Source organism: Cimex lectularius, unplaced genomic scaffold (genome assembly GCF_000648675.2).
Source record: "Cimex lectularius strain Harlan isolate CLEC.00 unplaced genomic scaffold, Clec_2.1 scaffold10, whole genome shotgun sequence".
Lineage (NCBI taxonomy): Eukaryota > Metazoa > Arthropoda > Insecta > Hemiptera > Cimicidae > Cimex > Cimex lectularius.
The window spans coordinates 3,259,124-3,381,019 of NW_019392665.1; the positions used below are offsets into that span (position 1 = coordinate 3,259,124).

Genomic DNA, 121,896 nt, shown 5'->3' on the forward strand with positions numbered 1-121,896 from the left:
TCGAGGAAACTCTCTGTGACATAATTCAAATTGGACTAAAAATTACAGAAGGATTGTGTTAAGAAATTAAATCATTAATGAGAACTATTCAATATATATTTATTTAACTATCGATCATTTCTCTACATTTATCAATATTTACCTATGTATGTAATGCTCCATTTTCTGCTCTTCTCACAACCTCTCACGATCTCTCTCTCACTCTCTCTCCCTCTCTTTCTCTCCCTCCTTTAATTAATATTTACTTACTTAGCAACTTTCTCTCTCCACCCTTCCGTCATCACTCTCTTTCTCACTCACACTCTCTCTTTCTCCTTCCCTCTCTTTCTCTCCCTCCCATTGAATATTTATTTCTTTAAAATGTGGAATAATTTCTCTATCTTTGTAAGTATCGCCCTATGCATGCCCCTATCCATCCTCACTCCTCTCACACTCTCTCCTCTCTCTCTCTCTCTCTCTCTCTCTCTCTCTCTCTCTCTCTCTCTCTCTCTCTCTCTCTCTTAATTCATATTATATTAGTATTATTAGAGAAAGTAAGTGAGGGCAAATTAGGAAAACGATATCAGCGACATCTACGGAATCTTTTCGAAGATGACTATTTTATTACCATTGGCACTTCTGTACTGTTTCTTAAAATTTCTTATCTGTGTATTATGATATATTTTGATTTTTTTTAAAGTTCTCTCTCTCTCTTTCTCTCTCTATCTATCTATCTATCTATCTATCTATCTATTTTTCTCTCTCTTTTTCTCTCTCTCTTTCTCTCTCTTTTTTTTCTCTCTCTCACACACACACATTCCGTATTTAAAAAAATAGCACGATATCAGCGACATCTACGGTATCTTTCCAAATATGACCATTTTATTGCTAATTGAAATTTTTCTACAATCTCTTAAGATTTTTTTTCTGTACATGATATAATTTGATATTTCTTTATAGAGCTCTCTCTCTCTCTCTCTCTCTCTCTCTCTCTCTCTCTCTCTCTCTCTCTCTCTCATATATTTAAATCATTCCAACAAAATAAAATAAAAACAATCTGCATAATCGAAGTGGTTGTTTCAATCAGGATTGTTTCCTAAACTTATTACAAAGTTTATGTTATTCTACACTAGTCCTTATGAACGTTTTTATTTATTTTAAAATTAACATAAAAGTACTAAGATACAATTTTCCTTCGGTTAATCTTCAGAGTCCGAGATCATTTAAGGATTAGTCAAATTTAGTAATAACAAATCGAGAGCATTGATTTCTTTCCCAGTTGATTTAATAAAAGCGCATTGTTAAAAATTCATGAAGCGTTATTATTCATAAAACGTACAACCTTGTCGTACTATTTATAGAGTAGTTTATAGTTTTGTTTATTTTTAATGATTTTTTTAAATCTATGGACGAATATTTTTCTTCGTCGGGCAGAATCGATATAGTCTAACATGCAATTTTTATACTTTAAATATAACAATTGTTATTATCAATATTGTTAACTTCATGAAAGGATCTCTTTTTTTAAGATTTAAAAAAATTGATAAATCGATAAATCATCCAACTTTTGCACTTGTGGACTTTTTTGGCGTTTTGCATGTTTGCGGATTCAATTTTATTTAATGTTTACACGGCTTCTGTATTTTATTAGAATGTGTAATGCGCTTTTAAAAGCTCAAGAGCCCCTTTTGATGAGAAAAGGTGAATGCTCATGTAAAGATGGTGGATCGATATTCCTTTTTATCACATTTCACCATTGTCCTGCTTTCTTTTCCTTCTGTGTGAAAATTATTTAAGTTCTTTAATTTGTATATAATAATTTATCAATAAAAATTGACGGTGATATTATTCAAATATATGTTTTATGTATATTTTCTAAAACTATTTTTTAACTTTTTTTTAAGAATGAATTGTCGAAGTTTTTGGGTGTACCTTGGATTTCGGGTTTTGGCGGCGGTCATGGTTCTGCTGTTGCCTTCTCGGGTCTGGGGCGGCGACTGAAACAAATCGGGGGCGGCGAAGGGCTAAAATCGCTCAAGGGCAGTCACGCAACTTGCAAACCATCAGCTGAACTTTTCTCCATCGTCGCGGTGACGACTCGCCCTTGGCCGACCGTCCTGGGCCGAACACGCGAAGATCGCCCGGATCCTCGCCTCCGGGGGTGGCGGAAATCACGACAGGTCTGTTCTTAACCTATAAAACACCCACATAAAATCAATCCTTCGCAGGGCGTTTAAGTGCATTTAACCGAATCGAGATGGTATCGCGAAGAAAATAAAACCAAGTCGGGTCTTTACGCATCAACTTAGCTCCTTACTTTACTGCTAAGAAAGGCTGCTTCTTATGAATTAAACCCCAATTTAATCTACATAAATGTTAAAACTTGCTAAGTGTCAACCGATCTGTTATTCCTTTGCTCCATTTAACAAGGGGGCAAATCACATTTATTTTTATTGCACCTAGAATACTCAGCAATAAAAATTGATCTTATGATCATGATTTTCATATATATCCTTTTTTTCACCCACCACTAATTTAAAACTCGTTGAGTCGCAGAGCAATCAATTTTCAATTAACCTGCTAATAGACAGACACAGTTGAAATTTGAAGGAAATCGATACTACGCTATTTTTTTTATATTTTTTTTACTTCCATTGCTTAATATTTTAATTAACTACCCGGTGAATTTATTAACGTTGATCGCTGATAATAATTCATTACAAATATAAGCTAATTATGTTGTAATTACCGTTTTCAGAAGGTTAAAAAATGAATGAAAATCGGTAATTGCAGGCTATATCTCGCTTTTTATTGCTTTAAAGTAAAAATGACTAAGTTGTTTTATAACTTTTCTTTCATTTTTCAATTTTATACATTTCTAATAGGTTAGGAACATTATAAGTGATTAAAGTTGCAACCGTTGTACTGAGAAAGTGAAAAACCGAAGGAAATCGATGCATCGATTTTTTTGTTTTAGCACGTTGCAGGAAGATGTCGCCCTAGTCATATAACAACATCTAAAATTAAGATTAATATTAAATCGATTATATTTCGTGGTCCGTTTGACCAAATAACTTCTTTCAATTAATTAATTAATATTTATGTAACGTATTGGTTGAAATATAAAAGCCAGTGTCACGAGAGGGATTCGAACCCACGACCGCTGCTCTACCACTTGAGCTATGGTGACTGCGATCCACTCGGACACCAACTTCCCATATCAAACTACCTTTCGAATTTTCCCTCCTTTTTGCCATTTTTCAATAATATTAAGTAACCATTAACATTTAACCATCTCACTTATGTTACATTATCCAAATACCGTTTATCTCAGTTCCAGTCATACCTTGAATCCTTATCCACACAAGATCCGTTTGGCTACCTACTAGGAAGGTTACCAAACATTACCAAGTGCCTTCTCCAATTAGAAGTCCGAACGGTTAGAAAAAGAAGAAAAGAATTTTTAACGGCGGTTCATGTCATGTTTTAGAGGAGTGTGTACCTTCCACGTCATATTTTTATCACATCCATGGCTCATACTATGTGAGCAGTCGGTATCAGTATGTCAAGGAGGACAAAGTGAATGTCACTTTGATTCTCCATTTACGGTACCAGTCTTCTAATAGGGTGAGGCGACTTTTAGGAGATTATAACGGATGAGTAGGAATCGATCATAAAAAATCCGTTATAAATTCGTAAAGTACAGAGGTTTGACGAAAAGGTTGTTCACGTTTAAATCTTACCTATTCTTTATCACCTTCATCAGACACAAACTTCTCCTTCTGCGATAAGAAGCAAGGTTAGATTGGCCGTTGATCCTACAGGTAGTCACGCCATGGCCTATCATCAGCGGATAATCGGCCTCCGACTAAAGCTTCTAAGTAATTTCCAACTATTTCTAACTTTAAACAGACTGTTCGAATTTCGAGAAGAAGGGTGGTCGGACTTCGTCGATAAGTCTAAATATAGCCCCCTGCCTTCTTAAGTCCACTCATTAAAGTTTGGATAAATTTCATCCATTTTTCTTCGAAATAAAGTTTGAAGTTTTACTTTCAAAATGTACGAGTTGATTTAAATATATTTGGTTTTATCTAGATGGAATTTAATGTTACTCACGATAGAAAGATCGTATCCTTGAGAGACTCCTCTTTTTTTTATAAATCTTCAGATTTTGTGATTCTTTTCTTATTAATTATTTGTTTTCTTTTTGGCCATAATATTTAGTAATGGTATTTTTTTAAACGAGTGATGAAATTATGAACCAAAAACTTATAATAATTGCAATTTTGGGTTTTTTATGGCGAAAAATATTCCTCGTGGTTAAAGTCGCGTGATGTTTTTCGGAATTGGCTCATTTTCAAATTATCGAATTATCCCACCCCCCCTTAAGATCCGAAGGTTGTCAAGGGCCGGAAGGGCAAAGTAAAAAAATTGGTTTTCATTTCGCCAAATTGGCCTCACCCCCGCCACACCTACCCCAAATGCTATTTTCAACACGGATTAAACAAATCTAGCCGAATCGGCAGAAAAACCGGCCGGCTCTTTTTCTGGCAAAGTTACAGGGGGAAAACACACCGCGGATATGTTCCAGATCTGTTTCCTGTCTGTCAAAAGTTTGCATATAACACGAAAATAGATATAGAATTGTTTGCCCGTCGGCGTCGGGCATTTCTTGGAGCTCTTTTGTTTAAAATGGTCGAATATTTTATCCAGATCGGTGATAAAATTCGAGGAAGATATGAGCCAAAAATTTTAAAAAAAATTACGATCAGAAGACATCCGACTTTGGGACACTTATAACATAGTTTGTCGACTGTGAAACATGACTGTAAAAACTTTTGGCTGTGTCAGCCAGGGCAGACTGTTCGTCTTTAAATACTCTAAAAACAAGAACGACTATACATTATCTTCACATAATATTTTGCAAAATATTTATATAATTCTTTAAAAATTTGATCAAAAAAACCTCTGCGCAAATCCAAAAAAATCTATCTACTGAAATCTTTGATTATTGTTTGTCAATCGATAGTGCTTTTTCGGTTTTTATAATACTTCGTATAAGTGTATAAATAAATACTTTTATTTACAACAAAAGAAAAAAGGCTGCAAAAAATATAAGAATATACAAGCATGGTTTAAATCCAATAATCTCAACCAATTTAATAATCGTTTCATCCAATTTAATAATCGTCTCAACCAAAACAAACGGAGGAGCAGGATCGGGCATTTTCTGGTCAAGCCCAAAACGTGAGCAATCAAACTCATTAAGGAAGTACATTTCGGTTTTTCAAGCATAAGTACATGCCTCCTTGTACACTAAAATTTTAAAAGAGATTACACTGCCAAAAAAATCCTCATAAGATCTGATAGTCAAGCAGCCAATAAAGCATTAGCATGAAAAGCTGAACATTCGGGGCATAGAGGCAACGAAAAGGTTGACATGTTGGCCAAAAAGTGAGCCAACATGGGCTCTATGGGCCCAGAACTCTACTGCGGCCTAGAAGCCTGCCGCAAAACAGGATACATCCTAAATTAGATCCTAAATGAGTTCAAAACCTGGTGGAACAATATCACAGGTATGAGGCACGCGAAGATATTCATAGAAGGACCATCCGCAAAACTTGCAAAAGAATTACTGGAAGGCAACCGCAACGGAACCAGGATTCTGGTTGGACTCTTGACGGTGCACTGCCACTTAAGAAAGCACATGCACCAGATAGGAGTACAGGCAGAAGAAACATTGTGCAGACACTGCCGGGAAGAAGAGGAGTCAGCATAACACATTTCATATTTCTGTGAAGGTCTATGTAGGTTGCACTCCTGACAGGGCACTGCCACTTAAGAAGGCACATGCACCGGATAAGAGTACAGACGGAAGAAACACTGTGCAGATACTGCCGGGAAGAGGAGGAGACCGCAGAACACATTTTATGTTTCTGTGAAGGTCTATGTAGGTGCAGGTTCTTGCAACTCGGACAAGAAAAACCAAAAGCAAGATCCTATACCAAGGAACCGCTGGCAAAGCTCTGGAGGCTGATTAATAGCTTGAAGATGGCCAGTGAGTTATTATTAACAGAAGAGCACAATAGATTTATTTAGGTCGAGGTGCAGTAGGCCTTGTGGCCCCCTCTCTTCTCCCTATCCCTATGTAAAAGAAAGATCCAAAATCTCCAAAACCTGGAGAAACACAACAACCTGATGATATCTTGTGTGCCTGGGCACAGAGGAATTTTGAGAAAAAAAGCAAACAGACTGGCCAGAGGAGGATCTGCAAGACCGTACAAAGGCGCCGAACCTATACTTGGTATAATAAAAACAAATATAGAATCCTCTATCGCAGAATAGATCCAAAAACAAAAGGAGAAGTGGATAAACTCTAGCTGCGCTAGACACAGTTGACATATGATGAAACTGAAAGTCCTCATCAAAACTGGCAAATTCACTGCTGCAATTGGAGAGGACTAAACCCAGAAGAGTGTTAGGATATTAGGCATCTGAGAAAACATCTACACAACATGGGCATATACAACGATGATTCCATCTGCAGATTATGTATTGAGAAGAAGGAAACAGCCACCCATATCATTTTCGAATGCGAAGAAACAGCCCAATGGAGATTTAACCTAACGTATGGAAAAAACTTAGGGAATCAAACTGCAGCAGCGACAGTCATTTGACCTGATCTAAGGAGAAGGATTGAGTCGATTGTACTGAACTGAGGAACTAGGAAGGTACAATAAGCCAGAAGGCTGCAGTGCCTGGAGAGCATAAACCCCACTTCCTAGTATCCTTATCACCATACCATACCATACCACAGATCATTAGCAGCGAGACCACCTTTTCTAACAACCATATCCTTGGACTTTTTAAATTCAGTGTGAGGTTCCATGGATATAATGGTAACCATTAAAATTAGCTTTATTAGAAATAATGGCGAAGAAGGATCTATTTTTTTTTTTTTTTTTTTTTTTTGGAAGAGATTAAGAGGTTTGAAGATGGAATACGAAAAAGGCATTTGTTTCTATTTCTCTATTACGCTAAGCAGAGAATCTTTTTGTCGGGTTTTATGAACAGTGGTTTAGTGGTTTTTTGATTGGTTTGGATTCATCCTATTAGTCAAGATTAGTATTGAACGATTATTCTTTCTATTGAGGAAGAGTATGACGAATCTCAAGCCCAAAGAGGCGTAGGTTTGCGTCGAACATTCCTCCTCTTTAAATAAAGTCCAAGATCCACAAGTCAGAAAAAACCAGATCCATTCCTCTCTTTGTTTACATGCCACGGTTTGTTTTCCTAGGAGCCACCTCGGATCCGAGATCCGTTACGAACGTGCCGTCTAAATCGGAACGGAATCGTCCGGGAGGCCAATTCCTAACATGGGGCAGATCACCCCCGTTTCTTCTTGAAGGGGGGTGGGGGCCGCCGCCTCCTATTCCCGTCTCAGTTGGACACGAGGAGTCGAAGGGGACCGATTCGCCGACCTCCTGGGAGCCGGCTGGATTTGTCTTTTTCTGCTTTGCTGCCGTGTTTTTTGAGCTTGTAACGACTCCAGCAAAGTGAAAGAGGCTGATTCAGCTCGGCTTATCACGACGATGAAGACCGACATACGTTTCATTTTTATCCTTAACTGAAAACATAAAATTCTTCTGGCAAGTAGATCTTTTCATTTTTCTTTCCTACAAGGCTTTAACATTTATTTTTCTCTTTTTAAAAACTTTTTTTAAAATTAATATTAAACCTGCACCCAAACATCACTGTAAAACAAGTTTTCAATACGCAATACTTAAAAAAACATTACTGTGCTAAAACGTAAAAATCATAAAACTATTAATTTATTTTTAAACTTATTACAAATTATGTCAAGTAAGAAAATTTCCCTTCTCAGATAAAAAAATTTTCGTACGCGAAAATACAACAATAAAATTTCTCACTTAAGAACACTATAAATTATACCAACTCAGAAAATTGTCCTTTCTTCCTAAATTCTTACTTATTTTTACACACTTTAAATTATTTCAAATAAGAAAATTTTCCTGAAAACAAATTTTTTTAAAAATCAGCTAAAATACAAAAAATTATAAAACTACATATTCAATTTTACACTTGCTATAAATTATTTCAACAAAGGAAATTTTCCCCTGTAAATTAGCTTTTAAAAACAAAATATCTGTGCTAAAACATAAAAACCATAAAACTACTTATTTATTTTTACACTTATTATAAACGATGTAAATTAAGAAGTTTCTTTCTCAGGTAAATAATACAATTTTTTACTTATTTTTACTTACTATAAATTATTTCAACTCAGAAAATTTTCCTTCCCAAATTAAATTTTTAAAAATACAAAATTTTTGTTAAAAAACAACTCATAAAACTTTTACTTGTTTTTACGCACTTTAAATTATTTCAATTAAGAAATTTTCCCTCAAATCAATTTTTTTTTTAAATCAGCTAAAACACAAAAATTCATAAAACTACTTATTAATTAATTTATTATTATTTAATAGTTATAAATTATTTCAATTATTGACATTTTCTTCCTGGATTAAAATTAAAAAAAATACAAAATTTCTATTTTAAAACATAAAATTCATAAAACTTCGTACCTATTTTTACAAATTATAAATGATTTCAATTAAAAAAAATTCATCAAATCAAATTTTTAAAAAAGTGCTAAAATACAAAAAATCATTTGCTATAAATTATTTCAATCAAGAAAATTGTCAACCTCAAATTTAAAAAAAATCCTATGCTAAAATGCAAAGATACTTATTTGTAAACTTCTTACTTATTTGTACACTTACTGTAAATTTTTTCAAAAGGAAATTTTACTTCTCAATTTAAATTTTTAAAAATATATTTTTTGTACTAAAATACAGAAATCATTAAACTACTGATTTATTTGTGCATTTATGGTAGATTATTTCAACTAATCAACTAAAAAAAATCCTTCTTACATCAAATTTAAAAAACCACGAGCAAGACCCCTAATAAAATTATAACATTTTAATATGTATGACAACGTCTAATACAAAAAATATAACCTTACTTGACACAAAAAACTCTAACTTTTATAGTTTTACCTTAATTTTCATAATTTTGAAGAAGTGTGAAATGTGAAATATCTCTTCAATTTGGTTTTATGAATTAATCAGCTTTGTAAACAAAAAAACAATTATTAAATCAAAATTAGTTTGTTTTTTTAACTGCAAAAATTACTGGTAATTAAGAAAATAGAAGTCACTGATATAGAAATATTTCTTCCAAGAATATTCTTATATTTTTTTATTATCTAATTTTACTATTCAACCCTTTGAACTTATTTTCTCCGAGCCGGTTGTCAAAAATTTTAAATTCACCCTGTACTTCTTAAGTGTACAAGTCATATCAATAAAATTAAAATCTGTAAAACTTTTTTTTAACAAGGATATTCGAATACTAGGTTTCGACTACTACGAACCCTCGAAGTGCTCAGACCATTCGTATTTTTATGTTAAAAATTTGTAATGTTTTCAATGTTCTTGGATTCGTGAAAGATAAAGAGTCACATTGTAAAAAAAGTATTTCTCACTTTTCAAATTTAACAAAAATTTACATTTTATAATGTTCGAAAATTCCAGACTCGCATTATTATAAAATTTAGAAATCGTGAGATGCGGTCTGGTGTGATGTAGGTTTTAGAAAAACAGTTTCTTTATCGTGCCAGCGTTTCGATCTTTATTGAGATCATCTTCAGGGCTCAAAGTGTTTGTCTTCTGTGTAATTGTGCCATTCTTGCGTGTCGTGTNGGGACACTTACACAGAAGACAAACACTTTGAGTGAGTAGAAATACTTTGATTGAATATATAAAAAAAATTTTTTTGCATTGTATAAATTCACTTTTCCACATCCAAAATGTAATTGTTATATGTAACATGGTTTGTAAATCCCAGGCCCTGAAGATGATCTCAATAAAGATAGAAACGTTGGCACGATAAAGAAAATGTTTTTCTGAAACCTACATCACACCTGACCGCATCTCACGATATCTGAATTACTTTAATTTATATTTTAAAATAAAATGCGGTCTGGTGTGATGTACGTTTCAGAAAAACATTTTCTTTGTCTGCCAACGTTTCGATCTTTATTGAGATCATCTTCAGGACTCAAAGTGTTTGTCTTCTGTGTAATTGTGCCATTCTTGCGTGTTGTGTTGAAAGTGCCAGTCCACAGAAGACAAACACTTTGAGCCCTGAAGATGATCTCAATAAAGAAACGAAATGTTAGCACGATAAAGCAAATGTTTTTCTGAAACCTACATCACACCAGACCGCCTCTCACGATTTCTAAATAAATATCGATTAACGGTCACTAATCACCACACATTATTATAAAAATTAATTAAATAACTCTGGCAATTCTGATCATTTTTATGATTATTTACATAAACTTTATGATATAGAAATGAAATAGCTCGTAATTTTAGTTTTGTAAATCAATCAAGATTAAAATTTACACAATAATTCAAAATCAGCCTTTTCTTAAATTCAGTTTAAGACAAAAATAACTCCTAATTTATCAACTTTATTAATAAATCTTTTAAATTTACAATATCACAGCTACTTTTGCAAATTTTTGACTTTTTCCGACTGTAATTATATCGTAAATATATTAAAAAATATTGTGCATATGCTGTACTGAAAATCAGTAATAAGGCGAATTTCAATTTAAAAACAAAAACAACAGATTCATCGTCAACGTATTGAGTATATATTCTCTTCATCAGGAATATCAAATTATTTCTAATTATTAACAACTTCAACAGATATGAAGAAATATAAGCAATCTTAAAAATTATGGTTTCAATCAAACTTTAGCCTTTAGCTTAATTAGCCCTTTTAATATTAATTAAAAATTATTAAATTAATATTAATTTTCTGATGAAGAGGTTACATTACTTAAACGTCTGACAGGAGATCTGAGTGATTTTTTCTTTGAAATTCATCTTATCCTTAATTTTTTTATTTCCTCAATATCATGCAAAATAAAACTGTAATTTAAACAAAAATTATATTTGAAAAAATATAATTTGCTTGCAGGTAAATTATTTCATTATGATTTCGTCAATGCATTTCATAATTTTGAAAAAAGGATCATTTTTTCCATATTTTTCACATAACCTCAAGCATTTTCAAAAATCAAAATGTTTGCTTGAAAACTAAAACTTAAATATATATTTAAAAACATTAATTTATTTATTGGTACACCTGCATTACTAAATTTGATAAGCTTCGTTAATTAAACTCCTTTTCATTGATAATTACTAATTAACTTTTATCTGGGATTTTCTGTCTTGCCTTTTTAAATATGTAAACTAAATTTAAAACACTTAATTTAAAAAAAAAAATCAACCTTTAAGTATTTCAAAAAAGGGGTGACCATCTGACCAAATTTTAAAGAGAAATTTCAATGGTCTTTTTAATCACTTTACAAATTTTGACATAAACAGTAAATTTAACAAACTACTAACTAACAAAAAAGCTATAAGCTGAAAATTTGTCTAATGTGACATAATAGGTCACATTCTGTAAAATTCCGTAGATTTCGCTGCGATCGGGTAGCACACCCTAAATGGTTCATTACTATTTATGAACTTGTTCAAAAAAATTCACTCACCAGTTAAATAAAAATTAAATTTCCTTAAAATTGAGCTGATTTATCGTAACTAACAAACTACAGCATTACAACACAAAAGATAAGAACATGAAAGATAAGAAGAGATTGCGACAACGCGCGGTTTTAAATATATCAGTACACTTCTATTGCTGATGATCTCTCTCTCTCTCTCTCTCTCTCTCTCTCTCTCTCTCTCTCTCTCTCTCTCTCTCTCTCTCTCTCTCTCCCCCCCTATCTATCTATCTATCTATCTATCTCTCATTCGTTTTGCATACGCACACTTACCCACATTTCCTCTCGTTCATGTTCAATAAATAATCATCCTTGAGACACACCGTTAGTTTGTGTTTTGCATCAACCAAACCACCTTTAAGTTGTTTGTTCGATTAAACAAACGGTTAATTATCCAGTTTATTTTAGACAACAAACAAGAATCACAATGGCACACGTTAGGTCATCAACGTTGATAAACCTTTGAGTTCCTCTTCTAAATATATTCCAAGTGAAGAAAATCACTTTTTGAAATCTATTAGTTCTTAAATAATTCTTTTTTTAATCAAATAACGTAAAAAAGGGGTTATTTAGTACTGTTTTGTTTTATAATTTCACTTTATCGTTTGGCTATTAATTAATAACTCAAAATTTAATATTACTATTAATTAAGGTTTTTAATTGAGAGAAAAAGTCAATGGCACGAGCGGGATTCGAACCCACGATCTTCGGCTAGATACGCCGCAGCTCTACCACTTGAGCTAACGTGACCTCGATCCACTCGGACACTAACTTCCCATCTCAACCCCACCTTTTGAATTTTCCCTCCTTTTTGCCATTTTTCAATCCCGCTCGTGCCATTGACTTTTTTCTCTTAACTAAAAACCTTAATTAATTGTAATATATTAATTGGTCAAGCGGACCACGAAATTAGTGAATTTAATATTACATTTGGTAGATTTTTTGTGGCAAATCTAATTTTTTCTTCAATGCAATTGCTGTAAATAACAACAAATCTAAATACATGAACAAAATGTTTAATTCGACATGATTTAACATTGAATAATGTTGGTCAGTTTTGAAAAGATTCCGTAGATGTCGCTACCATCGCATTGAATTAATTTGTTTCAGACTCTCATACTCCACTCAATTTATAAAAAAACGTATAAACATTTATAAAATTGTATGATGATATAATTATAAAACTTTCAAAAGTGTTATATTGACAACAAAAATACATGAACAAAGCAACAATAAGAATGATGAGATTTGATCTAGACTACAACTTTTCAAAGTTTTGGAAGTAATTTGTACAAATGTATATTATGAAACATAGGACTTCCATTCAAGTCTTATATTATTATGAATAATTTGCGACCAATAGACTAAAAGAAAAAAAATCAATAGCCAGAAGAAAACTAAGTCAAAAACGGAATTCCCTCTGGGCATGTTGGATCCCGGAATAGCCGGAAACATGTTTTAACTGATGAAGAACTCAGTAGAAGAAGAAGAAAAATAAACATAAATTCCCCCTTTCGAGAAAATATCACCGACTAAAAATAGTAGTGGCCGTGTTCAAGAGGGATGGCCCACCATTCAACCACGTCAATTCGCTACAACGTATTTCCTCTGGGACCATGGCGGGGGGCGAGATATGAAACCTTTCCATTTTTAAAACCCTCATGAAATCTATTATTGGATGGTTTAATGGTTTTTCCGAACTATCAAAACGTCGAGATCGCGAGCCAGTTGGCCAAACAGAGCAAAGTCAAATGTGGAAAATTGTTGAATCTATAAGGCCGGTTCGTGGTGATGCAGACATCTTCTTTCTTAACAAGTCAAATTTGTTGAAGATTACTAATAATATTAAGTCAGAAATTTATCAATAAAAGAAAGTGAGGGTTAATTAGTAAAACGACAGCAGCGACATCTACGGAATCTTTCCGATTATAACAATTTTATTATTAAATGTCATTTTTCCAATATCTATTAAGATATAACCTATTTTAATTTTAAAGCTATACCATTGTTTTTAAACAACATAACAAGAAATTTAATAATAATCATACATTAACAATAAAAAATGGTTGTGGGATTCGTTTTTCTTCTTAAGGCCATTTGTAATAAATTGCAGGGGTATTAACGGAAGTTTGCAAAAATCAGTCTTTATTATTATTGTCTTTTAATGCCTAATTTTAACTATGCCTATTTTTGGTGCAATTTGGTAATAATCTGGCTTTATTATTTATGTAATTAGTTCTTTATTTTTTGAAAATATTAAATCTAAAGATTCCAATTTTTTCCCTCCTCACTCACTCAACCCTCTCTCAACCACCCTCTCTCTCTCACTCTCATTCTCTTCGAACCTACCTATTTATTTATCTCTTCACTTCTTCTCTCATCTCTTCCTATCCAATTTTATCTGTTTTGATTTTCTTCTTTGACTGACTGACTCTCTCTCTCTCTCTCTCTCTCTCTCTCTCTCTCTCGCCTCTCTCTTTTTCTCTCTCTCTCTCTCTCCTCTCTCTCTTTCTCTCTCTCCCTTTCTCTCTCTCACTCTCTTTCTCTCTCTCTCTCTCTCTCTCTCTCTCTCTCTCTCTCTCTCTCTCTCTCTCACTCTCTCTCCACCCCACCATTATTTTGTTCTCTGACTGTCTGTTTGGTCTTTCTATCTCTTATTTTACGATTTTTTAAACCTTTTATATGGTTCACAGCTGTTTATAATCAACTTGTCTGAGATTGATAAAGCGAATAAGCTCTTACGTAATAGTCGTTATTTATGTATAATTAAGAAAACTTGACAATTTGAAAGGAAGTAGTTAAAATAAATTGATAAAATTACACAAATCAGAAATAGAACAGGAGCGACATCTACGGAATTAATCACAATCTGACCCAACATCGGTATTAACCATCTCTCGAGTATTTAATGAATATATTGATTGTAAATTAATACTTTTTTAAACATCAATTTATCGATGTAAAATAATTGTAGCAAGGTTTATCCTGATAATCTATAGTTGTGTATGGTGAGGTTGGGCGGGATTTTTATTACAGGAATTACCGATATTTGTTAATTATTTGTAACTCAATATCGATATTTTTGGACTCGCAAGTTTTTTTTTTCTTTGTTAACAATTAGTTTCTTGTTTAAAAAAGTATCAATTCCTGATTTGATTTCGTCTCGTGAAGATTTTCTTTTGCCCTCGAAGCACCGCTAACGAGTCCGTTGTTCAAACACTCCCACAAATTATCGCGTCCCGCGAAGTATCGGGGTTTTCTGAAAGGAAAAAATCGAAAACTTTTTTTTTGTTTTTAGGGTCGGAATGACTCGGAATTCCGTTATCTGTGTGTAATAAAGCCGTCCAAACAAACAATGTTATCACCGTTATAAAACAACGCTTTTTCGATGTGGGGAGTCAGGCAAACAGACTTACGAAAGATATAAAAGGACGAAAAATATATGACAAAAATCTATGAGAAGAGAGAAATTTCAAAAATCTTAGTTTGGCGGATTACATTACACTCAGTACCTCTTTGAAATTTTTTAAATATCGTAGTTTAAAATCAAAGTATAGGGATTAAAGATTATAGATTTATATCGAAGTCTATTTCATTGTAGTTAATCCTTTTAGATCTTTGAATCCATTTCAACTAAATCTTAAAAACGATGAAATATTTTTTCATAAATTATAACTGATTGAAATGTCTTGACATAAGGACCAGCGAATTTTACGGAATCTATTTGTAAAGAGAACCAAATTTTACGGTTGTAAATTGCTGCTTCTTTTTATCTTTTTTAAAAGGATTAACAGCACAACAATGATAACCGGGTCGATTTGTTACCTGTCGGAATTTTTATCACATATTTCTTAGATTATTATTTATTCATTTCTTCCGGGAATTAAGTTGTACTTGGTCATTTTTCCTGAATATTTAGAAAAACAAGTAGGAAAAGTTATGAAGGGACAAAGTAAAAATTTTCATTTCATTATAGATCAGTCTCATTTTAAAAAAAGACTTGAATTCCTGTCGTCCTATGTTCAATACAATTTATAAGGGACTCGAATCTTATTACAGATCAGGTCAAGGTCCCTCAAACCTCCGGTGCTCCCCAAGGTTCTCACTTTGGACCACTGAAGTTTTTACTCTTCAATTTTTTTTCTGCTGGCAGATGATTTAAAAACATAGTCTGTTGTCAATAATGATGAAGGAAATTTGCGATTGCAGGAAGGATTGTCACTATTATAATTCATGTCGAGAGACGTGTTTGTAACCCTTCAACCTGATGATGAGCGTTTAATGCTTGAAATCCGGATCGTGGTAAACAACAAATCTATGAGTAGAGCCATCATTTACAAAAAGTGGGATAAAATGATAGTATGGTTAATATTCACTCTACTCCAGAATACTGTTTCTTGGGTTAATTGGTATAAGCCCCTCCATTCACGCTAATAAATTACATCCACACTACCCCAGAGTACTCGAAATTCCACAGAGTAACTTGCGATAAGTCCTCCATTCACGCAAATAAATAAATTCCTTCCAATAAATAACACATATCACACATATGAAGGTACAATGATCTATATACATTTAAAAATATTTTTTGCTCTGAGATATTGAATCTACAATCTGTCTGCTGCCGAGCCTCAAGGTTGCGCATAGGTTATTCGGGATGTCGTATTTATTTATTTTCAGACATAGTTCTTTGCAATCTGTAATTATGTTCTCAACCGTGTTAACTTTTACATACAATGGGTCCCTACGTGGTCTACCATCATTGGAAGGTGGTCTACCACCTCAGTTTTCATTTAAAGGACATATTTTTGTATCCGTTCAACTTCTATAATAAACATTCAGAAATCGTGAAATGCGGTCTGGTGTGATGTAAGTTTCAGAAAAACATTTTCTTTATCGTGCCAACGTTTCGATCTTTATTGAGATCATCTTCAGGGACTGGGATTTACAAACAAAATATATTTGCATTGTATAAATTCACTTTTTTCCACATCCTACATGTATTTGTTAAATGTAAACAATTTTTGTAAATCCCAGGCCCTGACGATGATCCCAATAAAAGATCGAAACGTTGGCACGATAAAGAAAATGTTTTTCTGAAACCTACATCACACCCGACCGCATCTCACGATATCTGAATAACTATCGATTAACGGTCATTAATCTCTACACATAAGTGAGATGGTTAAATGTTACTTAATATTATTGAAAAATGGCAAAAAGGATGGAAAATTCGAAAGGTAGTTTGAGATGGGAAGTTGGTGTCCGAGTGGATCGAAGTCACCATAGCTCAAGTGGTAGAGCAGGTAGAGCAGGAGTCGTGGGTTCGAATCCCTCTCGTGACACTGACTTTTATATTTCAACCAATAACTTACATAAATATTAATTAATTAATTGAAAGAAGTTGGGCAAACGGACCACGAAATATAATCGACTTAATATTATTCTTAATTTTAGATGTTGTTACATGACTAGGGCGACATCTTCCTGTAAAGTGCTAAAACAAATAAATCGATGCATCGATTTCCTTCGATTTTTAACTTTCTCCGTACAACGTTTGCAACTTTAATCACTTATAATGTTCCTAACCTATACGAAATGTGTGTAAAATTGAAAAATGAAAGAAAAGTTATAAAACAACTTAGTCATTTTTACTTTAAAGCAATAAAAAGCGAGATATAGCCTGCAATTACCGATTTTCATTCAATTTTTAACCTTCCAAAAACGGTAATATTACAACATAATTAGCTTTTATTTGTAATAAATTATTATCAGTGATAACGTTAATAAATTCGCCGGGTAGTTAATTAAAATATTAAGCAATGGAAGTAAAAAAAAAAAAAATAGCGTAGTTTCGATTTTCTTCAAATTTCAACTGTGTCTCTCTATTAGCAGGTTAATTGAAAATTGATTGCTCTGCGACTCAACGAGTTTTAAATTAGTGGTGGGTTAAAAAAAAGGATATATATGAAAATCATGATCATATGATCAATTTTTATTTCTGACTATTCTAGGTGATAAAAATAAATGTGACTTGCCCCTTGGCCCTTGTTAAATGGAGCAAGGAATAACAGATCGGTTAACACTTAGCAAGTTTTAACATTTATGTAGATTAAATTGGGGTTTAATTCATAAGAAGCAGTCTTTCTTAGCAAGTCGAAAGTAACGAGCTAAGTTGATGCAATTACCAGACCGCATCTCAAGATTTCTGAATAATTATCGACTAACGGTCACTAATCACCACACATTTCTATAATAAATATGAACAGTTGATTATCAACTATATTTTTGATCTGTACGTTTTGGCTTTTAGATTATTTACTTTGCACTTTTGAACTTTATTTTCTTCCATGAGCAATGAAACAAACGGTGGCTTGAGAGTGCCAACTGACTCCTACGATAAAAAGAAATGAAGGCAAAACTTCAGGAGCAACCATAAAATTGTGGATAGAATTGAAAAAATGAAATGGCAATAATGGTATATATCTGACAAATGGGAAAACTCTTTAACAGAACCTACCAACTTGTCATAGATAATAGAGACTTTGAAAGAAATGTAGTCCCAAGTTTCTGGAAAGGGCCCTAATATGCTACTTAGATGGTTCGAAGATGGGTGTAGGTGTAACCTAGCAAAGCCCCTTGGTCTAATCCCAACAATTTTCCAAGATGATGTCAATGCACTTCTGTCACAGGAGTTAATAAAAAAAAAAAAAGTGCACAGATTTACACATCTCAGGCATAAAGGCACTAAATGCATACACTTTTAATTCCAAACATGGGAGTACCTAAATTGTCTAATGGCTCTTTAAAGGAATCCTGGACATGAAGGTATCAAGGGAAAATGAACAGGCTGACCATCCAAAAAAGAGGACTTCTCACCCATGGGACCAGAACCACAACTAAGTGTGTGTGCTTAAGTTGGAACTGGATAAATTATGTTTGAGAGAAAAAAAATCAACTATTGGGCAAAAGCACTATGTACGAGGCAAGCTAAGAGATTTATAAATATCTAAAAAGGCAATTGTAACACAAAAAGATGTGCAAGAAGAGGCACCGAAGGACGTGCAAAAAAAGTGCACTTTCCACGGTGTGGTCATAACTCATAATTTATATGGACAATAGATCTATTTAGGTCGAAGTGGAGGAAGGGTATTTAAAATCCTTGGTCCCCCCCCCCAAAAAAAACCTGAAAAAATGGCACTGAATATAAATGTTGTGATCATTTAGTGATCTGACAATTTGCTTTTCAAAATCTTTGATATACACTTTTGTAATGTTGTTTTAAGTCAATATTCTATCAATTTGTAAGCATGTTCTGGTTTTAATGAGTTAGACACATTTTATGGTCTGTTTTGCCGATTTTCAGATTCCGTGAATCCGCGCAACAGGAATCAGGAAATGTGTCGCCCCCTTCGGTTTCGCTGTTTCGGGCCAGCTGCCAGTGACGTCCGGGGTGTGGCCGCTGCGGCCGATTTGTGGAACATTTATGAAGCTCGTCTCCGCAAATAGACCTAGGGGTGGGCGACCCCTTGCTTCAAACGGGGCCGATTTACGTTTCAAACGCGAAAAACTCCGTTCCGAGGAATGCGTTTCGGCCCGGGGAGGAGGGCGGAGTGGAAAATCCTCGCAAATTTTAGCCCAACTGCGTGAAAGTATAATTAGACGTTTGACATCCCTTAAAAACGCACCGATGACGTAACCTGTTTCTCGAATTGCGTCACGTTAGTCTTGTAAAAATCTGTTGGCTCCGCTTTGAAAAAAAGGAGGTGCGAGCGTGAACAAATGATCTGGCCCCTTAAATAGAATGAAATGACTATCGATAAACGTCTTTAGCCAAAATGTCAATGTTTAACCACCTACATGCTGTTAACATTATCTATTAAAAATAGAAAACAGTAAATAATATAAAATATCATTTTTTGGAGAATTTCTAACATTTTCGAAAAATTTCTAGACAAAAAGTCAAATATAGATCATTAAGCTCTTCCCATGTTGTTATGAATAAATGAAGTTCTTTCTAGGATAAAATTTCGTCCTCAAATCGTACCATTTTACTCAGATTCGAAGGAATGAAACGTAATAGGACCTTTGAACCAAATTTTCTGACCTTTTGTAACAAGTTGAATAAAACAGCTTAGTCGTTAATGTCCCAAAATAGATCCACTTTGAATAACTAAAATCTTTTTAAGATGGCGTCCAGACGTAATGCATTTATAAGAATCGGTCACTGTCTGCTGGTCTAAAGTTAGTTTCTTTCCATTTCGATTGGATTTGGGGTTGTATTAATAATAAGTTAGGTCGAGGGAAGATGAGCTTTTCGGCAAATTATCCAGTTGAAACTTTTAAATTAAACAAGAGTTTTAAGAACAAACAGGTTCTTGCCTAAAAGTGGTTTTTCCATTTTTCTGTAGTGGTCAACCAATTGTCCAATTTAACAAAAACAAGAGGATTTTGCTAGAATAGTGATTTTTTTCAATATATAAAAGTTGTTTCAAACAGATAAACATTTTTTTTCCATATTCCCCTGTTTTCTCTGTACTTACTAGGTTAGAATCTTGAATCGGTGTTTCACTCTATAGTAGACAAATATTACTGCCAGCGCACCCTCATCAAGAATTTCTTATATTGAACTAGCACATGTCCTCCACAATATGATTAAGTTAGAATATTTCAGTGATTCATTTCCAAAAGAAAATGCTCAAACTGTCCAATGTACTCTCATCTAGAATTAAGGATGTGGAAATAACAAATTTTTAAGAATGGGTGAGAAATTTCGGTCTAATTTTATCTCAATGATTGTCCAGTTTCATCATATGACGACAGTAGCATGTTACATTTGTAAGTCACTTAATACAGAGCAATTAATCATTCCTAAATTGATGAATGCACCCCAAAAACAATTCAGGATGCTTTTAAAATACATTTTTACGAGTTGATAAACATTTCTGTCTAGATTTGTCGTCCTGTTTTTTCTGTATGACGAGGTTATGATGGTGAACTGGTGAATTTATTATTAAGGGGAATTATTTCTGTCCAAATGGACGGGTGTACTTCTATCAAGAATTCGTGGTTTTAAAATAACCATGTCTGCGATTTAGTGATCATTTCTGTCCAAATCTGTCCAATTTTCACTATACACAAAGTTAGGATGTTGAACTGGTGCATTTCTAATTAGTAGATACTTATTTCAGTCCAAAATGTCCAATGCATTCTCATCGTGAAGTCAGGGTGCCAATATAAGTAACTTCTAAGAATTGCTACACATTTACGTTCAGATGTTTTGCCCTAATTGTTCAGTTTTCATCACATTGCTAGGTCGTTGTATGGGTCAATCTTTCTAAGTAGAGGCCCATTATTTTGCCAAAATTGTCTAATTAAATTTAACAACTAGTGATTTATTATACATTTCAGGAGTTGGTTAACATTTCTGTTTAAATTTGTGATCCTAATTGTTCAGTTTTCTCTTTATGATCAGGTTAGAATGTTACGTTGATGAATTTCTAATTAGGAGGAATTGTTTCTGTCCAAATTGACCGATGTACTCTTATCAACAATTTGTGATGATGAAATAACAATGTTTACGAATTGGTGAACATTTCTGCCCAAATCTGTCGTACAAATTAATCCGGTTTTCATTAGACTGAGAGATTATGAGTTTTCATGGGTGGTTTTTAATTTGCAATAATTTATGTCAAAAATTGTTCAATCCACCCCTTCAAGAATGATCGATGCTTTTAAAACGCATTTCTAAGAATGGGTAACCATTTTTGGCCAGATTTGCTATTTTTTCACCTTTAAACATATGACAAGGTTTTGATGTTACATTGGTTATTTTCTTAAGAGGGCAATTATTTATGTCCAAATTGTCCACTGCCATCCTTCACGGATTTAGGATGCTGATATACCATATTTCTGTCAATAATTGGTAAACAATTCTAGCCAAATGTGTCATCCTAATTGTTCGGTTTTCACCATACGACCAGATGAGAGGTTGTTTTGGTAAATTTGTTAGTAGGGACGAATTTTATGTCCAATTTGTACAATACACTGACATTAGGAACTAAGAAAGCTCATATAATATATTCTATAAGTTGGTAACGTTTTTGCCCAAATTTTCTAACTAAGCAGACCAGTTTTCTCTACACTGGCTAGGTTAGGATGCTTCATCGGTACTCAAAATAAAAGGCAATTTTATTTCTCCACCCCCCTTAAACGTTAATTTTGTCGTTTTGTTGTTCCATCCTGGAGAAACAAAACAACGAAACCTTGCGGAAAATATTGAAATGTAACAATCCAGGAGATACAGAGAGGGTGTAACAAGGGTAACGAAACTCCGGCTTTTTATTAAAATACCCAGAATCGGGATTGAATCGCATTTATTTTATTTTTCACCGGTTGGAGGAAATCCACAATTTGGCATGCTGCCTTCTGACGCGCTCGCTCATTGTTTACAGTCACGCCCAAGGTAAACAGCCGGCTGTAAACCGCCAACGCCTTTATAGCTTTTTGCATGGAGAGCTTTTAAAGACTTTTTCTTCCGTTTAATTTACACGAAAAAAAGGTGGGAATCCCGACTTAGTTTTATCTTTTCAACTTTTGGCCCGGGACCAGATCCCACCCAACGCCAGATGTTCAGCTACTTCGACCTCATCTCCTTCCTCCGGGCAATAACCACCTCCATCTATTAATCACCGTTAATTTGTTATGATTTACCATTTTTTTAAGTTAGAGATTATCCATCTTATCTCGTACGATTTCTAAAGACCAGTCCTTGAAAGATCTAACAAACTCCGAAAAATGCAAACATAATTTTACCTGTTAAACTTTATTCTTATAGAATCGATAAACATTTCTGTCCAACTTTCTCATATTATGTGGCCAGTTTCACATATGAAAAAGTTATGATGTTGAATTGGTGTATTTCTAAATAGAGCTCACTAATAGTTCAAATAGTCCGATGTATTCTTCATCAAGAATTGATGTTGAATTGACAATTTTTCCGAAATGGTAAACATCTCTGTCCAAATCTGTAGTACAATTTGTCCAGTTTTCACTATACATCGAGGTTATGATGATGCACTGGTGTATTTTCAATTAGAAGCTACTTGTTTCAGTCTAAAATGTCCAATGCATCCTCGTCGTGCTGTTATAAAAAATTTCTAAGAATTGGTGGTCATTTATTTCCAGATTTTTTGTCCTAAGTGTTCAGTTTCATCACATCACTAGGTTAGGATGTTGTATTGGTCAATCTTTCTAAGTAGAGGCCAATAATTTTTACTCAAATTGTCCAATGCACCCCACAACATGTCAGGAGGGTTTTTAACACGCGTTTTACAAATTGGTCAACTTTTCTGGCCAAATTTGTCATCCTAATTGTTCAGTTTTCTCTAAATGGTCAGGTAGCAATATGAATTTTATAATTAGGGGAAATTATTTCTGTCCAAATTAACCGATGTCCTTTTATCAAGAATTCGTGGTATTGAAATAACAATGTCGGCGATTTTGAGAACTTTTCTGTCCAAATCTGTCTTACAATTTGTCCAGTTTTCACGATATGGCAAGGTTATGATGTTGAATTGGTGAATTTCTAATTAGAGGACACTTATTTCAGTCCAACCTGTCCAATGCATTCTCATCATTAAATCATGGTGTTTTTATCCCAAATTTCTAGGAATTGGTAGACATTTATGTCCAGATTTTTCATCCTAATTGTTCATTTTTCATCATATCACTAGGTTAGGATGTTGTATTGGTAAATATTTCTAAGTAGGGGCCAATTGTTTCTGCCCAAATTGTCCATCACACCATATTAACAGTCAGGATACTTTTATCACACATTTTTACGAGTTGGTAAGCATTTCATTTGTCATTTTGATTGCCCAGTTTTCATCGCTAGGTTAGGATTTTACATTTATTAGTATAGGCCAATTGTTTCTGCTCAATTAGTCCAATTGTTATTAAGAATTCAGAATGTTTATATAACGAATTTCTAAAAAGTAGTAAACATATTTAACCAAATTTGTCGCCTTAATTTTTATTTTTTAGTTTTTATCAGGATGGTAATTGGCTGAGAATTACCTTTTCCTACACTTAACAATTATCCATTTTTACAGTTATTAATTTATAAAGACCCAGTCAGCTAGTTTCAAAGATTGAAAAAACATCTAAAAATTATACTATAATTATAACATTTGAACTTTGCACTTAGTTCCTAACTAACTCCAATGTATGCAGGATCCTTTTATGAATTGAATGTCATATAAAACTGTATTTTGGAATCATATATCAATTATATATATCGCATAATGTAGTTATAAATCAAAGTGTGCTTTACTGAAAAAATTGTGGCTTATTTTGTTTTTAAACTTGGTCAATAATTAATTAATGATGTATATTTTTCAAAATAAACTAATAAAAAAACGAACATGTTTTGATATTCCCAAAATCCTCAATCCTTTTCAGGACATATATTTTAACCAGCTGCCAAATAAATTGATTTTAAATGAGGTGAGTTTTATTTAGTTGTTTTGGCGATTGAGGTTCCTTTTGGAGAAAAGCTTTAAAGTGTATGGCAGTGGATCATGATCAATCATACCTGATAGTTTGCATGTGATGTAGAAAAGGAACGATCTTGAATTTTTTTCTGTCTGTGAAATATCTTTATAAAAGAAAAACATTCAATTGGTTGGATAACTATAAAATTTCCAATGAAATAACTGGTTTGTAACGTAGAAGAAAATAAACACTTGAATTCAATGGAATTGTTACCAAGTGTCTAGCCATGGTTAGGTTAGGTGATTTATATGACTATATCATTAAATTCATTAATTACATCAAATGAACTATTGTATTATATTTAAAAGTTCAAGCCAAAAGTCAATAAAACGCAAACGGGTTATGATTAGGTTAGGTGATTTATATGAGTGAATAATTACATTCATGAATGATATGATGAATGTAACTGATTCATTGAATCATCCTGAAGTAAGAATCAATATAATGGCAACTAAATTGATTGATAGATAGATTTATTCCAAAATAATTGAAATGGAACAATTCCTGGCATGACAGTTACCAGTTATTTTTAGGTTAGATGATTTATACGAGTGTATAATTTCATTCATGAATATAACTGATTCATTGAATTATCCTGATGTAAGAATGAAAATAATGGCAACTGAATTGATTCTTAGATAGATTTATTCCAAAATAATTGAGATGGAACAATTCCTGCCATGTGCCATATAACCAATCCAGTTATGGTTTGGTTATATGATTTATATGAGCGTATAATTTAATTAATTTATTATTTGATGAATAAAACTAATTTATTGAAAGTTGAATTAAAATTAAAAAGGCTAATAGTTTTTAATCACTCTCAGGTTTGATATATAACCGGAATAAGTAGAAGGGAAAAATTGCTTGTCTGTTATTTTCTAGTAATTAGATTAGGTTTTTAAATGAGATGTAATTTAATTAAATGAGCAACAATAAACAGTGTATTATAATGTAAATTAAAAATAAAATTTAATGAAATGACTGGTTTAATATTAATTTAACAATGACTGACATGATTAGGTTAAATTATTTACATGAGCATAAAACCTCAGTCATTAATGATGTAATAGCACATAATTGAATCATCGAATTTTCCCAAAGTGAAAATGTTACTTATAACACCTGGCACAAATCATTAGTAGAAATAAAATAATAATTGTGATGGAAGAATTTTTGGCAATTGGTTATAAAAACTTTTATTAATAACCTAACCAATGGATTAAATTTGAAAATTAAAGTCAAACTGAACAGTCAAAACTGGTTTCTGTACCGCAGAATAAGTGCTATGGTAAAATGGTCGATCAGAGTTTATCAATGTTTTGTGTTGATTGTTACAGCATACATGATCATCAACAGTTCACAATATACCTTTTTTGCTATGGGTTTCATGAACAAGGTTAAGTTGGAATAATCTTTATCTTCAAAAAATCTAAGGGTAATGAGAACAATGAATATTTTTGGCCTGATATTTCAAATTATTATATATAAGATACTGTCCTTGTATATATAAATATCGTCCAGTTATGATTAGGTTAGATGATTTATACGAATTTATAATTTAATTAATTGAAGCGAAAATGGACCTAACCAGTGAATTATATTTTAATTTGTAGTAAAATTAAACAAAAGACAATTGGTAATCAAGAAACAATTCGTTGCACAATATTGCTCAGTTATGATTAGGTTAGATGATATAAATACATAACTTCATTAAATATTGATATAATGACATATAATTGATTCATTGAAATTTGTCAAAATGAAAATGTAATGAATGGTAACTTGTTTAAATCATACATGAATATATAGTGAATTAATTGAGATGGAAGAATTTTTGGCATTAGGTTTTCTTTTAATGATTAGGTTATATGGACTTTTATGAGTTTATCATTTAAATAAAAAATGATTTAATAAGTGAGACTTAATTATTGTAAGTTGAATTAAAAAATAAAACAAAATAAAAGTCAAATGGTTTAATCGTTACTACTAGATGGATGTAAACAAAGAGTGAGGTGAAAGTATAACCAACATAAGTGAAAAGCATATAATCATAAGTGTTATGGTAGAATTGTTGACTAAATATTATAAATGATTAGGTGTTGATTGCTATATCAAAATACAATCAAGCTTGTCATTGTGATCATTAAAAGTTCACATTGTATTAATATTGTAGTACACATGAATAAAAATGGGGAACTACTTTGGCTTCAAAGCGCCTTCATAAAGCATTACATCCATGCAAAATAAAGAGTTGGAAAACATGATTTTTTTCTTTTTAAAAAAAATTGTAACATTCTTTGTCATTTAATTTTGAGCTCTTTTAAGTTGAAATTTTGTTATTATTTATTTTCTTTGAGCCACTAGGTATTTATTATGATGTCACTTTGCCGTCGTTCGGTTCGTGTTAAGGTTTCCAACAGAAATCCGTTTCGAACAAAACATTTTCTATTCAAAAAAATTTCGAATACAAATTATACACAGTATATACAAATGGAAAAAAGAGACACAAAGGAGAGGGATTTTATACAGAGTAACAAAATCTTAAATCAAATCTTTTGGACATACATTGCAGACCACAATAGGTTATAATTTACAATTATTTACAAAAAGTTTTAAATAGTTTGAGCCCACAGAAATTGAAGATTTTGTCTTCCACTGCCGTTTCAAATCAATATAAAAATAATACAATTTTTCTTTAATACTCTGAAAAAAAAATATTGATAAACAAAGAGAAATATATTTTGTTAGAAAAATAATGAGATCCTTGGTTGGTTATTCTAAAATAATAAATTATAAATTGTTTTATTGGAATATTTCTAAAAGATAAAATCAAAACCGAAAAACATCCGATTTCTCAATTTTTATTAAATATACACACATCAGTTAAATATCTCAAGGGGAAATTCTTATTTAAAAGTTAAAAAATAAAAACTTTTCTAAAAAATTTATAGGTTGATTTTTTAAATTATTATTTTTCATCAAACTGGGTTTTGACAAAGTAAGTCATCAATGTGCCTTTGCCTTTCACAAATGTTGGCCCTCGACATTCACAGTCATAACCATTGGCCATCAGAATGTGTGCAGTATCTTCCGTCACCTGCAATTCCAAATAAAAATATTAAAAACTGCTAATCCTTTTTTTTTAATATGTACCTGGATTTTTCCAATAACACCGCACGAGTCCATTCTGGATGCCACGTTTACGGTATTGCCCCAAATGTCATACTGAGGCTTCTGCGCACCGACAACCCCTGCGATCACTGGTCCGTGGTTTAGCCCGAACCTGAGCTTGAACCTCTGGAATGATTCTTTGTTTATTTGATCCAGGATGGTCATTAGGGCGACAGCGAATTCAACTAGTGCAACCACACTATGACCTTGATGTTTAACCTCTTTCTATAGAATATAATTTTTTTAAAATTATTCTTTTATATATATATTTTAATATGAAATAAATACATACACCACCAGCGTCTTCTTTACCAGGTTCCAGACCTGAAGCAAGCATGTAAGTGCTTCCTATTGTCTTGATTTTTTCAATGCAGCTGAATTTCGGTTTGAGGAGTAGCTTGTCGAAATCACAAATTATTTCGTTTAAGAGACGAAGACATTCCAAGCCTTGTTTGTTCACATCGTTCTCATCGTAGAACTCTTTGTAGTTGGGAATAGAGGCGAACATCACCGCAATTGACGTGTACCTTTCGTGGTAAAGCTCCTGAGTCGGACCTTTCGTCAAGAACAAATGCGCCACATGAGCGGGCAGGATGTTCTCAAGAAGGATCTTGTTGATGCCTCTCATCGTTTCGACATCCTCCTGCTCGACCATGAGCCTCGTCTTCCATTGGAACTCCGTTCTTGCAGTGAATTCAACCTGTCGGTCCATGATGTGGAATATTACAACAGTAAAACTTAAGAAAACAGCAATTTTCATCATCCAGGGCATTTCAGTCAAACTAAAAAAAAAATTTATTGTTAAACAAAAGTTCATTTAAACAATTGATTTGCTGTGTACCTGTCATTGTAAGTTTCAAAATAAGATCTGAACAATTCAGAATTGGTGAATATGGCATAATGGGCACCGCCGACGATGATCATGAGGAAGAGCTTCAGAATGAATCCGATTCTCAAGAAAACTGACACCACTGCTAATGACAGCATACTGCTATATAAATAGGACTGCAATACATAAATAATTGTATATTTGTAATCACAAATAACAAAATTTGGCAAATGAACAACACATTATTATGTAACTTACAGGTACTGCTGTAACAAGGTCATCATCCAGGAGTGTTATGATACGTTTGTCGTTGGTTTTGTTGAAGGTCAGTTGTTCTGTGCTTAGCTCGACTTCTTTTGGAACATCGGGCTGTACGTCTAACTGAAAAATAGCAACTCATTGTTTTTTGTTTGTTTGAATCTCGTTGAAGACTTACAAGTGTGATCATGGCGCAGGTGGCAATGAGCAAGATGACAAAGACTGCAACTGTGATCCTGAGCCAACGGCTGTGCTCCAAGACACTTCTTGAACTGTCTGGAGTCGTGCTGTCACTCGACGACCCCAGCCGAGAGATGTAAACAAGTAGGAGCAGGGCAAGGAGTGTTGGTATGAAACCGAGACAGAGAAGCATCGCCCTCTGGACCGTCAGGCTCTGAATAGCGGCTATCGAGAGAAATATGACAACCGCGAACACAATATAACTCTTGAACTGTGGATCCGGCTTGATCCTGTACTGCCGTTCGTGGTTCTTCTCAAGGAACCATAATGTCGCCGGATTCATTCCATCTTTCTGCGTCCAACAGCTGCAAATGCATAAACAAATGTCCAAATGTTAAAGGTCCATAAAGAATAATAATAAAATACAATCACCTGAATTCCATACAACTTCCTTTGTTCGGGAGTAGATTTGATTCTATCATGGCTATACTCTGCAATTTAAAAAATTATTATTATTATAAGTTAATTTAAAGTTATAAATGAGACAAATGTGATATTTCTCTATTTGGTCTGCAAGGTTATGACACTACAGTCTGATCATTACTGATCATTCTGGTCTGACTATCCTTGCTGTGCTGGCTAGTTAGATGTATCGTAGATAACAACCATGTTACAAATGGGATATTGTTGTTGTTGCACAATTTGAAAGATATAAAAAAACAAAAATAGAAAACATAACCGTCAAAAAGTTACCAACGGCATAGTACGTATCCATACAATTAGAAAGCAAATGACAGTCAATGGCATACTCAGATCAAAATAAACGACCAGAAATCTGTAAATATTTCCTTTTCAAATTGCCTTCAACAAACAACGTAAAGTAGAGCGGTTACAGAATTCAGTAAAATATTTAGGTGTGATGTTAGATAAAGCAAATTAAATTGGAAAGAATAAAAAAAAACTTGACTACTGACAACTTCAATGTTGTGAAGCAAGAAACAAAACAAATATTACACAAAGAATGACAATAATAAAGAATAAGAAAATGTAAATTTAAAAAATAATAAAAATGCATTCATGTAGAATAATTTTACTAAAAATTACAAAAACTAGCACAACAAAGTTGTAAATTAATTAGTTATTTTTCACACCAAGACAAAAACAAAAACAAAAAATCTGTATTTAAATTTATTTATCTTTCCGTATAAGACAATATGCCTATTTTGAGCAAGGTTTGTGGTTGTTTCTTAAGAAAGAAAATAATATTTTAGAAAGGAAACTTTTCAGACTGTTTAAAAGGTCATGACTACTTCAAAGTCATAAGTACTGGTTAACATTTTAAGCTCAATAAACTTTTTAAGCAGCTTTAAGTATGTCTTGTGAGACGATGCTTCAATGTTGTTTTTCAAAAGTCTCACCGCGAGGCCAATGTTTTTGGCGAGGGTGGATTCTGTTATGTTTGCGAACGGTTTGTCAGCTCCCCAGCATTCGATGTACTTTGACATTTTGCTCGGGGACCTCGCCCTGACCGAGCCGGTGGGGTGGAGGCTACCCTCTGTCAGGGGCAGGCCCAGGCTGGACCTTCGCCTGTCACATGGCCCTTTTTCTTCCGCCTTTTTGCTCCCAGTCTCCTGCAATAAAAACAATAATGTTATAAATATTTTTCTATCCATAAAACCAGAAAAAATATCAAATAAAATACAAGGCAAATCACAAAAAAAAAAAAAAAAAAAATTAAAAATACTCAAAAGGTTGATTCATTAAAAAAAATTAAACAAACATTGTTTAAAAAAATGTTAAAAACATGCAAACCAGTACATGATTAGTTAAAACCATCATTAAATCATGGTTATTGTATATAATTTATTTATATCTTCCAGGAATTATTTGTCAAATACTACTTACTATAAATTACTAGGATCACTGATACGGTACAACAACAAAAAATAAATAAATAAAATTTAAAAAAGTATTAAAAAATAAAAAGGCCAAACAATGAATGTGGTGAAATACTGAAATGCATATCGATAACAAACAAATAACAAAATAATTAATTATACAATGTTTATTTATCATTTCAATGCAAGAATTTGGGTTATGCAGCCATAATAAAATTCAGTTAAATGGGTTAAGACTATCTTAACATCTTCGACAATTCACTGTGACCAACCAACCAAAAACATTTTTTTTTTAAAGTGACACAGAAAATATTTATCTTAAAATAAATACTTAAGTTTTTTATGGACCAGTATAAAGTTTAATGCTAAGTCCATATTTGTTAGTAATACCTTGGATTATTTATGTCAATGAACAGAGAACACAAAATTTAAATATCTAACCTACCAAATCTGGAATACTTTTTCAATTGAAATTTCCATTGAAATCTTTAATGAGAGAACGAAAGAAAGAGAGAGAGAGAGAGAGAGAGAGAGAGAGAGAGAGAGAGAGAGAGAGAGGGGGGTGTGAGAAAAGGAAAGAGAGAGAATGAAAAGTAAGACATAAATAGTAATTAGACGGATAGAAAGGTAGAAAACCCAAGAAAAATAAATAGAACTAGGGAGAGGAAGAGAGAGAATGAAAAGTAAGACATAAATAGTTATTAGACAGACAAAAAGGTAGAAAACCCAAGAAAATAAAGAGAACTGGGGAGAGGAAGAGAAAGAAAGAAAGAGAAAGAGAGAGTGAGAGAGAGAGAGAGAGAGAGAGAGAGAGAGAGAGAGAGAGAGAGAGAGAGAGAGAGAGAGAGAGAGAGAGGGAAACGTATTAGTTAAAGATAATAAGGATCCACAGCCGTTTATGCCGAGAGTATTTATGTCTAAGACTATCTGTCTTTTTAATTACCTTATTATGCTTATTATTAACTTAAGTACCTAATTGTTTCAAAAAAAATTTCATCTAAAAAAAGATTAAAATACGTGAAATAGAAAAAATGAATGTTAAGGATAGTAGAAAAATGCCGGAAATAAAGTGGTCATATTCGGAAAGATTCCGAAGATGTCGCTGCTACCGCTTTTCTAATTTACCCAGACTTTTTACATTATTACAGATTGTTTAAATTAGTAATTGTTGTTATTGTTGGTTTGTTTGTCTGATAACGATGACAAATACAACAACAACTAAGAAAATAATGAGGTCATAATGACAGAAATAGCAGTGAAAAAGACAGTGTTCAGGTTTAGGTTATGGGGGCTTTTACGAACTTGCTGGCAAATATTGGTCTATCAACCATCTACATTATTGACTATTGGTTACCAGACTTTGCAAAGGGCTCCCATTTGTGTTTCTTCTGGTTTTGGATTTTCCTTTCTTCTTCTTCATCCTAGCACCTCCTTAGCAATTCTGTAATGGTCCTTTAATCCTTTATTCATATCTCCTGGAGTACAACCCTATTGAACAGAGGACTTATTTTCAACCAATTTTCTGTTCCTTGAAACCCCCCCCCATCGAACTTTCCTTGAACAATTTATCAACTTACTAGTTGCTTCTTTGCCCTGTACGCCCTGGTACAAAAACAATGGTAATTTTCTTGTTACCTCTATTTCTGAGAGGGCTTTCTTGAAAAAATGAATGAGGTACAAATTTAATAAATTGTCTGGAGTACATGAAAAAAGAGAAAGATTCAATCAGAATATTCAGCATAAAAGAAAAATGTTTAATAGAAACGAAGAAAAGTAAGGAAGCCACAAACTTAATTAACTTTTCATGAATATAAAATAGCTGTATATTTAGCCAAACATGTCTTATTTGTGCGGCATGTATGTTTTATGCTTGAACTGTCTACTTATTATTATTATTATTATTATTATATTTTCCATTTCCTTGCCAATCGTATTTATTATTTAAATTGGATTATTTATATTGTCCTTTTTACTAAATTTATTTTACCATCGGCGACACGCTATTTGCCCATGTCAGCACGATATTCCGTGTTTTATTACCGATTTATGTTGTTTATTTAAACTGGAAAAGCTGAAACCAGAAAAATTATTATAACTGATTTGGTGTTGTTTTCTTCGCTTGTATGTATTTGATGTCAAGGTTTTATTTTTTACACCTTTTATTGTTACACCACATTTCCCGACGAACGGAAATATTTTTGATTTTAAAATCGATAACGATTGAGCAGGGATTGTCAGTCTTCTGCCCATGTGGTGTGAATTTATTCAAACAAAATCCCCTCGAAAAATATCGCAGACCTAATCAAACGCGGAGGTAAATCAAGCATGATAAATCGTTTTATGGAAACCTAATACAGACGGCGATGACACTACTCTGGAACGCGATATCCACGAATCTGGTTCGTTTCGCCCCTTTCAAGTAGGATTAAAAGAAAAAAAAACATGGGTACAATATTTCAAACAGCTTGATAAACTCAAATAATAATTTTAAAAAAGTGCGTTTCAATTTTTGAACTGATTTACCCTGCATATTAATACGAATAATACAGTGACTATCTTCTTCCATTCCACACCTATTCCCTCCTTCAATAACAATTCAACAATTAACAAATTCACATAATCAGTAATAATTTATTAAGAAAAGTAAGTGAGGGCAAATTAGGAAATCGATTACAGCGACATCTGCGGAATCTTTTAGAATATGACCAATTTACTGATTAATATTTCTTCTATGATTTCTTTTCAGTACATGACATATTTTGATCCTTTTTTATAGAATTCTGTATCTATCTATTTATCTCTGTAGATGTATCTATTTATCAAGATATATAAATCTATCTAACTCTATCCCCCTTTCTTTTAGTCACATACACACACACTTCTCATTCCCTCTTTCAACCTTTCAACAGCAACAATCACTAATTGACATAATTAGCAAAAATTCATTAAGAACAGTAGTGAGGACAACATAGGAAAACGATAGCAGCGATGTCTACGGAATATTCCCGAATATGACAATGGCACTTTTCTAACATCAAGACTTCTTATGAGTTTTAGTTGGCCCTATTTTAACCAAAGTAATTATTTAAATTGCCTTATCATTTTTATGTAAAATGTGGTCCAATAGAATCAACTAAAATACAAAAGATTAATATAATTACCGAAGCAACCTTGCACTACGCTAGTTCCCGTGGCCACTTCATGAGTCGCCGAGAATCAAATCCGATCATACTAAATTTGATTATATAACTAAAAGATGGAAATTTGACGAAGTTGAAGGTCGAGTTGATGAAGATCATAAGTTCGAATCCAGCTCTCTACATTAATTTTTCATTTACCACACTTTAGACAAAAACTATCAATAAATTTAAGTAAGAATTCTTTCTAACTAAAAGCTAAATTTAATAATAATTCAAATAATAGAATTAAAAAAAAAAAAACTTGTCGACGACACAATTTGTATTATTTTATTAGGGAAAATAAGGGAAGGCAAATTAGAAAAACAGCAGCGACATCTACGGAATCTTTCTGAATATGACCACTTTATCACTAATTGGATTTTTTATACTATCTCTTAACATTTCTTTTCTATAGATAATTTGTATCTTTTCTTGTTATTATCCATTATAAATTTACACAATTTTTTGAAATATTTAAATACTAAATTCTCTCTTACTTTTTCTCTCTTAGTTCCCCCCTCACTCACTCTTACTTCTTTGCTTATCCTAATCTTTAATTTTCTTTCTTCTTCTGTTCTTTCTTTGAAACTAACAACCCTTTTGACACCGCCTCTGCCTGGATAATTGGCCACCTTTTCCTTTTTTATTTTCCGACTATTTCAAGACTATAAGCGTTAAAGTTTTGTTCCTCCATCCGCCTTGTGAGTTAAGTCCTCTCGTGTAAGTCCCACGTCGTAAAATGTCATCGGAACGACACACACGTAGTTTCACCGCGTCCCAGCCGGCCCGGACTCATCTAGTTAGTCGATAACTTTGTTTTAATATTGCAACAAGCCCTTGCTAATGGGATGCCGGAAAGCGAGAGACGGCGGAGAAAAATCCCACACTCGGAATCGGCCGACGCACCCCAGGTGATAAACCATTTCGACAAGGGCTTGCCGAATAATCCAATTAATAAGTTCCGCAATAATTAATGGTATCATTCAAAACGCAATTACCTCAACATTAGTTCAAACTTGCCAGTTTCCAGGAGTTCAAATTAGCCATACCGGGAATTTCAACCCTACACAAGAAGCACAATTACCCCTTTTTATCAATTAAAAATATTAATATCCTAACCTTTATCAATAACAATATAAAAATGATAAATTAAATAATATCACCGACTTTTCTGACGGAATTTTGTATTCATTATTACATAACTGGGTCCATTCCACCGACAGTTTTGCAAAGAGGGTCGTTTTGACGATGTCAACCAGGCTCAATTTCGTTACATCCCTTTACACAATTCTACAAATAAAAATGCTTATTACATTTTTTATAACGACTCATGCTCAATTCAAGATGTTCGTTAACATTTATATTTGAAAAACATGTACAACCTATATGTATTTAGTTGGTCCTAGTTAACCAAAGTAATTATTTTTTTTTTTTTAATTTATTTATTTGTAGCCTATACATACTTGTACATAATACAAATGTGATCTCAATGTANAGCGTTTGAGTTTATAAAGCATGCCCGGGTGCCACACCCTGTCAAAAGCTTGTGCTACATCTAGGAACGCACCCAGGCAATGAAGTAATTATTTAAATTGATTTATAATTTTTATAGAGAGTGTCGTTGTGGGAGGCCGATGATTCCATAGCTCAAGTGGTTAGAGGCTTATTCGGAGTTCATGGGATCGAGAACCGCTCGTGACACTAATTTTTCAACTCAAACGTACTTCACATAAAAATTATAAATCGATATAAATATTCTGCGAAAATGCGGTTATATTCCTTATCAGTGGTCGTTTAACTCCGCCCCTAGGGATATCCAGTACTCTTGGGTCGGTGTGTGTCGTACGGACAGTAAAGGTAAGTAAATTATTAGCGAGAATGCAATGCAGTTGGTTCGACCCCGCCACGAGGTATATCGTGTAATCTGGGGGAGTGAATGCTACCAGACTTATATGTTTGTATATGATTGTGTATATATTATGCAGGGTGGGCGACCAAGACCCGAGGTTAAACGCCTGGGTAGACTCGTACCCCATCCCTAAAAGGTCCGGGACTTGGTAGGCTCACGTGCCCTGCGTAAACCTCTTGGACTTGTTCACAAACCTCAAGATTTTGACCATTTTATCTTGGGGAGTGATTTGGTGATGTCCTCTCCTTCAAAGATTTCAAATCTAGACCTAGCATACCTATCACACTCTACGAGGTAGTGCCTTGCCGTTTCTTCTTTTCATAAGCAATACCACACCCCTTCACATTGAGGTTACGGTCAGAGCACTAATCAGCTGCTACAGATTAATTAGCGAGGGCAGCTGGAATCATAAGTGGAACAACATAGGTCACTCGAAAATCTCACAACTATTGAGTAAGGTTAACGGTCAATTATTAAGCGTTAGTGATAAAAAGATTAAAACCCCTTCGGGGGAAAAGCTACTTTCAGGTAGTCACCCCTTGTGATGATAATTATAGTCTGGATGATGACCATCGTAACACAGACTGCTACACGGTTGGATCACTTATCAAAGGAAGAGGGAGAGGTGCAGGAATCTACATACCAAAATTAGGAATCAGATCTCCTCCCCTCTTGGCAATAACACCTCCGTTTTTCAGGCGGAAATCTAGGCCATCAATGTGTGTTGTAGAACACATATGGAAAATAAAATTAAGGGAAAAGATATTAAAATCTTTTCTGAGTCAGGCTAGTCTTAGGGCATTACAAAAAGATTTGTCAACCTCACGACTGGTGGAGGAAACTATAGATCTTATCAATAGGATCTCTTTCAGGTTTGAGAATAAGGTGACCCTTATTTGGATACCAGCACATAAAGGACACCATGGCAATGAAAAGGCGGATGGCCTAGCCAAAGAAGGTTCTAATACTGCGTTTGTTGGACCACAACCGGTATTACCTCACTCTATGAGCACAGCGAAGGAGAGTATCAATAGCTGGGGCATGAAACAATTCCTTAGGGAGTGGAATTTATCCCCCGGACACAGGCAATCGAAAGAGTTTGTTAAGGCGATCAAACCAGCAGAATCGAAATGGCTATTCTCTATCTCAAGGAAGGGAATTAGGAGGCTGATAGGTATTCTGACGGGCCACTGCCCACTGAGAAGACACCTCTTCGTAATGGGTATCCTACCAGATCCCTTTTGCCGCTTCTGCGAAATAAAAGAAGATATAAATGTTAAAAACTGTCTTCCGAGGGGGCAATTGCTTAACAATGCTTTTTATGTCAAATAAGCCCTACTTAAAACAATAAAAGTAAACTCTCTCTCTCAGGGGGAGTCGGTGGCCACAACGGTTGACACGGCGCTCATCACTGTAAGGTGAAGGTCCCGGGTTCGAATCCAGCGTTCCTGCATTCGAACCCGACATACTTACGAATGGGCGTTTTTTTCAAAAACACAGGCACCCCGAGGGTTGATATAACCTCTGCTGTTGCGAACCCTCGTAAAAAAAATGTAATAATAATCTTTTGGAATGTGACCTATTTACTAATTAAACTCCAACTATCTTTTATGATTTCTTTGCGGTATATGATATATTTTGATCCTTTTTTATCGAGTTCTCTACATCTCTATCTATCTATCTCTATAGATGTATCTATTTAGCAAGATAGATAAATCTATCTCTCTCTCTCTCTCTCTCTCTCTCTCTCTCTTTCTCTTTCTCTCTCACACACTCTCTCTCTCTCTCATTTTTTATTTATATCATCTTTTTATCGGAGAATCTCAAATCATTACACAATATTCTGCATGTAATCAAACGCAGCGATACACTGATGTGGTAAAATAATTCCATTTCTTATTCTTATAATTTCTTCTTTTTTAATTATTTCTTATTCTTCTTTTCTACATCTCTNACATGCAATCAAACGCAGCGATACACTGATGTGGTAAAACAATTCATTTTCTTAACGAGTACTATCATCTGACCCTACCTCACACCCTCTCTCTCTCTCTCTCTCTCTCTCTCTCTCTCTCTCTCTCTCTCTCCCCCTCTCAAAATCGACTTTTCTTACTTTTCATTTCGGGCCGACATTTTATATATTTTTTACCAATATAAGTCCATTTTAACCGAGAATAATATTGGACGAAATGTCTTCTTGATATATTTAACTATGACCTATTAACAGAGAAATATCATAAGTTAGTTGCATATGAATTTAACCGAGTCGAAAGAATGGATTGATGAACCCGAGAAAAAGCACGAAGTATTTCAAATATATAATAAATAAAACTGAAGTATAGATTTATTATTTATTGATAGTTTTTAAGTGTTAAGGAATCGATTTTTGTATTAAAATGAGTTTGACGAAGCGAAGGATGTTGAAGAGAACTAATTTTTATCCCGTTACGAGACTAATTAACGTTGCTAGGGGTGATTAAGGATTTTGTTTGCGACATTAGACTTTTTTTTCATCATCATCATTATCCTTTCTCGGGTCCGGGGTCCGAGGGAGAAAAGTCAGTAAACGCCATGTCGTCAGGCGATGCTAGAGGTTTTAAAATTGCAAAACGCGTATGCCCCTTGCATTTATAGCGCCGTTAAGGGCGAAAGGGATCCCCCGTCAGCCCCTTTACCCGGGGTCAAATATAGGGCAGTTTTCATTTTCCATGAGTCCTCCCACGGGACGTTTTAATGAAAGAGTTTTATGCAAAGGCGTACAATTTGGGACGGGACTTTCGTTGTTGCTCTTTCCACTGTCCCAAGATTTCCCTTCAAAAAGGGCATTACACGTATTTAGCGCGGCGATATTTATTAGGAAATTCATAAAATCTACCCTTCGTCGTAGAGGGAAGGCCCTTTTTAGCTTGTAAACCCCTTTTGCTCGAGTTAATTCCTGAATTATATTAGCCCCGTACATTTCTAACAGAAGATTATCCGCGAGCGTGAATTAATAGAGGAGAAAAGTTTTATAAAATTAAAACTTTACAGGATAAAAGGGGAATATTAATTTTCTTTAATCTCTTATAACCTACTGTCAAAATGGTTAAAAACTTTAGATACATTGCAAAGTGTGTGATTCTTTGTTCAATGTTGTTTTTAGTTCATATTATTCTGACTTGTTACTTATTTATTCATTCGCCGTTCCTATTCTGTGTTGTTTTCTTCTCCCCTTGGCTGTTTTTTCACTATTATTAATCCGTATATGTAATAGTCACAATTGACCGTATTAGTTTAATTAATTACACTTTTTATCTAAGCGGGATTTTAACCCACGACCGTCTGTTCAACACGCCGTGACACTAATTTTTTCATCTCGAACAAGGCCTTAGATAAAAAGTACAAAATTAAAATTAATAATTTGCTCTTTTTATTTTTGTCATTTTCTTTATTCTTTCGCTTCTTTTATAGTTTCTATTTTTAAGCCGAATTCGTTATCGGGTTAAGGGAGAAGAGGTCTCGGGCTATTGACGTTTGTGAATGGTTCTTGAGATCGCTGGTAGTCGAGAGGGCTTGAGAAGAAAGGTTAGGACGGGATGAAAGATTAGAGCGAATTTTGGGAAAAGCGAACACGGATCAATTCTTTACCAATTGTTAAGTTGAAGGTGGATGGCAATTAAAAACGCTGTAGGGAACTTGGGTAATTCTTCAGAAAAACTTTGATTCGAATGTTTTAACTTGTTTGATATTAGATGGGTCATTTTAGTTTAAGGCGATATGGCGTGTTCTCGGGGTGGAAAAGTGTATATAGAGCTTTGGCAGTAGTGTTATGATGGATCGAATGATTGTTCTGAAACTTTTAGAAACTGGATCAGATCACCTCAGGCAAAAGCAGTGTGGAGGTTGTTATGGATGGTGAGATTAATGTCGTGGTAAGGAGCTTTGACAATTTGTCAAATGACTTTTGATTGAAATGTTATAATTTGCTTGAAATTACACGGGTCATCTTAGTTTAAGGGGATATGACGTATTCTCGGGATGGGAAAATATGTATAAAGTTTTGGCAGTAGGGTTATGATGGATCGAATGATTGTTCTGAAACTTTTAGAAACTGGATCAGATCACCTCAGACAAAACGAATGTTGAGGTCGTTGTGAATAGTGAGGTTAGTGACGTTTTAAGAAGCTTTGACAATTTTCCTGTAGACTTTTGATTGGAAAAACTTGGCGAAACAGAAGTTCCAATTTTTACAATCATGTACCGATTTCGTCTGTTTAGTTCTTGTCGCTTAATTCTTCTGCCATCCCCATCCAGTGCAGACGTCGGTAGTTCCTTAGGGTAAGGCTGTTTAGGCCACCTGAACCTAATTGAAGTGCAGTTCTGCTTGTTCAGTTTCATTTTTCACATGTTCAACTATTCTTCCAAGAGATCAAGATAACCTGGATATTGGAGGTAGCTTGGGTAGGATTTGAGTTGGGAGATAAAACTGCGATATCGTCTGCGTAAGTTGTAAGAATGGTTTCGGCAATCAAAATAGTATGGGACCAAGTACTCATCCTTGTAGGACGCCAGCTTGGATAAATAAAATCTTAGAGAACTCATTGTTTGACTTACTTGTTAAAAACGATTTTAAGATTAGGTAGGAACTGCTTTAGATTGAACACTCCCAGTGCCGGAATCAAGAGCAGTACTCCCAGTTCGAAAAATCTGAGGGAATATTGTCCAACCCTGACACATTGCTAACTCGTAGAATTACCAGGACATAAACTGAATTTATGAGAAGGAATGGGTTTATCTAAATCTAGGATGAGTATTATGGAAAAAGGCTTAAAAAAATGTCTTGGAATGGGAGGTTTCTGAGTATTGTGTGAGTTATAAGATCATATCTGGAGGATTTGTGAATATGGGGTTTTACTCCAGATGGCTGAAAGGTTTGGATAGGTGGATAAGAAGGATGATGAAGATGGATACTAGGAAGTGCAGTTTTTGTTCCCATGAACTACAGCCTTCCGGCTTATTGTATTTTCCTAGTTCCTTAGTTCAGTATATTCGATTCGATCTTTCTCCTAGGAGGTACTAGTGACTGTCGTTGCAGCAATTCCATTCTTTTGGATTTCCATTTATCGCAGATTATGTCTTCTTTGAGCACTTCGCATACGAAGATGATATGGGAGGCTGTTCTTGGGATAAGAAGGAAATGGGATACCAATGTCCATGATGTTATTTAAATCTGGATGAGGAGTAGAGGTGTGTTCAAAGTGGGTTGAGAACAGGTTGGACTTGTCCTAGCTCTTAAGCCAAGACCCAAGGTAATCGGATATGAAAATCAAACCAGAGGGAGTTATGTGTTGTTAAAAAAAAATTTTCTGTAAACTGCAACGAGCTGTAGGAGAAAAATAAGATAAACAAGAGAGCAGTTGACTGATTGAACACACAGATAGCTTTCAAGGACTTGTTTGGGCCTTAAATTATGCGTTTTAGGTTGGTTCCTTGGTTTAGAATGTTGAGTTATGCTTTACATGAGAAGAACTGATGATCAGAGGATAGATCATTCAGGTACTATCTTAACTATGCATGTGCGCTAGGTTTCCCATTTTCCCCGATTCTTCACGATTCTTGACCATTTTCTAGAGCGGCAGGGTTCCTGTGCAATCGTCCCAATTTCCAGTATGCATGCATAAATTAGAAAAAAATTACTGGATTCGACTTTATTTAACGGTCTGACGGCTCGGTTGTTAAGGAAATACTTGACAAATAAATGACAATAAAACATGCAAAGTGTGGCACACGGGGTAAAAAAACAATCATTCGCAACTCTCAAACTCACTCTAGTCTGTGGTTGGGCGTAATATTCTCTTTTCATCCTGGGCTGAACGAGAAAAATTCATGTAGAAAGTCAATCCTAGGTTGTCGTGACATAAAAAAACTATATACTTACAGGCACGATGAGGTAGGTGTCGATTTTGTGATCCGAGAGGTAAGAATCGCGCTGGGCGCCGTTGCCGGGTTCGAACTTGAACCTGTCGTTGAGCTGCATCAGGGTGGCTTTCGTCACGTGGACACGGCTGAAAAACACCAATTGTTCAATATTATGAGGATAGTTGGAATTTGATAGTGCATACCCCGGGAGGCCTCCAGATTCCATGTGGTTGGCCAGTGTCACGTCGTCGCTCCAGACGTCGAACTGCCATTTCCTCAAGCCGAGGACGCCGCAAAGTACGTTGCCCGTATGAACACCGATCCTCATGTCGACGTTGAATCCCGTCGCCTCACGCACAAACCTAAAAAACCATAATAAAACGATCATAATCATATAATATAAGATAAATTATGCTGTGAACAAAAACAACTGTAAGCCTTTTTTCGTCTTGCCCTGCTTATATGCCAAAATTATTGAACCAATTTAGAAATCTAACAACAAAAAAGAACATTGGTCTTATTAAGTACTGGTGCAAAAAGTGAAAAATAAGACTGAATAAGGACAAATGAACCCAGTATCTGTACAGCTGTACGCTAACAAGGAGACACCGATTGTCCACTCATGTCAGTTACACAGGAATATACTTAGAGAGCACAGTGACTACAAGACTTAAGAGTCAACTAGTTATCCGAAGACTTGAATAACTATGAGGACCTTTAGGATAAAAATGGATTTTGACTGTCAAACCTCAACTAACTTTATAAACTCATTATTGATCCATTTTGGACATATGGAGTAGAAATGTGGGTTTCCGCCAAGCCATGCAATATCCAGCGAATCCAATCTTTTTAATAACAAATCCTCAGATAAAAGTCAAAGTTTCTTAAACGCCACCAACCTTATTATCCATACCGACCTCAACATGATTTTTATCTGGGGTGATCCGATCCCGTTTCTGAAAGTTCCAGACTAATCTAATAATCTATCCTAGCCCTACTGCCAAGGCCTTATTTGCACTTTTCACGAGAACGAGCTATGTCGCTATCCATAATGACCTCAACAGGATTTTTATCTGGGGTGATCCGATCCCGTTTCTAAAAGTTCCAGACTAATTTAATAATCTATCCTAGCCCTACTGCCAAGGCCTTATTTGCACTTTCCCATCACAAGAACGCGCTAGGTCGCTATCCATAATGACCTCAACATAACTTTTATCTGGGGTGATCCGATCCCGTTTCTAAAAGTTCCAGACTAATTTAATAATCTATCCTAGCCCTACTGCCAAGGCCTTATTTGCACTTTCCCATCACAAGAACGCGCTAGGTCGCTATCCATAATGACCTCAACATAACTTTTATCTGGGGTGATCCGATCCCGTTTCTAAAAGTTCCAGACTAATCTAATAATCTATCCTAGCTATACTGCCAAGGCATTATTTGCAATTCCACATCACAAGAACGCGCTAGGTCGTTATCCATAATGACCTCAAGATGACTTTTATCTGGGGTGATCCGATCCCGTTTCTAAAAGTTCCAGACTAATTTAATAATCTATCCTAGCCATATTGCCAAGGTATTATCTGTACTTTCCCATCACGAGAACCCGCTAGACCTCGAAACCTCCTCGTCACTTAGCTGGTTCCTCTAACATATGTCCTCCGATCGCAGAGCTGGTCAGAGTGTCAGAGTTGTGACCAGGAAAAATGCACGCACATATTTGCAATATTTTAGTTATGTACAGTCAATTAATAAATTACAAGTACACGTACAATGTAAATAAGTAATATAAAAAGTTAGGTTTTTGCCTCGCCCTGCTTATATCTTAATATTATTATTTAAGTTGTGCCATCGGAATATGTTCTTGAGTTTCTGCTTTAAAAATTAAAAATAAAAACTTCAAAAACTACTAGGATATGGAATATTGATTTTTTTCTTTGGAACCAAAAAAAGGACGTCATCATATTTGGCGAAAATAAGGAAAATTTAGCATAAAATATGTTAACGGGTGAAATTCAATTAAAACTTGTATTTTAATGTTCAGATGAAGCTGTTTTCACTGTACAAGTATGTAATCTCACAACTTAGTAATTAGGATGCTTAAGTTACAAAGTGCTTTACTTTAGAATGTTCTTACACCCGTAAAAGGGACTGTCGACCTTTGTGATTAAAGTATGTCTACGGTTGGTCTGAAAGATTATAAAACATTACGGTTGAAAATATTTCAAAATTAGGGATAATTAGGACAGATTAAGGGTGATTAATGATAAAATCTACTGGCATTTTCTTGCTGTTGGGCTTAATTTCGACTCCTTCAATCTTTGGAAATCATCCCGCTAGGACCTTATTTCTATCCTGTACCCTGGTCCAGCAGAGGGCTTTTACGCTATGACGCTCCTAGGATGGACCTGGCGGAGACGATCGGTCGGGAAGATGGCGGCGAGGTTCCTCTCACACTTCTTCGCCTGGCCAGCCCCTCACGTACTTAATTTTTTTACGAATCGGGTTATGACTTTTAAACCAGACCTAGGGGCTCCTTCCTTCCTTCCAGGGTTCCTCCCATTGCGTTGGCCTTTCACTTATGGCTTCTATCCATTCACGACGAAATTTCATCATATAAGGGCAGTTCAAGCGCACATTCAGGGCCGTTTCATGTTCCACACATTTGCGAAGGAGCAAATGCTTCAGGCGAAACTTCCCAGCAAAGTCCCCATGCACGGCAAGCAATTGGGAAACTGGGAAAGATATCGGTAGTCTTCAATATAAGCACAGCTTGGAGGAAGTTGATGGGAACAGGGCATGGGTATGCCTGCCTTTTTGAAAGGCACAGTTTTTGGTTTGTTCCTGGTTTCCATTGTCTTATGATCCACTCTTCTATCTGGTATTTCTGGGCTTGTTGTGTTGCTGAGTTCAACGGTAATGACCTACGGTATCTATTTTCTGTAGAGACAGTTCTCAAGACCTCGTCATCTTCAATAGTACTTATTAGTAACCCGACATCAAAGCATTTACCGTGTTGCGTTTAACTTCTCGGCCAACACGAGACGGGCATACATCATTGGATTATTTGCGCTCGTATTTTGATGCGTGTCAGGTTGGTTCATCCCGCCTTTCTAAGTCATGAGGACGGTTTTGACTAGAGCCACCCCAGCTTCACGTCCTTCCACCATCCCTCGAGTGTTCCATTTGGTGTAGATGTAGATATTTTAACCCCACGCTCTATGCTTATAGCACACCGGTGAGTCCTAGTTCATCAAGGAGTTTGATTGATAGGTCCAGTCTCAGTGGTTGAATGGTTACTACGGTACATTGTACATCCCAATGTGGCACCACAGTTGCAAGCAGTCTCCTCTGCTTCTTTTCAGAATCTGCCGGGCTGTTATACCAATCTTCTTCAGATGCCCATTCAGCCCAGTCAAGATTCCAAGTTTTTCCTGCTTCCTTTGATACATTTTGTTGTTTCTTACATTCCAAAGTTTGCTAGAAGGTTCTTGGATGGTTTATGTCCAATGATTGAATTCCTCTGTTCCTCATTTTCATCTTATCCTTTTATCTATAATAATCGTTGATAGTGTGATATGTGCCATAGAAGGGTCCTATTAGCAGCTGCTTTGCTTGCAAGGACGTCCACTATCTCATTTCCCTTTCCTCCCACATGTTCTGGGACACAGCAGAAGGTGTCTTTATTTTCCTTACCTAATTTGTTCAGTTTAGTTTAGAAATTCAGCACCATACTTGAACTTATGTCCTGGTGTGGAAGTGATAGATGGTAAATCTTGTACTTCCTTGATTTTGGCCCTAATTTGTACTTCTTCCAGCCTTTAAGTTCAAAGACTAGTTTGACAAGTTGTCGAATTATAAAATGAATTTATACTGAAATTTTTGAAAATAAATTAAATCATAACTCGAAGAAAATGTAAACAACCAGCAAATTAATTTAAAAAATTAGAATTTCAAGCATAATTTGTTATATTTGTCAGTATGAAAAAAATCTTATAATAAAGTTTATTCCAGCATGACGGTCTGACACGACAGGGCTTTTAATTACAATAGCTCTTCAAGTCATTAACTTTTATGATCGGAGGCCACTTAATCAAAAGGGATGGCGTCTAAATGGTCTAACGTTGCAAGCCCCTTTCGACGAGCTCTCAAAACAAGAAATCCGATAGTGCCGACTATAATAACAATAACAATTCATCCCTTTGCTAATTGAATTCATAAAGTCGTGATGAATGTTTATATGTGAAGTAGTAATTGAACCAATGAGGTGAATGTTTAACGATCGTTAGGAAAATACGTGCGTTTTATGATCTATCCCCAAACACTTTTGAAAAAAAAATAGTCAACTCAAACTGATCAAGGCATTTGATAAGATGTCCGTCCCATTTTCTGAATTGGAAGGCTAGAAGTTATTTTAGGATATTTATTATATTCGAAAGGTCAAGGACAATATTATCTGTTAAAATCAAATTAAATTATTCCTATCAATTCACTGCATCTTCTGCAGTCCCCCAAGGATCACATTTTGGTCCTCTTATATTTATATTATTCCTAAAGATATTCAGAGCTTGTAGTAAAATTCATCTAAGGAGGATACTTGTTGATTTGTAAAATTTGCAAAATCTTTACCTCTTGACCAAATTGAATTAGGTATATCTTAACATCTCTAAATTTAAATCTGTCACTTTCCACTGGATTTTATAGATAATCATTAAATATAGTATCGGAAACAAATCATTAGTTGTTGATGACATTAAAGATTTGGGTATTATCATCGACACCCAATTAAAATTGCTAATTATAACCCAGATCCTTTCCGGTTAAGTAAGACATCCTCATAATCTTGTAATAATCATATAAAAATAAATAAAATAAAGAAGGACTTACTATTTACATGTTTGAACATATATGGAGGGGATGTTAATTATTAATAATCTTTGGTGTAAGGACTGGTGAAAAATCGGAAAACCCAGTTCCCTTACCAACAAAGAAAAGAAAAGAAATTTTTCTAACGTTTAAAACGGTTTGTTTCATCTTCCAACATCTATTTAAAGGTTAAAAGAGACAAATATATAACCCAGTTATAATCTTCCCTCATGATACCAAAAGAAGCAATATAAATTTTAGGAAATTTTGCTCGAAAAATGACCAAATTTAGAAATGCATTTCTCAGCCTTTTAAGTCACAGATCTGTGAAAGGTCACATTTTTTGGATAATACATTTTAGGAAATTCTGCTCGAAAAATGACCAAATTTGGAAATGCATTTCTCATTCTTTGAAGTCACAGACCTCTGGAAGATCTCATTTTTTAGATAATAAATTTTAGAAAATTTTGCTCGAAAAATGACCAGATTTGGAAATGCATTTCTCAGCCTTTTAAGTCACAGACCTGTGGAAGGTCTCATTTTTTGGATAATAAATTTTAGGAAATTCTGATCGAAAAATGACCAAATTTGGAAATGCATTTCTCATTCTTTTAAGTAACAGATCTGTGGAAGGTCTCATTTTTTGGATAATAAATTTCAGGAAGTTTTGCTCGAAAAATGACCAAATTTGGAAATGCATTTCTAATTCTTTTAAGTCACAGACCTGTGGAAGGTCTCATTTTTTGGATAATAAATTTTAGGAAATTTTTCTCGAAAAATGACAAAATTTTGGAAATGCATTTCTCATTCTTTTAAGTCACAGACCTATGGTAGGTCTCATTTTTGTAGAAAATTTGAAGCTGAACAAGATGCCTTTTTTAAATCGGTGGTCAAACTAGTTAAACACATGGAAAAATAAAAATTATTTTGTTTTTGTATATCGTGTATATTTCAGTAGCAGGTTAGTACAACCTTCCAGGCTTGAAAGCCATTTTTAAAAGTTTTCTTAGCTTCAGCCATTCATCGGTAAATTCAAAAATTCGGGAATATGTTAATTTTGTACTTTTTATGAAAACCTTTTTTTGGGGGCTTAAATTGAGCTGTGAAGCCAGGAAATCTTTTTGGAGTGACGCCCTTTAGTAATCGATAGGAAATTTTAATGAGTTCAACTGCTCACCTTCCACTTTGCCCGATTTCTCAAGCGTTTTCGAATTATTCGATTATTCGAGATTTTTGGCTGTAAAACGTGGTTTTTTGCGTCCTCATGGAAAAAACCGATTACTCTCCCGATTTGACCATATACAAACTTATAATATCAATACGTTATTCGAAGCCAAACGGCCTGAACACCTGTGAAATGGTAAGGGAAAGTTGAATTTCCGTCATGAGTAAAAAAGTGGCTATCGACAGCAGATTTCGCATTCCAAAAGGTCAAAGAAAGAAAAAGGAAAGAATTGTAGCTTTCCTGACCACTTATTTTGAAAAGTCCTCGGATCAAAAGTTGTAGAGAGTAAAATTCGCGAAAACCTGATAGTTCAAAATTTATGCAGAGAGAATGATCGGTTTTTTTCCACGAGCACCTAAAAAACCACGCTTTTGCCCAAAAATCAGGAATAATCCAAAATGTTAAAAAAAATTGGGCAATGGGACAGGTGATGAATTGAAAGCTTATTAAAATTTCCTATCGATAGCTATAGGGCGCCGCTCCAAAAACCATTTCCTGGCACCACGGCTCAATTTGGAGTTTTCGTCAAAAGTGCAAAAATTAACATGTTCCCGAATTTTTGAATTTACTGACGAATGACCGAAGCTAGGAAAACCTTTAAAAGAGGCTCAGAAAAACTTAATACGCTTTATAAAAATGTCATATCTACAGAACAACAAGATATCTATGTCGTACAGAACAAATAATACATCTATACACTATCTATACATTAATTAAAGTTGCAACTGTTGTACTGAGAAAGTTAAAAATCGAAGGAAATCGATGCATCGATTTATTTGTTTTAGCACGTTACAGGGAGATGTCGCCCTAGTCATATAACGACATCTAAAATTAAGATTAACATTAAGTCCATTATATTTCGTGGTCCGATTAACCGAATAACTTCTTTCAATTAATTAATGTTTATGTAACGTGTTGAAATATTGGGTTGTCCGGAAAATAATGCAGGATTTTGGTATTAAACAAAAAAAAAGAAACTAGTTACTTTAAAGCAATGTTCTTTAATCAAAATAANACAAATGAGTAATCCTGTAAACGTAAACAGAATATTTTATATAGATTTTTTTTAATGAAAACTTAAAATCCTGCATTATTTTCCGGACAACCCAATAAAAGAGCTGTGTTGCCAGCAGGATTCGAACCCACGACCTTCGGCTAAATACGCCGCTGCTGTACGACTTGAGCTACCGTGGCTTCGATCCACTCGGACATTAATTATAGGTTAATTTTAAGTTTTAGTTATTAATTAACGATTATTGAATGATTTGTTAATTTTATTGTTAAGTATTTAATTTTAAATTATTTGTCCTATTTATAAATTATTTGTATAGAAATATATATTGAGTGCGTCATGTGATTGTTATCTAATAAAAATCACTTTAATCGTACAGAAATAACAAACGTGCACATGTGTATGTTCTGAGCTCAAACAAGGTCAATTTGAACGTTTTAAATTGAAATCAATAAAAATTAATTAATTAAGAGTTAAAAATTCCGCTCGTTTTTCTCACTTTTCTCCTCTCAACCAATACCTTACGTGAAAATTAATTAATTGAAAGAAGTTATTTTGTCAATCGGGCCACGAAATATAATGGAATTAATAAAAATAATTTTTACACGTGTAACTTACAGATGTGTTTTTATATAATTGAGTTTATTGGCAATAATTTGTACGTTTTTGTTTGATAGCTTGGAAAAACGGCACCGGCAGTGGTCCCGAAATACGTATTGGAAATAAAAAGTAAAACAAAGAGGTTGTGAAAATCAATAAATACCTAACATGAATATTAAAAAGGCTTATTTTTTTTTAAAAATGAGGCCTAACGCAGTCCTGTGACTTAAAAAGCTGAGAAAATATTCATTTCCAAAGTTGGCCATTTTTTCATGTAAAAACCAAAGATGGTAGATTTTTGGCAGTATAGCTATTCTATTGAACCCAGGAGAATCGAGGCTTAGGACTATGATAATATACCCAAATGGAAAACTAGTTTTGACACTCTCCTCACATCAATGAGTACTCATCATCGAGTCTGTGAGGCTTACTCTGGCATCCACCAACGTTTTGCTGTACAGGGATCTTTATCATTATGTTTCTCACCGCGACCACCTGTCTGAGTTTCATCAATACGCAAATTTGAGTGACCCACGGTGGGCGTTTAAAGATTGGTTTAATTTCACCCCCTGGATGGAGTGGCCCTCTGCCTTGTGCGCTTTATGTAACATCTAAGGCCAGAATTGTCCCATTTAATTGCACAATGTACAATGTTAAATGATATCCGCATACTCCACCTACGCTGCGGTTCCCGAGACCAATTAAACACAGTCAAACCATGAGCCAACGTCCCTTGTTGGATTTTGAGAACACCCATGGCAATTAGGATATTTTTATGTCAATGAAATGAATATTTAGTGTTTGTATAATTTAATTTAAATTTTTCTTCATTGCTGTTCTTATTTTATTTGTTCACTTTTTAGTTTTTTTTATTTCAATTCTGTGGACTTTTTTCTTTTCTACATTCACGTTTTGTATTATTCTGCATTTTTGTTGCCCTGTTTATGCTTTCATTCACCTCCGGCAGACTGAATTTTCCATGCCGTAATGGTACTTATTTAGTAATTTAATTGCAATTATTGGAATATAACAAATAAAGTGCTTTTATTATTATTATTAATTTATAAGGGCGTTTTAACGGCTAAGGTCATCTCACGCCTAACTAATGCATTTAAAAATTCTACCTTTAGTTAGCTACATCCCTTCTATCCTATTACCATCCAAAGTTTTAATATATCCTTTTAAAATACTTAATTTGGAAGAGCAAATGTATGTACAAAAAAAAGTTTTAAATTATAAAATATTTTCTTGTTCTTTAATTACAATTTCGAATTTTTGTTCCATAATTTAAAAATTTTCCGTCAGCTTGTATGGCCAATAATAATAATAATAATGAGGTTGAGATGGGGAATTCGTGTCCGAGTGGATCGAAGTCACGATAGCTCAAGTGGTTAGAGCAATGGTGTATTGAGCCGAAGGTCCTGGGTTCGAATCCCGCTCGTGACATTAGCTTTTTCATTTCGACCAATACCTTACAAAAAGATTAATTAATTGAAAGAAGATTAATCGGACCACGAAATATAATAGATTTAATAATGATAATATTATCAAACGAAAGTGGGCGGCAAGATGGTCTGTAGAGATAGTATGAAAGAAATTAAGCCAATTGTACATAAATTGGCCAACTGAGGGACTTGAGAGAAAACTTTTTTTTTTTGGCCGGCTAACTACTGGGTCATTGCCGACACCTCACGTATATAAGCTTCTCGCATTTTTCTTTGTTTCATTTCAACTTTATCTCTATCTCATTCACTATATCTCTTCTTTTAATTTTGTTTCCTACCGATCAAAAACAGGAGTGTTTTGGTGCTCGTTCCTACTATTCCACACGTGGTTTGTTAAAAATACTTCAATATTTACAGACTCACTAACAATACCCACTCACGCCAAGAAAATGATTACCTAATCTACAGATGGCAGGGCTCAGAGTACAGGTGCACGACTGAGGTCCTGCCCCTACAACTAAATAAATAAAAAGAGTCATAATCCTACCGACTTCCTTCCATTCGTGCTAATAAATACATTCATACAGTATGTACAGAATTTCATTCATCCATTAGACAAATTTCCTTTTGACGGGCTTGTGACTCGCTATTCCTCGACATCCACGTCCATTTACACAAAACATTCACTCTAATAAATACATTCATAATGGACAAGGGAAGCATCTCGGCCGTATTACAACAACCTTGATAGCGGCGACCTGTCCCTCACATCACACAACAAGTATATAATTACCTAAACTGATTTGGCGGGCCTGTAAGCTATTCAGTATTCAGTCATCACCCACGCTAATAAATACATTCACACTGCAGAATGGAGATATACCAGGTGTAGTTGGTTATATGTATCCATACGCATTTATCAGTTTTAAGTACCTAATAAGATTATCTTTGAAGTCACTGTTACGCTTAAGAACCATTTCCAGATTAGATGGTAGGTCACAACGTTCTCGGTACTCGCTTAACTTATTACATCCCTCTAATAGGTATCTCACCGGTTTCCACAGAGTGGGCAGCGTTTTTGACTTGTACCCACTAAGAGGTGACCGTGCGTGAAACGGGAGTGACCTATTCGCAACCTTGTTAATATTACAATTAATTAAGGTTTTTTAGTTGAGATGAAAGAAAGTTAATGGCACGAGAGGGTTTCGAACCCACGACCTTCGGCTAGATACGCCGCTGCTCTACCACCTGAGCTATCGTGATCACCAATTAAATCATTACAATTAATTAAGGTTTTTTAGTTGAGATGAAAAAACCTTAATTAATTGTAATGATTTAATTGGTCAAGCGGACCACGAAATTAGTGAATTTAATTAATTAAAATGAAGTACACTTCACTAAAGCTCTCCGTCGCCATTTCAATTGTCGTCGAGAATCCAAACCGATTACACGACATTTGAAAATGTGAAATTTGGTCTCAATTTTAGGTTATTGCCAAAAATTAACGATTTATTATTTTTAAAAACCATTCACTCAAAATTCGTAGTATGTTATTCTTTTTATGTAAGGTCTTGGTTGAAATAAAAAGTCAGTGTCACGAGCGGGATTCGAACCCAAGGCCTCCGGCTAAATAGCTACCACTTGAGCTATAGTGGCAAATTTTAAAATGGCAAAAGGAGGGAAAGCTCATAAGGTGGGGTTGAGATAGGAAGTTGGTGTCCGAGTGGATCGAGGTCACGATAGCTCAAGTGGTAGAGCAGCGGCGTATCTAGCCGAAGATCGTGGGTTCGAATCCCGCTTGTGCCATTAACATTTTTTCAACTAAATCTCAACTAAAAAACCTTAATTAATTGTAATGATTTAATTGGTCAAGCGGACCACGAAATTAGTGAACTTGTTAATATTATTTTGTTACGTTTTTCCAAATTCTCCACGGCCCATGGCCTCACTGTACTTTTATGTATTTTTTCCATTATTATTATTATTATTATTGTTATTATTATTGGCAATTCAAGCCTGTGGGAAATTATGGAACAAAAATTCGAAATTCTAATTAAAGAACAGGAATAAATTTTATAATTTAAAATGGGATTTTGGCATACATTTGGCCTTCCAAATTAAAATTTTTAAAAGGTTAAATTAAAGCTTTGAATGGCAATAGGATAGATAAGATGTTTGGAGTCAGAGCTTTATACAATAGCACTCAGAAGGGATTTAGCTAACCTAAGGTAGAAGGTTTGGATATTAGGTCGTGAAATTACAATAGCCGTAAAAATTAATAATAATATAATAATGGAGTCAGACTTGCAAAAGGTCTCAGCATAAATATTGTGTTATACAATTATCCAACAGCCAAGCTATGTTATATAAATTGCGCCCTTTAAGAACTGGTTGAATCGCTTATAGCACATCAGTGAGTACGATACCATTAAGGAACTTGATTTGTAGGCCCGGTTTCAGTGGTTGAATCTGTTCTATGGTTACAATACTTCACAAAGTACTTCCTCCTGCTGGCAAGTGTTGCACTAGTTTGTTAGTAGGTGTGTTGCTGTTTCCTCTGGTTCTTTGCAGAATCTGCATATGCAGTGTTGGGTTATGCCAATGTTCTTTAGCTGTCCATTTAGTTTGCTGTTCTTTTCTGTTAGGATTCCCGGTTATTTTCTGCTTCCTTTAATTGTGTTACTGTTTATTTCGATAGTTTGTTAGTTCTTGGATTATTCCAACTTTTATACTTCTGTCCGAGGTGCTCGTTGGTCGTGTGGATTCTATGCCAAAGATTTCGCCTTCTCCACACGCTTTCACGCTCATCTGGAGATCGTAGAGTAAATCTAACTCATGTGTAAAAAGTACAACAGACCAATCGCCCAAAGACGAATGGCTGGGTTCTCGAGCAAATGCGAGCCGTGCAACTCTGGTTTCTGGTCAATTCTGGTCCTCTTAAGGTGGCCCCATTCACGATCGCTCCAAGCAGTCCAAACGGAGCGACGCCGTTCCAAAAACCACGTCAATGGCAAAACTGAACTGGCGTGCCCGGCTGTGCCGAATATTCGACCGGTCCAAACTCCATCGCGCCACTCCAAATATCTACGGCGCGACGACGGCATGGCGCGTTCGTGAATGGGAAAACCTGGCGTGGAGCATGGTGATTTTGGTGAGCTGGTCTGGTCGTTTTTTCAATGTCGATCCTCTCCGACACCAAAAAATGGCAAAAAGAGAGAAAATTCGAAAGGTTGTAGATTGGGATGGGGAGTTGGTGTCCGAGTGGATCGAAGTCACGATAGCTCAAGTGGTAGAGCAGCGGCGTATTTATCCGAAGGCCATGGATTCAGATCCCGCTCGTGGCACTAGCTTTTTCATTTCAACCAAAACCTTACAAGAAAGATTAATTAATTGAAAGAAGTAATTTAGTCAATAGAACACTAAATATAATGAATAAATAAGACGTTTCATCCATCCTTAAATAGTTCCTCCAATCAGCGGGTTCAAGGGAAAGATTTTTCATCAAATTGATGTGGGTATTACGGCTTCTGTTCAAGAGCCACTTCTTACACCATTTTCTCTTCGATTTTTTGCTTTTAATATATAAACAGCACAAGAGATCGTCATCCATTTTGAGAAGGTAATTCACTGGTTGACGCTCGGAGCGACTGGCTATGGAGCGGTCGTGAATGCCCCCTCAAATTTCAGGCACTCCAAATGGAGCTGTACGGTTTGGCACGGTTCCATTTGGAGTGATCGTGAATGGCCACCTTAACATGGCGAAAAGCCATCAGACCATACTGATTTAATCTTCTTCGAGCAGTGCGTTCAGAAATTTGGACACCTCGAACTTCCTGGACCTGATGAATCGCTTGACCAACAGGTGTTGGTTTCGCAAAATTCTCAAAGTCAAAAAACGATCATCCTGTGGTTCTGCTTCCCTAGGGCGTCCAGAACCGTGCCTTCTATTGTAAGACCCAGTTTCTCGAAAACTTCTAACGTCATCTCGCAGAGATTCCTAGGTATCTCCGATGGCCATAGCCGCATACCTGCTGGAACGTTCATCATCAATAAGTGCCACACAGCGCGCAACATCCTCAACACTGAGTGGCATTTTTAAGTTTAAAAATTGAAAGTAAGAAAACAAAGATGAAAACTAAAAAGTTTATTGCTTCAGAATTCAAATATGATTGAATAAACATTTTAAATTATGTAAAAAGTAACCATTGAAAATCCTTTATCCTTGTGATTAAGGATTAACTGTGTTTACCTGTAATTGTTATTCCTAATTTAAAACATAGAATAAAAAAATATTTTTTTGTAAAAGCAATGAGAAAATTAAGGACAGAATTTTCTTTTATCAAAAAATGAAAAAAATCAATTGGGTGGGAATTTTTACCTGTCAGTGTATTTTGGTAGGTTATAGTTTTTCTTTGTATGTATATTTTTCCTTTTCTTAAATTTTATTATATTTCTTTGGGAGGACAATATAAAAAATGTTTTAAAAAAAATGATAGGGGTTGGACCGATCAACTTTGAACAATACAGGGCCGTCTAGTCTCAGTTGTTGTAAGTTTCAGATAAATCCGTTTCGGCTTCACACCATCATCAGTGAGAGATTAGAATTATTCGTCCTAAACGTCTTAGCAGTGTTACCTGATGGCTTCGATCATCTGAAGACCCATGTTGACGCAGTTGTACGCGTGGTTCGGCCTGGAAACCGGCAGCCCGGAGACGCAGTAATAGCAGTCGCCTAGGATTTTGATCCGCATGCACTGGTTGTCCTGAAACAGGGGAAAAATCTTAAATTAGACCTTCCAGAGAACAAAGGAAATTGGTGTGCAAACATGTCTTTTATATTTCAAAAAGCCGTCTTTGTTGCCCGTCCGCTCAATTAATCCCAGTCTTGACCTTCACCTCTTTTTTTCCTCGGGAAAATTACAATCTTCGGTTTTCCCAGGGTTTAAGCCACTGGTCCTAAGTCCGTTTCCATTGATGCCGGCAATATTTGCGTTCGGTCTCGTAAATAGTCGATTATGACAATTGGTGGCCTGAACCGGGCGTCCTTTATCACCCAGGGACGCGACCGGAAAGAAATCGGCCCGTTTTAACACGGAGATTTTTCCCTTTATTGAAGTCTTATGTCAGATCCGAACCCTCTTATCACAATATATGACGGAATCCCAATAAAACTCCGAGCCGAGGTGGAATCCCTTCCATAAATACCACCCCGGCCGTTACAATAGCCATCATGTTTAATTCAAATTTTAATCAACCTTCCGACGGGAAGAGCGAATCGGGATGTGCGACAAGACGGTTTTCAATTGGAGAGTGTGTTTATGCTAACGCCGAATGCATAATCGCCTGGGGAAACAACTGCTCGTGGAAACGGGCGCACTGGAAATATCTAAATTGGCGTATTTGCCAAAACGATATAAACCGTACACAATCCACGAATAATAACATGTTTAATGTACATTGTTCCTTAATTGAACGACAAAAGAGAAAATTTAAACTAGTCTAAGTCTGGTATGTTACAGGAACCAACTACTAGAAATGATTTGAGTTGGTGTGATCGTCGATTTCACTGTTTGTAAAATTCTACTCACAAAAATTAGCACATAGTATTTATACTCCTCATCAGGCTGAAGATACAAACACATCTCTCGACGTCAATTCTTAACGGTACTGGTGTCCCGATGTACAGAAAGGGTGCTCAATGTGTCACGCTAGGTCGAGGAGTGCCATGCCTTGGCGCCTTACAGGGAGCGAGTAGGCTTGACTATTGACATAAAAAGGTCATAAGGTATTCAGCGGGTCTATTTTTGGGTCTACTTTTTCTTCAAACCCTACTTATAATCATAAACCGCTGAAAATCAAACACGTCTGATGACCACAGCACTACTGTTCATGTTTGTTTCCATTCCCTTTTCTAAGAAAGATCCTTGTGTTTTAGTCTCAGTTTCTGTGTATCGTCGGTTTCATTTTTTCATCCGTCTACGAACCATCCAACTTTTTTTAACATTTAAACTTTGTTCTTTTATTAAATCTCCCTTCGCCTATTTATCGCATTTGTCGCACTGTTCGGTAGACCATCTGGCACTTTCTGTTCATGGTCCAACCACACTTCATTATTTGACGGTGGCTACGTTCGACAAAAATCTGTTCAAGTTAGCTAATTAGCTTGATCATTTAGAGCACTTTCGTTTTCCAAAGCGTCAGGATCATCTCACCATCATCGGTCATCATCCAAAACTCGTTATCTTGGTTCCTTAGACAATGCTTCAAATTTAATGACCTTAAGAATAAGGTTAGAATAGCTCTATATGACCTTAACTGTGACCAATATTGGTCTATTGTGCATTCCAAAATTCTATTCTATTAGAGCACATCCTCATCATCCTTCAGGCCCGGGCTTTTTCTCTCCCAGGAGTAGGAATCTCAGCATGTATGGACCTTCGCATGCAACAGTGTTTGATTTTATACTATATATAATGGGCATTAATTAATTTATTATCAAATCTGAATCATCGCGATAATAAGCATCCACAAATCTTGGTCTGTTCTTCCCGAAGCTTTAATTTCGGTAGGTTATTTGCATTATCCTGTCGTTCTCATTGCCCAAGTAATGCTCCGACATGTATGACGTCTGAGCAGTACTGAAGATTCTGACCGACCTCAGCTGTAATGTCTTCAATCACCGAATCACCGATCAGTAGGTTATCATATGTGTAGCAACTGCTGTTTAACCAAAGCTACAATTTAATTACCAAAACATCTGATTCTCCAACCTATCCTTCCAGTCGATTTCGCTCAGCTTGGCCTGTCTTTCTGCGTTTATGTATTTTGTGTTCTAATTAGAAGCCAACATTCTCAGAATCCTTTCTGGCCAGGGTCTGACCAGATTAAAAAATCCATTTCGTCGAAGGACCTTCTTATCGTTTCACACCTGTCCTCATCTGGCATCTTCTATGCTTGGCCGAATATTGCAGTACCTCCAATTATCGTGAACATCCTTAGGAGTTCCTTTTTCCAAAACGTCAGAATCATCTCACCATCCTCGATGATCACCCAAAACTCCCTTACTTCACCACTGGTAAGAGGATAAGATCATCTTTTAGTACCCTGGCACCTCAAACAGTGCTTCATCAGCTTCTATTTTTTGTGAGATTGCCCTTTGTTGGTCTGACCAGATTAAAGAATCCATTTCGTCGAAGGACAATCTTATCGTCTGACACCTGTCCTCATCTGTCATCTTCTATGCTTGGCTGAATATTGCAGTACCTCCAGTTATCGTGAACATCCTTAGGAGTTCCTTTTTCCAAAACGCCAGAATCATCTCACCATCCTCGATGATCACCCAAAACCCCCTAACTTCACCACTGGTCAAAGGATCATCGTACCTTGGCCTCTCAGACAGAGCTTCACCAGCTTCTGTTTTTTTGTGGGATTGCCCTTTGTTGGTTCTCATTAATCGCACCTTCTCACGAACTCTTTTGGTTGAGTGGAGTGGATTTGGCCAGATTCAAGAAATCATTTCGTCAATGGACCTTCTTATCATTTGACAATTGTCCTCGGCATCTTCTGAGTTTGGCCCAGCAATCTCACTTTCTTCTGTAACATTCGTTAACAGTCGCCATTATTTTAACATCCTCGCTATTAAAGCAGGTCTTATAATAATCATTCACCTTAGAAGTTTCTTTTTCAAATGCGTCAGAGTCATCTCACTATCCTCGGTCATCACCCAAAACACCCTTACATCACTCAGAAAGTGCTTTACTAGCTTTTTCTTTTGTGGGATTGCCCTTTTTTTGGTTCACATTAATTACCCACCTTCAGTACGTCATATAAACTCAATACAACGATTCATTATTAATGATTAAATCAGTTGCCATGGTCTATTGCTCTGCAGATTTGTTAACCGTAAGCTACTTGCTAAAAAAACTGAAAATAGAACCAATAAAGCAAGACCGATTACGAACATCAACCTATCGAGTTTTACGACTACAAAAGATTTTACCACGACCTTTCGCTTTTACTATCGACCCAATTTACTTCGAAATCCGTTTACGATCGTCTTTAGCTGAGGACCTTCAAACCTGGGAAGCAGCTCAATCAACTATAATCCTGCCTAAGGTAATTCAAATGAAAGGGAGGCGATCATCCTTTGCCATCCTCTTCTCCATTAACGAGCTGATATCAATCAACCTATCCACAGTTTACTCACAAAGCTGATTGTTTAACAACATTGGTAAATGGTATGGTTAAATGGTAGCTGAATGAGGATTATATGATATATTATTTATTTAACAACTTTTTAAAAGTTGTAATTTTATTTGTTCCAGAGACTTTAGATTGAAACATCCATCGTTATTGTTGTTTCAACCTTACGTATAAACATTTCTTGGTTTTTGTTTTGTTTTTTGGTTGATCTCTGTATTGAGAACGTGTTCTATTTCATTTGGCAACTTTCCGTGTCTTTTGAGAAGTCTTGACCTCGAGGGGCCACACGTCTTAGGTACGACGGTAAACTTCACACGGCCGCCGATAAAGTTGGTCCTTAGCGGACTTAACGTCACACTCGAAAAACTTAGACCTACAAACGAAAGCACTCGGGCTTTTATCTCGTGCCCAAGGGGGAGGAAAATCAATCGACTCACGTGGGCCAATTGGTCGAAACGGCCGAAGAGCTCGTTCAGGGTCTTCACGAGGTCCGACGCGCTCAGCTGTTCAGACAACGGGGTGAAGTTGACGATATCTGCATAAAGAATGCTGCAAAACAAAGCCATAATTAATTTTTTTATAGGAGGTGTTTTGCTATCAGATCATACCTGACGTTGTTATGCCGCTGAACGTACATCTCGTGAAAGCGTGTCTGGTTGCTGGTGATCTGTTGCTGGCAAGCATCAGCCATTTTCAGCATAATGCTCCTCTTCACCTGCAAAAAAGGTCAAATTCGTTAGTCGAAGTATTGAAAAAAATAATTACTCTTGAAAAATGAATCGGCCGAATTGAACTTATTTAATTATTCGATGAGTAAATGCCGATAAAACTTTTCCCTTTGAGCTTAAAATAAAGGAAGTCAATAATGACCTTACCTAAAGTTTTAATGTCCATTTAATGACCGAGTAAAGTTTATGTGATAGAAATTGATATTATTTCTAAATATTAATCCAGATATTTATTTAATAGTCGTAATTGACAGTATTAATTATACTTTTTATGGAAGATCTTGATCGGATTGAAAAAGCTACTATCACGGGATTTGAACCCAGACCTTCGGCTCAATCGCTGCTCTAACCAATTTCTCACGATAGTTCTAATGGCATAATTAATTTAAATTATTTCATAATTAATCTTTTTATGTAACGTTGAAATGAAAAGTAGAAGTAGAATTGTAGGTTGAGATGGGGAGTTGGTATCGGAGTTGATCGAATTCACGATAGTTCAAGTGTAGAGCAGCGGCAAATTGAGCCGAAGGCCGTGGGTTCGAATCCCGCTGGTGACGCTAACTTTTTCGTTTTAACCAAAACCAAAAAATATTAATTAATTGAAAGAACTTGGTCAATCAGACCACTAAACATAACGGATTAATTTTATAATGTTGAATTAAAAATAAATAAATATTTAAGAGGAATCGTTTCACGATTATTCTAAGGTGTTTTTTCACCCTGAAGCGTGTTAAAAGACGAAGTCCGTTTTACTTTCCTAATTAGTTGCCGAACATCACACCGCGAAACTTGCAAGTTTCGCTTTGGCTCACCTCAGGGGCTTTTCTCCTCGGCGGAACTCTCGCGGTACACTCAAAAATTCAAGGATTTGGAGCAAATGGGGAAAAGTTTCAAACGATCCCACCCTATTCGATGCATTCACAACTCTTAAATTAGCCTAATACTTATCAACCGTAAAGGGCTTTTTTCATTGAAAATCATCGTGTATATAAAGTTTTAACCCTCCAAGACCGCGTGTAAATTTCCTCCAAGACTCCAGGCAAAAGGATAAAAAAGGACAATATTTTAATCCCCATTCAGATTCATAAAACTCATTGGTCTCCACGGATATTTAAATTTTTTTTTCTTGTCGGAGTATATTTCCGTTCAATTTGGCGAGGGGGAAAAGTCATAAAAGAACACCCCCGAGAGTTTGACACGGATCCTACAATCAAGACCGGATTGAATTAAAGGTTGATTCAATTTTCCCGTATCACAACCGACTGCGAAGCTTTTTTTTTACCTTTCAACTATCCATAAAAAGAAGAACGAAAATTAAGGTGAGGAAGGTGGAGAAGACAGAAATATAGTATAATTGTAATTAAAGATTAAAATAATGTACGAGCAATCTTCAAAACAAAAACGCAGCAAAAAAAAATTTGAATAAGAGAAAGTCTGTAATACCAATACATACAATAAAATAATTTCCAACCCTATACAAAAGTTTATTTCATCCCCAACAACAGATTAAAGTTTAAAAATGGAAATTACATACATACATAATTTGCAGAAATGGAAGGTAAACCGTTCCCGCATCACCCTGCTTATAACCCTGACCCATTATACCAATACACAATACATTATAAAATAAATGTTAATAACCCTTAAAACGATTGATATAATTTCCCAGTAATTGTTAAAGTTTGAAAGAAAAAAAAAAAAATAGAAACACGATTTGCAGACGTTGACGGTGAAAAGTTCGCGCTTCGCCTGCTCATAAACCTGACCCATTGCACCAAATTAAATCAATTTTAATGTACTTTCTAACGATTTATTTCAACTCCAAACAACATTTTCCAGTTTAATTGAGAAAAATGTATGTATATTTTGTAAAAATGGAAGGTGAAAGGTTCTCGACTCGCCCTGCTTATAACCCGCAGCCATGTTACCAATACACACAATAATATAACTTTTAACAATCTTTCCAACAGTTTATTTCATCTCCCAACAAAATTTTACAGTTTAATTGAGAAAAATGTATGTATATTTTGTAAAAGTGGAAGGTGAAAGGTTCTCGACTCGCCCTGCTTATAACCCGGAGCCATGATACCAATAATATAACTTTAACCAAAATAATATAACTTTTAACAATCTTTCCAACAGTCTGTTTCATCTCCCAACAACATTTTACAGTTTAATTGAGAAAAATGTATTCATATTTTGTAAAAATAAAGGATGAAAGATTCTCGACTCGCCCTGTATATATCCCTGAGCCATGATACACGCAATAAAACCAGTTGTAATAACCCTTTCGACGGTTTATTCTGCCTTCCAACAACTGTACAAGAGTTATAAGAGAAAACCATAAGGATGATTTGCAGAAATGGAAGGTAAACAGTTTTCGCATCACCCTGCTTATAACCCTGAGCCATGATACCAATACACTCAATAAAATCTATTGTAATAACCCTTTCGACGGTTTATTCTATCTTTTAAAAACTGTACTTTGGGTTAAAAAAGAAAACCATAAGCATAATTTGCAGAAATGGAAGGTAAACAGTTCTCGTAACACCCTGCTTATAACCAGAGCCATGACGTCATTTCATGAGTATATTGCCTTTTCTACTCCATTTTGCGATTCAAAATTAAAAAAATTATAATATAGAATGCTTATATTAATTATTAGTAGGTACAAATTTCTCTTTCGACATAAGGATGATTTGCAGAAAAGGAAGGTAAACAGTTTTTGCATCACCCTGCATACAACCCTGAGCCATGATACCAATACATTCAATAAAATCTATTGTAATAACCCTTTCGACGGTTTATTCTATCTTTTAAAAACTGTTCAAGGGTTAAAAAAGAAAACCATAAGCATAATTTGCAGAAATGGAAGGTAAACAGTTTTCGTATCACCCTGCTTATAACCTGAGCCATGATGTCATTCCATGAGTATATTCCCTTTCTGCTCCACTTTGCTAGATTCAAAATTAAAAAAATTATAATATTGAATGCTTATATTAATTATTAGGAGGTACAAATTACTCTTGTACTTCCTTTAATCCTTAATATTCTTTATTATTTATTAGTTTGTAATTAATAATCCGTGATAATCTTGTATTCAATAACGTTCCTTTGTTCACCAGAGAGTTTTTCCTATATTTGTTTGGATTTAAGTTTATAAATATTACAATTAATTAAGGTTTTTAGTTGAGATAAAAAAGTCAATGGCACGAGCGGGATTCGAACCCACGATCTTCGGCTAGATACGCCGGTGCTCTACCACTTGAGCTATCGTGACCTCGATCCACTCGGACACTAACTTCCTATCTCAACTCCACCTTTCGAGTTTTCCCTCCTTTTATTTTATCTCAACTAAAAACCTTAATTAATTTTAATATATTAATTGGTCAAGCGGACCACGAAATTAGTGAATTTATAAATATTGTTGATGAAATGGATATGGCAAATTTAGGTTTAATCCATTATATTTAGTGGTCCGATTGATCAAATTACTTCTGTCAATTAATTAATATTTTTATGTAAGGTTTTGGTTAAAATGAAAAAGCGAGTGTCACAACGGGATTCGAACCCACGACTTTCGGCTCAATTCGCTGCTGCTCTACCACTTGAGCTATCGTGACTTCGATCCACTCGTACACCTTTAGGTTTAATGTTTAGGTTAACTGGCTGCATGTTTAATCCCTTGATTATAATTTAATTTGTAATTTCATTATAATTAATTAATAATTAATTATAATTTCAAAATCTTTATGAAGGGGAAGTATTCTTTAAAAGATCATAGAAGAAACTTCGTTTTCTTTCTATTTTTTTAGGAGGAGGTAAAGATAATAATTTGTATTTGGCTAAAGTTGTGGGTACTGACGATTTGGAAAGTAGTCGTGTTTTTGAACTTCTTTTTGAAATTCGACTCGCATTATCCGGAAAAAAATAAAGGAGCCCGTTGAAAATTTTAATTAAAACCTCGTTGTTAATATATATTGAAATGGGAATCGGGAGGGTGAATATTATTTTCCCTTCTTAAAACCCGTCGAAACTTGTGAGTGGAAAACCAATTAAGCCGCGGTGCATTGTCGCCCGTTGTCTGCCGAAGCCAGATAGGAAGCCCGGGACGCTTTTGTCCGGTGGGCGTTTTAATTAAAACCGACCTCTACTGCGATATAGGCAGGGATGACGCTGAGCAACAGCTGCTCCTGCTGTTCCTTCTCGCATTCCAGCTTGACCCGAGACTCGATGCAAGTCCGCGTGCCGGCGAAAGTCTCCTTGTGGGCTGCTTCGGTCATCCGGCGGTAGTAGACTCCGACGAGGAGGCCGGTCAAAAGGAAGATGAACTCGGCGGCTATCTGTAACCAAAAAAAAAAAAAAAATGATGAAGGTTGTTTAGCCAAAATGAAAATATCCAGTAGGATCCGCATTTAACAATGGGAAAATATTGGACTGTTAGAATAATAGATACCAATGATCTCTTTGTATTCTGTGCAAGCATATCTGCCTTTATGGATTAAAGGTAGTTTGAAGTTTCTATGAATAGACAGTGATGCTTAGGGATCAAAATGTATAGAGATGGCTAAATATATTGAAAATGGTTTTACGTTGATATAGATCGTCATATATGGTTAAGAGTTGGAATGGTTTTAGTTTTTTTAAATATCACAATATTGTTAAGATTAGATGGTTACGGTGTTGTGGACCATCAACGATGGTTAGGAATTGGAATTACAAATGGGTTGAGGTTGTTATGAATCGTCAGGTAGGGTTAGCATTTGGCATGGTTAGGTATTGTTAGGATTGGTAAGGATGGTTTCAGGTTGCTATGGATAGTCAGCGAATGCTTAGGGGTTAAAATGTATAGAAATGGCTAAATATTGTTCGGATGGAAAATGGTTTTACGTTGTTATAGATCGTCATATATGTATAAGTATTGGAATGGTTATGGTTTGTTTGAGGTATCACAGTATTTTTTTTTTTTTTTTTGACTGGGGCTTCCGACATCTAGGTCATTTCAGCTCCCAACTAAGTTACACTTTCAAGTTATTTACACTTTCAAACACTACATTCATACAAATAAATACATTCATACACATAAATACATCCATACAGTACACTCATTCCGTTTGGTTGGTGTAGTACTTGATATTCCTCCACCGACCTATACTCAAACTAATTTAGATTGGGGTCGATGGAGTACTTTTATAAATATTCCGCCATCGACCCCGAACACACACTCATACGCTCTCAACGTGATGATGTTATATTTCACCTTCACCCCTTGCCATTCACGCTAGTAAATACATGCACTCAGAGAAAACATATAGACATACAACACATAAGACATATTATATACAATAAAAAAAAACCATTTCCCCTAAAAAGCGGAACAAGGGACTCTGAAACTCGCTGCAGTGCTCGAGTACCATCTTCAGATTGGATGGCACGCCTACACGCTCGCTGTAGGGAGCCAAGGCATGGCATGTTTCCAGTATGTGGGACACACCTTTCTCTGAATAAGGGGCACTTGCGCGGGCTTTGGCCCGAGAGCAGGTGCCCGTGTGTCAACAGCGTATGGCCTATTCTTAATCGCGTAAGGACGATTCCTTGTTTCCGGCTCAGGTTCTCCAAGGGCCATCTACGAATCTCTTGACGCGCAAAAGCCTCTCGGACGACCCGGCTCACTGACGCTGCCATCTTTCTTTTATCATGTTCTTTACTGCTCGCTTGGCGTCAGAGGGCCTGGTCGCGATGGTCCGATCTGGAGGTTGGGACGTCCCGGCCTTTGCCGCCTCGTCCGCACTATTACAGTATTGTTAGAATTAGACGTGGTTACGGTTGTGTCGGATCATCCAAGATGGTTAGGGGTTGGAATATAGCTTGTTACATATGGTCCTGGGGTTGTTATGAATCGTCAGATAGGGTTAGGATTTGGAATGATTAGAGATGGTTAGGTTCTGTTAGGATTGGTAGAGATGGTTTTAGGTCTGGTTGTGTCTGTTAGGATGGTGCTATGGACAGACTGACATGGTTAGGAATTGAAATGTTATAGGTTTTTAGTAATGGATAAATACGGCTAGAAATAAAGATGATTCTAGGTTGCTATGGGCCGCCAGAGATAGTTAGAAGTTGTAAAAGATCGTCATTTTTGGATCGGAGTTGGAATGGTTAGAGATTTTCAAATATTGTTAGGATTACAGATGGTTTGAGATCCTATAATCAGCGATGGTTAAGTGTTGTAATGGTTAGAGAAGATTAAATATTATTAGGTTTAGAGATGGTTAGGAGTTGAAATGGTTATGGATGGTTAAAGATTCTTTATTTTTATTTTATTTTATTTTATTTTTTAAGCACCTTATGAATGGCTTTATGGATACGAACATAGAAAATTAGCCAAGGAAAACGTGTGTGTGTATTTGATTTGTTTCAGATGGTCCTAGGGTTGTTATGAATCGTCAGATAGGGTTAGGATTTGGAATAGTTAGAGATGGTTAGAAATGGTTAGGATTGGTAGAGATGGTTTTAGGTTGCTATAGACAGTCAGACATGGTTAGGGGTTGAAATGTTATAGGTTTTTAGTAATGGATAAATATGGCTAGGAATAAAGATGATTCTACGTTGTTATGGGCCGCCAGAGATAGTTAGAAGTTGTAAAAGATCGTTGTAATTGGATAGGAGTTGGAATGGTTAGAGATTTTCAAATATTGTTAGGATTACAGATGGTTTGAGATCCTATAGTCAGCGATGGTTAACTGTTGTAATGGTTAGAGAACATTAAATATTATTAGGTTTAGAGATGGTTAGCAGTTGGAATGGAACGTCAAAAATGGTTGGGCCAAAAATGGAAATGTCAAAAAAAATAAAATGGTCAAAAATGATTATAGATTGTTAAAGATTTTTTATTTTTATTTTTTAATGGCCTTATGATCGAACATAGCAAATTAGCCAAAGAAGACGTGTGGTGTATTTGGCAGTGTATTGCATTAATGAGGGAAGGGGGAAAAAAAAGATCCTGTGTGAAAGTGGGAATCGAACCCATGGCCGTCTACTAACCGAGAGTCAGCTGCGGTCCTCAGGTTGTTAGAGATGGTTAAGTGTTGTTAGGACTAGAGAAAAAGTGAAATTACTACGGATAGTCAAAATTGGTTAAGAGTTGGATTGTTATAAAATGTTAGCAATGGATAAACACGGTTGGGATGAAATTTGGTTTAAGATTGTTATGGAGAGTGAAAGAATGTAAGAAGTTGAAATGGGTATAGTTTGTTTGAGATGGTTAAATATGGTTAGGATTTGGAATTGTTATAGTTGGTTGGAAATGGTTAAATACGGTGAGGATTAAAGATGGTTAAAATTTGTTATGGATTCGTTAGAGATCGTTAGGACCTGTTAGATTTTTAGCGATTTTGATACGCAGTACGACAGAGGCATCGAAGGATTCCTTTGCATAATTGCAGTCTTGCATCGATATTTAAATTACGTGAAAAACAATTTCCGATCTTGTTTGGTCTTGTCCATTTACTTACTCAGGTTTTACCTTCATGTCTTTCGTCTCGCATAGGTATTTCACTTTTGCTCAAATTTTGTAATTTATTTTATTATTAACGCATTATGCTTTATACTTCACGCTCTGTTGTAAGGAAAAACAGAAATAATTTATGCATTTCTCATCCTCTTTTACTTTCATTTCGTCCCACTTGTTTTTGTACATTTAAAAAAAAAACTTATCTAAATCTAAATTGAAAATTATACCAAGTTATAGAAGAAGTTAATTAGCAGGATTGCTGTGTCCAACAATAAAAAAGTCCAAGGGGGACAACAAGAATAGCCCTAGGATGCTCCCTTGCGAGACGCCCGATTTAACGAAAGATAAAAAGACCTGAGAGATGAAGTGCAAATCTGTCAGATAGGATTTAAAATTCAAAGAAAGAAGGCAATGGCCCAAATCGAGAGACACCCGAAACAGTGCCTTTTCTGCTTAAAAAAACGTGTCCTTAACAAGTTAGACATGTTTCTCAGTGGAGTGAAATAAGCAAAATACCAAACTTGTGATGAGGATATTAGCAGTTTTAGAGGTGAGCTATTTGGACTAGTACAGGAAGAACACTGAAAAAAATTAGAGAGATTTATTGACGAATAAACTTCTTGGGTTTTGGAATCATTTTAATTGCTGGGTAATTTACAGGGCTTAGGGAAGTATGATGTTCTTAGTAGATGTATACCAGAAAAGAAAGTCCTTTTTTGCCAGTTTCTATAGTACATGGGTCGTCATTATATGTATTAAAGCTTTTCGAGCAGGTTTTTTGTGTTTTTAATATCTGAAGGAAGAAAAGGCTTAGGAGGATTAAGCTGCAAAAGTGAAGGTAATCGCAGTTCAACTTTTGGAGTATTCTTTTCTATGCTTTGAAATCGTTGAAGGTACTTCCCCGATTATCTGTACAATCTTTTTTAATAAAATAAAAGCAGTCTTAATTTTTTTTAAAGAATTTGTTAAGTAGTAGTACAATGTTAACTTTGTATGTTTTGTTATTATTTCATAAACTTATGAGTTCAGATATCGGGCATAAGTCGTCGAATTCAAGTAGTCGAAAGGGAACGTGTCAATCAATCAGAAATCACTCTGAGACAAACTCGCCTTAAAGAAAAAAAAAGGTTTGCCCCAAAGGTACGGACAGCCGACACTCAAAGGCGATGGAAAATAGGATTTCACCAGATTCCCTCCTTTGCAGGGGATTGCGTTCTCTGGTCCTTTTTTTCTTTTTTCAATACATCCCCCCGAATTGGATAAAATCGTACACAACGCCTGAGTGACGTTGGAGTCAATCTAGTTTACCCCCCGGGTCAGAAACGTCTCGATTCGTCGGCTCCATTACCGTTTGTCACATGAGTGTGAAAAACAAACCGAACAAATAGACCCAAAGGATTTGGGTAAATGTACATTTCCATTTTCACCCAGCATCAGCCGGAATAAAGAATAATTCATTCTAGGCGATGAACAGGTCATAAAGAATCAATGAGCTCAAGAAAGCTTCTGCCTATATTTATATATATATAGCTACCCGTATTACAAACTTTGCCAGTAGATTCTACATTCAAAAACGAACCAAAAAGTCCTAATTAAGTATGGTCCTAAGCTCGACAGTTTCGGAGTTATTTCACTTTTTCTGAATTTTTAAGATTTCACGACAGTGCTTCAAATAAACAACGATAACTCCAAAACTAAAAGGTTTTGGACAAATCCGTTGATACCATTGAAAGCTACGTTAAATTTCCAATAAGAAGTGATCAATACTAAACTTGTAAGCGTTCGTGAAATAAGCGCTTCAGTAGCGAGAACATTGAAAAATATTTTTTCTTCAATTTTGAAAAATTTATTTGGTGATTCTAAACTACTATTTCCCAATCCAGAGACCAGCAAATTTCAGAAAACGTACTCCATTTAATATCCTTATTAGTGATGTAATTGCATTTTAATTACTTTTTGCAAAGATGAAGAAACTGAAGAAGGTAAAGAAAAAACCGTGATTGAAGGATTGGTAAGATGGAAAGATTAATAATAACACTAATCCTTTACAGAATTAAAATATAACTATAAATAGTCATAATAAACTATAAATACACAATTTTTGTCCTAAATGTCATCTATTGACAATTAATTAAAATATACAGTAAATTTAATCGTCTGATATAAACAAACATAGTTATTCCCAATGAATCAACTTGATTTTTATATTTTACATTTTTTTTTACTTTTAGGCACTATAATAAACGTCAATCTACTAAACTAAACAACCTCTTTTTACAGAATCAGTGTTGCCCCCAGTGTTGCCCAGCATAAAGGATAGAGGGAAAATAGAGTCCACTGGCTTAATCATATATTATGTAAAATATATTTCTTTATATAAAAAATCAAAGAAAAAATATATATTTATAATAATTACAAGAGGAAAAACATTTATTTGAACTAAACAAATTCACTTCCCAGTATCAGTGTTGCCCCCAGTGTTGCCCAGCATAAAAGATAGAGGGAAAATAGAGCCCACTGGCTTAATCATATATTATGTAAAATATATTTCTTTATATAAAAAATCAAAGAAAAAATATATATTTATAATAATTACAAGAGGAAAAACATTTATTTGAACTAAACAAATTCACTTCCCAGTATCAGTGTTGACTCCAGTGTTGCCCAGCATAAAAGATAGAGGGAAAATAGAGCTCACTGGCTTACATATATATTATGTAAAATATATTTCTTTATATAAAAAATCAAAGAAAAATATATATATATTTATAATAATTACAAGAGGAAAAACATTTATTTGAACTAAACAAATTCACTTCCCAGTATCAGTGTTGCCCCCAGTGATGCCGAAAATATGGAATGGGGGAAAAGTTGTCAATGTCATACTGATATGTTATATACATTTAATTTATTACATTTATACACGTTCAGCTTAAATCTGCGTAATTATTCTTTTTACAAAAATCAAATATGAATAAAGTTCGATCAATTATAGTTAATTGTGTTGCTTTACTTCTTGGGATTCGTAAAGTCTTCAAAGAATTAAGATAAATGCTTACTATTTAGAATAGAAGAACAGTGGTTTTAATAAAACAATCTCACTTCCTTGAATTGTGTTGCCTCCTAGTGTTGCAAAAATATGAAATATAGCGAAAACATGTCTTACTCATAGTATATAAAATGTCAAGGGCAAATCTAAAGTTGCATAATATTGCTTTGAATAAAAAAAATCAAATATGAAAAAATTCTATATATTGTGATACTGTATAGTCAATTGTTACCTTACCACTAGATATTCGTAAAGTGTTCATAAAACTAAGATAGACGCTTACGATTTACAGACACAATCAGTGTTGCCCCCAGTGTTGGTCAAAATATGGGATGAAGGGAAAAAACGTGAACTGTCTTAATAATTATCTTAACGTATTATATAAAGCTTAAATCTGCATAATTTGTTTATAAAATAATTCTTGCTTTAAAAAAATGTTTTTCTTTAGAAATTAGAAGCTTTAAAAAAATCAAGATAAATACGTACGATTTACGACGTAAAACATTGATTTCATTATACACAGAATTCAATTTCATTGTATACGGAAACCCTCAAATCATTTTAAAAAATTAAAACCTCAAAATGCTTGCCAGTGGTTGAACATGTTTTTAACAACCATTCCACATTCCTGGATATTTTGAAAGGAATGGCAGCTTTATTGAAATGCGGTCCTTTTTCCCGGAATATGACTCTACCCTTTTTTCACTGTTTGTGCCAATCAAAACCCAAACCAATCGGATCCATTTTAAATTGGATATGTCCAACAATCCAAGATTAACGGATTATCCAATATGATTAAACATTGATTGAAATAATGAAACTTATCAATCATAATTTCACCTGTACGAGCTTTTCCCTTCGGTATTTGTTAACAAACAAAAATGTATTCATCGTTGAAACTTGAAACACACCGTGTAGTTTTTTTATTATTTCCCGCAGATTTAGCAGGTCGATACTAAGCGATATATTCGATTAATTTTTTTCCAGGGTTGAAAAAATTTTCCGTTCATCAAATGACCGTCGTAGAGATGTAATGATATGGAAGATCCATACCATTTATCACAAGGGTAGAAAACAAATCAGGAAAACGAGCTACCAAGTATAACAGAAGATGGATATCAAGTCATTTGCTTTTATTCTATCCACAACAAAAAACCGTTTACAAAAACAAAAATGTAATAGCGTAGGAAATGGGAGGTCGAATAAATATCACGATCGTGCTGCTGTCTTTCGGAATTGATTTATTATATTTTAGCAGTCGGAAAGTGAAGTTAAAAAAATATCCATGTTATATTTACCTTATAGGCTTGGGAGACACCAATGGCCATTCCGACGTGGACAGTTATGAGAGAGAGTCCGAACGGCAGCGACGTGGCGAGGCGCAGCGGGAAGCAGGTGACTATCGCCGGCAGGACCGGAAAGAGACAAAGGGCCGAACCCAGAGCGGTCGGGGCCAGAGTGCCCAATGCCATTACAGTTGAACACGTCCCAGGAGGTCCGGTTAGAGGTCCCAGAAGCCAGGACAGAGTACCCAGGCCGAGAGGAACCAGGACGCCGATCGCAAGGGCGGCCAGAGTCACCCCGTTCCAGTTGTTTCCCTGCCAAAAACTAAAGTTATACTGTTTTGTACAAGCAGTGTATAAACTAAGTATTATTGAACAGCCCAATACTTGAAGTTATCCATTTATAGAACATCTAAATAATTTATTCATTTTAATCACTCACACTGTCTTACAAGGGCGAATGTACTTTTAGACTTTCTGTAGGATTATTGGGAAGATATCAGGGGGAAAGTAGTTAGAGTTTATTATAGAATTTTTTGGAATCTTTCAACTTCTTGTATAAAGGAAATGTTTAGGTCGTGGCTCGATGGAGCCTGACATTGAGGAAGACCCCCGAGCTTTATCTCAATGGAGGGTGCGATGATAACCACAACTGTAGGATGGAGTTAGGAGGATAGAATAGTGTCAGCAGCGTATGTTAGGACAGCGATGTCGGGATGGTAATATCATCAGTACATACAAAGCACAATAACCGATAACACTACCCTGAGATGTCTTGCAGTTTCTTTAACAAATTAGGTTTTTATGTATACGGTTGGAAACATAGAAAGGGGCATTGACTCTTGTTCTTAGGATTCGTGATTGTAGGGTTTGGATTCTTCGGGGATTGTAAGATTTGGTTTAACCCCATAGTTCTATGCTGTATGTCCATACCGGTTTCAGTATTGAGTTGTATATTTCCACAGACAGTTTGGATCTGTTTCTAGGAGTCTTTTAAGTAATCAGTACCGTCGGTTCAGTTCTATCCATTTAAGTCGTTTGTTCGGGCGCGTCTACGTCACCGAAGCGCCCGATTTGCGACGTAGATTGTACCCCTCTATCTACAACCCCTATCTTCTAGAAATCCACCAATCGTAATACACTTCCCTCCTTTTTCCTCAAAAACCCATCCCTTCCAGTCCTCTCGGGCTCTCCTCTCCGCCAGCTCTCGGAGCGAGCACACGTCCTATCGCCCTATCCCGCTAAAGTGTTGCGCCATAGTCATTCACCTCCGCTTCTTAAAGTTTTCCTCGCCACGCGAATCCCCACGGATTCCCCCGCAAAGCGCCATACGATCTTCACCTCCGCGTGCGTCCCGTCTCACGACCGCATGGTCCACAAACCTATCATCGCCATTTTCCCTTAATATATTATCTCCTTCTTCCATCTACCATCATTATAATCCCGCGAACGAAACATGTTTTCATTATCCCGCCATCATCTCACTGGCTACTACCTGGATTGCATCGTCTCATCCTCACCGCTACTGGATTGCATCATCTAGCATCCTCATCAACGACGCTGCAAAAACCAGGTCGGTATACCGGCCTAATCGTCGCCGAACAACGCACGATATCGCATTCAGGAGACATTCACCGCTTCCCGGTCTTCATCGCCTTCAGACCGTCATCGCCTTCACATCTCCAACACGATCATCTGCCATCTTGTAAGCCATAGAAATTTCATTAAACAGTGAGTCTTTAACTACTCCTTTCGTTCATTATTTATTCCATCATTTAACCATTCCTAACTAACATCCCTCTTTCAATCGGGAATCTTGGTGCCGAAACAATCTTTTTATTAACTTCAATTCCTCTCTCCCGGTGGTGTTCGTCGGCGCCATTTTGAACTTGGCTGCTGGCGAACATCGTTTGTCATACAGCCAAAGATAGCGGATGACGTTTTCGGTAGGAAGGGGGTAAAGTTATAACAGATTGGAGGTAGAGTGATGAGAGTGTGAGGTTAGGTTTTGTGTTTTAGGTGTGAATCGCCATTTTTTTTTCAACCATTATTAAATAGAATATAAGTTATATGATATATAAAATATAACCATATCGCCACTGCTCACTGAGAAGACACCTCTCCCTAGTGGGTATTCTATCAGATCCCTTTTGCCGTTTCTGCGAAATAAAAGAAGAAACGGCAAGGCACTACCTCACAGAGTATGATAGGTATGCTAGGCCCAGATTTGAAATCTTTGAAGGAGCGGAGATCACCAAATCACTCCCTGAGTTAAATTGGTCCAAAATTTTGAGGTTTGTGAACAAGTCCAAGAGATTTATGCAGGACACGTGAGCCGACCAAGTCCCGGAACTTTTAGGGATGGGGTACGAGTCTACCCGGGCGTTTAACCCTACGGGTATAAGTGTGTCTGGTGCGTTCGGTGGACTACAACGGGTTGAAGTCGGCTGTAGAATGGCAGACTCATCAGTGCATTTTACGATATTGGTGTTGGGATGAAAAGGGATTCAATATATACAGAGGCGAATAGCAGCTCTTTTCTGTACAAAAGAGAGTGAGTCCCATATTCTAAAGTGCATGTCTGCTGCATATGACAAAGATGAGGAAGTACGTATATTCTAGAATAGAACCCACGTGCCAGGATCGAAAGGCTGTTCCACATCGAGAAAACTACCTAGCAGTATTGCTTCTTCTCAAGGGAGGAATCGTTGATTTTCACAACACGATGGCATTGTCGAACAGTGGTTAGAACGCCGAAATCCATACTGATGGGTGATTATATTAGATGATTCGACAATAGGGTGTTATTTGTTTACAAATTAATTTTTTAAATATTTCACCAATAATTGGCAATAAACTGATGATGGGGTGTGCTTTGTCTGATTTAGGGATTGGGTGAAGAATGAAACATTTCCATGACGTCGGGAAGTGAGTTGTACAGCAACTTGCAATGGGTTGTTAGGAAAACTATGGCTTTTTTTGGAGTTTTCGAAGTATGGAAGGCGTAATGATGTCAAATCCCGGAGCATTCTTTAGATGTAGGTTTTTAATTACATATTGCAATGAAAAGTAAATGGTTGGGAATCAGTAAACAGATAGGTAAACAGGGAAGTTTTTTCTTCTTAGGAGGAGGCCCAGGACCCATCTGTGCGACATGACAAGATCCTTTTTTAAGAAAAGAGTATTAATGTAAGACTACTTTGATGGAGTTAATAAGTCTAAAGACAGATTAAAAATGAGAAAGGGGTGAAAATTGCCAGAATTAGAGATGACTGGGATTGCTGGTGACGGTTGGAATTTCATTAAGAATGTTCAATTACATTTGACACAAAACCATAACCAAAAATGATCATAAACCGAGATCACAAAACCCTGTCCGATGTTTACATACTTTACATTTCTGAGGTCTTAGCCTTTAAAAAGCCATCTCGGACGAACAGTTTACGCCCGTTTATGCGTCAGACTACATTAAGCGGAGAGTTTTAAACCCTCCGCGGACAACTGGGAAGTTACGAAATTTTGTAAATCGTATGCAAAAAGTCGCGATGAAATCATCCAAGGAGTGAAAAGTGTCTTTTTACAGAAGTTTACGCGTCAAGAGTTTTCCCGTTGGCCAGTTTAAGTGGGAATATTCAATTAGAAAGGTTTCTCACTTTCAAACGTGGATCGTCTTCTTAAATTTATTTAACAACGGACAGATATCACGAATTCAATTATAAGAAAGTATCTCAGCTCTGCGGCCAAAGTATGCAAATGTATTCACCGTTGGAGAACAAATTTGACAAACGGCTAACCACTACGTTGAATTTTCAAGCACTGATGGAGGAAACATTAAAATTCGAAAAATTAAACATTCCCTGGGGTCTTTTAAAAACTAGATGACACTCATCCATAAGTTATCTCGGAAAACCCTCCGAACTAAATGTATTTCCATGATAAAAAAATACATTTTTATTTAAAAAAAAACTTTAAAAAATCAATATCCCGCCTTTGGCAAATTTCCACTAGGCAATAATTACACAGTAGAATTACCGAAGGGTCAACAGTTCATGCCCTCTGAATGATCCCACGTCTTTATCAAACCCCCTTTTGTTTAATTAAATTACACTTTCTTTCTTGAGATAGTTTCTGGGGTAGAAAACCGCGATAATGTACCGATTAAATCGATATATCGATTGATTAACAAAAAGCCCTAATGCACAGGGCGATGACATATCACGCTATGTTTATCATAAAAAGATAAAAATTATAAATATATTTTAGAAATATATCTATTTATTCATTTTCTGGCAAAACTGGTTGGGAGTAGTTAAATGGTTATAAATTATGATTTTGATGATTATTAGCTTTTTAGCATAAGCGGTAAGGCCTTTATGTCGTTCATGTTTGTTTTAGCATTTTTGAAGCATTTCATAAAAAGCTACATAAGAGAGTTATACAGCTAGGTTAGTGAATACTTCCCTCATACTTTTAAAAAACATGGGCGTGGTTAAACTGATTGGGCGTAGTTATAATGGTTATAAGTGGTGAATTTGATGAACATTCCCTTTTTAGCATAAGCGGTAAGGACTTTATGTCGCTCATGTTTGTTTTAGCATTTTTGAAGGATGTTCATAAAAAGCTACATAAGAGTGTTATACAGCTAGGTTGGTGAATATTTCCCTCGTACTTTAAAAAAATGGGCGTGGTTAAACTGATTGGTCGTAGTTAAAATGGTTATAAGTGGTGAATTTGATGATCATTCCCTTTTTAGCATAAGCGGTAAGGACTTTATGTCGCTCATGTTTGTTTTAGCATTTTTGAAGCATTTCATACAAAGCTACATAAGAGTGTTATACTGGTAGGTTAGTGAATACTTCCATCATACATTTTGTAAAAATGGGCGTGGTTAAACTGATTTGGAGTAGTTAAAATCGTTATAAACAGTGATTTTTATGATTATTCGCTTTTTAGCATAAGTGGTAAGGTTTTAAGTCGCTCATGTTTTTTAAGCATTTTTGCGTCACAGACTTCCTTAAATTGTTTAAGTTTGTTTTTTACTAAATGATTAATCTGCTAAAAGTTCTTTTATTATATAGCTACCCTATATAGAAGGATTGCGGGTCCGTCACTATTCCATTATATGTGTTCTGATGTAAAGTGGTACGTTAGTAGTGTGTTCTGTGTTGTAATGACTCCTTTACAGAGGATATGTGTGTTGCAAAGGACAGCGAGAGGGGAAAAAAAGAAGGAGAATATGAGATAACTATAATAATTTAGAGTCAGTGTCATGTTCTCCTGACAGTTGGATTAAACCAATAAATATAAAAACCTAAATCAGGGTGTTTCAGTAAAATGTTAAAAACCTATTAAACATGCGTATCAATTTTTTTTAGCTAACTCACCTCGGTATTCATGCATAGTGATATAAGGAGGATAGCGGAGAAGATAGACGTGGCGAACATAAGAGAGACGAAGAGTGAGTTCTTGAGCCTCTCCTTGTACCTCCTGTAGAGCTCTTCCAGCTCCATTTTTCCTGGAGAAAAGAACAATATTACAACTGGCAGGAACATATTTGACGTAAATTGTACGGATGGTTAAAATGAAATCACACTACAAAAATAAAGCAACTCTGCATTTAGCGATCAAAAATATTCTCACGTCAACCTAGGCCAGAGTTTGTTCAGTTTTCAAAACGATATTATTTTTTGAAATGTTTATATGCATATGTCTATGTAGAAATGTTATGTTACTGAATAATTTTGATGTTAAGTGGGCGTGGCTAATTGGCCAAGGTGAGACCCTGGCCGTGGCTAAGATTTCGACCTGTCAAAGTTTAAGTTTTTTCAATAAAACCTAGATTTGTCACCGCTGGTCAGATTTTTCATATGACAAAAAGTTGTTTAATAGTTAAATCATCTCCATTTGGGCGGAGGCTAAGCTGTTTAAATATAGATTGGGCGTGGCTAAACACTGTGGGCGGGGCTAAATTATATAGGAGGGGTTAAAAAGGTTAGATATAGTATTTAACGCTTTTTTTTGTTTTTGCATTATTACATCATTATTTTACTTAGCGAAGTACGAGTGTTATAGAGCTAGACTAGTAAAAAGAGTTATACAGTTAGTCTAATCAAGCTAAAATGATCAGGCGGCTAAGCTGGTTGGGCATGGCTTACTTGATCGCTGTTCGGTTTTTTGTTCACGTGTATTTTAGCATTTCTCAAAGGATTTTGATTTATAGCTTAAGGTAGACAGTTATATAGTTTGGCTAGTGAATATTCCAATGACGTTAAAGTGGGCGTGACTTAATTGCATGGGATCACAATTTTTCGTACGTTTTGGTTTTAATTTTTTTAAAACGGGTTTTATACATAGCTATATTTTTGGTTTTTATATAGTTAGGCTAGTAAATATTTCAATGACCTTCAGCTAAATAGGTCGAGCGTTGATGTAAACATTACGATTTGCTATTTTGGCTCGTTTTTTTGTAGTTTTGTTCGAAGTATTTAGGATCATTATTGTTATTCCTAGGTCTATAGGTAATAATCTTACAATGACGCTAAAGTGGAAGGGTTTGAACTAGTCGAATATTATTTTTCCATTAACTTGTTCAAAGGATACATTGCTAAAAGAGTGTGGTATAACATTAGGCCGACGATAGTCTAATGATACTCGAGTGGGAGTGGTTAAATTGGATGGGCGTGGTCAACTAATTAAAGAGAAACGTTGCTGAAATAAGTAACCTTTAAGAAATCGATCCAATTCGTTTTTCTCCCTGAATCACTTATCTTTGTTGTTTTATGGAAGAAGTTGAATGATTTTCTACTATATTCATGGTAGATCAAGTTAGCTTTTTTTTTAATTGTGTGAAAATTCGAAATTTGATTATTTAGTAGTGGAATAATTTGGAGGGGGATTTTTTTAAACTGTTTTTAACGTTTGATTCTATCTTGATCTTTTTTGATTCTTTGAGCTGATATTCAATCTAATCCTTTGCGCCTTTTGAATCGCGACCAGTTTGGGAAATTTCACCGTCACCTCTTTCGACAAATATTTACCGACTGAGGAGGAGGGCCGACATTTAAATGACCCCCGTTGAGCACACACGGTCCTACGGATAATCCGGGGCCGCCAGGACGTAGGAAGGACGTATTCACGTGGCAATTAAAAATTAGATACGGGCAGGTTTTACCCTTTTTCCCCTATCTCCCACGCTTTTCCTAGACTGCTAAATCATGAAATTCGTCCCGAGATTAGGGCAAAGGCAATTACCTGAGAAATTGGACCGACATCGTATTATTACGCTTATTATAATATTATTACTGCCAACAACCATCAGCCGGAATAATCCGGCGATAACTGCAATCCTCTTGAAATATTTTTTGCCAAATGAAATTTGGCTCCTTACAGGCAAAGTTTGCCACATTAAGCTAGCATTTTTAATTATAACATTACAGCATATAGCATGATAATATACAGCACATGGACTAGAAGATTGTTTTGCAAAATTTGAAACTACGAGTAGCAATTTCTGTCCGTAAATCATGAAATTGTTCTCAGCTATCCGTGGAACGCAGTTGGATTGTTACTACTGCATTATTAGATTAATAATCATGGAACAACTCGCCATATTAATCCGTTTTCCACGCAGCATCGTGAATGGGATGGAAGAGATTCATCAAATATCCATCGACTCCAAACTTCCAGAGCCAGTCTCGCCGTGTCCTCCGGGAATAACGGGCCTTATATGTTAAAACGTACAGAAATAAGAATTTTAGTTTGAATAATTACTACAATTAACGATCTACAAGAGACGGATGAGGAAATGACGAATATGTAGCAAGCGTGTTCAAGAGAGGCAAGATTAATGATGAACATATCATAACCACGAGGGCTGTAATTTCACAGATTGAATTAACATAATTTAATATGTCGTCTAAAGTAAAAAGCCACAAAACCATATGACCATTAATATATATGATTATGTGTGGTGATTAGTGACCGTTAATCGATAATTATTCAGTCTGGTGTGATGTAGGTTTCAGAAAAACATTTTCTTTATCGTGCCAACGTTTCGAGCTTTATTGAGATCATCTTCAGGGCTCAAAGCGTTTGTCTTCTGTGTAATTGTGTCATTCTTGCGTGTCGTGTCGAGAGTGCCCGATAAAGAAAATGTTTTTCTGTAACCTACATCACACCAGACCGAATTCTTAGAAATGGTTTATCACTCTTTTCACCTCAAAGAAGCCGACGCCTTATACAAAAATGTCTTTTCTATACCGACATCCTTCCCCACCCCTTCAAAATCCAACGTATATAAATACAAAATAGAAAATCTCACTGGCACTCTCGACACGACACGCAAGAATGGCACAAACACACTTTTCCACATCCAAAATGTAATTGTTATACGTAAACAATGTTTGTAAATCCCAGGCCCTGAAGATGATCTCAATAAAGATCGAAACGTTGGCACGATAAAGAAAATGTTTTTCTGAAACCTACATCACACCAGACCGCATCTCACGATTTCTAAATAAATATATGATTATGTTACATGATAGAAATAAACATGGATCGTAATCATGAAGATAAGAAAAGAAAGTATAAGTAAGATAATGTTCAAGATTGGTTAGGCATTACTACTTAGAAAATACTTTTTACCTATATATTTAAATATTCATCGATAAATAAGTCTGTTATATCGTTAGATCAAGAATTAGTATAATGTCGCCAAAGTGGATGTGGATAAATTAATTTGCTCTGGTTTAATTGGCTTATAAGTTTCTTGGGTTGTCTAACTGATTGAAACTGACTAAGTTTTAAAAATTTAAGTTGTTTAACTTGTTATTTCTATCGATTTTTATCTTTATTTTGGGCTATTTCGAAAGATTGGGTGTGGCTTAACTGGTCGGACGTGGCTATAATGAATTGGTTTGTCTTGTTTTTGTTGATGTATTTAATGACGTACATCAAAATTTTGATCATCAAAAAAAGTGTATAAAATAGAAAAATGACGCTACCGAGGGCGTGGCTAAGTTTGACGGGCGGACGTGGCTTAGTTTAATGGGGGAACGTGGCTTAAATTTATTGAGTGTGGATTGATTGGGCATTGGTAGACTTGATTGGGCGTGACAAAGTTGCCGTGCTAAGTATGATGGGTTGTCGCAAAACGGGTTGGGCGTAGCTAAACTGGCTGGACATGTTTAGCTTGTTGGGCGAAACTGAACTGGTTCGGCGTTGGCGTGGATTTTGGTCGTGGGCAAACTAGCTGGCATAGTTTGTTGGGCGTGGCTAATATTGATGTGGTGCAGCTCAGCTTGTTAACCGTAATCATTATTTTTATGGTGCAGCCCAGCTTGTGGGGCGTGGCTAATGTTAATGTGGTGCAGCCCAGCTTGTGGGGCGTGGCTAATGTTAATGTGGTGCAGCTCAGCCTGTTGGGCGTGACTAAACTGGTTCGGCGTTGGCGTGGATTTTGGTCGTGGGCAAACTAGCCGGCATAGTTTGTTGGGCGTGGCTAATATTGATGTGGTGCAGCTCAACTTGTTAACCGTAATCATTATTTTTATGGTGCAGCCCAGCTTGTGGGGCGTGGCTAATGTTAATGTGGTGCAGCTCAGCCTGTTGGGCGTGGCTAACCTTAAGTGGTACAGCTCAAGTTGGTAGTGCAGCTCAGGTTGTCGGACGTGACTAAACTGGTTCAGAGTTGGCGTAGATTTTGGTCATGGGCAAACTAGCCGGCATAGTTTGTTGGGCGTGGCTAATATTGATGAGGTGCAGCTCAACTTGTTAACCGTGGCCAATTTTTTATGGTGCAGCTCAGCTTGTTGGGCGTGACTAATTTTAATGTGGTGCAGCTCAGTTTGTTGGGCGTGGCTAATCTTAAGTGTTGCAACTCTACATATTGGGCGTGGTTCATTTGAATGTGATGCAGCTCAGCTTGTTGGGCGTGGCTAAACTGGTTAGGCGTTAGCATGGATTTTGGTCGTGGGAAAACGAGCCGGCACGGCTAATTTTGGTGTGGTGCAACTCAGCTTTTTTGGGCATGGCTAATTTCAATGTGATGCAGCTCAGTTTGTTAGTTGTAGCTAATTTTGATATGCTGGTGCGTTTGTTAGGCGTGGGTAAGCTTGTTAGGGGTGGCTAAACTTCTGGGCGTGGTTAAGCTAGTTTGTACGTGGCAAATTTGTTTGATTGTGGTTAAACATGTTGGCGCCTAAACTGGATGGGCAAAAAATAAACGTATATAATATAATTGGGAAATTAGAGCTTTTATTGCTTTTTTAGTCTATTCAGGCTTTTGACAGTCATTCGTAATTTTCACGTGAAAGTCCCAATGTCGATGTAGTAAATAGCGGCCGGACACACCAATCGACTGTATTAAAACGTGCTTCAGGGGGTTGTTTATCATTTAAATAACGTTAATTGAAAATTGTCAGAACTTGCTAATGGGCTTCGCCATATCATAATATTGGTACTGATTAAAACTGTCCTTTCTCACCCATAAAAACGTTTCCAATTAGGAGAAAGTTAATAATAATAAAAACCGTGCGTCTATTTGCCCAGATGGTCGTCACAGCGGTAATCATCGATAGACTCTTCAAAAGTGAAGACCTTACTACCTTATAATTTTATTTCGTTACTAACAGACACTCTTTACTCTTCAGATAATTATTTATTGTCACGATTTAAAGAAAAATGTGTAAAACACCAAACAAAATGGGAAATTTAACCAGCCCTTGGGGACAGAAGGGAGAATAAATTGAGTTTTCAACTGGGAAAAGATGGATGGCGCAATTTGGGCGACAGGCGATTCAGCCGAGGTTGATGAGGTAACTACCCGGCGCATTATTAACCCCCTCTTGCCCCTAAAAAAATTGCCATAAATTACGAAAAGGGATTAGATTTTAAAATTAATTATACACCGTGCAGCGGCGTGTCCTTATCGGGCAAAAGAAAAAAGGTAATTTCAAACGGCCCCCCTCTGATTTCTCCCGTGAAAAGAAAGCCGTACATAACACCATTTATACTAGTAAAAATAATTAGTACAAAAAATTTCCTAGGGAAAAGACGACACGATTCTAGTAACGTCCAATTGGGCACAGCTTATCTGGTTGATGCTATTTGTTGGGCGTTACTAATTTTATTGCTTTAGGAGATTTTAAGTATTTGTGACTACTTTGTTAAATTATGTTCATTGATAAACAAGTGTGGTACATCGTTAGGTTAAACTTTTTGGGAGGCGCTAAACTAATTGGTTTGGCGAGGCTGAATTCTCTGGGTGTGTCTAAGCTTGTTGGGCGTGGCTAAAATATCTGAGCGTATTTAATTATGTTGGGAGTGGCTAAATTAGGTGAGCATAGCTAAACTGTCTCGATGCGGTTAAACTTTTTTGGAAGCGCTAACTAACTGGTTTGGCGAGGCTGAATTCTCTGGGTGTGTCTAAGCTTGTTGGGCGTGGCTAAAATATCTGAGCGTATTTCATTATGTTGGGAGTGGCTAAATTAGGTGAGCATAGCTAAACTGTTTCGATGCGGTTAAACATTTTGGGAGGCGCTAAACTAACTGGTTTTGCGAGGCTAAATTCTCTGGGTGTGTCTAAGCTTGTTGGGCGTGGCTAAAATATCTAAGCGTATTTAATTATGTTGGGAGTGGCTAAATTAGGTGAGCATAGCTAAACTGTCTCTATGCGGTTAAACTTTTTGGGAAGCGCTAACTAACTGGCTTGGCGAGGCTGAATTCTCTGGGTGTGTCTAAGCTTGTTGGGCGTGGCTAAAATATCTAAGCGAATTTAATTATGTTGGGAGTGGCTAAATTAGGTGAGCATAGCTAAACTGTCTCGATGCGGTTAAACTTTTTGGAAAGCGCTAACTAACTGGTTTGGCGAGGCTGAATTCTCTGGGTGTGTCTAAGCTTGTTGGGCGTGGCTAAAATATCTGAGCTTAGTTGATTATGCTGGGAGTGGCTAAATTAGGTGAGCATAGCTAAACTGTTTCGAAGGGGTTAAACTTTTTGGGAGGCGCTAAACTAATTGGTTTGGCGAGGGTGAATTCTCTGGGTGTGTCTAAGCTTGTTGGGCGTGGCCAAAATTTCTCAGCGTAGTCAATCTGTGTTTGTTGTTCTGTGTCGAAGTTTGCTGGGCGGGATTAACTGGTTTAGCGTAATTAATTCTCTTTATGTAGTTAGGCATGTTGGGCATGGGTAAACTTTTGTGCAGGGCTAACTTTCTGGGCATGGCTAAGTTGGATGGAGGTGATTGAGTATGGCCATATTTGTTGGATCTTACTATTTTTTCTACATTATTGGTTTGACTTGCTAATTCTTTTTCTATTTATCGTTTGTTTATTTTGTTCAAACGATTCCCAGCTTTACTCTTGAATTTCTGACCGCCTTCTTCCGACCATGGAGAAATGTGGCTTTTAAGCTTTCTCTTGTCAATTAATCATGGGGGATAAAAAAAAATAGCCCTATAATTATTGCTTTATTTTATCGAAGTATTTCCATACGGCATACGACGAATGCCCAACGGGAAGTTTTTTGTTATAATTATCCGTTTTGCCTTTTCTTCCCTCTTCGAACCTTTTATTCATCGACCGAAAGGACCCTTTTGTCAGGCTCCTTTGTCCTATCCAGGACTGATCCTTCTCTCCTTCTCCCAGGGTGGTGTGAGTTGTAAAGGGTGTAAAAGGGAGAAGCAGACGATTTCTCACCATTTCCAATCCTGTAAGGGAAAATGAACTTGACACCGAGAGAATCGGGCGGACAGGCACAGGAAGACAATAAATCTTAAACCTATCCCGCGGGGATTCGAGACCAACTGAAGTACCTTTCGAACAGCTTACAAATTTACAAATCCCACATAATCTTGTAGTTCAATTGTTTCTTTCGACATCAAATATACAATATTTACCAACAACCAAAACATAATTTATTTATAATTAGTACTTAACTCACCGGTTATGTCCAAGTTCAGAGACTTGCTGTCAAGCCAGGACGTCAAGGATAACCTGAAAGAAATACCAAAAAACCTTTACAAAGGCAAAACAGATAACAATTAAAATAATTCATATACAAACAATAAAGACAGTTAACAAGAGAAACAGTGGTATTTTCTGTGTGTACATTTTTTAAAGGTTCGTTAAGTCAGCTATGTATTTTCACGTGAGCTTTGAAAGGGTTTTGCAACCAGCCCAGGGAATGTTTTTTCATAATTGAACCCTTTTTACGTTTAGCCTTCTCCCCCCGATTGCGATCCGTGTTCCTTCTGCGCCACTCTGAAGTAATTTTTAAATCTACTTTTCCAAAATAAAATAACTAAAATTCGCTTCGAGAAAAATACTAATAGACCCAGTCGGTCGGAGTTGAATATCTTTGGTTGGTCTTTTCAGTATTTTCAATGCAACAAACGGGTTTGTTCTCAGGCCATTAGAACGGATATTTATACAACCATAAAAACAGAAAACGTATTTTTTGATGAATTTGGAGCGAACTAGAACGGACCGTCACAGAACGTCAAGAAAGTACAAACAGAAAAAATGAAAAGAAAATAGAAACGATAATCAGTCCGACGTTTTCGGAGAAAATGATACAGAAAAAACCAAAAGATAGAATTGTTGACGAAATGAAAAATATATAGATAATAAAAAATGTATTTAAAGATAGGTAAATAGTAAAAGAGTGTAAGAGAAAAAAAGTGATGTCAGATCTAGAGGAGAACGTAGATAGATAAAGAAAGAGAGAGAGAGACAGAGAGAGAAAGAGAGGAAGGAGTGAGAGAGTTGTATAGTTAGATAGATAGATAACAAAGACATCTAAAAATAGACAGCGTGAAAGAGAAAAACATAAAGAAATGAGAGAGAGAGGAGAAAAAGCGATAGAGAGAGTTGTATAGATAGGTAGATAGGAAAAGACATCTAGAAATAGACAAAGTGAAAGAAAATAACATAAAGAAACAAAAAGAAAAAGAAAGAGAGAGAGAAAGAGAGAGAGAGGAAAGAGTGAGAGAGATAGGAAAGAGTGAGAGTGAGTTGTATAGTTAGATAAAGAAAGACATTTAAAAATAGACATCGTGAAAGAGAAAAACATAAAGAAAAGAGAGAGAGATAAAGAGAGAGGAAGGAGTGAGATAGTTGTATAGATAGGTAGACAGAAAAAGACATCTACAAATAGACAGAGTCAAAGAAAATAACATAAATAAAAAAGAGGGAGAGAAAGATAGAGAGAGAGAAAAAAAAAACAGGCAGAGAGGACAAGAAAGGTAGGGTTGGATTAAATAAATAGGTTAAAAAACATAAAGAGAACATGAGAGAAAGATAGAACAACATAAAGAATCATAAAGAAGAACGATTAATTGATTGATTGATAGCATTTTTAGCGACGCAGAATAGGTCTCTTCGATTTCTCTTACTTCCAGCGTGTGTTATAATAAGATAAAGAGATAGGTAGATAGAGAAAGAGAGAGAGGAAAGAGTGAGAGAGAGTTGTATAGTTAGATAGATAGGTAAAGAAAGACATTTACAAATAGACATCGTGAAAGAGAAACACATAAAGAAAAGAGAAAGAGAGAGGAGAGAAAACGGTAGAGAGAGTTGTATAGATAGGTAGATAGGAAAATACATCTAGAAATAGTCAAAGTGAAAGAGAATAACATTAAGAAAGAAAAAGAGAAAGAAAGAGAGAGAGAACAGAGAGAATGTGGGGTGAGGGCGAAGAAAAAGAGATCAACAGACCGAAATGACAAGAAAGTAGGAGTTGGATAGATAAATAGGTAGATAGGAAAAGACATCTAGAAATAGACAAAGTGAAAGAAAATAACATAAAGAAAGAAAAAGAGAAAGAACGAGAGACAGAGAGAGAGTGAGAACGGAGTGAATATGGGGTGAGGGCGAAAAAAAATAGATAAACAGCCCAAACGGACAAGAAAGTTAGAGTTGGATAGATAAATAGGTAGATAGGAAAAGACATCTAGAAATAGACAGATTAAAAGAAAAGAGCATAAAGAAAAAAAGACAGAAAGAGAGAGTGATAATAGTGACTTGTAGTAGATAGCAAGAAAGAAATAGAACTTGAAAACAAGAGAAGTTGATACCCCAAAGAGTAGATGAGAAAAGTTCTCAAATAGATCTCAAATAGATAAATATACATTGGAAAAAGTATAAGAAAGAAAGGTAAATAAATAGTGAAAGAGAAAAATAAATAGACAGATTAATAAGTAGACATATTTCTAAATAATTAGTTAGATAGATATCAAAAGAGAAAGGAGAAATAAGAAAATAGTTATATGACAGAAAAAAAGTAATTCCTACCTGCCGGTCATCTTTTTTCTTCGTATATTCACTAATTTTCTACGAATTTTTATCAATCTCAAATAGATAAGTATACGACGGAAAAAGAATAATGTAGAGAGGTAGGTAAATAGTGAAGGAGAAAAATAAATAGATAGATAAACAAGTAGACTTATTTCTAAATAATTAGATAAATAGATATCAATAGAGAAAGTAGAAATAAGAAAATAGATGTAAGACAGAAAAAATGGTAGATAGTGAAAGAGAAAGTAGAGAAAGAAATATTCTAGATTGATAAGTAGGCAGATAATCGATAAGACATCGAGATTTTGGATAACTTTTTTTTTTATTTGCTTTGGGCTTTTTGGAAAAATTTATTTCAACTAAATAGATTTTCTTCTGTGTTTACGGATGTTTTCATAATTCCAGTCGACCCGAAGGCCGCGTCGAGGCGGAACGGTCGTGACCGGACACCATCGCGAAGGTCGTCTTTCCCATCCGAAACACTTTCCTCTTTCTCACTTGAGAGAATCTCTCAATTTAATCCCTTTAAATTTAATAAAACTAAGAAGAAAAAGAATATTAATTTTAAAAAACACACACCGAGCGGCACAAAGCCAGATATGAACTCTTATGTGTGCCCTGGGCAAACTTAAAAGCGAGTGGATGAGTAAGTTACCAAACTCCAACTTGAACATTTCGACTGTGGAAAATCTTCAAGGAGGATACTGAGTACTATTTGATGTAAAAAAATTTAATATTTTATTTTCTTTGAGTTTTCTGTTTAACTTATGGCTTTTCATAAGCAGTTTGAAAGCGATTATGAGATGATCTTCAATATATAAAAAAATCGTAATCCTGAAACGTTCTGATCTTAGAAGGAAAAGCAAGAAACCAATTTGGCCCGTGTTTACCAACCATTCCATGTCAAATTAAGACCTGAATTTCTTCCTCAGACCCGTCATCATCAAATCGATAGGTTTTTTTTAACTGTCGAAACCGGGTTTAATTGAGTGAAATGGCCGAATTGCGTACAACAGGTGGTTTCCAGTCTAGAACCGTTTTAAAAACAAGCCGTAACAAAGTCTTTTCTTTTCCTTTCCATCCGAATCTTGCATTATTCATCTGCAAAATAGAAATCGATCCGTTCTGTCAAAACGTACTTAATTCGACGGAGGGAGAACGTCAAGAGGCTTGAAAGAACCCTGGGGCTGTTAATTCAACACGAGTCGTACGTGAGAGGTGAAAAACAGCGAGAACATGCGGACCGGCGAAATTTATAAACTTTAATCCGAAAACCCTTCATTTACATCGAAAATCGTACGTCGATCAACGTACAATTTTTTTTCGTTCTTTCAAATAATTGGCAAAAACCGACGGAATTCCTGAAACCCTGCAAGAAAATCGACATAATTGTTTATGTCAAGAATGAATCAATGTTGAAAAATTCAACGAGAAGCCAAACTTTATCACAAAAGGAGAACGTTAAAAAATAAACAATTAATAAAATCGGGCAGTTCTTTCCACCGAGTGCTAAGACCGTCCGATTTTGGCCACGTTGGCCGTTATGGGTTCGAATCCCGGCACAGCGTATGGAATTTTCATTAATCATTATATGTAAAAGGTATTGTAGCAATTGTGTATATGTCTGCATCTGCTTGACTCACTTAATTCCTTCACCAAAAAACAACAAGCAATTTATTTAAAATAAAAGCATCAAAAATCTTTAACTCAATACCGAAACGACAGTTCATATAAAAAGCACAAAATCATACAAAGTACAACGTAAAGGATATTTATTATGTAAATATTTTTGATAAAAAATGGCACGAGCGGGATTCGAACCCACGATCTTCGCTGCTCTACCACTTGAGTTATCGTGACCTCGATCCACTCGGACACCAACTTCCCATCTCAACCGCACCTTTTGAATTTTCCCTCCTTTTTGCCATTTTTCAATGGCATTCCCTCCATTTTTTATCTCGACTCAAAACCTTAATTAATTGTAATATATTAATTGGTCAAGCGGACCGCGAAATTAGTGAATTTAATAATTACAAATTAGGATTTACCTTATTTAATATTTACTTAGTTAACTTTACATTGTATGCGTTTACATTAACTTGTAAAACGTTAATAATCATTTTATTAGTATTTTATTTTATCTTTAAATCCTAAAATTATATTCCAATTCCTGAATCTAACTTTTAAGAATTTGACAAAAAAACTATATCTAATTTTATTTATATCATTATTTCTATTGTACTTACTTACTTACCTTTAAAAGTACTTAGCCAAAGTTCATTTATCTCGTGGTTTTATTCAATAATAATATGCTCTGTATAAAAAAAATATAACATAAGTTTATCTTACCCTCACTTTAATCATTTACTTCATTGTTAATTTAAGTTGTTGTTTTCATTTTAAACCTGATGCAGTGTGATGAAGTGTAAGAAAGGTCCTGGAGACTTTACTTTTGCGTGTTTGTTAATACATAATTCTTTAATCAATCAATATTTCTCACCCCTTTTTTTATGCTCTTTTATCTATTTAACTATCTATCCAATTTCTCTCCCTCTCACACTCACACCACTCTTTCTCGTTCTCTCTCTCTCTCTCTCTTTATTTCTAGATGTCTTTATCTATCTCCTTATCTATGCAATTCTCTATCTTTCCTATTTTCATATCTTTCTCTCTCTCTCTCTCTCTCTCTCTCTCTCTCTCTCTCTTTCTTTCTTTCTTTATGTTGTGTTTTTTCTACTACCTGTCTATCCAACTATCTCTTTCACGTTTCCTATGTCTGGCTATCTATCTCACCCAACTTCTCACTCTCTCCCTACTTTTCTTTATCGATTNATCTCTCTCTCTCTCACTCTCTCTCTCTCTCTCTCTCTCTCTCTCTCTCTCTCTCTCTCTCTCTCTCTCTCTCTCTTGCTCGCTCTCTTTATTTCTAGTATTTCTAGATGTCTATCAATCTCCTTATCTATGCAATTCTCTATCTTTCCTATTTTCATATCTCTCTCTCCCTCTCTTTCTTTCTTTATGTTGTGTTTTATCTACTACCTGTCTATTCAACTATCTCTTTCGCGTTTCCTATGTCTGGCTATCTATCTCACCCAACTTCTCACTCTCTCCCTACTTTTCTTTATCTATTTGGTTTTTTTCTCTGTGCAAACATATTTTTCTCGTATTATCTCTCTCTCTCCCTCTCCCTCACGTTCTCTCTCTCTCTCTCTCTCTCTCTCTCTCTCTCTCTCTCTCTTGCTTTCTTTCTTTATCTATCTATCTCTTTGATTTTGTTTCTCTCTCTCCACACAACTGGTTTTGATTTCTCGTTCTCGCTCATTCTCTTTCACTTTCTCTCTCTCTCCCTTCCTTTCTTTCTTATTTTCTTTCTTTATCTACCTATCACTTTGATTTTGTTTTTCTCTCTCTCTTCACAACTGGTTTTTTTACTTGGTTTCTCGTGCTCGTTTCTTTCTTTATGTTGTGTTTTATCTACTACCTGTCTATCCAACTATCCCTTTCGCGTTTCCTATGTCTGACTATCTATCTCACCCAACTTCTCAATCTCTCCCTACTTTTTTTTATCTATTTGGTTTTTTCTCTGTGCAAACATATTTTTCTCGTATTATCTCTCTTTCTCTCTCTCGCTCTCACTTTCTCTCTCTCTCCCTAACTTTCTCTCTCTCTCTCTCTCTCTCTCTCTCTCTTTCTCTTTCTCTCTTTTTTGCTTTCTTTCTTTATTCATCTATCTCTTTAATTTTGTTTTTCTCCCTCTACGCAACTGGTTTTTTTACATGGTTTCTCGTTCTCTCTTTATCTCTCTCTCTCCCTCACTTTCTTTCTCTTTCTCTCTCTTTCTCTCTCTCTCTCTCTCTCTCTTTCTCTTTCTCTCTTTCTTGTTTTTTTTTTCTTTATCTATCTATCTCATTAATTTTGATTTTCTCTCCCTACGCAACTGGTTTTTTACATGGTTTCTCGTTCTCTCTTTATCTCTCTCTCTCCTTCCTTCTCTCTCTTTAAGTACCTATTATCATCATCACCTATAATTATATATTAAAATATCTATTTATCCAGTTTTTCATATCATTCTATGTATGAAAATCGAATCTAAAGTAACAAAGTACTTAATAAGTAGTAATAATCACACAAATCTGGCACATAAATGTGTAAGTTTTCATCAAACTAATTATAACAATAGCCGACCCATCTTAAGTTGCAAATTTGGTTTCGGTCCGATCCTCTTAGAAGATTTGTGATACAGGGACGCGTCTCGTCCTAATAAGTCCCGAAAGGAGGTTTTAAGCCGGATTTCGAATTAAGTGCCGAAATGTTTTCAGACTTCAGGCCCAATTTATAAAGGGTCTCGTTAACGGGCCGGCTTCATCACTCATTTCGTCGATCGGAGATAAATGAGATAAAACCCCTCGTGTCGATGATGTTTTTCTCAGGTTGAATATAGATTTATTTATCAGATGATCAATTCTAGTTATTCTTGGATTTGAACGTCAAACGGTAAATTAATTTGCATGGAGATTACTTACCAATTTAGGCTGTTATCAAATTTTTGATTTTTTTAAGAAAAACCTCTTTGGAATGGTTGACCATTTTCCATACCGTAAAGTACCCAACTGGGTGGAAAAAGATCAAATTATCTTTGAAAATGAGTCTCTTTTTGAATTGATAGCTATTACACCACCGGTTATAAATCAAGCGTAATTCGTTATTTCTTTTTTTAGTTTAAAAATAACAGAGGTGATTTCACATAGATCGACGCTGCCAAGAATCATATTTTTATTTATTTTTTAACCCGCCGCCTTTGCTTTAAAGTCAGAGGTTCGTTGGAATTATTGAAATATCCCTTTCTTCTTCCTATTCTTTTTTTATGTCCTTGGGTTTCAAAATCAGCCTAAAAATAATTTCTTAATAGGCTGTTAAAGCTTAAAAGCCGGGCACGAACCCATTAGGCGATTGTCTCCTGTTAATAAAAATTAGGCTAATTCCAATGGACGTTGTGCAAACATGCAATACCCCAAGGTTCCATCAGCCAGAGCCAAAACATATCTAATTTCCTACGTAAAATATAATAAAATATTAATTACATTTTTGCCTTTTTACACAATTTCAAACTAAATTCTCATTCGGTTCGAAATAAAGATACGACAAAAATTACGTCAGCCGGCTAATAGTCCAATAACAATCTCGGAGAGACGACAAACGGTTCCTGTTGACACGAGACCCATTCAAAACGGTTATGTCGTTAGATGAAGACGTGGCAGTTCTACAAATACGACGATTGGCCTTGTTGAGCGGAGACGGAAACGCAAAATGGAACTACGTGCCCCCCCCCCCGGAGAAATAAAAAGGCGATCACTAACCGGAAAAAGTATCTGATTCCAAACCAACTAATCTTCCAGCCAAGTCAGTTTTTCAAGTATTTTTGAATTTTCATCATAGTTTAATGATATAAGTCATAATAATTTAATTAATAAAACACGGATTTTCATTATTTTATTCAATACTTGGGTGTATCTTGGACTTTATGGTCATACAGCTTTTTTTAGAGTTCAGCAATCATTCAAATTAATTAAAGGTAACTGAAGACTAAAGAATGTATTATCATTCAAAATTATACAGAACTCTACCATTCAAAATTATTGAAGGTGACTGAAGTCTACGGAATGTGCATTCATTCAAGAATATCGATAACTTTACCATGCAAAATTTTTGAAAGTAGCTGGAGGCTAAAGAATGGGTTATCATTAAAAAAAATCAATAACTTTAACATTCAAAATTTTTTAAGGCGGCTGAAGACTAAAAAATGTGTTATCATTCAAGATTATCCATAACTCTACCATTCAAAATTATTGAAGGTAAAAGTCAAGTCTACAGAATGTGTTATCATTCAAGATTATACTTTACCATTCAAAAGTTTTGAAAGTAGCGGAGGGCTAAAAAATGTTGTATCATTCAAGATTATCCATAACTCTACCATTCAAAATTATTGAAGGTAAAAGTCAAGTCTACAGAATGTGTTATCATTCAAGATTATCCATAACTTTACCATTCAAAAGTTTTGAAAGTAGCGGAGGGCTAAAAAATGTTGTATCATTCAAAATTATCCATAACTTTAATATTCAATGTTATTGAAGGTGGCTGAAGGCTAAAAAAATATCTAATCGTTCAAAATTATCCAGAACTCTACCATTCAAAATTATTGAAGGTAAAACTGAAGTCTACAGAATGTGTTATCATTCAAGATTATCCATAACTTTACCATTCAAAAGTTTTGAAAGTAGCGGAGTGCTAAAAAATGTTGTATCATTCAAAATTATCCATAACTTTAAAATTCAATGTTATTGAAGGTGGCGCAAGGCTAAAAAAATATCTAATCGTTCAAAATTAACCAGAACTCTGCCATTCAAAATTATTGAAAGTAAAAGTAAGTCTACAGAATGTGTTATCATTCAAGATTACCCATAACTTTACCATTCAATATTTTTGAAAGTAGCTGAAGGCTTAAAAATGTTGTATCATTCAAAATTATCCATAACTCTGTCATTCAAAATTATTATACATAACTTTACCATTCAAAAGTTTTGAAGGTGGCTAAAGGCTAAAAAATATGTAGTCATTCAAAATTATCCATAACTTTACCATTCAGAATTATTGACGGTACCTGAAGTTTACAGAATGTGTTATCATTCAAGATTATCCATAACATTCAATTAATTAAGGTTTTAAGGTGAGATAAAAAAGTCAGTGTCACGAGCGGGATTCGAATAATTGGTCAAGCGGACCAAGAAAAATAGTGGAATTATCCATAACTTTACCATTCAAAATTTTTGCAAGTAGCTGAGGGCTAAAAATGTTGTATCATTCAAAATAATCCATAACTTTAAAATTCAATGTGATTGAATGTGGCTGAAGTGTAAAAAAATATATAATCGTTCCAAAATTATCCAGAACTCTACCATTCAAAATTATTGAAGGTAAAACTGAAGTCTACTGAATGTGCTATCATTCAAGATTATCCATAATTCTACAATTCAAAATTATTGAAAGTGGCTGAAGGCTAAAGAATGTGTTATTATCCAAAATTATCCATAACTTTACCATTCCAAATTTTTTAAGATAGCTTAAGGCTAAAGAATGAGTTATCATTCATGATTATCCATAATTCCATTAAAAGTGACTGAATGTGGCTGAAGACAAACCAATGTGGTACATTTATGATTATGCTCCATTATTCAAAATAATCAAAATGGGCTGAAGAATAAAGAATGTGCTGTCATTCATGATTACCAAAACTGTATCATTCACAACAGCTTAAACTGATGTTTCTAAAATATATTTTCTTACATGATATACGTATGAAATTATCACTTAATATCAACATGATCGTCCGTCCCCCTCGACTTGGGGAAATGGTTTCGACACAGAGACAGGGATTATCCATTCGGCTGACACACACACATATTTGGGGGAGAGGGGGACTGAGAAAGATAACCTTGTGGGATTACCACCCCACCGGCTTATCCGTAGATGGTAATTAGCGTGAAATCGGAGGAAGTCAACTCGAGAACGAATTCGGACAGAGAGATAGAAAGTTTAGGATGAGAGAAAAGCGGATTCAATAACTTTGACAATCAACAATGGCTCCCGAACAAAATAAAGCAACAAATGAAAAACAAATTTCCCCCAAACTTTTAGTTCTTTATTTTTTTTATTCGGTCCGGCCTTTTTGAAAGTCGACAACAAAATCGTTCTTCCTCTGACCATTCTAGAAAAACGATTAATCAACCCTTGGTAATTACTCGAAATATTTTGCTCTTTTTTTAATTGGGTGGTTTAGGCGGACCTGCAGCAATTCCCCTTCCTTTTGTTTGTTCTTTGTTTTGCTGGTCCATCAATGAACGTCGTTAGAGATAATTAACCATTAGAAATCACCATTTCTTCGCTTTTAGTACCACTTTAATTAATTAATGGAGGAAAATTGATGTTGTTCTACCCAATATTACATAAATAAAGCAGTAAAGAACAAGCTTCATAGAGCGAAGGTTCTTCAGGACACTCTTCATTTTTGTCATATCCTTTTTACAAGATCTTATCCCTGGGTAGATCATCTACAATCCAAATTCTTATCTTTGAGACAAGTCCTACTTAAAACCCTCTAAAATGTCCAATTAAAAGTTTTTTCCTGCTGAAATCATTTCTTTTTATTTCTGAACAGTCCTTACATTTTTAGTTACTTCATTCAGCTGAAAGACATGAAGAATCATAAAAGAAATAAAGGTTAAAATTATATAAAACCTTTAAACGTTGTTATTATATTTCAAAGGTTGTTTCCAGCCCAATTATTGTTAAGGTAAGTTCCAAGTAAAAAACAAACAAAAAATCCTGTTGAAAGTAACTATTTCTCTGGATAAATCATGAATGACTTTTTTCTCTTTGGGTCAGTTATTGCGGTTTGTAGTTACTTCATCGCATAAAAATTCATGAAGAAGCATAAAAGAAATAAAGGTTAAAATTATATAAAAAAATCTAGACGTTGATATTATTTTTCAAAGTTTTTTCCACCTTAATTGTTTTTAAGACACGTTAAAACTCTCTAAAATGTCCTTTTAAAAGTTGTTTTCCTGCAGAAATCATTTCTTTTTATTTCTGAACAGTTCCTACATTTTTAGTTACTTCACTCAGCTGAAAAACATAAAGAATCATAAAAGAAATAAAGGTTAAAATTATATAAAACCTCTAAACGTTGTTATTATATTTCGAAGGTTTTTTCCAGCCCAATTATCATTAAGACAAGTTCCAAGTAAACAACAAAAAAAGTCCTGTTGATAGTAACTATTTCCCAGGTAAATCATGAATGACTTTTTTTCTCTTTTGGTCAGTCATTGTGGTTTGTAGTTACTTCATCGCATAAAATTCATGAAGAAGCATTAAAGAAATAAAGGTTAAAATTACATAAAAAATCTACACGCTATATTATTTGTCCAATTGTTTTCCAGCCTAATTATTTTTAAGACAAGTTCCAATTAAAAAACAAAAATTCCTGTTGAAAGTAACTTTTTCCCTGGGCAAATCATGAATGACTTTTTTCTCTTTTGGTCAGTCATTGTGGTTTGTAGTTACTTCATCGCATAAAATTCATGAAGAAGCATTAAAGAAATAAAGGTTAAAATTATATAAAAATCTAGACGTTGATATTATTTTTCAAAGTGTTTTCCATCCTAACTGTTTTTAAGACAAGTTCCAATTAAAAAACAAAAATTCCTGTTCAAAGTAACTTTTTCCCTGGGTAAATCATGAATGACTTTTTTCTCTTTTGGTCAATCATTTGGTTTTCAGTTACTTCATCGCTTAAACAACTTGGTGAATTGTGATAAAAAAAAGAAAAAATACTTTAGGTTAATAGTAATCTACTTGTCAGGTCAGTTCATTGTGTCAATTTATCTAAAAAACAAGCTTGCCTTAGAATGCTGTCTAAGCATTCCCAGAAAACAATTAAAGAAACATAGGTAAAAATCATTTAAAAACCAACAAAAAAGTACCATGTAATTAATTTTTCCTTGGGTGTACCGACATGGTTGAACCTGTTCCCCTTTTAGTCAGTCTATTCTGAACTTTGGTCATTTAAAGCTTAAAAACTTAAAGAGTTTTGATAAAATATAAAGAATTACTGTCTAAGTACACGCTATGAAAACTGTGCACGGTTTATTAGGAACCATTTTGATTTTTGTTTATTTGTTTCTAAAACAAACGCGATAAATTGCATGAAACAATCTTTAAGTATTTCGTCGTGATAAATTGATGATTTTAGTCAGAACATTGTGAGCTTACGTCATTTAAAGCTCAAAAACATAGAGGGTTTTGTTAAAATATAAAAAAATTATTGTCCAAATAGAAGCTATACAAAAGGATAATTCTTTGTTAAATTTTTCAGTTTCTTTTTATTTTTATATACATCTTTGGTCTCATAAACCTCAGGGGGAAATGTTTATGAGGAGACCAAGAATCGGTTTCTTTTATTTATGGAGAAGACTTAAGATCTCAACTTGTTCTATTTCTATAGTATTTCTGGCACCAGGATCTACTGTTAAATCTTTTTTTCTACTATATACCATCTCATCCTAAAATCCTCCCCAAGCTTCTTCCAGGTTATCTACCGAACCTCAATCTTTTTGATCCATCATGTCTGGTCTCAAGGGAGTATCGTAGGGGTTTGTTTTTATCATTTAGCACCGTCCTTCAATAGACGGTGATCGCTATTACCAAATATCAGTGTGAGTCCTCAATTTGATCCTAATTTTTTTTTTTAATTTTAGATTTTTGACTTTTTCTTTGTTTACGGCTGTTATTGATGAAATATGGCTAAATATGAGACTTGATGGTTTTCTATTGTTTTAGATTTTATTGTTCGTATGTTTTATTAACTTTCAATTAATTACTCTTTATGTAAGGTATTGGTTGAAATAAAAAAGCTAGTGTTACGAGCGGGATTCGAACCCACGACCTTTGGCTCAATACGTCGCTGCTCTACCACTGAGCTATCGTGACTTCGATCCCCTCGGGCATCAACTTCCCATCTCAACCTACCTTTCGAATGAGATTCGAACGTCGTTTCAAGCTATTGTGAAGTTTTCCACCGTCTGGCGAAGAATATTTTGCTGTTAAGAGAAGGTCTGTTTACAGACCACAATTAGGGCGTCCTCGTCCATCCGCCTGGGCCCCGGATTTGCATTGCGGCCGATCGTGTCGGCGGGAGACCCCGGGGCATTTGTCCGATTTAAATAATAAACGAGCTACTGCCTTTGTTAAATAAGTGAGGAGCGGATCGATCGGCCGGGTGAAAAAAACGGTAATCGTCCCATACATAAACATCGGACTCGTGACGCGATGTCCAGACGATATCGTACCTTTAAAAAAATGGTCACAATTAAATTACACCCCAATTTGGAACGAGCAATAGCTATCATCCGTCAAACAACGCCATCAATGTTTCAATCAATCATTGAAGAAGACGAGTTAAAAAGCGAACCGACGTCACACCATTTCTGACTGAAGGTAATCGAGTCATAAATTGGGATGCAACAAATTCTCTTTTAAAATTAATTATTTTATAAAAATCCCTGAATAAAAAAGTAAAAGAGAAAAAAACAGATAAAGGATTTATCTCAACTTTAACCAAAAAAAAACTTATAAATTGACAATGAATTTATAGATCATAGTTCATAGATTTGTTTAATTAAATTCACTAATTTCGTGGTCCGCTTGACCAATTAATATATTACAATTAATTAAGGTTTTTAGTTGAGATAAAAAATTTCCAATCCCGCTCGTGCCATTGACTTTTTTTATCTCTACTAAAAACCTTAATAATTGTGATTTGTTTAATCTTTGAATGGCTTTTCGATAGAGAATTAAATTCAAAGAAATAATTGGTAAACTATTTTTTATTCTCATATTTTTAGCTTTCCTTTAGACAAGGAAGAATAACTTTTTCCTTAGTTTACCGACTTTTTTTAGCTTTCGGTCACTGTGTAGTCACTATGTCGATTAAAACCCTCTAATAATTGTCATAAAATACAGAAAAATAAGCATTAACAAAAAAAATTAAACAAAAGCAAAATTATCTTTGAGACAAATAGTACTACGTAAAAGAACCCACAAAAGCATCCCATTAATTTTTTTTTTCAGTTTTGGTCAGACCATTGTCGTTTCTTGCCAATTAATCGCTAATAAAACCTCGTAGTATAATTCAAAGTGGGTTAATTACGGTTTTTAGTCATTGTCATTTCTGAAAAAACATACGGGGTTATTAAAAAAAAGCTAGAGATTCTATATAAGCATTTATGCCAAACATTCAAAGAAAGACCTATAAAAATTAAATTTAAAAAAAGTTTCCTACGAAATCAGATAGGTTGATTTTTGTCTTTTAGTCAGTTTATTGTTTTTTTAAATTTCTTATTATTGGAAATTATATCTTTCTTTTTTTTTGCGATCAGAATTTTTTTTCTCTTTTTGTCAGCTTATTGTTTTTTTTTAATTCTACGTTAAAAAATCTTATTTTAAGTGTGACTTCCCTTAGTAAATGTGCAAAAAAGTCATTCTTGTCGATCTATACAGGGAAGTCACTCGTAAAATAAGATTTTTTAAACGTAGAATTTAAAAAAACAATAAACTGACTAAAAGAGAAAAAAAGATTTTGATCGCAAAATTTGATTTTGATTTTGTGCTTTTTGTCAAAATTCTGTAAGTTTTTTTCAGAAATGAAGTGAATAAAATCCGTTACGAAATGACTAAGTTATATTACGTATTTTAAGAGTTTTAATTAACGATGAATAGTCCAAAAACGACAATGTACTGACCAAATGTGCCAAAAAGTCATTCTTGTCGATCTACCCAGGGATGTCACTCTTAAAATGAGATTTTTTTTAACGTCGAATTGAAAAAAGACCATAAATTGACAAAAAGAGAAAAAAAAAGATTCTGATCACAAAAAAGAAAGATATAATTTCCTGCTTTTTGCCAAAATTCTGTACGTTTTTCAGAAATGAAGTAAATAATTAATATAAGAATAAATAACTTACAGAATTTTGACAAAAAGCACGAAATTATATCTTTTTTTGCGATCAGATTCTTTTTTTTTTCTCTTTTAGTCAATTCATTGTTGTTTTCTAAATTCTTTGTAAAAAACCATCTTTAAAGAACCATCCAGTTCACACTGCCTTTTTTCCTAGGTTAAGAGAGATGAATGACTTTCTTAGAGACACTTTTCTACTAAAAACCGACAAATAATTCCAATTAAGAGTAATTTTTCCCTGGGTAGATTGACACAAATGATTTCTTCTCTGTTGGTTATTTTGGATTTTAGGTATTCATCATTAGAACAACTCGAAAATTTGGGAGAAAGAACGTACTGTCCGACTTTTCATACGGAATAATTTAAAAAGAGGAGATTGAAAATTAAATCAAAACTACACTCTGATAATTTTTATAGGAATATTTTTGCCGGCTTAATTATCTTTGGGAAAGTTCTTCGCCAAAAACCCACAAAAACTTCCCGTTAAGAATAATTTTTTCCAAAGTAGACGGGCATGAATGACTTTTTTCCTCTTTTTGGTCAATATATTGTGGTCTTTATTTACTTCATCCGTAAGAAAACTTGAATTGTGAAAAAAAAGAAAAAACGAGAAAAGAAAAACTTATTCATTCGTTCATTGTGGTTTCTGATCATTTCATCTCTGAATGTGGAGAAATGTATTTCTATTAAGTTACACTTTTAAAGATTTTTTCACTCTATTTCACCTGAGACGATTTTCATGTAAAGAAAGTAAAGAAAAGTCACACTAGGAGAAACTTTCTCTTCAGATATAAACAAATTCAAGATTCAGATGGAGTCAGTCAGGAGTCGGATCTTTTATAACTATTTCTTATCTTTTAGCAAAGACAAAAGGTATCCTTAAAATATATAAAGATAAATTCCGTACAAACATTTACACAAGATTAGACTAAATAAAAAAAAATTTAAATTAAACTACTTATACACTTTTGAACTGTTTATAATACAACCATAACGTAAAGAACCTGGCTAAATTATTGTTTGTTATTTTTTACATAGATTCTAATCAGAGATAAATATCATAAATAGCTTTTGTATTACGTTTAAAGAGTCATTTTTAAAAAAATTTTCAACAATGCTGAATTATTTCTGAGTCGAGCTCTACGGATAGAACAGTATAAAGGTCACTTTTGGACCTGGGTATATCGACATGAACGACTTCAAAGCTTTTAAATAGTGTTTTAAAAATCTACACGCTACATTATGTTTCGAATTGTTTTCCAACCTAATTATTTTTAAGACAAGTTCCGAGTGAAAAACAAAATCGTCCTGTTGAAAAAAACTATTTCCCTGGTAAATCATAAATGACTGTTTTTATTTCTGAACAGTTCCTATGTCTTTAATTACTTCATTCAGCTGAAAATCATGAAGAAGCATAAAAGAAATAAAGGTTAAAATTCCAGCCTAATTAATTCTAAGACAAGTTCCAGTAAAAAACAAAAATGTCCTGTTGAAAGTTACTTTTTCCCTGGGTAAATTATAAATGACTGTTTTTATTCCTGAACGGTTCCTATGTTTTTAATTACTTCATTCATCTGAAAATCATGAAGAAGCATAAAAGAAATAAAGGTTAAATTTATATAAAAAATCTACACGCTATATTATTTGTCGAATTGTTTTCCAACCTAATTATTTCTAAGACCAGTTCCAAGTAAAAAACAAAAAAAAGCCCTGTTAAAAGTAACTATTTCCCTGAGTAAATGATGAATGATCTTTTTCTCTTTTTGGTCAGTCATTGTTTGGTTTTCATGGTTTTCAATTACTTCATAGCATAAACATTAATGAAGAAGCATAAAAAAAATAAAGATTAAAATTATCCTAATTATTTTTAAGACAAGTTCCAAGTAAAAAAAAAGACCTGATGAAAGTAACTATTTCCCTGGGTAAATCATGAATGACTTTTTTCTCTTTTGGTTTCCAGTTACTTCATCTCTTGAAAAACTTGGTGAATGTGATAAAAAAAGGAAAAAATATTTTAAATCAATCGTAATCTAATTGTCAGGACAGTTCATTGTGTCAATTTATCTAAAAAAAAGCTCACATTAGAAAAACTGTCTAAGCATTCCCAGAAAACAATTAAAGAAACATAGGTAAAAAAATCATTTAAAAACCAACAAAAAAGTACCATGTAATTAATTTTTCCCTGGACATATCGATATGATTGGACATTTTCCCCTTTTAGTCAATCTATTGTGAGCTTTGGTCATTTAAAGCTCAAAAACATAAAGAGTTTTGATAAAATATTAAGAATTACTATCTAAGTACAAGCTATGAATGATTTATTAGGAGTCATTTTGATTTTTGTTAATTTGTTTCTAAAATAAACGCGATAAATTGCATGAAACAATCTATAAGTATTTTCATACGAATATCATAAATAGTTTTGTATAACGTCTAAAGGGTCATTTTAAAAAATTCTCAACTGCTGAATTATTTCTGAGTCGGGACTCTACGGATAGAACAGTCTAAAGGTCACTTTTAGACCTGGTTATATCGACATGAACGACTTCAAAGCTTTTAAATAGTTTTCTGTTTTCCTATCTGAGATGAAAGAAGCTCTGAAAATGTTATAAACACTTATAAATATTTATTACAATAATAAACCGAAAGGGGAAAATTCCAATTGAATTAAAACACTGTTGGACTTTATTACCTGGATAAATTTTAGATTATCTTTTATTTTAAATAAATTTAGAGAAATGTAGCCAAATGTAATATAATTAGGAAGAAAGATAAAATAAACACGCATGAATTAATTATCTTTGTGAGTAATTTTTAAGAGAAAAACAGCGAATATGTCACGTTTTGAGTAACTTTCTCTGTACGACATGAACATTTGCATTTTTCCTCCAGCTCTTTGTCATTTCTTGCTTAGAAATGTTTATCTTTGTTCAGTATGAACCTAATAACATTAACTAAACTAAAACTTTTTTTTAGTTCAAATAGCTATGTTGTACGTTAAATTCTACGTAAAAAACACAAAACTTCTGTTAAAAGTAACTTAATCCTGGGTTGATCTACACGAATGACTTTCTTTCTCTTTTGGTTTGTCTATTGTGTGTTTTGATTTTTTTTAAATATTTGTGGCAAGTTCTACATGAAAAATCAACAAAAACCTCACTCTCGATCTTATCCCTGGGTAGAGGGATGTAAATAATTTCTTTGCATTTTCTTTTTCTTTTGATCCGTTGTATTTTCTAGTTATTTCATCGCTGAAGAAAAAAAAAACGATAGAATTGTAACCACTCCCTAAAATTCAATTTCCCAGAGTAGATGAACATAATTGACCTTTGGACACAATGGTTCTGGTCTGAACATTGTGGTTTTTAGACACTTCAACGCTGATTTAAAAAAACCTGGAGATTTGCACTAAAACTAAAAGAAATACTGTCTAGGCAGTCAGTTACAATAACCAAATTAAAGAAAAACAGATTTGAATGTTTAAAAAAAATTAAAACAAGATAAGTTAAAAGTAAATTTTTCCTGGATAGATGGACATGAATGACATTTCTTTGTTGGTCAGACCATCGTGTTTTTTAGTCACTTCAGTTCAGTCAAAAAGTTATAAAATTGTGACAAAAATCAAGAAGTACTGTTTAAATATTCACCAAAATAATAAATGAAAAAAGTTGAAATTATATAAAAACTGCACGATTTTAATTATTTTACAATTTGTTCAGCCTAATTATTTTTATGACATGTTATACTTCAAAACCCACATAAATACTCCGTTAAAAGTAACTTTTTTTCCCTGGGTACATGCACATAAATTACTATATTTTTTTTGGTCATTCCTTAGTCGTTTTTTGCCTATTCATTGATAGTAATAAATCAAGAAATTATTTTGTATATTTATCTGCCCAATATAATTTACTGAATAAATTTCATTCTTTCTTTTTATATTTGAACAAGAGTATCGACTTTTTTTTATATTGACAGTTTTAACTTTCTTTGATATTTTGTTATTATAATTTTTGTTCGAAAATATCCTTTTGTTGGGAGTTTTAAATTTGACGATTTCTCTAAATAAATAAAATGACAAAATAAATCTACAAGAATTCAGATTAAAAAGTCCTTTTTTTATCATTTTCATTTGTCAATAAAACCTACATTTATGGAAAATTCGAGCGGAAAAACAAATATTTAGAAAAAACCGCAGGATGTACAAAATATATATTTGAGAGTTGGATTTACTTTATATTGGTCTTCTTGTTGTAGTTTTAAACGGGTGAACCTGTCTCAAACGTATTCCAACACAATGTATTAACCTTCCAGCAAAATCAATTTACCCTCCAACCGTTTATATTGTGTAAATATTTATCTTAAAAACAAAACATTTCACAGATTAAAAGATAAAGTTCGGGATTTTTAGAACGTGATTGTGTTTCACCGGGTGTTTTTTTAAATCATAAAATCTACCAATGTTTATTTTGAGATTAATGAGGGATAAATATATATTAAAAGATTCAACTGTTACTTACAAACAAATTTCAATCAAACTTTAATTTATGCTGACTAAATATTTAAAGACTATTTCTCGAATTTTATCTCGTTTTTTAATTCTTTTAAAAAGAAATAAACAGAAATCAAAATGGTCTGTAATAAACAGTATTCATTCCGTGTAATTAGACCTTAATTTTTTAAATTTTATCAAAACTATCCATGTTATTGAGCTTCAAATGACCCAAGCTCACAATAGACTGACTAAAAGGGGAAAATGTCCAATCATGTCGATATGTCCAAGGAAAAAATAATTACATGGTACTTTTTGTTGGTTTTTAAATGATTTTTACCTATGTTCCTTTAATTGTTTTCTGGGAATGCTTAGACAGTTTTTCTAGTGTAAGCGTTTTTTTTAGATAAATTGACACAATGAACCGACCTGACAATTAGATTACTATTGATTTAAAGTATTTTTTCCTTTTTTGTCACATTCAACAAGTTTTTTAAGAGATGGAGTAACTGAAAGCCACTATGACTGACCAAAAAAGAAAAAAGTCATTTATGATGTACCCAGGGAAAAAGTTAATTTCAACAGAACTTTTTTGTTTTTTACTTGGAACTTGTCTTAAAAATAATTAGGCTGGAAAACAATTGGACAAATAGTATAGTGTAGATTTTTTATGTAATTTTAACCTTTATTTCTTTAATGCTTCTTCATGAATTTTTATGCGATGAAGTAACTACAAACCACAATGACTGATCAAAAGAGAAAAAAAGTCATTCATGATTTACCTGGGAAATAGTTACTATCAACAGGACTTTTTTTGTTTTTTATTTGGAACTTGTCTTAACGATAATTGGGCTGGAAAAAACCTTTGAAATATAATAACAACGTTTAGAGGTTTTATATAATTTTAACCTTTATTTCTTTTATGATTCTTTATGTTTTTCAGCTGAGTGAAGTAACTAAAAATGTAGGAACTGTTCAGAAATGAAAAGAAATGATTTCAGCAGGAAAACAACATTTAATAGGACATTTTAGAGAGTTTTAACGTGTCTTAAAAACAATTAGGGTGGAAAAAACTTTGAAAAATAATATCAACGTCTAGATTTTTTTATATAATTTTAACCTTTATTTCTTTAATGCTTCTTCATGAATTTTTATGCGATGAAGTAACTACAAACCCCAATGACTGACCAGAAGAGAAAAAAAGCCAGGGAAATAGTTACTATCAACAGGACTTTTTTTGTTTTTTACTTGGAACTTGTCTTAAAAATAATTAGGTTGGAACACAATTTGAAAAATAATGTAGCGGGTAGATTTTTTTATGTAATTTTGCACATCCCATGTATTTGTTGGTTTTTAAATGATTTTTACCTGTTTCTTTAATTGCTTTTTGGAAATGCTTGGTCAGTTTTTCTTGTGTATGCCTATTTTTAGAGATAAATTGACACCAGAGCTAATCTTAGATTAATTAATTAGATTAATGAAAAAACTATTGTAAAATAATCGTCGAGCAGTATTTAATTCTAATCTATCGTTATCTAATTGTTTTGCTCAAACACTGTCCACTTTCGTTACAATGTTTTTCAGTGATGAAGTAACTAAAATCGACAATGATTGACCAAAAGAGAAAAAAGTCATTCATGTCGTTCTACCTAGGGACACAAGAATTTTGTGGGCTTTTTTCGTAGAACTTGTCGCAAAGATTAATGAAAAAACATTGTAAACTTATTATCATTTATATAATTTTAAATGGTCTTTTTTTTAATCGATTTGCATGAATGGTTAGTCAGTATTTCTTGCTTTTTGGTTACAATTCAAGAAATTGGACTAAATGATTAAAAACCATAATGAATTGACGAAATAGATAAAAAGTCATTCATGTCGATCTACCGAGGGTTAGTTAATGTTAACCCAACATTTTTGTGGACTTTTTACGTGGAACCTGTTGTCAAGATTAATGAAAAACTTATCATCGTGCAGTTTTTATATGATTTTAAATAGTCTTTTTTAATCAATTTGTATGAATGGTCAGTATTTCTTGCATTTTATTACAATTCAATAAATTGCACTAAATGACTAAAAACCCTGATCAAAATAGAAAAAAAAGTCATTCATGTCGATCTACCCAGAGAATAGTTAATCTTAACCCAAGATTTTTGTGGGCTTTTTGAGTAGAATTCGTCTCAAAGATTAATGAAAAACAATTGTAAAATTGTTATCATCGTGCAGTTTTCATTTAATTTTAATCTGTCTTTCTTTAATTGTTTTGTATGAATACACAGTATTTCTTTTTCTTCTTCTTTCTGACTCAATTCACCAAGTTTGATTCAAGGGTGAAATTACTAAAAATGACAATGGACTGACTATAATGAAAAACGCCATTTATGTCCATCTACACTGAAATAAGTTTTGACAAAGGGTTTTCCTTTTTTGTTACGGAGATCGGAAAGACTAAAAGGAACGAAAAACGTAGCACATAGACTTACACCATACAGTTGTGTGAATACTAAGACAGTGGCATTTTTTCGAAGTATCCGAGTTTTTCAATGACACAATGAAAAAAAAGGAGAACGAACAGGTCATTTCCCTAATGAATATTTCTGTTTGTATATAATTTAAACCTTATACATTGAATTTTATTATATATCGTCCAGTTTTTTCATAGATGGAATGATAACAAACCTATGTAGATTGGCCAAAATAAATTATTCATGTTCATAAATCTAAGGAAACTTTTCTTTTAACATGTCATCGTTGATAGTTTTTGGTATAGAACTCGCCTCAAAAACAAAACACCTAGGTAAACAAGAATTAATAAAAAGAATATTACCAGTTTTTATATAATTTAAACTGGCCTTTTTCTAATTATTGTCATAAAAAAAACATAAAGAGAATATTTTGAGTTTTATTTTCTTCAAGTTTTATTTATCTTCTTTAGGGAAAAATTACTCTTAAGGGAAGGTTTTTGTGGGTTTTTACGCAGGAATAAAAAGAACATTCGTAGTCGGTTTTTAATTCAAATTTAATCTTTCTTTCTTTAATTTGTTTAATATTGCTTAATGATGAATCCTAATGAACTGACCAAAAGAGAAAAAAGTCATTCTTCATTCACCCAGGGGAATAGTTACTCTTAACAGAAGGGTGAGTGTGTTTTTTTAGGTAAAACTTGTATCAAAGATAATTAGATTAATGAAAAAACGATTGTAAAATTATTATCATCGTGCAGTTTTTATATAATTTTAATCGGCCTGTCATAATTCGCCAAGTTTATTTTGCTTTTGTTTTTTACAGGGATGAAATTACTAAAAAAAACTCAATAAACTGACAAAAAGAAAAAGTCATTTATGGCGTTATACTTAGGGACAATTTACCCCTAGCACGACGTTTTGGTGTGTTTTTACACAAGAATTCTTGGTAAACTTGTCTCAAAGATATTTAGATTAATGAAAAAACAATTGTACAATTATTATCATCGTGCAGTTTTCATATAATTTTAATCGGCCAGTCTTTAATTGTTTTGTACAAATGGTTAGAGAGTATTTCTTCCTTTTTGTCATAATTCGCCAAGTTTATTTTGCTTTTGTTTTTTACAGAGATGAAATTACTAAAAAAACTCAATGAACTGACGAAAAGAAAAAAGTCATTCGTGGCGTTATACGTAGAGACAATTTTCTCCTAGCACGACGTTTTTGTGTAATTTTACGCAGAAATTCACTAATAAAAAGAACATTTGCGGGCACTTTTTAATTCAAATCTAATCCTTCTTTCTTTAGTTTGTTTATTATTGCTGAATGGCGAGATAGTAATCTTTTACGTTTTATCAAAAATGTTTATGTTTTTTAGCGATGAAGTGATTAAAAGCCACAACGAACCGACTAAAAGAGAGAAAAAATCATTCATGTCGATCCCCCAGGGAAAGAGGTACTCTTAATTAGACGTTTTTGTTGGTTTTTTACGTCTGAAAGATAATTAGTCTGCAAAAACGCATTTATACAAAATCGTCAGGGGGAAGTTTTAAATGTAATTTTAATCTGTTTCCCTTTAATTCGTGTCGAATAAAATATATACAGAAAGTATTTCTTGCATTTTCTTATTTATTATTATCTAATGTTTTTTTACATTGGGGAAATGTCAAAGAAACCGCCAGCCACTGATCAAAAAGAAAAAGTCATTCATGCCAATTATACCCAGGAAAAGGTTACTTTTAACGAGACGTTTTTGTGGGTTTTTACGTAGGGTATGGTCTCAAAGATAATTAGACAACTAAAATCATTAAAAAAAAGTGCAAGTTTCTGTATTTTTTCCAATTGAAATGCCATTAAAAAACATAGAAAGATGGAAAAATAAGTTATATCGATAAACCTAGTGCAATTTTTTTAATAAACTCATATTTTAGATAACTAATCTGTATTTTTAACCCCAATTATTTTATTTTTTTTTATTGGGCTTAAATCAATATACGGTGTTCATTGTTTGCATTTTTTGAGGCTCAATTTATTTTAGCTTTAAGTTTGGATGATGAATTTTTTTTTGTTTATGTTTTTCAAAGAGATAGTTTTGTAAATTGTCTCAATTTGGTACCAGTTTTGTTCGTCATGACTGGAATATTTGTTTAAAATATATTTCAGAACTTACAGATTTTTAAATATTTAACAGTTTTCTTTGTTTTGTTTTTTTATATTATTTTTTTAATGATGTTTTATCGTTTGTTTTTTTACGTACTTTGAGTCTTCATGCTCGTCGGTGTGGCAGCGAGTTGGCTCCAGCACGGGCTCCAGCATTCAACTGGTCGTGCTTACTGCTTGGCAGGCCCTGCAGCCTGGAGGGGGCGCCCACCACTCCGCCACGTTAAGCATCGGTTAATTTTAATTTAAAACAATAATTAATTATTACTAATTTTTTTAATTCAATTATATTTGGTTCGTTTGGAAGTGAAATTACCCTAAGTTCACATATAAAAATTATTATGTTCTATGATGAAATTATAATTATAAATGTTTTCAACATAAGATTGTATATTTTATCGTGTTTTTTTTTTTTTTTAATAATCGGCTAATACAAATATATTAAAAAGTCATCAAATGCAAACAAATTTTGAAAATAAATAATCTCTTATACGGTTGACATAAGCCCTCGGGGGGGAAAAGTCAACAGGAGAAATTACTTCGTTGAAGGGGAAAAAAAAAGGGAAAAACGACGTGGGTCAACAATGAGTGAAGACAATTTGTGATATATTTCTCATACCTTTTCCGTAAAAAAAAAGAAAAAAAGATTAATTTGTCCTGATAATAATTCATAAATAATTTATAATCATTGAATCAATAAATCAGTATAACTTAATTTTATGCTCAGCATCGGGAAAAGAAAACGGTCAAATTTCCCCGTCGAGACACGACTTTGAAACTATTATTATTAATAAAGTTAATAAATATGATTATTTAAAATATTGAACAAGGTTTCAAGTATAATTAAAACTCACTAATTTCGTGGTCCGCTTGACCAATTAATATATTACAATTAATTAAGGTATTTAGTTGAGATAAAAAAGTCAATGGCACAAGCTGGATTCGAACCCACGATCTTCGGCTTGATACGTCGCTGCTCTACCACTTGAGCTATCGTGACCTCGATCCACTAGGACATCAACCTCCTATCTCAACCCCACCTTTTGAATTTTCCCTCCTTTTTGCCATTTTTTTTAAGGAGGGAAAATTCAAAAGGTGCGGTTGAGATGGGAAGTTGGTGTCCGAGTGATGGAGGTCACGATAGCTCAAGTGGTAGAGCAGCGGCGTATCAAGCCAAAGATCGTGGGTTCGAATCCCGCTCGTGCCATTGACTTTTTTATCTCAACTAAAAACCTTAATTCATTGGAATATAATAAAAATAAAAATTAAATTTATAGGCAATGATATCAAACATGATCCTTTCTTGCATCAGAAATATAACCTCCACCTGTTTATCCCTCACAGTGCTGCTATTTTTCCCCCATTTCCAGTCGAAATTTTTCCCCTTTTTGCGCATAAACTTTCTTCTATCTCGTCTAATGGCTTTCCTGGAAGTTTTTGCTTTTTTAAGTGAAGCACAAATTTCTTCTCGGGGAATCGATCTGTGTAGAACAGAAATGCATTTTACAGGTTCCACAAGGCTTTTCCTAGCAATTGAACAGTAGGAATATTAAATCCATTATATTTCGTGATCCGATTGACCAAACAACTTCTCTCAATTAATTAATCTTTATTTAAGGTATTGGTTGAGATAAAAAAGCCAGTGTCACGAGCGGGATTCGAACCCACGACTTTCGGCTAAATACGCCGCTGCTCTACCGCTTGAGCTATCGTGACTTCGATGATGGCTTATTTAGCCGAAGGTCGTGGGTTCGAATCCCGCTCGTAACACTGGTTTTTTTTATCTTAACCAATAACTAACATAAAGAGTAATTAATTAGTAGGAATATTATACATTCTATTGTCTCTGTCTTTTCTAGATATAGTTGACAATGATCATCTGATGATACTGATGATAGTCCTATCTTTTTAAAAGTGGTATTTTACTTGATGTCCTGTATATAGAGATATTAGTTTTTTTTGGTTGAGTGAGGTTTTCTTTTCGTCCAATTAGGTTGTTTATAATAGAAGTATTTTTGCTTCCCCATGCCTGGCATACATTCCCAGTATTTCTTCTTTAGTTATCCAAGATCAGTTCTTTTTAATGTGGCTACAGTTTATGCTCCGAGCTCTTTTTGAACTAGTTTGTCTGCTCCCTTTTAGCGTCGGAGTATTTATCGACCCAGTTTTTTTTACGGTGTTCAGTCATTTCCAGTCTATTTTTGAGTCGATCTCTTAGTCTTGAAGAGACTAGCTGCCTGGCTGTCCGATGTTGTTATCGTTGCCCCGTTGAGATTGTTGTTTATTTCATGTAGGATGTTTCTATGGCGAGGAAATTTGTCCTATGAAATAGCGAACTTTCATATTTCGTAAGTTGCGAGTGTGCTTGAACTTGCAACTCGCCAACTTTTACAATATTTGAATGTTCTTTTGTATTCCTACGATTCTAAACTGAAACATCGTCTGAGAAGAGACTGTGTGATCTTTAATGGCGTAGATGGACTGACAAAGAGAAAAATTCGAAAGATCAGAAAATCTTGGAAGAAACTGTATTTTTCACTTTCCCATAAAATTTTCTCGAGAAAGCCTACGTACATATTAATATGATTTTTTTATTTTATTTTGTACAGCAATAATTAAAGTAAACACCGAGGAACAGAGAAATAAATTTTTTCATATAGAAAAGAAAGTGAAATTTGGTCTCAATTTTAGGTTATTATCAAAAATTAACGGTTTATTATTTTTAAAAACCCTTTACTCAAAATTCGTAGTATATTCTTTTTATGTAAGGTCTTGGTAGTGGCCATAAAAAAATGGCAAAAAAGAGGGAAAAAAGTCAGTGTCACGAGCGGGATTCGAAACCAAGGCCTTCGGCTAAATACTACCACTTGAGCTATCGTGGCAAATTTTAAAATGGCAAAAAGAGGGAAAATTCGAAGGGTTGTAGGTTGAAATGGGCAGTTGGTGTCCGAGAGGATCGAAGTCACGATAGCTCAAGTGGTTACAGCAGCAGCGTATTGAGCCGAAGGTCGTGGGTTCGAATCCCGCTCGTGACACTGACTTTTTCATTTCAATCAAGACCTTACATAAAAATAATAACATACTACGAATTTTGAGTGAAGGGTTTTTAAAAAAAGAATAATTAATTGAAAGAAGTAACTTGGTCAATTGACCATTAAAACATAAATGGATTAATATTCATAGTATACTTGAATAAATAAAAAGAATTGACTGTATTATTGGCTTTGTTAATATTACAACCTAGCTGATTAGTAATCTTTTTGTAATAATTACCATAGGAAATAAAATGTATAAACATAATATAGGTTTTTGGTTTTTAATCACACTTTCACTTCATCACTGAATCAGATAAAAATTATTTTGCATAAGCGTTTGAACTTATAATTTGATGTGTCCTCTAAACCTTTGATGGTGGGCTAAATATGTTTTATGTTGAACTGTTTTCATTTGAATGGAGGTCTTCTTTTCTGAATTCCCATGGTGCATTGACCACGCTTCTCGTTAATTCTGTAATCTTTCCATGATTTGGCAGCTGGTCTGCTGGCACAAGCTGCTTGAGGTGGGACCTGTAGGTCCTCTGCTTGAGGATGTGTTGATAAAGTAAAAAGCTTACTTTAATTGTACTGGAGAGTTTCTGCCCATTAATCAGTACGTTTTATGGATTTTGATTTTGACGTGAGTTTTCCTTCGCAGGCATGCAATGTTTCACTAAAGTACTTGCATCGTTGGCTCATGGAATTTCAAGGCTGTTAAAATAAGCTCGCTTATTGAACTTTCCGGTGGGTACCTTCTTTTTCTTTGTTTAGCATTAGGTCTTCTATTTATAAACGCAGTGGTTCAATATACCAGTGCCATAACATCAGTAAAAGTTTCTTTTGGTTAATCACTAGAGATGATAAAGGACGGGGTATGGTGAAGAATCAGGTTTGGGATAGAAGATAACAAGATAGAGAATTTAGATTGGCGCCTAAAAAATCAGTGTTGCCAACATACGGGATGAAACATGAATGCTAAAACATTACACTCTCCCTAAATTCGCGTGATTTCCTGCTAACCTTAAGCAAAATGGCTAAATTTGGCATTGCTCTGAAGCAACTTTAGACAAGAAAGGGTATAATTACAAACTGTATATGAAAAATTTTATTCTTGGGAAGCAATTGAAACAGCTGGAGTGGTATGGTGAAGAATCAGGTTGGGATAGAAGATACCAAGATGGAGAATTTAGATTGGCGCCTAAAAAATCAGTGTTGCCAACATACGGGATGAAACATGGATGCTAAAACATTACACTCGCCCTAAATTCGCAGGATTTCCTGCTTACCTTAACAAAATGGCTAAATTTGGCATTGTTCTGAAACAACTTTGGGCAAGAAAGGGTTAAATGATAAACTTTAATTGAAAAATATTATGTTCGCAAACAATCGAAACAAGATGCAGTGTTATGTTGAAGAGCCATATTGGAGATAGACGTTAACAAGATAGATGATTTAATTGGCGCCAAAACAAGCAGTGTTGCCAATACACGGGGCGGTGAACATGGGAGGTAAAACACTACACCAGCCTTAAACTCATGGGATTAGTCAAATTTTAGCAAATTTACTAAATTTGTTATTGGTCTGAAGAAATGTTGGGCAGGAATGGGTCATATTGACTTTAACTGTATCTCAGTTTTAAGGACTACGGATTAATTTAATAAAATAACAAAGTTTTTGATGTTTTAAACGGAATAGTGATGACTATCAAAATATTTTATAAACAGACATAACTTTAAATTGCAAGATGAAAATCGTCGACAATTCTAACTGAAAAATACTGCTTCAAAAAGAATACTCTGCCCATTATGAATGCTTTTCTCACTTTTTCACCAGACATATCTTTAGTGTACAAAAATAAACTTCATTCTATTTTGCATCTAGAACATCATACAACTAGTCCACATACACTGTACTTAAGGTACTATTCAGAATACCCTACATGAAGCTATCTAATCAAATATAATTTTCACGGATGGATCGAAGTTAAAGGGGAATGTAGGCTACTACAACCCAATTAAGAATTACAAAAAAAATAATGCTACCATCATGTATATCATTTTTAATGCTGAAATTTATGCGCAGACAAGAGCCCTTACTTAAGTTGTCATATTGGAATGGAATAAATTTTGCATAGTCTCGGACAGTATCAGCTACATAAAGCAGATCCAGCAATTTCATACAAACGCAATTAATGCCATATACGACTTACAATCTCTGCAGAAAAAGGTAGTTTTATGCTTGAGGCGTGGATATTGTAGTATCCGTGGTACAGAGGTAGCCGACCAATTGGCCAAAGAAGCACGGGGAACATCAAAATACCAAGCTGCCGAAGACGGAGGCAAAAACGCCTCTTCATTCAAAAGTTTATGCGAGAATAGAGCATGTGGTACACCGGGGAAATGCGGGTTTGGTATTTAAATCCGTTGCCCGAAAATGGGTCACAATCTTGGTTCTATAGAATTAATGGCGCAAAAGAATTTTTGCTTCGATATCCCGCTCAAACTACTGTATTTGCGGTGCATAAAATTATCCGTAGAGCTGCTCCAAACTGCGAGACGTGCGAAGAACCGGAAAGCATAAAGCATATAATTTTGACGTGCCCAGAATAAGAAACGGAGTATAATATATATTATAAACTCCGTCCAGGGTGATGGTGATGGTGATGAGGATACTAGGATGCGGGGTTTGTACTCTTCAGGCTCTGCAGCCTTCTGACTTATTGTACCTTCCTAGTTCCTTAGTTCAGTGCAATCGACTAAATCCTTCTTCACAAAAGTATTATGTCATAGATTGTTGCTGCTACAATTTCATTCCCTAGATTTTTCTGTATGCTAGGTTAAATCTCCATTGACCTCGGGACTCTGATTATGACAGACGTCTAACGTTCCGTGGACAAATGTCGATTTGGGAGGCTGAAGGAAACGTTCTTCTATGCATCCTATCGGCTGATGAATCCAAGTTCACCTCTGGCATACTAAACCGTTGGAAGTTTTGAAGGTGGGCGAGAATTTCGTACTCTTCTTATCATCAGGTGGTTCACAGTATCAACGTTCGGTGTTGACTTCTCGGAAATAAATTAATTGGGGCTTATTTCTACAAATGGTGCTCAGTCCTTCAATTTTTTGATGGAGGTTGTACCAACATTGCTGATAATGTTCCTCTGCAACAACGTCAAAGAATGATTCTCCAGCTTGATGGATGACCCACACACAATTCTTTGCAGAGACGTTATTTGAATAGCTGGATAGGACCATGGCTCGATCTGTTGGCCTCCTCGGTCACCCGATGTAACTCCACTTGACTATTTTATGTGGGTCCGTTTAAAATCAATGTCTACGCCAATCATAACCCAACAGTCTCAGTTGAAAAACAGCGCCAAAGTATAGAAAATGTTTGTCGATCCATCTCCTCAAATCTATCGCTCTGAGCACCGGTGAAGAGAGGTTAAAAAGAGCAAATCTTTGCATCTTTACGCAAGGCAGCCAGTTCGAGCATGAAATCTCATTAATAAATAGCAAACCAAATGACCCAAGTTTTTCAAACTTTTTGCTCTAACTTTATCATTTTTTGATCAATTTAAAATCCGATTGCACCATTGTTTTCGGCGTAAAAAATCCTTTAAAATGATATGTCAGGATGTTTAGGGTTGCAATTGAAATTATGAAGTTGAACTGGTTGAACTAAGCCTGAGGTACCCAATATAATTTTTTTACAAAAATAAGGTAAACAAATGAAACTAGGCTAAAATATTATATATATATATACATATATATACATGTATATATATACATANATATATACATATGCCAGTCAGTACAGGGTGACTGGCGATAAGTGTCGAAAATTTCAACGATAAAGAAGTAATTTTCAGGTTTTGGGTGCCTTTTAATTTTTCGACTTAGGTCCACTAAATTGCTTATAAATTTCAGAATTACTGACTGTACCAAAATCTGGTTTGTGCCATCTGAAAGAACGTTAAATTTTCTGTAAGGAAATATATTTACATTGCAGAATTTATGAAAAAATTCTTCACGAAAAATTCAGAAAAAAATGTTGAAATTTGGATTACTTTTTTTAAATGTTGGATTGATAACTGTTATAACTACAAACTCCTGGAGCTTTGCGAATTCCCTCAAAAGTTCTGGATTCAATTAACTTCCAGCTGTGTACTCACCTTTTTGGATTACGTTTCTGGAAGGCCCAAAAATTTTGAATCTCGTTTAAAAAACTGGTGTCAATGAAGGGGGCCACGTTCAATTTTTCCAGGAAATCCGTCTGGTTCTTGAGTTTCGTGTGTGTGTGTGTGTGTGTGTGTGTGTGTGTGTGTGTGTGTGTGTGTGTGTGTGTGTGTGTGTGTGTGTGTGTGTGTGTTATATATATATAGGAAATTGAAAGCTGTGTAAAAAAGGTCCTATGAAACTGTGTCCGCAAACCCTTCAGTTCCGAGCTACAGGCAAAAAAACCATGAAAACCACGTTTTTTGACCTTATTTGTGAAATTGTCACTAAACCGTTAGCCTGACCGTAAAACAGCTAGAAACAACATCTGTAGAGGATTAATTTTCGCATCGAATGAGATTAAAACCAGCCTGATCGGTTGAAAATTTTATTTTTTAGCGATTTTTCGAAGTTAGGAGGTGAAGGGGTACACAAAATTCACCATTTCGGACATTTTTATCAAAAATTCACAACTTGAACACCCTATCAAAAAATTCTCAGTTATGTTCATTAAAAGATGCGTACACTTGTTCTATCTAAAATTGTTAAATAAGCCGTTCAGATTTTTCGTACATTATTTCATTCAATAGGGGGTACCCATCAGAAAACAGTAACATTCGATTTGGGTGAAAAGCAGTAAATTAGCCAAAATTCAAATGTTTCATGAATCGGACTGGAGTTGGTCTAATGTGACGGAGGATTCGATCACCAACAAACGAGGTTTGTAACGGAGAATTTTTTGATAGGGTGTTCAAGTTGTGAATTTTCGATAAAAATGTCAGAAACGGTGAATTTTGTGTACCCCTTCACCTCCTAACTTCGAAAAATCGCGAAAAATAAAATTTTCAACCGATCAGGCTGGTTTTAATCTCATTCGACACAGAAATTAATCCTATACAGATGTTGTTTCAAGCTGTTTTACGGTCACGCTAACGGTTTATTAACAATTTCACGAATAAGATCAAAAAACGTGGTTTTTCATGGTTTTTTGCCTGTAGCTCGGAAATGAAGGGTTTGCGGACACAGGTTCATAGGATCTTTTTTACACAGCGTTAAATTTCCTATAAGATCTGGAAGTGTGGCTGAATCGATTGGGGCCACCCTGTCTATATATAATTATATTATGTATATAAAAATATATATACAAATATATTTATTTATTTTTAAAAAATTCGTCGACGAGTATATCTTAAATTTTCTTGCCTCCGGTTGCTTTCAAGCTTCTCGTTTTTTATGCGCTATATATCGGGTTGTCCGGAAAATAATGCAGGATTTTAAGTTTTCATTAAAAAAAATCTATATAAAATATTCTGTTTACGTTTACAGGATTACTCATTTGTATGAATGTCAACACTTATTAATCCTCTTCCAAATGATATTGTTTGTTTACCTCTGTAGCATTCCGCTACTTGGAAATAATTCAGTCATCCTTATAATGTCAAAGCGAGAATTTCGTACGATTTTCTTTTACGAGTTTAAACTCGGCCGAAGCGGAGCCCAAACGGCTAGAAACATTAACCAAGTCTGGGGCGAGGGTTGTGTTAATGAGTGCACTGTGCAAAGGTGGTTTAAAAAATTTCGGGAGGGAGATTTCAGCCTTGAAGATGAAGAAGGTCGTGGAAGGCCTTCCTCTCTTAATGATGATGTTCTGCGATCAGTGGTGGAAGAAAACCCCAAAACAACTGTTCGAGAACTTGCAGAGCAACTCAAAGTCAGTAAAACGACCGTCGCTGACCACCTCAAGGCGATTGGAAAAGTGAAAAAACTCGAAAATTGGGTTCCACACTCATTAAACGATCGCCAAAAAAATCAGCGCTTTGATGTTTGTGCATCACTTCTTTGTCGAAACAAAAATGACCCATTTCTGGCCAGAATTGTTACATGTGACGAAAAGTGGATTCTCTACGATAACACTAGACGTTCTGGACAGTGGCTCGACAAAGGAGAAGCTCCAATACATTTTCCAAAGCCCCCAACTCATCAAAAAAAGGTAATGGTTACGGTATGGTGGGCTTCATTTGGTTTAATACACTACAGCTTCTTAAATCCTGGCGAAACCATCAATGCTGAATCATACTGTAACCAAATTAATACCATGCATCAGAAATTGGCAGTAATGAAGCCCTCTTTGGTCAATCGGAAAGGGCCCATTTTGTTGCATGACAACGCTCGACCACATGTGTCACGTGTAACGTCACAAAAATTATTGGAGCTTGGCTATGAAACTTTGCCTCACCCACCCTACTCTCCGGACCTCTCGCCTACTGACTACCATTTTTTTAGACACCTGGACCACTACTTACAACACATAATATTCAAAAATCAAACGGAACTGGAAAATGCATTTATTGACTTTATCAATTCTAAAAATTCTGAATTCTACTCAGACGGAATTAATAAGTTACCAACACGTTGGGAGAAATGTATTGAGAGTATGGGAAATTATTTCGATTAAAGAACATTGCTTTAAAGTAACTAGTTTCTTTTTTTTTGTTTAATACCGAAATCCTGCATTATTTTCCGGACAACCCAATAGAATTAATTATAAATTATTATTTCTATCTTTATATAGGTTTAAATAAAAATTTTCTTCTTTGGTAGAAAAAATGTGAGGCTTGCATGCTGAGTGTAGTAAACGCAGTGATGGACTGCTTTGCTTTAAAAGCCATTAACTATTGCCTGGGAAGAACTCCAGGATTTGAGGGATTATCAGGAACTCAGGATCGGAGTTACTGAGGAGGATCGCTGGGTAGTCTGCAAATGTGAGTGGGGTTTGTGGATGTAATAGAATGTCAGCTGTGTAAATCTAGTATAGTGTCGGGGTCAGCACAGAACCCTGAGGAACACCAGGACGGATAGGGAAATATGCAGGATATAGAAGGTATAGGGAATCCATTCATAACCATCCCTGAAGCAAACCAAGATGACAAAATCGATCAAAAGCTTGCCTTCGTCAAGAAAAGCCCTAGAACAATACTGCCCCATATCAAAATAGGAGAAGATAATGTCTACCTAGGTTGGTCAGTTGAGAAGCACTTGCGCAAACCAAATTGATGTTTGCTATTATATTTTGAAAAAAAATTCAATGGGAACTTTTTTAATTTTTACCCAAATTTGGTAGTAGGTTGTTGGCCTGCCTGTATGACTGTTGGTTTTTTGTTATGGATTCAAGCTATGAGGAAGTAGAAAGAACAGGATTAAATACATAGGAATTATGATAACATTTTATTGGGTAGGTGTTGGAGAATTTTCAGAGTTACAAGATCAAAATCTAGAGCAATTCTTAAAATTGAAATAAATTTATATTGTGAAAGTTTGACCTTTTTTTTAAATCTATACAATTTATTCACCCAGACAATATGTGAATACTTTCCATGAGCGAAAAGTTCTTTGTTGCAAACAACTGCCGACTAAACAAGAAAAATCGGACTTTTTTTAATTGAACCCGTTTTCTCACATGACATCGCGAAGTTTAAATTTGCTCCGATGACTGGGCAAAACTCTTCCTTGGAAGAATGAAGCACATTTTCACCAGTCGTCCAGGATAGCATTCGAGATTTTGTTTCGATATTATTTACCAATCCGCTATAATGTATTAATCATAATGCCATTATCGACTGCCTATATTTGAGTATATACAGTAATTTTAATATATTGTTATATTGAGTTTTGGGGGTCAAAAAGCTTACATTTTCGGCGCTTTTGAGATGGTAGAAGCACTCGCCGCCGTGGGCAGGAACAGACTAACCGTGGTTAATCAGGCGCATAGGTGATCAGCCGCCCTCTTCCCACCGTCACGTGCTTCACCGGCTCTTTTGGTATGAGAGAGATAACCGGTGGAAAATTTGGAAATTGGAAACCCACGGAGCGGCTGATTAACACGCCACCCGGGGGACGACGACTTTCGTTTCGCCCGGCTTTGTATGTCCGAATAGGTGTTTCTGATGAAAATGTGACTAAGCCCAAGAGGAAAATATTTCGAGCAATAATAAATTATATCAAATGTTGTTGATCAGCTCCAGAGATATTAAAAAAATTGCGGTTTTTTTTTCAATGTGTTCAGACCACACAGTCTACATACAGGTTTAGGCCATACAGTCAAAACCCTTAAAACCGATCTTGACCAAATATCATCCCTAAATTATAACTAAAATGTCAATAATTCATCAAAGTTTTCTCAACATCTGTCGAGTAACATGCTAGATATTAAAAAAGCCCTACGTACTGTGAGTAGGAAGGAACTATCTTTTTAAAAAGGATTAAAAAAGTCTGTGAGGTTTTCTTTCCGAAAGTAACGCACTTTTAGTGGCAGATTTTTGCCAATCTGAGCCCCCAAACACTTTTACACCTCACAGTCAAATTCTTTAAAACGGATTTTACCGAAATATCAACCCTAAATTATAACTACAATGGTCAATAATTCTTCAAAATTTGATCAAATTCTGTCGACTAACATGCTAGATATTAAAAAAGTCTGTGAGGTTTTCTTTCAGAAAATAAGGCACCTTTAGTGGTAGATTTTTGCCAATCTGAGCCCACAAATTCTTTTCCACAGTAAAGACAAATTCTTTAAAATAGATCTTGACCAAATATTAACGCTAAATTATAACTAAAATGGTTAATAATCCTTCAAAATTTGATCAAATTCTCTCGACTAACTTGCTAGATATTAAAAAAAGTCTGTGACGTTTTTTTTCCGGTGGTAACGCACGTTTAGTGGTAGATTAGTCCAAATCTGAGACAACAAACATGTTTACGCCCTATAGTCAAATTCTTTAAAACGGATTTTGACCAAATGTCAACACTAAATTATAACTAAAATGGTCATTAATTCTTCAAAATGTTATGAAATTCTATCGACTACTTTCCTAGATATTACAAATGTCTGTAAGGTTTTCCTTCAGGCAATGCACGTTTAGTGGCAGATTATTCCCAATTTGAGACCACGAACTCTTTTACACAGTAAAGACAAATTCTTTAAAATGGATCTTGACCAAATATCAACACTAAATTATAACTAAAATGGTCATTAATTTTTCAAAATTTTATCTACTTCTCTCGACTAACTTGCTAAATATTAAAAAGTCTGTGAGGTTTTCCTTTCGAAGACAACGCACGTTTATTAGTAGATTATTCCTAATCTGAGACCACAAACACGTTTACACCGCACAGTCAAATTCTTTAAAACGGATCTTGACCAAATATTAACCCTAAATTATAACTAAAGTGGTCAATAATTCTGTAGTATTTTATCAAATTCTGTCGACTAATATACTAGATATTAAAAAAAAGTCTGTGAGGTTTTCTTCTGAAGGCAAAGCAAGTTTAGTGGCAGATTATGTCCAAATCCCCTATAATTTTTGGCATCCTCATAATAAATACATATTTTTTATTATAAATTGAATTTTTATTATATATTCAATGTGTCCTGTTTTAGGAGATGACGTGTCTTCCTGATGGCTCTCGGATCGTCCTTAAACGAGAGGACAAGGTTGATAGTTTGTCGATAAAAATTAATCTCTCTTCATTTGAACTTCTGTTATTTGCCATGTGATTCAATTACAAATAGAAATCGTACAATTTAACTTTTAAGTAGAGTAATTTTGGCTCAGATTGCTTGCGAATGCAACACCGACGATGAAAATGGCGAGATGCACACCACCCAAAATCGTGACGATATACGGATAGTGATGGGCGTAGAAAGGTAAAATGCTATCCGAGAGGCCGTAAATCAAGAGTTCGATCGTCATGACGGTGCAGAATACGGTCGCTCTGAGCTTCTCGGGGCTTTCCAAGTAGAGGAACCTGAAGAAAGAGACGGTGGCGAAAGCGTGACCGAGGGCGAGAAGGACCACCTGCGGCAGGAGATAGATGAAGCGGTACTTTAACGGCCCTTCGACCTCTACCATTTTGCCCTTGAGTTCTTGATCCTCCCTGTAAATGAAGAAGCAATAGAGGCCGCCTTCGACGAACCGAGAATTCTCCAATAACACCTTTGTCTTCGTTTCGTCGTAGTGCTGAAAAGTGACGTTGTACGTGCCGGGCGTCATGAAGAAGCTGTCGAAGTCAGTCGAGATGTTCACCCCGACCGTGTACGGGGTCACCATACTCCTCAAGAGGAGCATCCCTCTAAGATCCTCTGCCGTGACTAAGTAGAAAATGGCGTGGAAGCTGTTGTTGGTCAATTTGAAAAGATTCGGGTCCGTCGAATTTCTTTTCGTCAACACG

At 34.8% G+C, this 121,896-nt stretch overlaps 2 protein-coding genes across 5 annotated transcripts in view; both read right to left on the reverse strand.

Annotated features, from left to right (window-relative positions):
- LOC106667267 overlaps window positions 1-3,859 on the reverse strand; it is a 32,629-nt gene extending 28,770 nt beyond the window's left edge. For 2 of the 3 annotated variants that reach the window (XM_014395417.2, XM_024225058.1), the window contains exon 1: window positions 3,723-3,859. In XM_014395417.2, the coding sequence (XP_014250903.2) occupies window positions 3,723-3,826 (104 nt within the window). In that variant the 5' untranslated portion in view covers window positions 3,827-3,859. Of the gene's footprint in view, window positions 1-1,911; window positions 1,982-3,722 lie in introns of those variants that run through there. The other variant, XM_024225057.1, reaches the window with a different exon arrangement.
- Window positions 3,860-27,050: 23,191 nt separating this feature from the next.
- On the reverse strand, window positions 27,051-108,595 carry LOC106667432 (adenylate cyclase type 2). Of its 2 annotated transcripts, XM_024225059.1 has the most exons (19): window positions 108,514-108,595; window positions 84,381-84,433; window positions 76,829-76,959; window positions 71,460-71,759; window positions 63,751-63,945; window positions 59,483-59,589; window positions 59,312-59,423; window positions 55,308-55,435; window positions 41,731-41,889; window positions 41,547-41,673; window positions 41,436-41,477; window positions 30,062-30,274; window positions 29,076-29,134; window positions 28,642-29,008; window positions 28,464-28,586; window positions 28,218-28,381; window positions 27,669-28,158; window positions 27,359-27,601; window positions 27,051-27,302 (listed from the first exon to the last, which is right to left on the reverse strand). In XM_024225059.1, the coding sequence occupies exons 1-19, from the start codon at window positions 108,570-108,572 to the stop codon at window positions 27,174-27,176; spliced, it is 3,201 nt and encodes a 1,066-aa protein (XP_024080827.1). In that variant the 5' UTR covers window positions 108,573-108,595; the 3' UTR covers window positions 27,051-27,173. The 2 variants fall into 2 exon arrangements, with proteins under 2 accessions (XP_024080827.1, XP_024080828.1); XM_024225060.1 differs by lacking the exon at window positions 41,436-41,477.
- Between the last annotated feature and the right edge of the window lie 13,301 nt (window positions 108,596-121,896).

Bases quoted from the DNA above. Each gene is read 5' to 3' on its own strand.
- LOC106667432 (XM_024225059.1), bottom strand. From the start codon at position 108,572: ATGCTGGAGCCCGTGCTGGAGCCAACTCGCTGCCACACCGACGAGCAT. The intron at 63,946-71,459 runs GTAAATATAACA...TTTTGGTTACAG, and splicing joins GTGTCTCCCAAGCCTATAAG to ATAGCCGCCGAGTTCATCTT. The intron at 30,275-41,435 runs GTGAGTTTGAGA...TTTTTATTGCAG, and splicing joins ACGCCCAACCACAGACTAGA to GAGACTGGGAGCAAAAAGGC.